This window comes from Ochotona curzoniae, unplaced genomic scaffold (assembly GCF_017591425.1).
Source record: "Ochotona curzoniae isolate NIBS_2020 unplaced genomic scaffold, NIBS_Ocur_1.0 contig_1, whole genome shotgun sequence".
In the NCBI taxonomy this organism is placed as follows: domain Eukaryota; kingdom Metazoa; phylum Chordata; class Mammalia; order Lagomorpha; family Ochotonidae; genus Ochotona; species Ochotona curzoniae.
This window is the reverse complement of record NW_024464918.1, coordinates 37,579,858-37,721,598: the sequence shown is the minus strand read 5'-3', so window position 1 is coordinate 37,721,598 and position 141,741 is coordinate 37,579,858. Positions and strand designations below refer to the sequence as shown.

The 141,741-nt window shown below is 51.0% G+C and overlaps 2 protein-coding genes and 1 long non-coding RNA gene across 8 annotated transcripts; all 3 read left to right on the top strand.

The window, feature by feature from the left end:
* Window positions 1-18,551: 18,551 nt before the first annotated feature.
* Window positions 18,552-21,244, top strand: TIFAB (TIFA inhibitor). Of its 3 annotated transcripts, none has more exons than XM_040972111.1 (2): window positions 18,552-18,658; window positions 20,521-21,244. In XM_040972111.1, the coding sequence occupies exon 2, from the start codon at window positions 20,531-20,533 to the stop codon at window positions 21,140-21,142; it is 612 nt and encodes a 203-aa protein (XP_040828045.1). In that variant the 5' UTR covers window positions 18,552-18,658; window positions 20,521-20,530; the 3' UTR covers window positions 21,143-21,244. The 3 variants fall into 3 exon arrangements, with proteins under 3 accessions (XP_040828045.1, XP_040828038.1, XP_040828055.1); XM_040972104.1 differs by lacking the exon at window positions 18,552-18,658 and adding an exon at window positions 18,672-18,826; XM_040972121.1 differs by lacking the exon at window positions 18,552-18,658 and adding an exon at window positions 18,743-18,831.
* A 32,912-nt stretch (window positions 21,245-54,156) lies between these two features.
* LOC121150877 (core histone macro-H2A.1) lies at window positions 54,157-114,533 on the top strand. 4 transcript variants are annotated; one of them, XM_040972089.1, is made up of 9 exons: window positions 54,157-54,280; window positions 63,023-63,227; window positions 84,042-84,148; window positions 84,527-84,724; window positions 92,571-92,678; window positions 100,907-100,997; window positions 105,155-105,244; window positions 107,425-107,599; window positions 113,766-114,533. In XM_040972089.1, exons 2-9 carry the CDS (start codon window positions 63,056-63,058, stop codon window positions 113,929-113,931), a joined length of 1,107 nt encoding a protein of 368 aa, XP_040828023.1. In that variant the 5' UTR covers window positions 54,157-54,280; window positions 63,023-63,055; the 3' UTR covers window positions 113,932-114,533. The 4 variants fall into 4 exon arrangements, with proteins under 4 accessions (XP_040828023.1, XP_040828007.1, XP_040828016.1 ...); XM_040972073.1 differs by lacking the exon at window positions 100,907-100,997 and adding an exon at window positions 99,157-99,256; XM_040972082.1 differs by having other exon boundaries at window positions 92,568-92,678.
* On the top strand, window positions 107,606-112,488 carry LOC121150896. The gene is made up of 2 exons (XR_005883040.1): window positions 107,606-108,403; window positions 110,845-112,488. It is a non-coding gene; the product is annotated as an uncharacterized LOC121150896 (long non-coding RNA).
* Window positions 114,534-141,741: the final 27,208 nt, after the last annotated feature.

The following is a 141,741-nucleotide window of genomic DNA, read 5'->3' as shown; positions in this document are numbered from 1 at the left end:
GCCACCTGCCACCTTCCTAGGCACGTGAGCAGGGAGGTAGCAGGAAAGATCAGCTGGGACTTGTACCAATGTTGCGCTAAGGAATGCAGGCCTTCCAAATGTTGACTTAGCTCTACACACAATACCATGCTGCCTGAGTAAGGGGACTGTTCAAGTCAACGCTCTGTCCCCAGAGCCTGGGGCATGACAGGCTCTCAGGAACACGAATGAGTGGACAGCTGATAATCTAGACAGGCAGCTCTGGGAACAAGACTATCTGAACAGGTGACTCTAAGAATGGTTCCCAGACCCAGTTCAGGTCCCAGTTCACATTTGCTCTCTTGCCTCAATTTTCTGACATGGTCCTTCTTGTAACAGCATCACCCATCTTGTTCTCTGCTTTGTAAGGACACCCACTAATGTCCTATCTGGGGATGATGTGCTGTGTGCTGATGACGTTTGCTGGTGCTGAGTTGGTCTGGCCAGGAGCATGGGCTGCCTTTGGAAACCACTTGGGCACAAGAGAAGCAGGAGAGCTCCGAGGCCCCGCCCCACTCAGGGGCTACCTCCCGCCCTGCCATGAAGCCAAATCAAGAGGCCCAGGCTGGACTGCATGAATTCTCACGTGGAGCTGGGAACCAGAAATATCAGTGCAGCTGTGACTGTCTTAAAACAGCAGCCTGATCATACACATAGCCAGGACACCCACTTTTCGCCCACCTTGTGTTAGGCACCGTGTCTGCCTGTGTCTCGGCTGTCTCCTGGAAAGCTGGAATGACAGGCGCCACCTCCCAAGGTTGCTGTGAGAGCGAGCACCCAGTGCCTGGCATGCAGGGGGTGTCTGCTGAATGACAGCCACTCCCATTGTTACTGTGAAGGAGCTCCAGAGAAGAGACCCCCACACACATCCCAAATCGCACACCTGTGAAACGATGTGGACCACCAACTCCCGAGCTCAACAGAGCCGTTTCATCGTAAGTGCCCATTGAAACCACCACCTGGCAAGCCAGCTGCCATTCCAAGTGCCCATCAATGAACCAAGAGAGATACAACATTGACACACACCATAGCGAAAACACATCAGCGGCCAGTGGGCACCCAAAGCTCTCCCTGCCCCCCAACAGGGTTGGCCTGGCAGGGAGTGGGCTGCACAATCCTCCCCAGGAATGACATTGGCGCAGATGCTCCAAGCGGTGTCTGCCATGCTGGGCCTTCTCCACAGGGCTTGGCGAGAAAGAACAGCGCTAGCTTTACCAAATCGCCCAGAGCAGGCTTGGCTGAGCTGCTCCATCTCCCTTCCCTTTGTGCTTCCACCCTGACCATCGGGGCACCCGCCAGCACTCCAACTTGATGATGACCCCCAGCGCCTGAAAGGCCAGACCTTCTGCTCCCAGAACAGTGTGAAGCCTGGCCTGAAGTCTATGGCTCAGGGCTATAGTTTGTGGCAGTAGCTGAATATTCACTGGTGGGGAGAAGGTCTGACTCAGTGGAAGGGATTGGGCTACTGGGAGGAAGGTTAGCATGGGAGCTAATTCTAGAGGAGGAAGAGTATTAAGTGTTCCATTCAGTGAGAACAGCATGTGTAAAGGCCCTGGGGTAGGGGAGAATCCTGCAGTCCAAGGGGCTGAAAAGCAGGCCGGTGCATCTCTAGGCAAGTGGGAAGGACCAGGCTGCAAAGGTCAGCAGGGACTAGATATTCTGGCTATAGGCTCGTTAGGCAGGTGGCCTGAACAGTCACTCCTCTCTTGACAGCATTTTCCGGTCTGCTGGGTAGGAAGGGTATGGCTCCTGTTCCTGTCTATGACTGGAGCCAAGGCAGGAAGCTTTTAGCTTAGTGAGGGATGTGTGATGGCTGAATCCACCGTTGGGGCTTGAAGCCTCCCAGAGGGTCATGTGGACAGCTGCCAGCAAGGCTGGGAGCAGGAGCCAGTTCTCAGGCCTCCCAACTCCTCATTTTCAGGGGGCTTTAAAAGGCAGTTGTAGGGGATTCTCAAAGAAGAGCCTGAGGCACTGGAAGTGAAGCCACTGGCCCAAGGCCACAGCCCGCAGCCCACAGCCTGCAATGAGGGCAAGGAGAAGGGAGGACACAGTTCTGGGGGCACTCGGCCTCTTAGAGGGGCTGGTCTTTCTGGGAACCCTGCATGCCCTCCTGTGTAGTGGTTCCCTCGGGCCTCGGTTCAGGAACAGGTAGGACACAGCCAATACCCATTTTGCAAATGCAGTAAGTGATATCAGAAAGAGAATTACTTCTGCAGAATTTTTCAGTTGGTAAAGAGCCAGGCCAGGCTACTGCTTTGCTTCAAGGGCCCAGGATGGTTGTGCCAGAGCCACACCAGCAATGAGGAGGAGGAGCAAGAAGGCTGAGGGGCAGGACAGGGACAGAGAGCGCAGGTCCTGTTACTGCCCCTCCCTGCCCTCAGGAGGCTCCAGAACCTGGGTAAGAGTATTCTTTCCGCCCCAGCCTGTCTCCTTCTGCAGGAGCAGTAAGCCCTGCTCCTGGTGGCCTGACCAAAGCAGAAGGCTCCCCAGAGGAGCTGCTCCATTCTGAAACTAGAGCCAGCAGTCTCAGGGAGCCCACACATGTCCATCAGCTCAGAAGAAAGGGATGGCAAGGGGAGCTGCACAGCAGGTCAAGGGACAGAGAACAGCTCAGCTCAGCTCAGAGGACTGGGACAAAGGAAGCAGAGTGCTCCTGGGGGTGGGGGAGCAGCTCCAGGGTGGCAGGGCCTGCAAGAGCATGTTACCAGGACCAATGGGTCCTGAGGTCTGTGGTGTATGAGCCACGAGTCACAGGATAAAGGGGGCCCTTCATCATCAGGATGGAGGGGAGGGGACTCAGGACTCATGTCAGCACCTTGGAGGCCTGCTGGGCAGATGTTTGCCTGGTGGCTGCTGGCAGGATGAGGCAGGTGCAGAGGCTCTGGCTTCAGCCTACTGCCCCTCCCAAGGGCAGTTCCCAGGCCTGTCTGTGGCCCAGCTAGCTCCCACTCCCTGCTGGGATGTTGCCTTCCCTTCCTCATCCAGTGCAAGGCTAATCAGCTTAAGTTGGCAGCAAAGGAAGGCTCTATATAAGGCAGGGTCCTTATTCTCTGTGATAGCAAATTAACGATGCCTCAATTAAAAGCCAGCCAAGCCAGACCTAATGTCCACACACTCTGGCTGGATGAGGAGTTCTTCAGGATGGGGGGACACAGCAGGAAGGGAGGAGAGGTGGAGAGGCGGAGCCCCGGAGCTAACCACCTATGGCTGAGCTGAGAACCACCGAGAGCCCCTGGGAGGCAGTAGCAGTTTTCAGGTCTAGCAGAGTCCCCCTCTCCAGCCAGAGCAGGGCTTGTGGGAAAGGCAGCTTCCTGGGCTTCCACCCAGCACCGCTGAGACCAGCAATCAGGGCTGTGGCCCAGCCTCCGTCTTTTCCCACTGGGTAACACCTGCTTTGCAGCATGGATGAGATGATGGGTGCTGCCAACAATGGAATGGAGAGAGATGGCAGGACAGGAAGGGTCAAAGGGCAACACCCTGGGTGAGGAGCCAGGGATGGTTTTATAATCCTTCACGGTAGGAAAATACGTGTGTGTGTGTGTGTGTGTGTGTGTGTGTGTGTGTGTGTGTGTGTGTGTGCGTGTGTGTGTGATTCTGTTTGGTTGCTAGGCACAGAAAAAAGTAGCAGTGCTTTATTTTGGGGTTTTTAAAAATCTGTTATTTTCACATGTGCATTTTAAAGGATTTTTATTTATTATTTATTTTTATTGCAAAGTCAGATCCACAGAGAAAAGACAGAAAGATCTTCCGTCTGTTGGATCACTCCCCAATTGACTGCAACAGCTGGAGCTGAGCCAATCCAAAACCAGGAGCCAGAAGCATCTTCCAGGCCTCCCACGTAAGTGCCTACAGGGTCCTGAGGCTTTGGGCTGTCCTTGACTGCTTTCCCAGGCCACAAGCAAGGAGGTGGATGGGAAGTGGAGCAGCCAAGATATGAACTGGTGCCCATTTGGGATTCCAGCACATGCAAGGCAAGGACTATTGCACTAGGCTACTGCACGAGACCCAGTAGCAGTGTTTTATGAAAACTCCAGTGAAAAACCTATGAAGCTCCACACCAGCAGCCCCTCAGCAGCAAGGAGGGGCCGTGCCCTGCCCAGAGCGGTCAGCAGCACTGACATTTTCCTAGGTGCCTTCAAAGCTCATGGATCTTCAAGCATCATGGTCACCAGAGTCCACCCTTTCCCATTCCTCTAGCCACAAGTATCTGCAGAAAAGCGTGACAATGCGGCCATCAGGCTATATGCAAAGGTGACTGCTCCATTGCTGTGTCGGGTTAGGATGGATGCTGCAAGGGAGAACCTAAAAAAGACCACAGCAGCCAGGCTAGCTCCCTGTGGACATCGTCCCTGCTGTGACAATGCAGCCAGGGGAGGGTCCTACAGTCACAGCCCTGCCTCTCTCTCAGAGCTTACTGGCAGGAGGCAGCATAGGTACAGCTAAGGAACTGAGCCTGGCTTTAGGGCTGAGGGCAGTCGGAAGGCTGGCAAGCCTGAGCAGCCAAGGAGAGCAGGCCACATTTCCAGTGCCCTATCCCTGGGGTCCTCAGGGCCCATGCCGGCCTTGCCCTCCGTGTCTCACAAATCCCTTTGAGCTGGAGAGGGCAGATGGGGGTCAGAGAGCTGAGAGCTCAGGCCCTAGCCCTATTTGAAATCCTGGGCCGGGGCGAGGCCTTCGAGGTGGGGTCGCCACCTCCAGGGCAGCGGCGTCCTCCCTCCCGGCTGGCCCGTTGCTAGGGCCCCTCTTCCGTGGCATCAGGTTATGGGGCCGCGTGTTGTGGCCCATCTGCCGGGCTAACTTCTCACTTTTCCCCCCTAAGGCTGCCTGTGACCCGGCTCCCTGGGCTCTGGCCCGGGTGTAAAAGTGGCGGGGGGCCTTTATTCCCACCGTGCCCCTTCTAGGCAGCTCAGTAGCCAAACTGCTCTTGGATTACATTTTGATGAGTTTTCAATTTAGGCTCTGCAGATGAGGGGAGGGGAAAGAGAGAGGGGGAGGGAGGGAGGGGGGCGGGCAAGGGGTGGGGGTGGGCAGGGGAGCCGGCGAATAGACGCAACAGATGGGTCCAATTGTGGCATGCAGGCAAAGGCAGGGAGACATCTGTAGTTCCCGAGCACTGGTGGTCTGAGACGCAATTAGCGCTCTGTGAAAGAGGCCCCTGGCAGCCCTGGCCAATCCCCTCCGAGGCAGTGCTCACGTTACAATGGCCTTGACCACAATCCACTGAGCAGAAAGGGAAAGAAAAAAAAAAAAAAGAAAAAGAAAAGAAAAAAAGAAAGAGAAGAAAGAAGAATGAAAGATTAATCCAGGAGTGGTTGGGCCACGGGGCTGCCAGTGGAGCCGCTGCACTGGAGGCATTGCTCCCAGCTCTGCTCTTCCGGGTGCTCTTCCCGGTTCACTCAGGGCTGCAGCCGCTGGCAGCTTGGGACAGGGCACAGGGACTCAGCCGGCCCACACTACACAGAGAGCGGCTCAGCAGCCTTCCCTTACTGCCCAGGAGCAAGGAACCCCCTGGGCTGGCCAGGAGGGGCAGTGACTCACCCTGCACTGCTAGAAGCAGAGATGGGCCCACAGACCCCTCCTGGCCCCTACTCACTGTGGACCCAGAGAGGGAATCTGGGCCCCCTCAGTTCATGCATATGTATGCTTGGTGGCTCCGGCGCAGAAGGGGGTTGGGGGAGCCCAGCACAATGGTAGGGGGCGGCCCCAGGGGGCCCGGGGCACCCTTAAATTACCCTCCTGGCTTTGTTCCCCTTCCAGGCAGGGAGTGGGTGTAGGGGTGGGTAGCTGGCAGCTCTGTGCAAGAGAAAAAAAAAAACCCTCCAGTCCTGCTGACCCCGGCTTGGGGTCCTGCTGCCCGAGCCTGTCAGGGCTGGGGAATTGTGTCACAGGGACAGCTACGAGATGTGCACTCAACAAGCAACACTGTCTAAACCTCAGTGACCGGCCGGGAGTGCTCCTATAACAACAGCCAGGACTGCCCGCCTGGAAATGGCCAGCGTCCAGCCCAGTGGCCTTCACCCTGCTCACACTGCCTTGCAACCTTCTCTACCTCCATCCTACCTCCGAATCTTACCCTTCCCAGACCGAATCCAAGAAGCTAGGAAACCCCGACTCCCCTGGCGCTCATCAACCCAACTCCATCTCTGTGCTTACCTCACTGGGGCGGAACCGGATGCCACTTGTCCTTTTTGCCTGGCTCACGGCACTCAGCACAGTCTCATCCGAGTTCAGCCACGTTGCAGACTGCTCGAGAATTTCTTAAAAAAAAAAAAAAAAGTCAATTTGAACAGCAGAGAATGAATGACAGCGATGTTCTATCCATTGGTACACTCCCTAAATGGAACAACAGCCAGAGCTGGACCAGCCAGAGGCCAAGAGCTAGGACTCCACCGGGGCCTCCCACCTGGGTGTAGGGGGCCAAGCACTTGCGCCATCTTTTGCTGCTTTCCCAGGTGAAGTAGAAGTTGAAGGCCACTGGACTGGAAGCAGAGCAGTCAAGACTCGGATGGGGGCTGCACCTGGGCTGCTGGAGTTGCTGGCACCGCAAGCAAAGGCTTACCATACCGTGCCACATGCCAGTCTTAATTTCTCTCCCTGCCCCTCTGCTAACGGACATAGAGTTTGTTCCCACTTTTCAGCTCCTGGGAGCAAAGCTTCCGTGAACACGGGTGTGTAAGCATCCACCCCAGGTCCCACTTTACTCAGAAGTGGCACTGCCGGACTGCATGGCAATCTCTGATTTGGTTTTGTGCTATTGCCACTGCTTTTCTTTTCACTGCTTACCTGAGAGCTTCAGCTAAAGGAAACAGCAACTCTGTTCCAGGAAGTTGTTACGAAAAGACTGCACAGCCTTGGCGCAGCACCAGCCCTGAGAAGGGCGCCCACTGGCTGGGGGCGGCAGAGGCCCAGAGCTCAGGCCCAGAGCCCGACCACCACACGTCACCGTTCTGAGCAAGTCTCTTGAGTGCCAGCCTCATTCCTGGGCACCCGGCAAGAGGAGGAGTCAGCCCTCCGAGACCAGGGGGCAAGAAAAGCAGAGACAGGCGTTGCCACCCAACACGCTCCTCAGGTGCCCGTCGGGGACACAGACTTCCGGGTCGGCCGCGCCTTCTGGGCCGCTGAGCATGCGCAGAGAGACGCGTGAGGCCTGGCCGCCAGCCTGGCAGAGCCCTCACAGCCAGAAAGGGCCAACGCGCAGCGAGGGGACGGCTCCCCGACTTCCCAGGCCGCAGCGCTCAATTACTCCTGTGAGACACCCCCTTCCCCTCCCCTGTTCTTCCTCTGTCACGGGGCCCCACGGGAGACCCCCTCCATTCAGCCTGTGGGGGCAAACTCCAACGCGGCTGTCCACCCTGCCCAGCGGACAAAACGCAAGAAAACCCTGCTGGTGCCTTCACGGCCTGCATGTGAGGGTAGATGGTCTCTCTATTTCTCTCTCTATATATTTCTTTCTTTCTAATGCTTTGCCTTTTAAATAAATGCACCTTTAAAAAAGACTTGATTTCTAAATCTTTTCTAGAAAGTGGGTATAGCAATATCCTATATCTTGGTGGATTGAAAAAGTGAATTAATATGTAAAGTCGCAGCTAAACATGGAGGAAGGCCAGGAAGAACTTCCTGGGGTTGGATTAGAACTGGAGACAGATACGTTTAATACACGTGTGCACAGGCGTGCCTGCACACGCAAATGCAAAGACACACACACGTGTGTGTGCAGACACGGTATTTGCCCTCTGCCCGGAGGTGCCCGCCAGCAGGAGCCCCGCGGGAGCACACAGCACAGTCACCAGATCTTGATTTCTGAGTCTCACCACCTACTCAAAGAGAACTCCCACTCCTTGGAGGACAGCAGCTTTTGAAGAAGTCTTATTTATTTGTTTGAAAGGCAGCATGGCACACCAAGGGATCTTCCATCTGCCGGTTCACTCCCCCAGATGCCTGTCAGAGCCAAGCCGAAGCCAGAATCCAGAACTCAACCCAGAGGCCCATGTATGTGAGCTGTCGCCTGCTTCCCTCCCAAGCACTTTTGCAGGAAGCTGAGTCAAGACCCACAGGATGAAAGTTTCTCAAGCAGAGGCTTAACCCACTGAGCCACAGTGTCAGCCTGAAGGGTGCAGGATGAACTCCAAGCATCTCTTCATTCCAGAAAACAAGCAAGTAAGCACGCAGGCTGAAGTGGCGGAGGACACTGAAGCCAGCTTGAAGAGGCTCCAAGTTATTACACAGCAGAGATAATTTGAATATCTAAATAAATGCTGATGATACAGAATTATAAGCAAAGAGAGACAGAGGTGGCCCAACCTGCTCTGCCACAGCACCGGACCCTAGACCTGATAGTTGTCAGGTCACTGGCCAGGAGCACAGATGAGCGTTTGACACGTCTCTGAGGGCTCCAGCAGGGACATTCCCCTCCTCGTGGGCTTAGTGAGCTCACGCCTGCCCCGTGATTGGCCCCGGTTTTGCTCAGGTGTGCGCCTAGGTGGATCAGGGTTTGGATCATGCTTCCAGGTTCTTCCCAAGCCTGTAACCCCACCTGTTTCTACCCCAAGTTACATTTGTGGGAAGTTTTGCCATCCATGCCCCCAAGCCTCACAGTTGCCCACCCTTCTCCCTCGCTGGCATCACTGGCTCCTGCACTCAGATCTCCACCATCTGCCCTCACAGACACCAGACCTTCCAGGGCTCAGCCCCAGCCCCACCTCCTCCTCCAGGTGCTCTCTCTGAGGAACCCCGAGAGAGAGAGAGCCAGACCCCAGGCCTGGTCGACTAGAGTCAGGTTGCACCCAAACAGCCCCCTGGGGATGGGTGGTGCAGTGTCCTGGGGCATCTCCAGGCCACGCAGTGCCACCTGGATGGCTCATGGGACTGCGGGCATTTGGCTTGGCTTCTGGTGGCAGCTTCTTGGGGAGTCTGCACAGGAAGCCAAGTCTGGCTGTGATGTTTTTAGACCCTACGGCGGGCGGGTTCCATGGCACAGCTCTCTTTCCTCTGAGGGGGACAGCAGAGCTGTGGGACCTGGGCACCTGAGGGCCACGGCCAACCAGCCCCTCGCCCCCTTGTAAGCCCAGCTTGCTGTACCATCAGCAGCCTCCATGCAGGCTACACTTCTCTGCCCCTCTTGCAGAGGGCTGCTGGCGGGGGAGGCCAGCCCCACACGGGGCCCTTCAAGCCGTCTTGTTTTTCAGTCTCCATCCTGATTCCCAGGATGCTGGCTGATGTTTTTCTCAGAAAATGGAGAGATAGAGAGATCTTGCATCTGCTGGTTCTCTTCCAGGCCTGGGCCAGGTTGAAGCCACCAACTAGAAACTCCAGCTGGGTCTCTTACCAGGATGGCGGGGGCTCAAATACATGCAGGCGTGTGCTGGCAGGGAGCTGCATAGGAAGGTGGCTGGGAACTGAATGGTCTGATACCTGAGTGGCAGCTTAACTCTGCTGTGCCAAACATGTTCCCCATGGTGGGTGGAGACCCTCCCAGTTTCTGGGTTATGAGGTCACAGCAGACCACCACCCTGGGGTGCATCAAGGGTCCCCCTAGTTTGGATGTTCATTGTCCTGCCACGGAGCAGTCCTGCCAGATCCACTCGCAGCCCGCCCGCCCCTCCAGTCCCCAGCAGACAGCATGGATCTGTGAGTCGTCTCCCAGGCCCCACTCTGCTGCTGGGCTGCACACACACATGCTGCGTGGCCGTGGTGGTGGCCAGTCAGGCGGTCCAGGCTTCCCACGTGCGAATGCCGCTCGAGTTAGCAGAGCACGCCTCGGCCGGCGGGCACGTCTGCCCACAGCTGTTGAGCTGCGGACCCGCAGCAGCTCTTCAAGGAGCCTGGTTTTCCAGGCTCTGCTTCCCTCAGGAAGAAATGACATAAGCGCCCTCTTTTGTCATTCAAATCTCCTGCAAATCAACCATAGATGGTGTGTAATTGGGCACAGAATATATGCTGAAATAACAGGGGCCCCTTTATCAGGTTATATATGGAAAAAAAGTCAAAAGAGAAGCAAAACCTCGGGTGCGGAAGAATGGCCTATTTGAAGGGAGGAAGACAAAGAGAGTAGGGCTAGGAGAGCAGTCCAGGCACTGGCTGTTTGAGAAGCGGGGGGGAGGGGGGCAATGGAGGGCTTCTCAGTTCCCCGCTGGCTGTCACTCACAACGGCTGTGCTATCTCAGGGCCCGCAGTCGCACATCAGGGCCTTCCAAGGTGAGCCAGGTGGCCCCATTTTGTGCAAGCACAGGAAGGACTGTGGGTCCTGGGAGGATGCCCGCCCTGCTCCCTCCTCCCCACCCATCCTCCATGCCCTGTGTTCTGTGGTCTGCAGAGCCATATGCTCTGGCCTCACAGGCCTGATCTGGGAAGGGGTGTAGCCTAGGCCAGGTAGCCTGCTGGGAACTGACTTGGTGCTGGGGGGGGGGGGCGGGTTGTGCCAGAGCCACAATGGCTTTTCTTGCAAGCACAGTCAAGGGGACCTGACCCTGAGCTCCCCCGAGGGCCACTTCAGATGGCATAGTTTTCTTGGGCCTTAATCTGAGGCTCCTCTCATGCTGGGGGTTGGTCTTTCCCTGAGCCCAGTGCCCCATGAGGGAGGCGGGGGTCTCCTGGGAGGAGACACCATGCCCATCTCGCAGGTGCTGACTGCAGGACACTGACACCAATTCCCTCTTGCTGTCACCCACATTGCTGCTTTCACCCCTCCCCGCGGAGGGCAAAGGAGTCCCCAGCTTGATTGTTGCACCCACACAGCCAGTGGGAATGAGCTGGACCTGGAAAGCCACAGCACTGCTGCTGCTGGCTGCTGGCCACTCAGGCCCCAGGAGGCCCTCTGCTGCCCTCACTCAACCTTCTGTCCCATCACGGATTGGTGCCACCAAGGACCAGACATCCTCTCGGGCACAGCCCTCTGCCCAGTAGTGCAAGGCCAGCCAGCCTGAGAGTCCAGAGCTGGACTCCAGAGCCCACCTGGCTCTGGTAGTGCTCACCTGAGCTGCCAGGGCCCCATCTTCCCCATTAGACAGTGACTGCTGAATTCCCTGGCCCCCCAGGAGCTGCACAAGCGACTGCTCAGTGAGGAACAGTGAAGAGACCACCTGGACCTCAGCAGTCAGCGAGGAGCAGGTGCAACCCGAGAGGCGAGCACCCCAGCACATGGCCCTGAGAACAGACCAAAAACCAAGCGCTCCCGTTTCCAGAAGCAGGCCCGGAGCGCCACCTGCCGGTTACATCGCGGCCCTGCAGGGAAGTGCTAGTAGATGCTGGATGCACACGACCAGGCGCATTCGCCCAAAACCTTGGCTGCCTCTTGGAGGGGAATAAAGGTGGGGCCGCTCAGAGAATGTACTGAGAAGGTCAGAGAAGGGATTTCTCTCTCAGCAGCTTCTTCCAGGCAGCCATCTGCTGGCAGTCCATCTTCCTTAGGAAGACTTGAGGTGGGAATCATGGATGCATTGGGGCACAAAAGCAAGGCTTCAGGTCAGAGCAGGGGCAACTGGCAGCTCCAGTACTCAGCAGCTGTGTGCAGAGAGCAAGCTGCTCACCTTCTTTGTGCCTTGGTGACACCACAAGGCACATGGGGCAGCACCAAGAGGGAGGAAAATTGCTTCTATGGTGCTACTGGCAAGAGACACAGCCTTGGTGCTGTGAGGTCACTGGATGGCCAGCATGTGCCTGGTCCCTCCCTGCCAAGTTCCTGCCCTCCCTCCTCACATTCTGGCTGCTGCTCTGATCTAACTTCTCCTCCTGAGCCAGATTAACCCACTTCCAACTCCTTTTCTCAGGGAGCCAGCTTGCTCCCCCCAGTGCTCCAAGGTGGACCAGGTGCACCGTGAGAGTGCCAGGGCCAAGTGCAAAGCCCTATAGCCATCCACCCCCAGCGGAGTCCCTGACTAATACCTCTTCCATCAGAGGGAGCCCCAGACATGTCCCCTCTCCCCTTCCTGTCAGGAACCCCACGTTCTGAGGACCCTGGTATTTATGGAAGCAAATTGGCCCTATGGGTGGATGCCTCTCCTGTGGTCCTGTAGGACAAAACGCTCCAGGGCTGCTGTCGCCTGGACCTTGTGCTTTCCAGAACAGCGCCCTGACTTCCATGCAGGGTGAAACACTTGCACGCCCGCTTTTCCCTTTGCTGACTTCCAGTCCCCAGAACTGAGGCCTCCAAGTTGGCCACAGCAGCTGGAAGAAACAAAGGCTTTCGCACCCAGGGGGTGACTTCAGGACCCTGCACACGAGAGGTCTTCAACAGTGTGCGCTGAAGGACTGACCGGGGAGAGCTACACCTAGAATAAAATAACAAGACAACCCGAACAGCAGCTGAAATAAATGGGGTGCAATGGATCCCAAGGCTGGACAGATGTGATGGCAAAAGGGGTGCCAGTGGGGACTTAACAGACGAAGTAGAACCTGGTAGCATCAAAAGGGAAGCAGATGAGAATGTGGTCACAGGAGGAGGCTGTTCCTCTCCTGACAACTCACGCTGGCCATGAATAAGGTGCAATGAGATAGAACTTTATTCATCCCGACCAGTGTGGATGGAGAGCTTGGCCGAGCCTCAGACAGCGGGGTGGAGACACTGCAAGGGTCAACTGGGAATCGGGGCCAGAAAGCAAGATCAGGAGTGCGTAATACTGAAAGAGGAGGGACCTTGCAGAGGGGGCCATCTCCAGGCCCCCTCCCCTGCAACCCCTAGCTTCCAGTCCTCTGCCAACAGAGCCAATCTGCGTTGGTGCACCTGGTGCCCAACAGCGCCCTCTGGTGCTCCAGGTTCCTACCTTCTTAAGTTACAAAGCTGGCTCACCGGGAAATCCAGAGTGGTTGGGTTCCGTGCAGAGGAATTGGAGACAGAAAAGAAGTGGGAGGGCAGGATAGGCAGGTGAGGACAGAATTCACCAAGTGCTCACCTCCTCTGCATTTCTCCCTGGAGCAGAATCATCCTGTAGTGCTGGGCTGCACGTGGTGGTGTCACAAAGGCCCTGGGCCCAAGTGGGAACCACAGCAGCTCCACAGCCGGGTGAAGAACCACCAACAGGATGACCATGCCCTGGGCTGGCCGGCAGCAGGCAGAGGCCGGTGCCAACCAATGCTTCCACATCCTCATCACTTCAACAGCAGGGGCACTGTGGGTCAACAGCCACCATATGGAGAAACAGCCATGTTCCTAGTCAGCTACAGAGTGACCGCCTCCCCAGGTCCTGCTGGTGATTTGCAGCTCGCCTGGGGGATGCTGTGCCCCACCCCCACCTGCTGCCTCTGGAAAACCACTTGCCAGAGCGCCACGGAGGCAGTGTTTCCCGTTTTCTCATCACTTCTCCATTTTCGTGATATAGTTCCCCCCTGGGGCCCAGGGAGGAGGCCAAGGCTTCCCACATGCCATTAGTGACCATGTGGAAAAGAAGTGCTTCCCACGGCCCGCCATACAGCAGGAAGACACACACTTGGGCAGCACATGCAAGGAGCGTCACATGTGAAGGCTGTGAAATATGTGTTATCCCGGCTCGGGCTCACTGGGTGATTTATCCTAGGACAGGGAGACGAATGGTCAGAGAGAGGACCCATCGGGGGGGAGTGGGGGCTGCTGCTCTGATGGAGAGAGGCCAAATATTGGGCTCCAGACGCTGGCCAGCTTTGCTCAGACCTGTACAAAGTGCCTGCGGGAGGCCACAGAGGACGCCTGGGGAAGGGAGACCTTTCTCTGCCCCTCACTTTGCTTATTCGCACTTGGTGAATAGGGGCTGCCTTTGTGGCTCAGTAGGTTGAGCCGCCACCTGTGACCCACCAGCATCCTCTATGGTGCCAGTTCAAGTCCCAGCTTCCTCCATTTCGGATCCAGCTCCCTGCTAATGTGCCTGGCTGGGAACAAAGCAGCAGACGGCCCAAGTGCTTGAGTTTCTGCAAACACATGGGAGAGCCAGGTTGGATTTCAGGCTCCTGGCTTTGGCCTGGCTCAACCCTGGCTGTTACGGCTATTTGGGGAATGAACCAGCAGGCGGACGATCTCTGTATATGTGCGTCACTTTGCCATTCACATAAATAAAAAGAAATTTAATTAGATTTCTTCCCTCTAGCCATCTCTTTCTCTGTATCCAAAGATTGGCCATCAGCCACCCTCCAGCTCCCAGTGACCTCCCTGTCCAGGTCCTCTCCCTCAGGGAAACCTTCCCCTCTGCTAACCTACAGTCCTGGTGCTGCTGCTGTCCCTGTCCTTGGTCTGCACCCAAAGCACGCAGAGCCGACCGAGAACTTCCCTATGCAGGCCTGCAATGATGGCGTAGTGTTCCACCCCTCCAGCAGGGCACCAGCTCCGGTAACAGCAGCGTTTGCGATATGAGCGCCCTCACGTGGCCGCTGATCACACAGCATCCAGCTAGCCTGGCAGTCAGGTGCAGCCATGATCCCCGGGGCTGGGCCAGCAGGGAGCTAGCAGAGCGATGCAGACTGCACCTTGCACGGGGAAGAGCATGCTTGCCCGCTCCCCGCTGTGCAGACAGTGGGCTTGGTAGGGGAGCCCCATCCTGCAGAATAGCAAGATTCAGAAGGAGCCTGGGCTACTGACACTGTGCAGCCATCATGAGGAGCTCTGGACCAATGGAATGGCTTTGTGGAAACCACCACCTGAGATCCCACAAGCCACAGGGAGGGAAAATATGTGTAGAAAAACCTAACAAGAAATGCAGGAGGGGACCAGCAGAAGACTGGACAGCAGTCATTCTCTGTCCTCTTTGTGGCCCGAAACAGGCGGCAAGCTGCCCAGTCCCCACAGGCTGACCCCGGCCCCAGACTCACTGCAGCAGGCTGTGTGTTCCCTGCTTGAGACGCCTGGTGGCTGTGAGTCCATCAGCATGTTGCAAAGAGACAACTGAGGCTCCGTGAGGTTACATGGCTAGCCCAGCTCACCTGTGAATGAACAAAACGCAAGCTCAAACTCCAAGACCGTTTCTGCCGCTGCGCCGGGTAAGCAGCCGGCTCTATAGCTGCAGGACCCATTCTTGGCAGGCTCCAGGTCACTTCCATTCTCATGCTGTCTGCCTAGAGACAGAGTCAGCACCTGGACTGCTGTCGCTCCCTTCCGGGACTCCTTGGGAAGCCTCAGATGGGCTCACCTCTGAGTCTGGCTGATCTGCTACAAATAGCGGTTCCCACAGCCCGCAAATTGGGGTTCTGAGCGACTCTCAGAACTTAGAAAGGACATTGCTGAGGACACAGAGGACACAGAGGACAGAGGACAGGACACAGGGGAGGTGTGGGAAGGGCCATGCGGTTTCTGCATCCTCTCCAGCTACAGCAACATCTGGGAAGCTCTACCTGTGTAGCTGCCTGGGAAGTTCTCCAAACAGTGTCCTTCTCCACTTTTCATTTGATTTGAAAGGCAGAGAGAGAGAGAGAGACATGTTCAAACCACCAATTCACTCCCCAAATGCCTGCAATAGCAGGGGTTGGCCAGACTGAAGACATGAGCCAGGGAGTTGCATCAGGGTCCCCCATGTGGATGGCTGGGACCCAAATACTTGAGCCATCACCTGCTCCCTCTTAGGGTCATACCAGCAGGAAGCTGGGTCATAAAAGGAGCCTGGGCAGGCACAGGTAAAGGAGGAGATATGGAGGAGAAGGCCTAGGGCAAGAATCCAAGGGTCCCCCACCTGTCCCAGGTCCTGGTCCCCAAGGACTAAGGAGGTCACCAGTGAGAGCCAGTGGAGGGGGAAGATCGTCGTTTTGCAGCAGATGAAGTAGCTATGTGCAATGCCAGCACATCACATGAGAGCGCAGTGGTTCGGTCTGGAGTCCTGGCTGACCAGCTTTGGATCCAACTTCCTGCTGATGCTCCTGGGAAGGCAGTGATTAATAGTCCAAATGGAGACATAGACAGAGTTCCAGGTTGCTGACCTTGGTCTGGCTTACTGCCAACTGTTGCAGCCATTTGTTCTGTGAATCAGAACAATGCCGCAATGAGAACCCAGCACCTGTGCTTGCAAACCAGCTCCACAGCCTCGGGCTCTGGCTTCAGCATCATCTCCAATGCCTGCCAAGGATCCACCGAGGGCCAAGCGTCCGTTCACAGCATCTTTGAGGCTGAGAAGTAAGGAATTCCACGTCCCCCTCTCTCTCCACCCCACCGCCTCCAACCCTAACACGCTTTACCTGATGGCTTCCCCAGGCCTCCAAGGCACCTTCCACACCTTGAGGGCCCTTTGCTAACAGATGCTGCTATGCGATGGCCAAAGGTTATCGGGACACAGAGGTACATGGCTCAGGAGGCCTGGACAGAGCCCCCCTCTCTGTCAAGTAGCACAGGCACCAGCTGGGGGCTGCCTGCATCCCAGAGAAGGCTGAGAACCCTGACTGCTTTGTGGGGAGGGGCAGGAGCCCCACAGACAGGGCTCAAGTGCTACCTGGCCTTCAGTAAGTTGTTCTAGGCCTCAGCTTGCCCACCTGTGAGAAGGGTGGCTTTCCTCAGCACCAGATGGGATGTGTTCCTGTAAAAAAAAACCCCTTCCTCTGGCCTGGCTGTCATTGCCAATGGGAGGAAGGGCAAACTTGTGCACATTTGGGACTCAGCTCCAACGTCATGGTTGTCTTCAGAGAAAAGGGGCCCTCCCGAGACAGGGTGCGTGCAAACTGCTTGGCTCCCACACTGCCCTGGCACGGCTCCAAGCAGAGTGACTCCTGATGATCAACTCTGCCTGCCCGTCTTCTCCAGCCCTGGCCATAATGGCAGATCAGCCCCATTTTACAAGGTGGAAGACTGAGGCACCAAGAGGCTATGTACCTTGCTTGAGAGGCCCTGCAGAAAGCCCCAGGGGTGGGGATATTCTGGGAGCAGCCTGGTACGGGGGTGGGGTTGTCACTGATGAAACCAGTAGGGTGGGACAGGGTCTGATGGCTGCACCTGCCTTCCCCCAGCCTCTCTCCCTTTTTGGGATTCTGGCTCCCTTCGCGTGGGGAGAGCCCCCAGCCAGCGTCTGCATTTGTTCCCCCCTCCCCAAGCCTGCAGGGTCCCTTCTGGCTTCAAGAAGATTTGGTGAGGCCTCCTGTTTCAGTTCCCTTTCCTGCTAGGGACAGCTGTGACCCAAGTTCCTGAGGACGTGGAGACAGACCGCACACACACACAGGTCCCCTGCCCACTCATTTCCCAAGATGGCATGGCTGCAATCGGGCATGAAGGGGAGGGGTGTCCTCCGCCCCCCTCCCTGCCCCAGGAAAGAACATCGAAGGCCCAGAGAGGTCATAGCACATGCCTGAGGTTGCACAGCCAGGAGGGAAAGCCCTCTACCCTGTTGCGCTGGTGGGCAGGAGAGGCTGCCCAACCCCATGCTCTTGTCCAGACTAGAAGGTCCTGTGCCATGACTGGGGACATTCAGTAGGCCAGGGTGCCCAGCGAGATGGGCTCTGGAGCATGGCCAGCCTCCTTCGGCTCAGCTGATTCAGTTTCCTGGACATGTGCGGCCTTCTATACACTCCAGTGCAGCCCCTGGCTCTTAGTTGGCCAGGCGTCCACCAAAGATGTGCATCTGTTCTCACTGAGCTGGGAATATGGTGCTGCCAGTGGGCGGGGCGATGGTAGTGTGAGGCTGATAGCAAGCAGGCCTGGGGCCAGCTGTAGCTGGGCAACCTGCACTGGCTTCTCTCCCTCATAGGCACCAGCAGGCCTGGCCATCCTTCCTTGTTCTCTGCACCAGGTGGAGGCATGCAGTGGGAATAGGTGCCAGCCACTAAGAAGTCAGTAAGAGAACAAAAAAAAAAAAATACACTGCAGTGCATTCCTACAATGAAATATTGTTCAGTGCTAAAAACAAACGAACTGCAAAGCCACAGAAAGACAGAGAAGCCTCAAGTAAATGTAACCAAGATGGAAACGCGGTCTGTAAAGGTTACATCCTATGTGATTCCAATTCCATGGCCTCCATGACGGAACTATGAAGCCAAGAAAAAGATCCCCGATTTCTGGGGCGTGGGGTGAGGCAGATGAGCAGGGTCAGGGGTCAGGGCGTAGAATTTCTGCATAATTTCCATAGCGTGCCACAACTCACTCGGAAGCTCACGCCATGCTAAGTTACTCTCTGCCCATGCGCATGCATCACCACTACGTTTTCATCCTTCAGACAACTTGCTTGGGTTGCTTCCCAGATGTCACGGCTGCATTGGGTTCGGAGAGCCGCAGGAAGATGGGGAACTGGAAGATGGGGTCTTCATAGGAATGAGGCTGTTGGAATGGGAGTCTTTGAAAAATGAAGGGATTTAAAGAGGCATGCCTGCAGAGAGCACTGTAATGGAGGATGGGAGCTAGGGTCTGACCCAGAGGCCAGCCAGCCTGGAAGCTGTGGGAGAGGGATTTTGCTGATACCATGGATTCAGGTTCAAGGTCCCTAGGGAAGGGATGGTCAGGACAGGCAAAGCTGAAACCCAGGTGGACGTCTCACCATGCAGAGGACCCTCTCAGCAGCGCATCCTGGGCTGGGGTTTTTCAACTTCTCAGCAGAGGGTTACACTTTTGCAACGAAAAGGCCACTTTCATTTCCTTTCCTAAAGAGAAATGGGAAGAGAGTGGCAAAATCCGAAGGGTGTTTCCAGACCTGAACCTCAAGAACCCTCCACAGCCCTGCCCCAGAGCAGCTGCTTCCGCGGGCACTCCCAGCTGCAGCACTAACGGCACTGTAAGGTAGGTGGAGATCAAAGGGCCTGGGAGCCAGAGGATGAGAGAAGCCAGAGCTCCCAGCCAGATACATGTGCCAGACCTTCCTGTCGCAGGCTCAGGAGGCAGAGCAGGCAGCTCCAGAGATGCGTGGAGGGTGACGGCTGTCACCTCTGAGCGGCTCAGCCACGCGGAGTAAGGTCACATTGGGCTGCAGGAACTCTGTCTTACCCGGAATTCTTTAGGATTGCTGGGTGGGTTGCGGGGGTGTCTCTGGCCATGAACTCCTGAGTTTCTGGCTGGACCCGAGGGTGCAGACCCCCAGGCCAGCTGCCCTGAGCCCAGCCTGTACCCTGCGCCTCCGGAAGGGACTTTCTGTAGGCAGGGACCCAAGTGTGTGTGTTGAGGAGGGAGGGGGCATCACGAGTGTCTGTGCACATGGAGCAGGGGGGTCTCTCTAAGGCTGGGAGGCCCCCCACCATTGACTTCCTTTTCCCAGAAGGGTGGCAGGAGGCTGAGACCCAAGAGCACAGAGTTTCTCTAATTGCACCAGGCTCCCCCACTTGTGCTGTCTTTGGCCCTGAATTCATCCTTTGTGGGCTTCTTCCCATTCAGTTGCCTGGCAGATATGCCTGTGGCCAAGTGCCATCTTTGCTGAGCAGGGCTAGCCTCACAGTCTCACAGCATAGACCACCCTGCTGCCCTCAGGGAAACTCAGGCAGGCAGGAGCTCAGTAAGAAAAAAAGCCAGGACCAGGGCCCATGGAACTCAGGCAGCTATAGCTACAGTGGACTGAATGGGCTGGGGTGGGGAAGGGGCTCTGAGCCAGGTGTCCCAGGGGGTTCTCCCTGCTGTTGAGGTCAGAGGGCAGGGAGAAGTAACCTCCCTCCAGGAAAAGAGCTTCATAAAAGAGGTAACATCTGAAGTTGACTTGGAAAGTTGAGCAACATTTGGGCACAGACTTTGGGATGAAAGATACCTTCTTAACAAAATTATTTATCTGAAAGGCAGAGTTACAAAAATAGAGGAAGACACAGAGAGAGAGAGAGAGAGAGAGAGAGAGAGCTTCCATCTGTTAGTTTGCTCCACCCCCAAATGGCCACACCAGTTGAAGCTGTGCCAGGCTAAAGCCAGGTGCCTGAAACTCAGCCCAGGTCTGCCATGTAGGTAGCAGGGGCCCACGTGCTAGGACTATCTTCTACTTTTTCCCAGGCACATTAGCAGGGAACTGGGACAGATGTGGAACAACCGAGACTTGAACCAGTACTCGTGTGGGATGCCAGGGTCATAGGCAGCAGCTTAGCACTGGCCCTAAAAGATGCCTTCTTAGCAGACAAGGGTGCGGGCCAGAGCTGGCTCAGGGTCTGGCCTACTGCAAACACCTAGCACGTGTTGGTTGTCCTTGGGTCCTCCAGGCAGCCTTTCTGCAGCCCAGGATCCTCTGTGGCCTCTCTCTTCTGTCTCCCCATAGCTTCCAAGGCTTGGGGCTCCCAGCTTCTCCTCCAGCTGCGGGCTCCCAACAGTGAGGGCCTGGTACAAAGGAGGCCTCAGCAAGAGTTTACTGTCTGACTGTGAGATACCCACAAAATGTGTCCCTCTGTCTTCCACAGTGAAGGGTCAAATCGTTCCCAGATGACCCATCAGCCCCTAGAGCTGCACCCCGCAAGCCTGTAGGCCTTTCCCTTGCAACGTCCTGGGAGCACCCAGAAAACTGCTGTGCTGCCTCGGCTCCATCCTTGCTTGAGCATGGGAGTCATACCCTACAGGCTCCATCTGGCCACACGTGGTCAGGGCCCCAGAGGCTGGCAAACATGTCTGGGCTCGGGGAGTGGCAGAGATGTGTCTGTCTCCAGCCACGCCCATGTGTCTGTTTTCCCTTCCTTCCCCAGGTTCTTATCCATGGAGAGGCCATACACGGTCCTGCACGTGAGCCTGTACCACCCCTCGCTGGGCCCCCACCACACCTCTGCTGGCATTCCATCGCAGCTGCAGCATGACACCAGTCCACTGCTGGTGGGGCGGGGGCAGGACGCCCACCTGCAGCTGCGACTCCCCCAGCTCTCCCGCCAACACCTGTCCCTGGAGCCCTACCTGGAGAGGGGCAGCTCCGTGCTGGCCTTCTGCCTCAAGGTGCTCAGCCGCAGGAGCCGCGTGTGGGTGAACGGGCTGCCACTGAGGTTCCTGGAGCAGGTGCCACTGAGTCCTGGCAGCAGGGTCTTCTTCTCCGGCGTCCAGATGCTGGTGCATGTGGAGGGTGGTCCCTGTCTGGAGGCCTTCGTCTGCCGCTTCCATCTTAGCCCCTCGCCCCTGATAGGCCGACCCCAGGCTGAGGAGACTGACGAGAAGGAAACCTTCCACCAGGAGCAGCCTCTCCCAGGTTCAGGGACCACTGGTTCCCCGGACTTTCCCCATGGCCCTTCTCAGACTGCAGATGATGGTCTCCAGCCGAGTCCTGCAGGAGGAGCCAAGATTCAGCCCCGGAGGGAGCCCTGGGACTCTGCCCTCTGCTAGCCACACCTTGGAGAGCATGGCTTGACTGGTACAGACCTGAATATCTCTGAGCCACATCATGGAAGGTGACATGTGAGGCCTGCTGGCCACCTTGCTCCTGATGAGCAGCTCTGTGAATGCTATCCAGCCGAGGTAGGGGGTGGAGAGGTGGGAGCGGGGTTGGCGGGGGAGGGGAGGCACCCTCTACCCTGTGAGTTGTGCAAGGTAACTGCGACCCCGTATGTTTTAGGGGTCCCAAGGACTCTGGGAGCCTCTGCTGTCTGATTAGGAGTTACTTTATGTTGCTCGTTTCACATGCCGCCCGAGAATAGAAGTTTGAGGTTGGCCCAGGAATGCGTGGACATGTGTAACAATTACGGCTGTGGCAGCTCGGGGTTACCACGGGCTTGCCAATACCCACAGGCACTCAGGGCTTAGGGAAGCCTGTGGCTAATAAACTGCATGCCTGTCATTAAGCTGGCATGCTCAATAGGCTCCCTCTGGTCCCCAGCTGGACTGGGAGCGAGTGTACGCGGTCTCCCAGAGGCAAGGGTGGGGAAGCTGGAGGAGGTGTGAGAGGAAATTGGGAAGATAATGCTCAGGTTTCTACAAAGAATGCAGCAGAGCTCAGGAATTCTGGGCATGAGAGGCGGGCGCTGGGTCTGTACGTCTCCGTCACCCTCCTCTTCCTCACCTTCCCCTGCTCACCTTGGCTTTGGGTTCAAAGCCTTGGCTGATGGAAGCCAGAGGTCCTCAGGGGAAGAGAACCCCGCCTCCCAGGACTAAGTGTAGGCAGAACAGGGGGGAAGGTCGGGCTTGAATTCAGCCCAGCAGTTCATCCACTAACAGGGAGAGAAAACCAGCCCGACAGTCACCGGGTCCCAGATCTCACTGCTAGGCATCCACATATGGAGGGTCCAGGGCTGCCAGCTGTCTGACTGGCTCATGTGCCCAAGGCCATTGCCCACCCACCAAGAAGCCTGCACTTGCACCCAAGGCAGGAGACAAGGGCAGTGGTCAATCCATACCCCAGCCCCAAGCATCTTAGCAAGGGACCATACCCAGGATGCTTGCTCCTCAAGGAAGGGATGAGGCAAAACTCAGAGCAGAGCCAGGAGGCAGAGAGCCGACAATGGCTCTCACTCATTCAACAAACTTGGTTCCAGTGCCTGGCTTGTGCCATGTGTGTGCAGTGCCCCAGGAGATGGCAGGCAAGGACTCTGTTCTCGGGGGCTGACAGAGCCTCAGGGAGGAGCCAGTAACTGCTGGATCCCTGTTGTGACCACTGTGACAGTCACGTTAGCTCTGTTATTGAATGGCCTCATCTTGGTGCTCACTGCAGACACATCATTCTGCTAGGTGCCCCATTTTGCCCTCACCGTATCCCAGACAGGTGGCAGTGCTAACTCCATTTTACAAGCAAGGCAACAAATCTGAACAAGGTGGAGAAGCCATGGTGGTGGGGTGGGGGAAGGTTAGGAGATGGCAGTTATAAAATGCCTAGGGGGGCCCGGCAGCATGGCCTAGCGGCTAAAGTCCTCGCCTTGAATGCGCTGGAATCCCATATGGACGCCAGTTCTAAGCCTGGCAGCTCCACTTCCCATCCAGCTCCCTGCTTGTGGCCTGGGAGAACAGTCGAAGACAGCCCAATTCTTTGGGACCCTGCACCCATGCGGGAAATCTGGAAGAGGTTCCTGATTCCGGCTTCGGATCGGCGCAACACCGGCTGTTGCGGTCACTTTGGGAGTGAATCATTGGACGGACAGTCTTCCTCTCTGTCTCTCCTCCTCTCTGTATATCTGACTTTGTAATGAAAATAAAATAAATCTCTAAAAAAATGCCTAAGGGCAGTGTTTGGCACCCAGGAGGCTCTCAGAGTGCATACATTATTCTCATGGGATCTGTGGAGGGAACCCAGCGGGCCCTCAATTCAGGGCTCCTCATGCATAAGAAGCTAAGGAAGACTCAAACCCCGTGTACCAATCCAGAGCCCAAAGCCTTTCCCAACACTCCAATTCCCTGAAAAGGTTGTTGTCTTACCATGGACTTGGTGGGAAGTCAGGAGGCCCAACAGGTGGTGTTGCTAGAAGGGGAGGCCAGTGGTCTGAGCTGGCATGGAGAAGTCACAGGAAATTAGGCTGATGTAGTACCCTGTTCTGGAGCTGCCTTCACATCTCACAAGCAGGTGCCAAAGGCAGCAATGGTCCCTTCCAGAACAGAATGTCCCCTGAACTATGCATGCGCAGCTGGCAGCTGCCTACCTGCTGAACCCAAAAAGTGGTGGCCAGGAGCCTCTGCTTAGAAGTTAAAAGCTGGAGACAGGAAGCTGGTAGTGGCACTCTGGTGCCACCAGAGCTTTCTGGATACCCTGTTGTTACCAGGCACCCCACTCTAGGTCCTGGGAGAGGGCTCACCCCTCCAGGAAGGAGCAGGCCCATTCCAGCTGAGGCTGTGGGAAAGAGAGCTGCTGCTTCTTCCCCAGGGAGCTCTGAGACTCTGGCCCTCGCGGGTGACGCGTCTGTGAGGTGAAGCATCCCAAGCCAGAGACTCGGGATGAACCACATGGAAGGCTGAAGGATGACAGGCCAGACGTGGGGTGGGAGGAGGAAGCAGGAAACATCTGGTTCGTGGTCCAGACTCCGCGGGTTCATGAATTCTCCCTGGGACGCTCACACCTTCCCGCGCAGTGTTGCATTCTCAGGACACTGACAGCTCTGCCCAGCCTCATTTCCCTGCTTCCCCACACCCACTCCCTCCCAACAGCTGGATTATCAGTTTGACTCAGGCCCTGGTCTGTGCACTCAGCAGTTTGCCTGCCAAGCCTGAGCTGGTGAGTGAGTCCATCTCCACATAGCTCTTGGTTCTCATGTGCAGGTGGTCCATGTGTAGAGGGACATGGATGTATACACACACACACACACACACACACACACACACCATAAGGAGCTATAGCAACTACATCTAGACCCCAGCCCAACACAACTACATCTAGGCAGACCCCCGCCCAACAATGTCGTCAGATGAGACGACTCTAGAAAGTTTGAGAGCAGCCCTTCATACCCTTCTAGGTGTCTCCACACTTGCCCTCTTGCTTTTCCAGAAAACCACCCTTTCCAGTCTATGTCCATGAGACACAACATCCTTCGGTCCCACAGGCCAAGACAGACAAATGCTGTGGCCATGCAACACCAGGAGAACATGGTGGTGGTCATGCCAGGGGAGTCTGCTATGGCCTGCAGTGGTTGAGGGCAGCAGCCCTGTGTGGGATGTCAGTACTCAGTGACCACACATCCTGTGTCTGTTTCCTCGGCAAGACCCTGCACTCCACACAGACAGGGCCACAGTTGGCTGAATGTTGGGTTCCTGGGGTCTGCTCTGGAGCTGGGAGGAAAAAGGGGGACAGCTAGATGGGAACTGCTGGTGGAGGCTGCAGTCCCCTTGGGTGAACCTGAGCCAGGCTCCTTCTGAGGCCAGGCTCGATGGGAAGTGTTAGGAAGATGGCTGGCCAGCTGGACCATGAGGGCCAAGAAGCCATGGGCAGACAGATAGCAGAAGTGGCCATTTCTGTCTCTTCCGGGCCTCTGGGGAGGGGAGTGTCCAGGGCCTTAAGCTGGAAAGAAGGAGGCTGGTGCTTCTTTCTAGTTCTTGGGTAATTCCAATCCAGGCAGAACCTTGCAACCTGAGGATTCTGGTTGCTATCTATTTGAGAAGTGTGATGGACTTGACAGGGCCCCATGGCACCAAGTCACCTGGCAGTTGCTATCTCTTGTTGGTCCAAATAAGGCACCCAAGGCATGGGCACCTCCAGGAGATGTGGGGGAAAGCTCTGAGCTGTCACAGGGACTGGCTGTGCCTGGGCTGTGACCCACCAATCTCAGCGATTTCTGGTTAACCCCTCTCCTTGATCACACACTCCAAACCCACTGGAGCCACAGAACACCCGGAAGTCACCCCAAGGCATCCGTATCCACAAAGAAGGGATGGGCGAGGGCAATGCTGCCCAGAAGGACTGTTTTGTGAAAGAAGGAGTGCTGGCGTTCAAGGCTTCACTGAGAATTTGCCAAGGAAACAGTGAGTGGTAGGGTTGGTCCTAGGTCTCCCATGGGCTAAAGAGTGAAGTTGGAATAGGCACCGAAAGCTAATACTTTCTTCAGCTGCCCACTGAGCCACCAGGCTGTCGTGAGCAGAGATGAGGAGCCAACTGCTTCACCCAGTGTGTACCATGCCCACTGCTACCTGTAGCACACCTGCCTCACCTCCCACCCCAAGTTGCTCTTGTCCTCAAGCTCTGCTCTGCTTCTTCTCGCTCAGCCTCCACCCCACACCCCTGGCCCTGGCTGATGTCCCCATTGTTCAGGAAAGAAGAGTGGCTTGTCTTTCCTCCAGCTTACACCTTGCCCTGCTTTTGAATCCCTCACGATTACACCAGCTCCTTCTGGAGCATCCAGAGTTCCGGAGTGGAGGAGTGCGTGAACATAGCTCTTCAAGCTTGCAGAGGAAATGCTGAATTTAACGAGTACCTTTCACATGGTAGGGTTGGGATTCCTTTTACCTTGAACGGGAACCCACAGCAGGATTAAAGCAAAATAAAACCTACCATCGGAGGCCCATTCTCAGCTGATTGGAAACACACATTCCTGCCCTATCCATGACCAGGAAGTTATTATCTGTGCATTTAGTTTGTAAATTCTTTATGACTGGGGTGGCTTTAGTCCTGCCGTGGAACAGGGATGCAGGGATCAGCGGCTCCCATGGCCTTTGCCTTCCAATCCCACACTCCTCTGTGAACATGGTACCGTGCAGGTGCAGGTGAATTTAATTACTTCCTTCTTGAAGCCACGTGAGCTGACAGGGCTCACAGGCTCTGTTTGGCCAGGAGCATTTTCCACTGAAAATTGCCTTCCCTTGAGAATGTGTAAGTGCAGAGGCTATATTTGGTCCCTCGTTCTTCTATTTCCAAGGCAAAATGACCTCTGTTCCCCTGTGAGGTCTGCTTCTGGAAGGGGCTCCTGCAGCCTGGTGCCCCACTTCAGACACAAGGGAACCACCAGGGAGGAGATTGAGCATGGGCAACTTTGAATCAAATTAAATCAACCCCAGAACAGGAGATGCTAGGAAGCTGGAGCACTGAAGGGGGCCCCATGCTTGCTTCACTCTGTTTTTCTCCTTTTTGTGTGTCACCTGACAATAGACAGCTTGCACAGGGCAGGAAGGTCAGCTGCTACCCAGCAGAGCCATCAGATGGTCCAGCTCATAGCTCAGCTTTTTAACTGCAGGAGATGTTCCAACTCAGAGCCCAGCTTCTTAACTGTAGGAAGGTGCTCTGGGTGAGATGCCTACATCATTTTCCTTTCCAGACATGGAGGTGTGGCTAGGGTGGGAGTGTCCAGAACAAAGCAGAGGTAGGGGCTCCAGGGCTCTGCTGGGCAGCCAGATTCAGGTTTGCATAATGGCTTCTCCTGAGGTCGGAGATCTCGTGACATCATTTCCTGAGCTCTCCTGTAGGTGGGCTTGGAACATGGAACCTGTTGGATTACCTTGATTAGCAGAGCATGCTATTCAGGGTCCCCTCAAGAAAACAAAAGTCACTCCAAATACTCCCCAAGTTTATTGCAGGAAATTGAGTTCCCAAATGATGGAGCTGCTGAGAAGCCAAGTTGGGGATACAGCTCAGGGATGAGTGTGAGCGGGAAATGATTATGCTGCTGACTGGGACCTACTGGGCTGGAAGGACAACCCAGAGAGGGGGCGACAGCAGAGCCAGCATAAGAGCTACTGCAGATAACCCAGTGGGAGCTAGGGGCTGTCCAGTGGGCCAGAGCCACCGGGGAGGCAGTTGCTGCCAGCAGTTAACAGGTGACCTCATTTGAGAGACTTGGAGACAGGGAAACAGCCGGGCTTCTGTCCTTTCCTGCCCACAATCTCCCACTAGGGGCACCCATTGGTTGAAGCCAGAGGGAAGCATCTGACAGGTGAACTGGGAAATACACCCTGCAGAACAGTGTGAAGAGTGGAGGGAGTCACAGATCTGAAAACAAACTCAGAACAGAGCACAGGGTTGGAGAGTGAGAGGTAGGCCTACTGCAGTGTCCCTCCCTCAGCCTGACCTGAGAGCTTTGGGTAACCACAAACAGAGAGAGTAGAGGAGTAGTCACACACACTTAGGTGTCTCCACTGCCCAGGGGCACCTGAAGGGGATGAGCAAACCCTGGTCCCTGTTTCACCACCATCAGCCCCACCTGAGCATCCCCTCCTCTCAGAGACAAGTGTCCTGGGGAGGCTGGCAAGTGCAAGTCCTACTGCTGTCTGGGCACTTCCTTCATCACCCAAGCTGCCATTTCCTCATCCGTCAAATGAGAATCAGTTATAGGATCTACTTCACCCTGGAGAAGATGGAAAACAGCATCTATAGGAACCCAGGGCGTGTTCCTGGTGAGTGCCATGTAATGTTAGCCATCATATTGATCCCCCCACTCATCCCCAAATTTGCCTTCCTCCAGGAAGCCTCACCCAGCCCTGCCGGATTTCTTCCACCCTAGCTGTGAGTCAAAGCTGGGATACTCTGTGGGATTATTAGTCAGTTATACATGAGATGAAAGACCCCTTCCACAGTGAGAGTCCCCGTACTAAGCACCCACTCCTGGCCTGGATCATCTCAGACATCGATTTGCTGGCACTACCCAGCAGCAGAGACTGAGTGTGGCAGAAAAGTGGAAGCCCTACCCCCATGCACTCATTAATTCCCTGATAAGTGGAAGTGGCTAGAGAGGAGAGTTTTGGTTGATACAAGAGACCTCCATGGAGCCAAGCTTGGAGAAGAATCTCAGGCAAAGTCCATTGAGGCTGCAAAGGAAATAGTCGAAGTGCACTTAGAGCCACAAGCACTCCTGGAAAAAGAGGAAATGATTATGTCCAATGATTGGGATCACCTCTTCCACAGGAGCCCAAGCCCAGGAGCCGAACACCCACGCCCCAATGCCTCTGATCCCTGCCATGAGGTTTCCCTTTCCAGGCAGGTCCTGTCTGTTTGGAAGAGCCCAGTCAGCTAGCTTTTCCACATATGGACTCAAACAACCTCGGAGATCGGTCCCCAACAGGTTGTCTGCTGGCTTTGGAAGCTTCCAGAACTGGTGCTGGGCCTCATTACAGAGGAACACATGGTCCTCTGTGGACACTGCTCAGAGGTCAATGCAGGGCCCTACTAATCAAGAGGCTTTGCCTTTCAGTTCTATGTTCCTCTTCTCTCAGCCCTGCAGGGCCTGTGGTTGCTGTGCAGATGTCAAGTTGAAACATCAGACAGCCTTATATGCTCCGAACTTCTTCCCCATTTCCCAGTACGCACACACACGCACACCTTCATACACCTGCACACATACACAAGGATGCACGCTCTCTCACACATGGACACACACACACATGCACACACAAATGTGCATATGTTTACTTCTGGGCCCCATTGAGCACACCAGGTGAAAGGTTGGTTAGAAAATCTCAAGGTCATTAGGGGCTGCTCCATAAAGAGCAGGCTTACACCTGAGCTTCGCAACAGCCTTGACAACTAGGATGGATATTTATGCTTGGCCCAAAGAAAAAGAGAAGCAGAGGAGAGACACTCATGAGGGGAATCACTGCAAGGAGAGGGAGAGAGGGGCCTTCCAAGGCCAGAGTAGTCTGAGTAAACCAGCACCTCTCTCCTTCAGGAATGAGGAAAGTGTGGAGTAAGAGGAAGGCAGGCCTCACGGCTGAGACCCTGAAAAGCTTACCTACAGATAGCCCTTGACCCCTCCCCCCCCAGCAGGGTTTACTCTGCCGGATAGAAGGTGCTGCTGATTGCTGAGCAAGAGTTCTAGGCCAGCAGTGGCTGCCAGTTTCCACAGTGTCACTTCTCTAACCACGGTTGATTTTAAGACAGCAGAGGCAAGGTAAACACCTGGGTTTGCAGCAGCTGCACCACAGGTGTACGATGGATGCCCATCACACTGGAAACCAAGAGACAGCAAAATAAGTTATGGTAAGTGTGACTCTTTCCTATCTTCACATTTAATTTAATTTATTTAAAAGTCAGAGTTACCGGGAGAGAAGGAGACACAGAGAGAAGTCTTCCATCTGCTCATCCACACCCCCCAAGCAGTCACAGTAGCCAGGATTATGAGGCCAAAACTAGGAGCCTGGAGCTTCACCCAGGTCTCCCACATGGGTGGCAAATGGCAAGCATTTGGGCCATTTCCTATCTTCTTCCCACGTGCCTTAGCAGGGAGCTAGATGGGAGGTGGAGCAGCCCACAGGGGGTGTATTATAGACAGCACCGCAAAAGTGGCTTCCCCCCACTTTCCCCAGGGACAAGAAGAAGAAATAGCAAATTGGAAGCAATGAATTCATGCAATTTTCCCTAAATCTTGATCCTTCCCACTCTGATCAACCATGTAATCTTTATGTAAAAAAATAAAATTTTAAAATAAAAAAATACAATTTAAGAAAGTCATTTAACTGTAAGTGCCTGCCACTTAATACTTGCACAAGTATGTGAAGATTTTAACAGCAGTACTTGCTAACTCATTCAGTGCATCCTGACCATCTAAGGATCTGGCAGGACAGTGTGAGACAGCCTAGGACTCTGTGTGTGGAAGCAGTGCTGGCCTTTGTGGCCTAGGTCAGCTAAGGAAACCAGAAACCCACCAGGACAACACCTTGGACGGGTGGAAGCCTGGAGCAACAGGATGACTGCTCTAAGAAGCTTGCACTACATATTTCTCTTCAAAAGTGTCTTTGTTGGTGTTTATTCATTGGAACACCAGAAAGAGCCCTAAGCAGATGCTATACCATGCCATGTGCAGAGGTGGGGGTGAAGATCAGAGAAGCGAAGAGAACCCACCCACTACAGTGGTCACAGGGAGGACAGCTTCTGATTCACTGAGTCCTTGTACTTTTGGCCAGTGGCAGCTCACAGCTGACTCAGCTGGGGCTCAAAGCCTCCCCACCACTCTGCCGCCAGCCAGGACCCAACACAAACAACTCATACTCACAGGGGCCAGGCCTCTGACTTACGATGTAGCCTTCAGCGACTATTAAGTAAGAGTCCCTGCTCATGTCTTTCTGGGGACCCTCCCACCTCCCAGCACTCTAGTTGTGGTGGGGGCAGTGATGGGTCTCCTGGTACTTCTGGCCTACCTGCCTTCGCTCAGCCTTCTGAGCCCTGCCCTTTCCTTCTCCCATCTGGGACACTGACTGTTGGCATCTCTGGGAAATGGACCAAGCAGAGGGACAAAGAAGCCACATCTCAATTCTCCAAGACCCCCTGGACACTAACAGCAGGGCAGTGACTGCTTGACCATCCAGGCTGTGTTTGTAGTATTACCCAGCTACCCCAGGTGAGCCACCATCTGCCCCTCACCTCCAACCTGCAGCTGCTGGTACTGGCAGGATCCCTTTTAGAGTCTCCCAGACCACACAGAAGCAGTCCTGCCCCCCACCTCCCACCTTCTCCCTGCTGGGCAGGGGACAACCAATGTCCAGGCCATCTCCTCACTGTCCTTTGCCATTGTAGATTTTTTGGCCACGTATGTTCACGACACTTAATTCTTGCAAACGTCACTCTTTTTATGGCTTTACGCAGTGTAATTTTGTTCCTGTTCTGCCATTGAATTTGAATTAAATATCAAACAGATGTGAGTCACTTTTTGCTCTTTTTAAAGAAAAAGTTTAATATTAGGGAGCATGCCCTCCTATAAGATCAGGAAAGCCATTCAGAAGAGTAAGCCCCTTCAAATTAAAAAGGAATCGCGTTGGTTAACGTTAAGATGCTTTCAAGTGATGCATTGCGAAGTGCTAAGGAAAGGTGTTTCCAGCAAGCTATAAAGCAGCCTGGAAGAAGGAGGGAAAGATATACGGCCCACGGCTGATGGGGAAATTGGAGCTCTGAAAAGGGGCAGCCCCACCTGGGAGGAAGCTCCTAGCTTGAAGATGAGGTTCACAGACCACATTGGGGGAGGTCATTTTCCCCAAAGGCCCTGGGGCCCCTACAGTCCGCATCCTGTGTGGCCAGGTGGGAAGGGAGCTGGCAGCCCAGCCCATGCACCCAGGCTCTGTGGTTCACACCCTTCCACCAGCTCGGCCCGCATGTGGTTGTCCCGAAACGCTGTGAACGCCTGCATCCCTTGCACAATGGACACCTCAGAAAATGCAAGGGGAAGCTCCAGCTCCTCTTAGCACATAAGAACAGATACACATCCTTAGGGGGGGCCCAGCCACCCGCTTTATGTACCCCCATCTGCACATCTCCCTTTTTGCTCTCCAAGAGCACACTGTCACCACGGCGCTCTGGACATGTAGCCAGGGCCCTATTTCACAGAACACAGGAACCTGTGTTTATCCAGACCATGCAGGGTCTGGTCTGTCTCCCGGCTCCTACCGTGTCTTGGCAGTGCGCATACCTGAAGCTCAGCATTATTGGACCTGCCGCCATTAGTGGCTCAGAGCCAGCACTCCTCCCAGCCGCAGGGCTAAAGTACTTCCATGTGGGCCTCTGATGCTCGGAGCTCCGACTCAGGCCAGCGCACTACAAATGACATTTCCATGTGGCAGGGCAGGGGGCCAGAGGGCCTCGGATTCCAGGAGGTTCTGGACATTCTGGACTCGAGACAAGTCTGCACACCCAGCATTTGCTCTGGGGACGACACACAAATGCCCAGAGGTCTGTCCCCCCGGGGAGCGGCAGGCCCTGCTGATGAGAAACAGAACCAACACTTCCTAGAATTCCACCGACGAAAAAGAAGGTTGAGTGGAGGGATTTAGAGCAGAAGAAAACCCAGACTTTAGAGTCAGCCAGACAGCCAAAGTCTGAATCTCAGGTCTATCCCCTTATTAGCACTGTGACCTTGGGCAAGAGATCAACATCTCCCAGCCTCCATTTCTTCTGTCCATTAAAAGGAGCAACACTAGTCTGGAAGGATAAAATGGGGTGCCCAAGAGGAGCTCTAGGTCAGAGCTGCATGGGCAGCAAGGCCCCAGAGTTTGGTAACACACCCTTCCCTCCACTCCACTATGACAAGCCCTGTTCCTGATGGCACTTCCTGGAAGCTGTGTGGTGGCAAGCTGGGGTAGAGACTGCCTCACCCCTGAAGGGATCATCCAGAAATTACAAAGGGAACAGGTAAAGGAAGGGTGTGAGTGACCATCCAGGTGGGAAGGGGTGGCAATGCCCAGAGGAGAAGAACAATAGAAGTTTCTGCAAGTGGCTTCAAAAGAGGAACCGAACATCCCAACCACTGCCACGCCTCCAACTGTCAGTTTGCATCCAAGGCAATTCAGGAAGGAGGAACTGCAGCCCCTAATGAGAGCCTGGGGGAAGGTGGAGGAGGGGGCAGGGAGGGTTGAGGAGCCAGGCAGGCAGATTCTAGAAGGGCTCTGAACTGCCTGGGGCTGATCTGGTCCCAAGAGGTGCCTGGGGAAGAAGTGTTGCAACTAAGTGGTCAAAGGACAAGGCGGCCAGCCCTTGAAGGATTCCATACAGCCCCACGCCCTCGCGCCTGCGCAGCTCCACAGGGCCCCAGCCAAGGACTCCCAACAGCGGAGAAAACTCTGCTGGCTTTCCCCTACAGCACTCAGCAGTGTGTCAACAAAGACATAGCCATCCTGGGCCCTCTCCTTGTCTGCTGGGACCTGGAGAGATGCCATGTCCTGTGTGGTTGAAGGCTTGGGCTGTGGAATGTCCACCCGACATTCACAAGGAGGCCAAGGCACTGAAGCTGACCCCAGATCCTTCCTCAGGTGACCACAGGTGTTCTGACCGCCCCGCTGTCATGCCCAACCTGGGGCAAGGGCATGCAGCAAGCTTCATTGCAGCTGGTGGGACCACATTCAAGGACGTGGAGCTTCATTCCAGCAGGATTCTGACAGCTAGTCGAATCCATATTGACAGATATTGGTGCTTTTTGAATTTTGATTTCTATCATTCATTTACGTACTAATAATGTGAGGATATTTAAGCAACAATTATTCACCTGTACCCCAATCTCTCTCAGGGCACACACTGACCGCAGTTGGCATTAAGACGGCCTTGCCTTCTCCAACCATTGCCTGCACATTCCACAGGGCTGTCCACTTGCTTATACTGCTTAGTGGTTATACACCACAGCATCCCAGGGCACCATGGTCTATAACCAATCAGTTATGGTGGATTTTTGCTGTGCTTGAAGTAATACACTGAAATACTCACAAAGTAGTTTTAAATGTCCTTTATTTTCACTTTATTTTAAAGAAAGAAATCCAGAGAGAGAGATATCAGCCTTGCATCTTCTTTTCTAAATGTCCTAAATAGCCAGCAGTGGGCCAGGCAGAGGCCAGGGACTGGGATCTTAATCTGATCTCCTCCGCAAGGGGCAGGCACCCAACTACCGGAACAAGAAGCTGGAATCTGAAGTAGGGCCTGAACTCAAGCCCTGGAATTCGATATGGGATGCAGGGCAATGTCACCACTGTGACAGCACCCTCCCCATACACTCATTTTACGTTGGACCCACTGCCTCAGCGGTGTTTCCAGGAGCTCTGTGGCTAAGGGTGGGGTGGGAGAGCGAGGTGAGAATCCTTTACGTACTGGACACAGGTCATGAGGCTGCTCGGTCAGGGAGCTCTCTTGTTAACTCATGTGCTGAAGCAGCAGATTGTTCCACGTACACAAGTATCTATTCAGAGGCCCCACAGGAACACTCCCCACAGGCTCAGTCTGAGCTTACTGGAGCCTTGTGTACCCTGGCCCAGAATAGGGAATGACCAGTGGCAGAAATGTTCTCGCAGCAGCACAGGAATCTTAGGAAATAACAAAAGTTGCTACTTGAGCTTCTGAAATCACCCTTCACGTGGCCATCTCAGCCCCAGCCTGGGGCCATCCTTCCAGTCCCTTCAGAGGCCCTTTAGGTCAAGGAAAGGGTGCATGTTGGGTCTATAAGCCCTCTGGAAGATGTGAAAATGGGGGCAGGTCAGCCTCATGAAGTGTTGTCTACAATGTGTAAACACACTTCAGGGCCATGCTAATCTCCCAGGTCAGGCCCTGGTGCCAGCAGCTGCCCACCGCAGCCATAGGCTGGGCTGGCTCTGGCCACACGCCACATGCTGTCTCATCTGTGGCCAGCAGACCCTAGGCTCTCAGCACCAGCTGGGGACACATTGGCCTTCTGTGTGCCCTGTAGTGGCCTGCATGCCCTGCCCAGCCTTTCTTGGATGCAGAACCTCCATGGCTGCCAGGCCAGAGAGAGGCCCCTGGGCTCACACAGGCTTCCCGGGGCTCCAGTTGTGCCCTGGGGCGCCGTACATGGGGCTAATCAGAAACACCTGTGTACATGGAATTTCCTGCCCCAGTTCAGCCTTCATTTCCTCTGCCAGTAAAAACCTAAGGCACGCAAAGGTGAAAGAAACCAGCCAGTCAATCACCCAGACGACGGCCACCAGGGCTGCAGACAGGACTTGCTAAATTAAATTTTAATTCCCACCCGATGGCCCAGCCAGGATGGTCATGATTCAAACCCAGCAACTGGTCACCACAGCCAGGCAACAGCCCCTCCCCACTCCTGGCAGACATTAACTCCATCCTCTGGCCAGCGGACAGTGGTGTCAGCCTTGGCCATCAGGTTGCAGCAGGAGACCCTGAGACCCCACGAGAGCCCCTTTCCCCTACACTTGGTCACACAGCTGCAAGTGCTGCCGGCTGCTGGGCTGCTCGCTGCCCCAGGCCAGATGAATTATTAGGTGCTGGAGAGATCAGAGTCAGTTGGCGACTCAGGGACATTGAGCAAGACAACATCAAAGCCAGGGGCAGCCAGGTCCAAAGTGTGGGACAGCGGTCAGAGCCTTGAGGTCTGGGCTCTGTCCTGGCCCAGCAGGTTAGGTGAGGAGAGAATCATAAAAATGCCTCTTTTTTTTTTTTTTTCTCTTTCCCCATATTAGTTTTCCAGCCCGTTGAGGAGATGGGACTTAGAGTGAGAATGAGGCAGGCATGGAGCTGCCCATTTTATGGTCAAACCAAAGAGACATAACTAGGTGGCAAGCAGGTGACCACGCTATTGAGTCCATCACTGGATACAGCCATCCCCCCATGTTCTTATCTCAGCAGACATGGGAGGCACAGGGAGGTCACCTTGAGCACCTGGGCTGGGAACCAAGAGCCTAGCTTGTGCCCTTGCACAAGTCTGACTTCTCCCAGACTGTCTTGCAGTCTACCAAATGGGACTCACGATAACCATTTCCTCATAGGATTGTTAAAGGGAATACCAAATACCTAATAGAGGAAGTATCAAAGAATGTGACAAGGCAGGGGCCAGAGGGGCAATCTTTGAAAGTGTCTGCTTGGCCTGTGGCATGTGAGCAGTGGCCATCACAGGAAGAGGAAGGAAACCTGTAGGACACTTAATTCCCCTCTACATCTGCCCCGCTTCCTCAGCCGTTGCCCAGCAGCCTTCACAGCTAGAGGCACAGGTCCCCTCTTCATGCTGGCTGCTTGGACTCCTTATCAAGAGACTCAAAAGCACACACCTGTCACCATGACGGAGGGTGAAGCAGGACATGTGGAGCTTGTGGGAGGCACAAGCCCTTCCTGGACCTGGGCAAGCCACTTGAACAAGAGACTCTTCAGGGCAGCAGGCAGGGGCTGGATGCCATGGCCTGATATTTAGCTGAAGGTCTATAGACCAGTCCTTAGGTCATGGAAAATGTCCCAGGTATTTTTCAGATAAAACAGATACATGGTTGTCCTGCTTGCCACCACTGCACACACAAAGAACATGGGTGACTGTCTTCCATGCCATTCAGTACAACAAGCCAGACACGGAAGTTCGCTTGGTATGATTTCACTTACAAACAGCACCTACTGTGTTTGAATCAGGAAATGGCAAACTGGGGTGGTGGGAGGCTAGCCAATGATGTTGATTTTTTAACTGAGACTTCCTGCATGGGGATTTGTTTGTTAGCAAAATTCCTCCAAGCCATATACTTGTGATTTGTGTGTATGTTATACAGGATAGTCAATGTCCTTAACAATCATTGTCAAATCTATAGCTACGTGGTATCTACAAATAAACACATACAAAGCATCCTCACTGAGAAAACCATGTTTTCTCATGTGGAAAACGGAGCATGTCACCTATCCTGTCATTCAGAGTTCATTTTTTCTTTCATTCTACTTCCTTCTCCCCCTTTCCTGGGCAGCATTCAGATGTATTTGATGTGTTGATTATTCTATGTAAAATTCTATGTATAACTTCGTAAGGTATAGGTTTTTGCACACATCTTTGGTGACTTTAGAATCATTTTGATAACTCTGTCATAAACCCCCAGCTGGATGCACTGTGGTCCTCCACCACAGTCCACCAGAGTCAACCATGACAATTGGTCTGAGAGGGAGGCTCCCGGCATCCTAGAAGTGGAGGCCAAGAATGGCTGTGTCTTGTTCACTTCCTTTTCCCAGAGGGCAGGTTCAGGGGTCATCTAGTTAAGGATCAGTGGAAATCAGTGACACCCCTACCCCACTCAGCCCTACTTCCCTTAGGACATAAGCAGTCTCATGTCTGAGTTTCCAAGCCAGGCTCTCTGCTGGGCTTTTCCCTAGTTGAAACACATAGGATTGTTTCTGAAAATGGATCTAAAAGACTCAGGACAAAAGTGCAGTCTGATCTTAAAAACCATCTGAGTTTCCATGCAACAAAAGGACCCAAGCACAACTTCTCACAGATCAGCCCAGAAGATGTTCCATAATTGCTCAGGGTTCTTTTCCTTACCAGGCAAGACTTTCTCCAAACACCACAGAAAGGTCTGGATTTCTTGGGACAGACCCCTGGAAATGAGCCCCTATGACACTGATGGGAAAAAGCACAGCCCTGGTCCTGGCCCAGTGATATTGCTGGGGAGAAAGAAGGCAGTATGCAGTCTCCAAAAAGCAGGAAGGACAAAATGGCACGCCCTGCCTCTGGCCCTTGTTGGACCTAAGCAAAGAACCTGGCTGGGAAAGGCAGCCTTGAGATGGAACAGGACAGGGCTTTGAGTGCTGAAGCCCCCGGGGCCAGTGCCACCCAAGACCCCACCTCTCAGGGCCACGGGGCTGGCTGTGGTGTCCCTGCTGTTCCTTTGACCTCTAGGACTGTGTGTTCAGATTCAGCATGCAGCTACTCCGGCTCATTTGGGGCCCAGGAAGCCCCTCGACCTGCTGACCTCTGCTCAGTGGGTGAGATGTGAGCCTGCCCCATGTTCAGGACAAGCCTTGGGTAGCAGCAAATGTTTCTTTTGCTTTCTTGCTCTGCACCAGAAAGCCACTTGTCACAGCCTGCATTTCCCAAGTGAGCCTGTGATCACCCACAGGGGAGGCACTTGGGGTGCTTTTCCTGGGAATCTGCATCTTAACACACTCCAGATAAGTCTCTCTTTTTGTATTGTGCTAACACACATACATAATAAAATACGCTATTTTAGCCATCTTCAAATGTCCAGTTTAGTATAATTGCATCCATACTGCTGTGCAAACAGCGCTACTGTCTGGTTTCAAAACTTTTCTTCTGCCAGAAAGAAATTATGGACAAGCAAGAGCTGCACACAATGCCCCCTCCACCCCATCCCACCCACTCAAGCCTGGCAACCTCTAATCTACTTTCTGATTCTGTGAATTTACATACCTGAACTTAGCATCATGCTGTCAAGCATCATGTGTATTTGAGCTTCACTCCTTTCTTTCAACTTTGATTAATTGATTGATTTCTGTTGTATCTGAAAAAAAGAGAGAGAACTGAGGGGGAGGGTATAGAGATTGTCCAATCACTGATTCACTCCCAAATGACAACAGCTGAGGCTGGTCCAAGCCAAATCAAGTTGTCAGGCACTCAACCCAGGTCTCCCCAACAGGTGGCAGGGACTCAACGTATTATACCTGTTGCCCTCCAAGTGCCCATTAGCAGGAAGCTAGAATGTCGAGCAGAAGCATAGCTGGGACCAGGCGCTCTATACTGGATGTGTGTGTCCCCAAGAGCACCTTAATTGCTATGCCAAACACTGTCCCTGAACTTGCTTCCTGTCTAGGGTTGAACAATGCCCCACTGTATTTATATGTTCCACTTCTGGTCTACCTACTTTTCCGTTATCTATGGAAACTTCGGGTGTTTCTGCCTTTTGGCAGCCATGAATAATATTGCTATGAAATAGGTGTGCAAGAAGTGTGTTTGACTCCCTGTTTTCTGCTTCCCAAGTATATTTCCAGAAATGAAATTGCTGGATGAGATGGAGGCTCTACATTTAACCCCAGAAGAACCACAGCAGCCACACCATGTTCTGTTCCCACCACCAACGTACGGAGCTTTGCTTTCTCCACATCCCCACTAACACTTATTATCTTCCTCCTTTTTAACATTCACAGCTCTCTCAGTGTCTGTGGAGTGGCATTTCACTGTGGTTTCATTCACGTAATTCTCTTGTACACTGAAGTCAAAAACCTGGAGCCATCACTGTAGCATCATGGGTAAAGCCACCATCTCTAGTGCTGGCATCCATATGGGCACTGATTTGAATCCTGATTGTTCCACTTCTGATCCAGCTCTCTGCTAATACATCTGGGGAAGCAGCGAGGAGGGCCATGTGGGAGACCCAAAAGAGGTTCCTGGCTTTAGCTTGTTCCACTCTTTCTCTTTCTCTCTCCCTCTCTGTAACCCTGACTTTCAAAACAAATAAATAAATCTATAAGGTCATGAACCTGTTTTCTGGAAGAAGAGTCAACACTCAACAGAGTGAGTGACCAGGACTTGGGGTGGGTGCAAAGGATTGTTGCTGCTTTGCCAAGAGTACATTTCCACCCTTCTTTAAATCAAACCTACTAGCTGGTGCTGAGCTCAGCAGCCCAGCCAGAGCACTTGCAGTGGCCAAGTTCAAAGACCAGGTTTGGACACAAAAAGCTTGTGCCTGCAAGCTGGTGGGAGCTGGGGTGTAGGTGAGACTGCTGGTGGTGCTGGAGTTACCACCAGGGAGCTCCGTCCATGAAGCTCTGCCAAGGACTTGAGTCCAAGCACCTCTCTAGGGTCTAATGATGTTGTGAGTTGATTTATTAGGATAACTATACTTTTCTAGAAGAGTTCCAATGAGCATGCCCAGTGGGAATATTGCCAGCTAGCTTTCAAACAGTATTTCATGATATAAACAGGGACTTCTCTGCCTTCCCACCAACAATGTTTGTGCAACAGGACTTGGGAATGTGATGGCAGGCTTGGGTCCACCTTGGAAGATTCCCAATCAGAAGGGTTTTCTTGTATTCTGGGAATGCAAATCTTTTTGGTAGCCTGAGCCTGTCTTCCATGGCCCTCCAGCACACTGCCCATTAAGTATGGGAAATCAAGTATCTGGGTATGGTTGGGGAGGAGGATCCAGAACTGACCCAGGAGTCCCCATCAAAGTTGCACTTGCCCACTTGCCAGTGTTGCAGAAGAAAGGTGCCCTGCTTTGTCAGGGGCCCTGGAAAAACTAGCACAGCAGAGCTCCATGGGCAGAACAGTCACTGAAGCTTGCAAGAGCTGCAGATGAGAGATCAAATAATGCCTGCGTTCTGTGTGCCATGGACCTGCACTCCATCACAAGGCCACACCTAGCCAGCCGAGACACGGCTTTGGTGCAGACAGCAGGGCAACAAGGCGAGCAATAAAAAGGGCCTAATCTCTTAAGGCAACATGAATTGTTGGCTAGAACTTAAGGAGTGAGCAACATTAACCAAGGATAGTTTTCTTCTTGTTATAGATGCTTGCTGATTGCTCAGAAAAACCCAAGTGTATCTGTGTAGGGGGGAGGGGGATTCCTACTACCCTTGTTGCAAATGTTAGTGGCTATGGGATGGCCTACGTATATCTTCTGCAACAGGTATTTTATGTTTGATAATTCTCATGACCCCCAAAATAGCAGCATTACACTCAGCGTTATTCAGGACCAAGGCAAGAGATGGAAGTCATCTCTGTATTTCAAACAAATGGACATTCTTATGAAGTGAATCATGTGATTGCAAGATTGTGGCATGAGTAGGAGTCTCACAGACAAGGAGAAAGCAATGACAGCTTGAATACAAGGATACATCACTCATCGTTATATTCAAGGATATTTGGCTTATGTCATGGAGATTCCAGGAAGCTGCTGTGGCTGCCATCAAACCAGTGTCAGTGCTACTGAGGGGAAGAGCGTTATGGTCTAGTGGCTTAAGCTGCCACTTACAACACCAGCATCCCTTATCAGAATTCCTGATTGGAATATTGGCTTCTCGGTTTCAAATCCAACTTTCTGCTAATGTGCCTGAGCCAACCTTGAGTCTCCACCATCCATATGGGACACCCAGATGGAGCAGGTTCACAGAACATCTCTTTCTTGTATAATCCTCTCTCTGCCTCTCCCTCTATCCTTCTGCCTTTAAGTAAATATTTTTTTTTTAATAAAGAGTGACCATGAACAAGCTCTTCAATTGCCTCCCAATTCAACCACAACCAAACCTGCCTTTCAAAGAGGAGAAAGGCCTTTTGTATCTGTGTTTCTTAACCCTCTGGCAGGAGCCCTAGATCCACTAGTGGAAATCATACCAACCAGAATCCTAGCTGCAAGAGATCCAGGATTTTTTGCAGATTTCCAAGGAAGGATGGTGAAATAAAAAAACAAATTTCTTGCATTCCCACATTTGAGTCAAAAGGTTAAAGCACATGTTCAAGTTCATACAGCCAGTCGGTCACAGTTCGAGTTCCTTGAACTTGGTGGAACTAACAAGCCTGTTCTTATCTTCTGCTCTCAGAGAACTTGGGGAAAAAACATTCTACACATTCCATGCATTTATTTTCATTATAATTAGTCTAGGTGTTGATGGGAAGATGTTAGATTAAATTGGAAAGAGATTCTACAGGGATTAGGAATCTGGTCATTGCAAAAACAAAACAAGACAAATTGTTCCAGTGGTAGGGAAGCAGGGCCCAAGAGGAGCATGGTAAAAAAAAAAAAAGAATCAATATGATCTTGTGGATGTAGCCAGAGTGGGGCTGGTTCATGCTCAGCTCCTGCCATGGGCAGCACAGGTACCCAGTTAGTGTTGACTGGCACAAATGGGTGCATTTCTTCCCCACAACAACAGATGAAGTGGACAACTGCCTCATTTGAATTTCATAGATTATGAGACAGACTCTCAGAATGGTAATACAACTTGCCCAAGGTCACACAGCTGCTCTTGGTTGGTATTCTAAGTTTTTAAATATTTTATTGACTTTATTCCTTTGAAAGATAGAAAGATAGGCAGGAGGATTTCATTTGCTAGTTCATTTTCCCAGTTGCTGGTGCCAGCTGGGACTGGCCCACGCTGAAGCTAGCAGCCAGAAAGTCAACCTAGGCTATCACCTGCTAGCTCCTACAGGAAGCTGAAACAGAGCAACCCAGGCCCTCTGATGTGAGATAAGGGAGCCCCTGCTGCATTTCAACCGCTGTGCTAAATGCTACCCCCTCAGTTCATGCTCCAAATCATGGGAGTTTTCTGTCACCAGGGAGAGAGGATAGCAAGGAGAGCCTCTTTGATTTTCATCCCCAATCTCCGTGTCTTTTGCCAATGCTCCCAAGGCCAACTCAGCCTGTGTGGGTAGGTAGAGTTCTCCCGCTGAGGGGGCCAGTTGCTTGAGGCAAAGGAAAATCACGCGGAAACTGTCTTCTGTCAAAACCTCCCAATGTGTACAGCTGGGAGCAAAAGAAAGACCCTGAGAAAAAAAGAAATAACAAGAGAAGCGAGCAAGGGGCGAAGGAAGGGGCAGGAGCCCATTGTGTTCCCTGCCAGGTCTGAAACCTGCAAGATAATAGCAGTTTCTCTGGTGTTGCCCTGTGGTTTCCTATCAAAACCAAGGGTTGTGAGTTCTGCTTCCTGGAATGGGGAGGTAGTTCCCCCCCCTCCCGCCCCCAGATCAAGTCCCTAGCTGAAAATAACTAGAAAAGAAGGACAAAAATATATCATAGAAGTGGCTTGAAGGCATCAAAGATCAACTGCAAATTTGCAGAAGTAAGGTAAGGAGAGAAAAGGAGCCCGAAAATCTGGCCTCCCCTTTGTCCTTGAGATACATGCCAACCTACATTTTTTGGTTGAAAGGCTAATCAGAAAGCCACAGCTAGTACGCCAAGCAGCATATGTGACAATCTTTCACCAGGCCGGAACTCAGTACTCACAGATCGAGAGAGACTGTGATAGGCAGCTCAGGTTCTCAGTTGAGGAATGAGATTGCATTAGCCTGACTCTCCCAGAAGATGGAGGACAAAAGCTTGCATGCCGACTCTTTACTAGGAAAGGGCTGCAGGGAAGCAGAGGGGAGGGAGCAAACAGAGAAGGTCAGAGTGGGGATGGGGAAACATATTGGAGAGAAGCACCAATGAGCTTTACAGGCACAACTGATTGCTCAGGTTCATGGGAAGTTACGGGCAGGTAGAAATCTTCCACCATTGACTCACTTCCAACCTCCCTCCAAATGACCGCAACTGCCAGAGCTGAGCCAGTCAAAGCCAGGAGCTTCCTCTGGGTCTCCCCAGGGGTACAGAGGCCTGAGCAGTTGGGCCATGGTCTGCTGCCTTGCCAGGGGCATAAGCAGGGAGCTGAATTAGAAGTGGAGCAACTGGAACCAATACCCACATGGGATGATGGCACTGCATGCAGCAGCTTTTCTCGCTACCCCAAAGCATCAGCCCCCAATAAACTGACTTCTTTCATGTAGATGATTAACTGTTCTGGAATCAATGCACATGATGATGAGATGAAATAAACAAGTAAATGGAATGGATGGGGGATGGCAGGCCCAGGTTTTTCACTATTGAAGTAAGAGTTACCAGTAAGTAAGGAATTCTGGAACCAAACATGCAGTGTTGAGTTGGTGCTGGAGACATGAGTATGAACTTACAACTGGCAAAACATAGACATTGGTGGAGATTATAGACATGTAGTATCTATGTAATTACAAACATGCATAATTACAGACATGTAATTATGACACATACATGTATGAATTGCTGCCTGTATGACATACATGTCTGTTTACTTCTCAGCTCTGTCTACTGAGAGAGCTCAGAGGCATGAAAATATCCAATGCCCAGTTTTTGTTTCTAGGAAAAGGAACCAGGGATTCTTAGGGACATCTAGGATCTGGGCTGTGCCTGGAGCTCATGCTGTTGTGCCAGAAAATAGGAAAGTGTTCAAAAACCCCATTATTGGGCCATGTCCACAGGACTCAAGAGCCAACCACTGCCAGTACAGGGCTCAGGAGCCAAATCTGGAACGATGTGAGTAAGAACAGCAAGTGGCAGCATTGGATTGTATAAAATAGATATCCATAAATCCACACCAATAATGATCAAATAAGTAAATGAGTCCAAGAACTACAGGTAACTGACTTAGACACCCTTTCCTCCCCACCTCAAGTAAAGGCTGTGGTTAAAGAGTGGCTTCTAAGAAGTAGAGACTGGGAAGGGGCAATGGTTTTGCTGTACCAGGAACTGGCAAACACGGCCTCAACCAGAGGATCAAAGCTCACAGCACACAGTTCTGGAGGAAAAGAGCAGACTTGAGTCCCTTAACCAAAGCATTACCATGATAATGTAAGCTGTATATAGTGTGGGAGATTGGTACCAGATCTATGGGGCTCTTCGTACTGTCTTTGCTACTTCTTTGTGAACACAGATCCATTCTAAGATACCATTTTTATTTTAAAAAGGTGAACAATGAGGTGGATCCACTCTGAAAGAATCAATAATAATGTCTGTGTAATTGTAAGTGTATTTAGTATTATTTATAATTAAGTCTACATGTTGAATATTAAGAAACTCATAATTATGCTTTATTGATGTGCCTATAATAAACATATGCAGGAATAATCACACAAAAGGGGGGACAGTTAGGAAAAAGGCAATAAATAAAACTCACAGAAGGCAGAAAGCCAAAATAAAGGTAAGAGCAAAGCAACAGTGAAGCAGAAAACAAAAAGGAGAGAAAGTTAACAAAGCCACAAGTTGTATCTTTGAAAAAGTTTATAGAGAAAAAGGCTCCTGGCTTCAGCTTGGCCCAGTGCTGGCCATGGTGGCCATCTGGGCCAATGAACTAGTGCATGGAATACCTGTTTCTATGTCTCTCCTTTTCATTCAATAACTCTCACTTTCAAAATAAATAAATAAATCCTGTAAAAGGAGAGAAAAAAGCATACTTCAGAAAATCCGTACACATCTATGCTTCGAGACTTTTATAAAAAGGAACAAACCATTAACATTGGTCAGATGAGCCTCCACATAATCGGAAGTGAGAAAGCCAATCCCAAGGCATTGCATGCTGTTCATCTGTTTACATTATGACATCTTAAAATGCCAGCATCTTACAGAGGACAGAGCAATGCTTGCCAGGGAATAAGGATGGAGTGGGGAAAGGCGGGGAGGCAGAAGATTAGGGTTCTCAAAGGTCAGCAGGAGCGGTCCCTGGATGCCGGAACTGCTAAGTGTCCTGACTGTAGTGGTGTTGAGAGGAATATCCAGAGGAGATTAAACTGTCTATTCTTTAACACACAAGGGAGTGAACAGAATGAAACGGAAGACATCTGAGTAACACTGTATTTTGCATCAACCTGGTATTATTTCAGTGATCACTTTGTATCAATATTGTATCAATATCAATATCCTAAATGTTTTATTCTGTTACAAAATGTCTTTGTGGGGAAATGGACACAGTTACATGGGGTGTTTTCCTTTACCTGTAACAACTACATGTCGACCTGACCTATAGTTACCTCAATAAAAGCTCAAAGAAAAAGAGACACAATGAAGCGACAGAAAAATGTATAAAGAACTTGCATCTAGAATATGTAACTTCTACAAATCAAAAAGTTAAAGACAAACAGTGCAACCAAAAACACAGCAACAGTCTTGAATAGACACTTCATAAGAGAGAATGATCACACAGCCAACAAACACAAGAAAAGGTGTTCTGCCTCTTATTCATCAAGAAAAGGCAAAGGGCCCAGCGCAGTGGCCTAGCAGCTAAAGTTTTCACCTTGAACGTACCAGGATCCCATAAGGGTGCCAGTTCTAATCCCAGTAGCTCCACTTCCCATCCAGCTCCCTGCTTGTGGCCTGGGAAGGCAGTCGAGGACGGCCCGAGTCTTTGGGACCCTGCACCTACATGGGGGACCTTGAGGAGCTCCTGGCTCCTGGCTTCGGATTGGCACAGCACCGGCCATTGCGGTAATGTGGGGAGTGAATCATCAGACGGAAGATCTTTCTCTCTATCTTCTCTCCTCCTTTCTGTATATCTGACTTTGCAATTAAAAAAAAAAAGGCAAAGAAAAGCCACAATATGATGGCCTCTATCTATCCCACCACCAGCCAGCTGAGAGGGAGCGTGGACAGTACTGGCTGAGGTGGATGAGGCGGAGCTGCAGTGGCTGACCTGCTGCCTGAGATCACTCCATCAAGGGTGCCTGTGTTCACGTCTCAGCTTTGCTGCTGTTTCCAGCTTCTTGCTAACTTACAAAAGCAGCAAGTGATAAATGGCTCAAATACATGGTTGCCTGAGTCTTGTGCAAGAGAATCAGACTGAATTCTGAGCTCCTGGATTAAATCTTGCCCATTCCTTGTACGCGTGTGTGCGCTATCTGTTGCTGACCCTGCTGCTCTGCCCTTCAAATAAACAAAAATAAATGAATACAAGTTTGTTTGTTTGTTTTTTAAGTTTAAAAGCATTAGGAGCAAATGTTTAGCCTAGCAGCTGCGATACTTCATTCCCCTATAGGAATACCTGGCCTTGACCCCTGGGCTCTGGCTTCTGACCCCAACTTGCACAATTGTGATGATACTGTTTCCTTTTTCTATTATAATAATTACCACAAAGCCTGATGTGAAACAAAATGAATTGATAACTTATGGTTCTGGAAGTTGCAAGTCCTCAAAGGTGCCAGTATGGCTCTGCTTCCCCCAGAACTCTAAAGGAGGCCCTAGTGCTTTGCTTGTTCAGAGTTGTTCCTGCCTGCTGTAAATCATTCAGACTAGTCCATTAATGAGAGAGAGGTAGGGGAGAGGGCATGGTCCCGTTTGACTGATTCATTCTCCAAATGCTTGCCACAGCCCAGCAAAGGACAGAAACTAGCAGCCAGGAAGTCTTCCTCAGACTTCCTGCTGGGAGCTGTCACTACTGGCGCCTAAGCACAGCAGCAGGAATCTTGATTCTCTGAATGAAGGTGTTAAGCATGGGGCCCTAACCTGATAAGATTAGTGTCCTTGTAAGAAGAGGGCTCCTGGGCCTAGTGTGGTAGCCTAGCAGCTGAAGTCCTCACCTAGCGTGCAATGGGATCCCAAAGGGGCACCAGTTCTTTATTATTATTATTATTATTATTTTATTTTTGACAATCTTTACATAGTTAATTAGGGTAAAAAGTTTCAAGGGCTATAGGGAAATGGGTAAGACTATAATTTCCATATTGTTTCCTTCATGTATCTGAGGTAAAAGGGGATATTGAGGGAGGAGCCCCACCCAGTTTCCCACCCATCCCAAGTCCCGGATGTGGGGCGTGTTCCGAGATACTTGCTCAAGTGGTTTTGATAGTTCACCAGTTATGAATCACTGCCAATCTCGCCATTCCAAGCATGATGAGGTCATTGAAGAATCCACTGATTGACACAGTCCCTCATAGCGTCTCCATTTGCCCAGTATTTCTCTGCCAACAAATAGCTGAGGTGGTTGATTGACTTGTTCTGTCTTCTGTCTTTTCTTGGTTAGGGTTCTGAGTCCGGCATTTCGATTGGGGAGATTCCCAAAAGAAATTTTGAGGTATTCCAAGACCAGATTCTTGTGTGTTCTAGCAAGCACAGGGCCCGGCACAGTCCATTGCCCCGATCAGCTGGTGGTTGCAATTGCTGGGTTGTTTCTGTTTTCAGACCCGACTTCCACTAGAACCAATGGGTGTTGTAGTTTAGCCTGGTTCTGCCCAGCACGTGCTCGGCACTCACATAAACCAGTGGGATCTGCAGCCTAGTCAGAGTGACCAGCAATAACCCCCATCAGGCCCGCTTCCTACCCTGGTTTGCCAGTACGTGTAGCAGACTAGTGCAGTCTGTCCCATATCCCATTTGGCTCTTGTACATGTCGATGGGTATTGAAGCTTAGTTCCATCCAACCAGACTCAACTATCCAGCCCTGGGGCACCAGTTCTAAACCCTGTGGCTCCACTTCCCATCCAGCTCCCTGCTTGTGGCCTGGGAAAGCAGTGGAGGATGGCCCAAAGCTTTGGGACCTTGCATCCAACCAGGAGACCCATAAGCTCTTGGCTCCTGGCTTTGGATCAGTGAAGCTCCAACCGTTGGTGCCTACAGATCTTCCTCTCTGTCTCTCCTCCTCTCTCTATATCTGATTTTCCAATGAAAAGAAACCTTGACGAAGAAGAAGAAGAAAAAGAAAAAGAAAAAGAAGAAGGCGACTCCTCAGTCTCCCAACTCCCAAAGAAAGACAAATCCAGGACCTCCCAAGTCAGACAGAGACCACTTGCCAGGAAGCAAACTCTGCTGGAAACCTCATCCTGGACTTTTTGGCCTCCAGAACTGTGAGAACATGAGTCTCAATGTCAAGGTCTTTGCTGTGACTCCTTTCTACTCCAGACCCCAGAAGTTCCTTGTCTCTTAGGTCTGCGACTGTGTTGCTGGGGGAGAGGCAACCACTGGCCCCTTTGGACCCCAACAACGAGGCCTCCCCAAAGGGTCAGAAGGTACCAGAGGCCACTGTTCGCGTTGTTTCAATCTGTCCCAGGAGGACTCAAGTCTTGTCACAACATGCGACCTGAGCTGCTACGTGTTTCTGAACTGAACGCATGTGTACTTGCACCATCCTGACATGTCACGAAAAACACTTCCATCTCTCCCTAAAAGAAAAGATACATCATTTTCCTCTGCTCGTGGAGCCAGACTTGGGAAATGATTTCCCATGTCTCCTTATTTGCTTCAAATAAATTACTTTGTGGTCACAACTTCTTCTGGTGGGTTTCTCAGAATTTGCCAGGAAGTGGGCCCATAGTGCCACTTGAAGTCTGACTTCCCCCTTTCTTACGGTTTTTCTTCCCATGGAAAAGTTTTGTTTCTGTTTTGATGTCACCAGGGGAAGAGTGTTAGGATCATTTTTCGAGTAATTGTGGTTCTTCTGTCCTGACTCAGTATCCAAACTGGAGTAGCGGTTCTCGGTTCTTAACGGTTAGTGGAGATTGTCCAGTCTGAAAACACATCATTAACTTTTCATACTGTGCGACCTTCAACTTGTGGGTTGAACGCAGTTTTTCAGCTCTGCATGATTTTGTGACTTCACTTATTATTAGTCTTTTGGAAAAAAACATCAATTCACTAAGCTATGCAGATCTTTTAAATGTTTATCATACTCCAAAAGATGTGATAATTAATACTATCATTTGTGTCATGAGAAAAAAATTTTAAGTTTTGAGATGTTGTTAAATTTATGTTAGCACACACAAAGTTTAAAGTTTTGTGTTACATTTGGAACGAGAATTGTGGTGCAGTGGGGTAAGTCACAGCCTGAAGTCACACTGGCATCTCACAGGAGAGTGTTGGTTAGAGTCCAGGCTGCTCTGCTTCTAACCCAGCTCCCTGCTAACGTGTCTGGGAAGGCAGCAGACGAAGTGCTCAGTCCCTGCCATCCATACAGAAGATTTGGGGGAGCGAACCCGTGGATAGAAAATCCCTCTCTCTTCTCTCTCTCTCTTCTTTCTCTCTCTCCATGACTCTATCTTTAAAATAAATGAAAATAAACCTTTAAATGTTTTACGTTTGTTTAATTAAGGAATTCTTTCATAAGTGCAACTCTGTATGTGTGTGCGAGTGCACTGAAATGAAGAGTCCTGCTAAGGAACCAACAATTTACCCACCAGCGCCTTTGTATTCTGACTGCTACTATCCACACAGTAAAGAAAACAAATCAGAGTTTTGTAGAATGAAAGTATGCCCCATAGATGCCAAGAAAGGGCTGTACCATGGCCCAAGCACTGCAGTGCTAGAGGTTCCTGGCTCCCTCTGTTTTCAGAGCAGCCCTAATCACGGAAGAGATTTAAATGTGGAGACTTAAAGCCCCGCCTTTGTCCTAAAGCTGACTCCCCTTTTGTGATTCTACACCCAGGGCAGCATTCACCTATGCTTAAAGCAGGGCTCTGGCTGTTTAAGAGAATCAAGCGGGGAGTTGGGAGCTGAAGGTCCTTGGAAAACCAGAGGGGGAGTTTCGGCTGTCGCTGCCAATTGCAGATCAAAGACAATAGTTATCTCAGAAGCAGGAGGGAGGAAGAAAGGCGCAGTTGGCAGAGGCTGTGTCTGTTAGGCAGGAGTGGGTCCTGGAGGGTGGGGAGAGAGAAGCCACAGAGGTGTGCCCAAGACTTTCTTTTCTGGGATTTCCCCACACTTTCCCACACATCCACTCCTCTGTGTTTGCTGTGTGTTGATTCCAAACGGAGGACCTAACTGGAGACCACTCCCCGCACTTCCACAAAGCAGGTGAAGATAAACAGAGGCGAAATGTGGCTCCTGCATTGATACGAGGTGACTTCACAGATGGCCAGAGTCGTGGTAGGGAAATGTGGCATGGCTACTGGGCTAAAGCGATTTTCTTTGTAACAGCCAAATGTGTACAAAGATCTACCAGGGTGTGTGTGTCAGGGGTCATGAAACACAATATGGAAAGCTCTACGTGGATTTAAAAATTGATCTGCACCAAAACATAAACTTCCCCTGCAATCACATGTTGTTTCCAAGACAGTGTCCCAACTGTAAGAACATGCATCACATACACTTTTTTTTTTTTTTTGAAAAGAGCTGGAAAAAAACTCAGAAGAACAAGAAACAAGGAATCCATTAAAGAAGTTGTGACTCAGCTCCAGGAGGTTATGGTTCTCAGAAACATGGCCTGCTGATCTTTGAGGGTCACTGGAATCCCTTTACGGGGGTCTGAAAAGTCCAGAATTTCATAATAAAATGGCCTTATAATAATATTTCTAGAACGTTGAGACATTTTCTGGATTATGACTGTGCTGCTCTTTCCACAGAGAGTGCAACACCAACAGTGAGTGAAACTGTTGGTGACTCAGGCGAAAGCTGCAATAGCAGCAAACCTTATCCATCATCTTGTATTTGTTGCCAAAAACCCATTGCATGTGGGGATGGGAGGGAGACAGTTTCCTTTAAGAACACCATTGAAGGGCCTGGCACAATAGCCTAGTGGCTAAAATCCTCACCTTGCATGTGGCTGGAATCCTATATGGGCCCCAAATTCATGTCCAGGCTGCTCCACTTCCCTTCCAGCTCCCTGTTGGTAGCCTGAGAAAGCAGGATGGTCCAAAGCATTGGGACCCTGTACCAAAGTGGGAGACCAGAAGAAGCTCCTGGCTTTGGATCAGCTTAGCTCCAACCTCATGGGGAGAGAAACAGTGGATGGAAGATCTTTCTGTCTCTCCTTCTCTCTGTAAATCTGACTTTCCAATAAAAATAATAAATATTTCAAAATGATTATAAAAAAAGAGCACCCTTGAAGCAACAGCATAAAAGTATTCGTTGTACTCTATCTCAACGCTTCTGGTACACTTTGAAACCCTTTCATGTGCTCTCTGGGGCAGTGTCCAGGAGGTCTTTGTGCTGTCCAGTAAACTAGGGCGATGCCCTTAGGAAAAGTGAGCTAGACTAGCTGCTTCCTCCACAAAAGGTCATTTGTACTGAAAAAATCACCTTTCACAGATCCCCAGAACTTTGCCATTGTGGGTCCCTTTCTCTCTCTTGCTTTATGACCATGTGGTTAGAAAAACAAACACACTCACTTTGTGTATTCAGATACTTCCTTCAGCCTGAAAAGACTAACCTTCACATTCTTCTGATTCACAAAGAAATGAAGACATTGTTGTGGGCCTATAAAGCCCTGTGTGCCTTGGCATGCTTCCTAACGGCTTAACCAACAGCTCAGTGCTGGCTGCTCTGGATTGGATGTGTGCAGAGCCCAGTTCCCCAGGAGGCGGGGCTCTGATACGTTGAGTGAGTTTATCTTTATACCTGGTGCAGTAGTTGTCTGTCCTTTGTCTTGTAAGAAAGGGGTCCACAGAGGCAAGAATGTTTGAGACCCACAGAATTTTCTGGGTCTGTGGCAGAACTTTCTTGAACATGAATGAAATGAACCTGTCACATCAAGGCGAATAACTCTGACAGTACTGTTGCCAGCAATAAACTCGAGCTTTCAAGCACAAATCACAATTTTGGGAAACTTGCCATCAGAAACTTGACAACTTTCCAATCCTTAAAACCCCCCTGATGAGATCAGGGCTGACATCAGCCCAGTGGCTTTCTGACATTGTGCATGAAAGGAGTTCGCATTTGGAAGATCTGTAAAACTCAGTGACCCAGAGTTTTCCAAACAGCTAAGGCACAACTCCACCAAAGCCTGCACGGCAAAGGGATCTGCTCAAGGTGTGAGGTTAGTCGGTGGGTTTTAGCATAGCTGAGTCCAAGTCTGTGGATTGTTCCAGAGTCACAATTAACCTCTAAAGTATTCATCTATCGTGTTGTTGCTGTAGTATCAGAACACAGGCAATCACCTGAAAAGGCTGTTTAAATCCCGTCCACTCCCCAATACCTGTCTGCATAAAACTGGACTTTGTTCACGTATTTTAAGCAAACCATCTAGTAACTGAATGAATATAGATGGCACGGGAACCTAGCTATATTAAGTCAGACATTATAGGGCTCGGCCCTGGGACTCAATGCGACGGCTCAATTGGCTAATCCTCTACCTGCCAGAGCTACCATCCCTTATGGGTGCTGGTTCATATCCTACCTGCTCCACTTCCCTTCCAGCTCTCAGCTTTTGCCCTGGGAAAGCAGTAGAGGATGGCTCAAAGTCTTGGGACCCTGCATCCTGGTGGAAGAGCTGGAAGAGGCTCAACTCACTTCTGGCCATTGCAGCCATGTGGGGAGTGAAGCAGCTGATGGAGAATCTTCTGTCTCTCCTTCTCTGTAAATCCACCTTCCCAATTAAAAACAAATATTCAAATTTAAAAAAGAAATGGGCAATATTGTAGCACAATACCACTGTTATAAACTTTTCTCATTTGGAAAACATAATTTAAAAGTCCATGTTAACATATAATTTGTTTACATGAAAGATTAATATTTGATTTCCCCACTCCAGTTTTAATGTCTCATACAGCAAATACTGGCACACATAATTATACAAATAAGAGCCCAGCACAATAGCGTAGCAGTTAAAGTCCTCACCTTGAACGCGCCGGGATCCCATATGGGCTCCAGTTCTAATCCCAGCAGCCCTGCTTCCCATCCAGCTTCCTGCCTGTGGCCTGGGTCCAAAGCTTTGGGACCCTACACCCTCTTGGGTGACCTGGAAGAAGCTCCTGGCTCCGGACTGGCTCACCTCCAGCCGTTGCAGCCGCTTGGGGAGTGAACCATCGAATGGAAGATCTTCTCTGTCTCTTCTCCTCTCTGTATATTAGCCTTTCCAATAAAAATAAATAAATCTTTAAAAAAATTATACAAACAAAAGACCTCCTGGGCACTCAGTAAGTTTTGACATTACAGTTTAAAAAGTAGGTGACAAGCACCTGCTGTGGAGTAGCCACTCACGCGTGTTTAACATTAACTAGAAGTGGGTACAAAAGCCGGAAGTGGGTGAAATTGTCTCTCCCAGCAGTGGGCTTATGGTGATGCCTATTTTTTGAGGATTTTCAAACTTCAGTTGTCTGTGATGAACATGCATTGATTTGAGATTGGAAACGACAAAAACTTTGAAAAAAACGAGAGCTGTTGCACCTCCTCCCGGGGACGGGAGTTCGTCTCCAACAGCCGAACTGCTGCACGGAATAATATATAGCTTAGGGCTTTGGAAGCAAATGAGTGCACACGGCAATGCCGGGGACACTGATCTTAAAATTAGAAGTATGGGCCCAGCGCGGTGGCGCAAGTGGTTAAAGGTCCTCGCCTTGCACGCCCGGGATCCCATATGGGCGCCGGTTCTAATCCCGGCAGCCCCGCTTCCCTTCCAGCTCCCTGCCTGTGGCCTGGGAAAGCAGTCGAGGATGGCCCAAAGCTTTGGGAACCTGCACCCGCGTGGGAGACCCGGAAGAGGCTCCTGGCTTCGGATCGGCATAGTATCGGCCCGTTGCGGCTCACTTGGGGAGTGAATCATCGGACGGAAGATCTTCCTCTCTGTCTCTCCTCTCTGTATATCCGCCTTTCCAATGAAAAATAATAAAAATAAATCTTAAAAAAAAATTAGAAGTATGACATGGGAGCAGGGGTTCCCCTCTGCTATTTCCCAGCAGCCTGGAGGATTAGAAGAGAAAGGGTCTACAAATCACTCCGTAATCCCCAGCTGGGGCACCTAAACTCCGCAGCCCCCCAGGGCTGTGTATTATTATCCAAATTAAGTATCCAGCTAGGGGGAGTGGTGGCTCGCTCTCCGAGGGAGGGGAGTACTAGGGAGGCCTCTAAGTCCCGGGCTTGGGGCACTAACCCCTCAAGCCAACACCGGCTGGGTAACACAATCGCCTTTCTGTGAGCAAACTCCAACTTGGGCCCAGCAGTGGACGTTTGCTGAGCTGAAGTAGCCACCGCGGCCGTGCGCCAAAGCAGGCCTCGGCGTGGGGGGCGGAGAGCAGAGCAGAGGGAAGCGCGATGGTTCCTCCCGGCGTGGACGCGGCGGGTCAGGCGCTCCCGCGAGACGCCGGCGCGGGGACTACTGCTTTCCGGAGGTGAGGGCCGCCCCCCGTGGGCTCGCGGAGTCCCCGCCACGCCGCAGCGCCCGCGCACGCGCGCGGGGCCGGGGTCACGGCCGGGGCGGCCGGCGGTGAGGCGCGGCGCGGGGCGGGGCCCGGGCGGCCGGACGCGCGAGGCCGGGATGGGATGTGACGAGCGGCGCGCGGTGCATTGTGGGAGCCGCGGGCCGCGGCCACTCGCTCCAGTTCTCTCAGCGTCGGGGCCGGCGGAGGGGGCGAGAGCGCGGGGCGCGCGGGCGGGAAGGAAGAGGCGGGCGGGCCAGCGAGGAGCGCGGAGAGAAAAGGCGCGAGCGGCCGCGAGGGCTCAGGCCGAGACACCGTGCTGTTGCTGTCGCCGCCGCCGCTGCTACCGCCGAGCCGCCCCGTAAGTGCCGCTCGGGTCCCGGGCCGCCGCTCGCTTGCTTTCCGGCTGCCTGGGCGCGCTCCGGGGCTGGTGCTCCACCGGGCTCGGGCCGCTGGGCTCGGCGCGGCCCACGCCGGGGCCTCCTCACTCGGGCCGCACGGGATTCCCTTTGATTTTGTACACCCTCTTTCCTTCCTCAGTCCCCCTGCCCCCCGAAAACAAACCCGGAAACCAACTTCTCTTCGGCACCCATCCTCTGTGCGCGCCGGGGCGCTTTTGTGGAGGCCTCTCCCTGGGCGCGCCTTCCCGGGGCTGGCGGGGACTGGGCCCCAGGCGGCCGGCCTGGGCGCCGCGGGGCTGTTGTGTGTGCGGAGTTGTACTTGGTGAGCGGCCGGCCCCCGGCACAATGAGTGGGCCCGAGCCTGAGGGGCCCGCGGTGTAGCCCCTCGGGCCCCGGATCTAGCGCGGGGGGCTCTGGCGTGGGGGCGATTACTCGTGGGATGGGGAGCCGGGCGGGGGTGTGTATAGGTATGGATGTGGGCCAGGGATGAGCTAGGGATGGGCTGCAGAGGGTCCCCGAGCCTCCTGCTGCTCCGGCTCGCCTCAGGATGGGCCTTTTGTTTGCGTTGTCCGGAGAGCTTTTTTTTTTTTCTTTCTTTTTTTTTTTAATTATCTGGACGGCGGTAGGTTTCCTAGGTGGAGAAGCCCAGCATAGAATAGGCTCCTGGTGGTGGTTGTGGGGTGGGGGACGGAGTGGAGTGGAGCTCGCAGGATGCTGCCGGCTGTGTCACCTGACAACAGGTGTGTGGGATGGCGCGCCCCACCCCCACAGCTGCGGGAACCAGGGACTCGGCCCAGGCGCGGGATTGGAGATTGCTCCGAAAGGTTATTTATTTAATTATTTATTTGGACGAAGTCTTGGAAAACCTGCTTTGAACTTGGAAAGGGAGAGGCTTCCCAGGTGAGAGAAACCCTGAATTCAGCAATTGTAATTAGCACGAGGTCCTCGTAACATTTTAATGATCCAATAAACAGCGTAGAACAAAAGGCAATTACAGGGGCCCTCTTGTTAGGGTCTTTCTTTGCTTTCACCTTTGTGGTTTGAGGTTTTACGGGTTAAAGACCAGAGGAAGTGCTTTGTTCACGGCCACCTGCTCCAAGGATTTTGGAATATCCTGAAGTTTGAGTGGGCGACTCAACGTGTGTATTTGTGGGAACCCCCAGTTGCAGCCCTCTGTGGGGTGCTAGTCAGCTGTCAAGGCGTCAGTAACTGGGTAATGAGCACCCGGTGCAGGCAGCTAGGGTAATGCCCTTGCATGTAACTGACCAATGTAGGGCAGCTGTGTATTGCCTAAGAGATTCCCTGCTAAAGAAGGACATAGATTTATACATCTTTTTTCCTTCAAAGTATCAAAGCTCTTAAGACTTCAGCCCCCACCCCTGGTGGAGCCAGGAAAGAGGAGAATCTATTCTGTGCTTTTGTTTCCATTTCTTACTGTTGTTAATGCAGTCCTCTAGAGTGACCATTGCTTGAGGCGGGGATGACACCCCTCAGGTGCACTTGGAGTTGTCTGCACAGCCATGGCCCGGCCCTGATTTTTACCAAATGCATGGGTGGGGGAGGGCGGGTAGTGACACGGATCCGTGTTCTGTTTCTTCAGGCAGTGAGGAGGGTTGAGCTAGAGAGCCCTCCATTGTTTCCCGTGGGCAGGCTCAGAGTCCATGTGTTTGGGGGCTTTCTCCAACACCCTCAGAACTGATACTGCCTGATGTCACCTAAAGGAGATTTATTTAACTAAAAATGTAAACTGGAAACCCCAACCTGAAAGACCCAAAACAAATCTGCCTGTAGTGATCATCAGAACTGCGGTGGCCTTGGTTCTTATGCTGCAGTGTCTCCAAGACTTTGTCACAGGCTGTTTGGAGTACTGTTGGTGGAGCATGAGCTGTGGAGGGGCAGGGGTGGGTGCGTCCACACCTGGGTCGCACACACTGGGTCCTTGCCCTGTTCTGCAGGTGCGGGTGTACAGGGCCCTCATTCAGCCTCTCTTCATTCCTGAGAGCTGTATCGCTTGCTTGCTTAGGTTGAGCCTACTTGGTCAGGGTCTTGCAGTCTTTCAACAAATACTTTCAGGGACTCAGCTCTGGTTTATACAGTCATGACCAAGCAAAGCCCTGGCTCTACCCTGGGAAGGCTGACCATTAGAGGTCAGTGAGGGAGGATATAGTAGCTCCAAGAGGGATGGTCACCTGGCTGTCAGTGAGCCAGTCTGGCATGGAAAGGCAGGGTAGGGGTGACTGAACAGAGGCAGGTGGTGGGGACAGACAGGTGTCCTAGACCTGAGGAGTCACCTGTGCTCATCTTAGAAGACTGGGGGGCATGTGGAGAACCAGCAGGGGGTCCTAGCAGGAGGTCAAGTGAGGCTGGAAGGGTGAAAGTGACGAATCAGGGAGGACCCTGAGCCACATTCTGTCCCAAGAGCAGTAAGGACCCACAGCAGGATTCTAGCAAGAATGTGATTGGGTGTCATTTTATTCTTTTTAAAAAGATTGACTTATTTTTATTTGAAAAAATATATAGAGGCGGAGAGAGGAAGATCTTCAATTGTTGATTAATTCTCCAAGTAGCTGCAACAGCTGGAGCTGCCCTGATCCGAAGCCAGGAATCCTGAGCCTCTTCCGGGTCTCCCCTGTGTGTGCAGGGTCCCAAGGCTTTGTGTTTCCCAGGCCACAAGCAGGGAGCTGGATGGGAAGTGGAGCTACCGGGATTAGAACCGGTGCCCACATGGGGTCCTGGAACATGCAAGGCGAGGACTTCAGCTACTAGGCTACTGCGCCGGGTCTTGGATATCCTTTTATTCTTGCTGGGAATGTTATGTGGATTCGCTGAACACCAAGTGGCTTCTCTGTACTAGGTCTGACCAGGATGGTGCTCTCTGAGGCTCACATTTTTAATGACAACACTTCTTTTGGTGCCTTTGCTTGGCAGTGTGGCACAACTTTTAAAAGAGAATAAAGATGGGCAGGAAAGTTTGCTTATGAAGCAGGCAGACTGCTAAGATGTGGTGCCAGTGTATGTCAGAGGGAGTCCTGCAGTGGGCTGCAGAGGTGGTACTTGGCCTCCAGGCAGCTCCTGGCAGAGGGTCAAGCTTGTTGGAAGTGACACTCAAGGTGAAACTTTGTTTTTCCCCTAACATGAAAGACATGCCCGGGGATTGGACAAAGTGTGGTTTAGCATGTGTTACTTTTTCAGTTGGCTTGTGTCTTGCTTGCCCTTCCTTGGTTCACAGAGGACGAGCTGTAGCTTCTTCAGTCATCACCCAGTTTTTGACTCTGTGTTTAGTGAATGGAGAGGGAAGCTTCCTGATTTGCTGGAGCACAAGAACAGGTCTCTGTTCGAGGCCACATGGAGTACGGCTTGTGAACCCCAAGGTCTGGGAGTGCTGGTTGCTGTATTCGCACATGCCTCTGGGTGCCTGGCAGCAGTGGCACTGTCCCTCATCTGGTGTGCTGGGAGTGAAGGGAAGAGAATGCTGTAGTCAGAATTACTGGCCTATCCTTGAGAGCCATGTGTCCTGTGTCTGCCTCCATGGTTGGAGTTAAGGGCAAGGTGACCAATGCATGGGAAGCCAAGGGCATTTTTCTGGGTGCAGGGAACACATGGGGCCGCCCTCAGCGACAGCCATCTCTGTGCAGACAGCTCAGGTTCCTCCCTCTTCAGGTTAGTGATGGGGCTGTCCCAATGGGTGGCTCCCCAGCATTTCTAGAATCAATATTTCATTCAGGATCAATGTGTATGTATTCATTGCTTAGATAATGAAAGACTTCACGATTGATCCTTCCAGGGGTTTCATGAATGCTCTGATTGTTTAATCGTTTTCTTCACTGCAGCTTTAATAGGCCAATCTCTTAGGAATATGAAGAAAGTGTTTTCCTCTGGCCTGTGTTACGGAGTCAGTGTTATGGCCTGAGCAGAGGTTTCTGGGAATACAGAATTGAGCTCCCTTCCTGGGAACTCCTGACATGGCCCATTAGCCGCCCGACTTTTGAAGGTCTTGGCTGCCATGGAGACTTGACCAAGTATGTGCAGGAGATGCCCCTGACTGGTATCTCACCAGCCACAGCACTGAGTCTTGGGATGTCTGACTGGAGTCTGGAGCCTTGAGCCTGGCCAGGGACTGCCTAAAACTGACTGTGGCTGGATTGCAGGAAAGGGAGCTGCGTTGAAGGGTCTGTGCCACCAGGGAAAAGTGACGGGGCCCTGAGGCAGGAAACTCCAGAGAGGGTTGCTGAGGGTGTCCCAGCCTGAGTGAGCTGCCTGGCTAAAGGGGAGTGATTGGCAATGCAATGAGGAGAAGGGAGAACCTTAGGGCTCCTTTTCTTCTGCACCCCTGCTGCCTCTTCTGGTAGTAGAGGGCTTCTCAAAACCCATCACAGCCACCCACTGACCAGCCTCATGAGATGGTGGCAGGTGGCATGCTGCCAGTCACACCTCAGCTGTAGGGGACTGTGATCAGAGACTCGTGCTCATCCCTGCAGCAGTTCCTCACTGTGAGCCATGAGGGTCTGCAGACAAGGTGTGTGCTGCCTGTCGCTGGGGGTTCCATGTGCGGGTGCTGCACAGCATTCACTCAGGTCTGCTCTGAAAACATTATTTCCTAGCCTGGCAACAGCAGAAGGGTAGCCCTGCTCACTTAAGGTAATGGATGAATGCAGGGCTTCCCAAAGATGTGTCAGCCTCTGCAAAGCATGGGGGCTGTCAGTGGCATTTGGGGACTCCTGGTTTCCTGTGAGGTGCACATGCCCTCTTAGTTTGGATAGTGTAAGTGTTCTCCCATTAGCAACTTCCATGCCCTGAAGGAAGCAGGATATATGGGAAGCCACATTGTCTGGGATGTAGGTCAGGTGGATGTGGGTCAGACAAGGCCCTGCGGGTTGTGACTGGTCACTGTGACCCCAACATCAGGGTCAACTTTCAAATTGATGTATAAATGACAGAGCCAGGCTGTTTATAGTCCATTCCCCAGGGCGTCTTGTAGCAAGATGTGCTTATATGCCCAGGTTCTAGTTGATGGGTCATGGTCAGAAGTGGCACACTCCACTTTCAGGCTATCCCTGAAAACCTCATGTCTTTCTCTCCATGGTGTGGAGTCATGCATTAAGTTTGTCTGTGGAGCAAGTCTGTCTCCATCCCTCATTTTGTGGAACAGAAGTATCAGCCAGCCAAGGATTTTGAGTTTTTCATCAGTGAGAAGTATATTGTAGAGGCTCACGTCTTAGAGCAGTTAGTATCACCCTCACCAATACCAGTGTCTGAGATCAGATCTGCAAGAAAAAAGCTTTATTGAGCATTGGCTCAGAGAATGTCAGAAAACACTTGCATGTACATGTCAAGTTCTCTCACCAACCCTTGAAGGCTTTTATATAATTACCTACACTTGACAGATGAAAAGCTGGGCTCAGAGTTAAACCTAACTTGCACACAAGTTCTTAAGTAGCAGGACCTTAATTAGAAGCAGGGACCTCTAGCTTTGGACTTGAGGCCATCAGTTGTGGTGTTTGGCAGCCACATCCCTCCACAGTTCTCTCCCTCCATTGGTGCTTGGAGTTGCGCATATCCACAGAGATTCCTAAGGCACAGGATGAGTCTAGCATCCTCCTCGGTGTGACTGTAGACTGCACAGCTGCCATGTAGTTTTCCAACAGGTATTTAAAAAACTGCCATGCATTGCTGGATGTCATGAGGCTGTATGGCATAATCAAAAATTCTTGCATCTCTATGGTTGCAGCTTGAGGAACTATAGTTAGAAGTTAGAAAGCATATGGGGGTGGGGTGAAAAATTGAATCTGCAAGCCAGTCCCTTGGCAGGGTAATGACTTGAAGCTGCTCTATTTCAGAGTAGTTTGAGTGAAAGTGGAAAGCAAAGTGGCACTTGTGCCATCAGAGTGGCATGGGGTGTCTGTGATGACCCATGAGACCGTTCCTGGAGATAGGCACCAGGAAGACCTTGACCACCTTGACTGGCATCAAGTCAGTTTGGATAGGTGGGCACATAGCCACGTGCCAGGATATGTGGGAACAAGTGGCAATTGCAGGCTGCGGTCAGGTGTAGGAAGGCTCCAGGCTCCCTCGCAGAGGGGGCACATGAGATCCATGTGAGGATAGAGGGCTTTCTAAGCAGGAGGACCAGCCTGTTCAAGACACGGTCTAGCGAGATGGGTGCATCTGAGCCCAGACAGGTAGGATAGGAAGTGTTCCCAGTAGCTGCTTCAGGAGCTCAGGGTGAAGGGTGACCCTTACAATTGGTAGGGGTTCCGGTGGTTTCTGAGAAAGGCAGGTGCTGACAGAAAAGGTGAGAAATAAGGAGACTGATTCAAGGTAGGAGGCAAGGGAATTGAAGGTATCTGCAGGCTTGCCCAGAATGCCTGGCTTATGCCTGGGTGCCATGGAGCTAGGGTAGGACAGAGAGGGACCAGACTGACTCCTGCTTGAGTAGTGTGGTGCATGATGCTGCTACCAGTGAGGCTGAGCTCTGCGTGGGACTGACAATCAGGTTCTTCTTATTTGGGAGTCACCAGCATGGTGCCCTAAGGAATTAGAGTCAGAAGCAGCAAACCCAAGGAGCGGAACTCTCAAAGGAACAAGGGTGTCTGGGACCTTCCTGGCCCTGAGTGCTAGTGGCCTCTCTCTGAAGAGGATGCTTTCTAATGCCCGCTGAGGCAGCTCCAGACACACCTAGAAGGTTGCCTGCTCCATTTAGGAGTGGTCTGTGCTGCTGTTTATCATCACAGACCCACTGGCTCCCTTGTTCAAAGAGCAGAGGATTCCAGTTTTACAGGGGCTCAGACCACAGGCCTTGGGTGGTGGGTCTGTGAAACATGTTCATAGAAAAGCAAGAGCCTGCTAGGAGATCAGGTGCAGGTTTCCCTGAAACACAGACATGCGTAATGTTTGCTGCTTGGAGTGGACCTGGGCACTTGCTTGCCAGGATTGTTTTAACTGCGAGTTCATTACAGAAAGAAACAGAGGCAAGTAATTGTTTCAGAAAAATGCAGACCCTTCTGTGACACTCGCTGGCATTCAGCAAGCAATTGTGACGTGTGCCCCTCGACACCGTGCAGTGCGGGCTTCTCATTCCAGGGGCCGGTGGCTTCCGGAACCAATGTTTGAGCCACAGCTGCCCCCGGGTACCCAGGTTTTCTCTGCCTGCTGTCTTTGTAACTGTGTACTAGGCAAATGACTTGAAATGTTCTTGGGGTTGTAGAGATGTTGGATGTACACCAGTATAGGGCTGAGCAGAAGAGCTGGAGGCCCACCCCGCACAGAGCCAGCTCTCAGTTCTCAGTGCAGGGCTTGGAGAACTACTCATTTGGTTTGAGGATCTGAGCATGGGTATTCCCCAGGGGAGACTTCCAGGTGGGACTCTGGGACAGTCTGAGACCCCTCACATCGTGAACTGGTTCTTTTCAGAGTCCTTATCATGAAGGCCGTTTAAAGAATTGAAGGGGCATCTACTGCCTGTTTGCTCAGCAGGCCTGAGAGAGCAAGACCCACATCTGGCCAGTTCCTGAAGTGAATGAATGTGTGACTGAGTGCTTTGACTAAATATCTGATCTTACAGTCCTGGGTTGCCCTTTACCTGTTTGCATTCTAATCACAGAGAAAGGACATGCTCATCATTGCTGTGGCCTGAAGCCCATGGAGCTGGGAGTGCTGAGCAGCTGAACTTGAGCACTCAGGGAAGGCTTGGCAAAGGGCAGAGAGCAAGTGGGAGGGAACCAGAAGGTCCTGACAGGGCATGGCTACTGCAGAGGCAGGGAGAGGAGCAGAAGGGCATTTGTGAGAGAAGCCCCATGATTCCTTGTATCCAGGTTTAGGCCTCAAGTCACCCCAGGGTAAAGTGGGGCAGGTGTTCTAAGTGTGGAGTTCCAGGGCAGTGCAAGGCAGGCCAGCGGTCCTGTTTCATCCAGGGATTCTTGGCAGCCCTGAGAAGCTGCTGAGCCAGAGCGCAGTCAGATGTGAACACAAAGACCGTCCTGCCTGCAAGACACCAGCTGCATCGAGGCGGGTGGCCTTTTAGGAGCCGATTGTGTCCCTGTGGGTGAGGTGATGGTGATGACCTGGATCCCATCACAGTGGGGTAGAGGAGAGGGCCTAGAGGATGAGGGAGTTGTGGGGAGTAGAGAAGGAAAGCAGCCTCCCCTTCTCCTAAGTCAAGCCTGTCCAGTGAACTGGCAGCACTTAGAGGGTCTCTTACCCACCCCTGGCTGCAGGCAGCTCTCACTGTGTCTGCCATTTGCAGTTGAAGGCTCGGAAGGCAGGGATGCTGCTTTTCTTGGAGAACTCAAGGAATCTGGCTTTCCATTTCATTCTCAGGGCAGGTGATAGAATTTCCTTTTATGAAGATTTTTACATATTTCTTAGCCCCAGTCTCAAGTGTATGGAAATACAATTATTAACCAGGAAATCCCATTTTCTTTTATATCAGGTGGCATAAAGGCAAAATACTTAAGAGCAGCCATTGTCAGTGTAACATTTAGTGGAAATGGCCAATAAAGTTGATGTCACAGTATAAAATGTACAAAGCTGAGCCTTCCTCCACTCAGGCCCAATTGCTCCAGGGCACTGTGTATACTAGGCTCAGCAGCAGCAGGCAGTGGCTTCCCTGGCCACATCTGGGCCTTTCAAGGGGCTGAGGTATCTAGAAAGGGCCAGGTGCTCTCCCCCAGCGATCCTGATGAATGTATTCCTTGTCTTCCCAGAGTGTTTGCTGATCCACCTCCAGGGCCACTGCCATGTCGAGTCGCGGTGGCAAGAAGAAATCCACCAAGACCTCACGGTCTGCCAAGGCAGGTGTCATCTTCCCCGTGGGGCGGATGCTGCGGTACATCAAGAAAGGCCACCCCAAATACAGGATTGGTGTGGGGGCACCTGTGTATATGGCGGCTGTCCTGGAGTACCTTACAGGTGAGTGTGCCCAACCCAAGTCGACTGTGTGCTTTGGGGCCTGGGTGCAGCAGGTCTCAGAGCATTCCACAGCCCATGGGACCTTTCGGTTTTCTGTCTTCTGAGACACTTCAGACTTCAGAAAAGTGGCAGAAATAGTACAATGTACATTTTTAACTCAGTTCATCGGTTATTAATATTTTGCCCCATTTGCTTTATCTCTGTCACGTGTATGAGTCTATATACTTGCACGCCTCTATTTTTGACTGCTCTGTGGTTCATTTTGAAATTCCTCATTCATCCCAGGAACATTTTTTTAAATTGTCTTTGTTTTTCTTTCCTGATTCGGGATCCATTTCAGGAACACACATTATGTTTAGCTGTTGGATTTCTTAACTCTTATGTAATCTTCAGCTATTCTCCAGTTGCTTTTTTTTTTTTTAATTTTCATGGTATTGACATTTTTTGAAGCATGTGGGCCAGTTGCTCTGCAGAATGTCCTCCTTCTGGGTTGGTCTCAGGATCATACTCTGCATAAACGTTTTGGTAGGAGAAGCTTTGGGGCTATTGGGTCCCATCAGGAAGCTCCCACACACGTGGGTTTGTCTCAGTGTTGGTGGTGATGAGCTGCTCGTTCAGCCAGCGTGGTGTGTGCTGGGCATCTGCACATCCTGCATCCCAGTTCTTTGACTTAGTAGCTGTAGTGGTCTGTGTGGTTGTACCTGATCCTCTTATACTGAGATGCTAGCGAAATAGTGATTTTTCTCCATTTCTGTTATTTTTGTATCTCTTAGTTGGTAGTCTTTCATATGTAGGAACACTTCCCTTACCCTTCCCTTTCTGTAGAATTTTTTTTTTTTTTTTTTTTTTAGTATTATCAGTGTTGGCTCATGGACTTTTTCCCCCCTGATTTGCTGAGTTGTACTCTTTTTTTTTTTTTTTTTTAAACAGTTGTTTTAAGGTTCAAATTATCTCACATTTTACCTCCAGGCTGAGTCTTCAGTCCTTTGTTTTCATCAGTTTCAAAACATTTCCTTGCTTAATGTGTGAAATCTCCCAGGTATGCCCTGGACTTCCCTTGCACCAGTCCTGGAAACAGCATTCTTCCCGTGGGGTCCTTGGTCCTTCACACAAGTAGAATCTTAGTTATGGCTCCACAAAAATTGTGGGAGATCACCAGAGCAAGGGAGGGTGCCACTCCAATCTTCAGGAAAGAGAAAACCAGGCCTCAAGAACCCAGAAGGACTTGCCAGGGGTTGTGCACAACCTATCAAGTGTTGAGAAAGGACCCTGTCCCTGTGGCCCTGTAAGACTTTAAACCACTGAGTGCTAGGTACATGTTCATTTGCATGGTAGGTGCTAGGAGGGAGCACCCTTGCTTATTTCAGCCAGAAGAGGAGAGACTCAGTGAGACAGGGTGCCCCTTCCAAAGTGACACAACCAGGCAGCCAAATAACTGGGTGGTTTCTTGCTTAGACCTCTCAAGATGGCAAAGCCAAGCATTCCGCCATAATAAGCGCATATTCTCTTTCTTGATCCAGGATCAATTCCAAGATCCTCACCAGCATGGGGAGATAGTTTTTGTGTGTGTGTGTGTTCTGTTGAAATTCTCTAGGCCTAAAAACTACATGTTATTTGTATACTCTGGGCAGTTTCACCTTTCTGCCTTGGCACTGCAATACATGCCACGCCTGGTGGTAGAAGCTAGTCTTGTTGCTTCTTACCATATAGGTGAGGAAACAATCCCAGAATTGAGGTGACAACATGGAAAGTTAGATACAGCATTGGTAGGCAGTCAGGGACCAGAGGAGGAGTCACATGAGAGGAAGCAGAGGGCATTCTGGCTCTTGCCTACCAGTTCCATGCTAGGTGTGACCTAGAAGGGACCTCTCTGGCCCCAGTTTTTCTTCCCAGGCAAATGGTAGCAATTGTCCTGGCTTTGTTGGCTTTCGGCTGCTTTAGGAGTCAAAGGGGATGTGTTTGAGTACAATGGAGTTGCTGCTGATGGACTGTGCAATTCCAACTAGCACGTGTTTCCTGGCTCCCGAGTGTCCCAAGACACCTGTCACTATGTCAGATACAACTTCAGGTTCATTCCTTTCATCTGGTTCCTTTTATTTTGTAGGGTGTGAGGGAGAAATGCTCTAGCATTTCTCTTATCCCAGGCAACTATTATCTGTGCCATGCAGACAGTCTACTTTTTCCTTGGCCATGTTTAGCTTGTTCTGAATCTGAACTTGGAACCCATAGGAAGCTCCTGGCTGGGGACCAGCCCAGCTGCAGCCATTGTGGTCATTTTAGGGGTAAGCCAGTGGATAGAAGCTCTCCTTCTCTCTGTAAAATCTGACTTTCAAATAAAACATACCTTTTTTTTTTTTTTAAAAAAGCATGATATCACACTGAGAAGCAACTCTTTTTAAAGATCTTTTATTTTTATTGGAAAGTCGGATTTACAGAGAGAAGAAGAAACATAAAGCTCTTCCATCCACTGGCTCACTCCCTAAGTGGCCACAACAGCTAGAGCTGAGCTGATCCGAAGTCAGGAGTCAGGAGTTTCCTCTAGGTCTCCCATGTGAACACAGGGTCCCAAGGCGTTGGACATCTGCCACTGCTCTCCCAGGCCACAAGCAGGGAGCTGAATGGGAACTGGAGCAGCAGAGACATGATCCAGTGGCCAGTATGGGATCCAACACATGCAAGGCGAGGATTTATCCAATGAGCCGTCGCATTGGGTTGCTTAGTGGAAGTTCTTTCTTTGCCTTTTGTATCATCAACTTCTGTATTTTGTAGGAAAGGAGTATTAACATATATTCTAAATTTTATGAAGTCCTTCCATTGGGGTTAGTGTTTGCTGAATCTAAAACATTTCTTCTGCTTGTATGCTGCTGAGTTGTGACTGTTGCTTGATACCTGTCCCCAACACAAGAGCCTGACCCAAGTGACCAAACAGAATGTCCTGAGCAGTTAAGGCTATGTTCAGCCGCTGTGGTGGTCACTTGTGTCCTGTTTCCTAGTGGGAGAGAAGCTGTGCTCTTGGGGCTATATCCAGTGAGAATACTGGCACTGCACAACATCATGCCTTGTGCCTCTCATGCTGGGATCAGGGAGCTCACAGATACTTGGGTGCTGTGGGACTCTGCCTGCTTAGAACTTTGTTTTTGGCTCTGAGTGAGTAGGAATGGTGGGCAAGCACTTCCTCCATTCTGTTCTGTGCTTTTGTTTCCTTGCAGATTTTCTTGTATATACCATGCACTTAGTGAGTACCTGCTGTGTGCCAGGCACTGTACTCGGCTCTGCAGAGAGCCTAGGAATGATCAAGGCAGACAGGGCTCTGTTCTTTGTAGTGACCTAGTCCAGGGTAACTCAACAACCTGCCAGCCCAGGCACTTACGTACTGACGAGTGCTTTGAGAGTTGTAAGCAGATGAAAAGAGGGTGCTGATGACTGTGGGACTGGAGATGAGCTCTCAAGGGAAGACTTCTCTATGGGTAGAATTCAGTTGAGACCTGGGGAGCCAGATGGTGCCAGCCAGCTCTGAAAGCTGGGGAGAGAGTTGTGACAGCCGGTCACCTGCACTTGATGTGCCTTCTGGATGCCAGCCCTGTCCCAGAGTAGAGTAGCCACACACAGAGAGAAAGATAGTGTGGTAGCTGGTCCAGCCAAGGATGTGACTCGAATGTCACACTCTTAATACAAGGCATATCACTGAGACAAGTCCCTTTAGTCAGGTCCCCACTGAGGCCTGTGATATACCCTGCCCAGGTACATGTCAGACCCATCTCCAAAGAGCTTTCTGTCCAGAGATAGGTGCAGCTGAGAAAAGGCCATGGTGATACAAGCAACGAAGTCCACTGCGAGTGGGAAGGAAGGAGCTCTTCCTGGGAATGTTTGTTAACCAGCCACTAATGACCTTGCTTGTCCATTTGTCACCCGGAGGACCAGACTCTGACAGGTGACACAAATGAATACGGATACTGTGACAGGCTTGTATCATGTGGATGCTCATTTGAAATAACTGGGTCAGGCTTAATTGCCTCAGAAGGGCCCAGAGGAGAAACCAAATGGATTCTGGGTCCTTGGGTTGCTGAGTGCTTCTGAGGTGGGGGATTGAGTCTTCTTGCCTGGATCCAAGGACTGTTTGGGTTTGATTGTATTGTACAGCTTAGTGATTTAGGGTGGGACCCTGGTGACTGAGCTGCTGCTGTATTCTTGTGACCTTGGGAGAGTCATTCACATGTCTGTGCTGGGTTTTATCATCAATAAAATGTGTATCACAGTAACTCTCACATGGTAATTACAAGGCTAAAGTGAAAGCGTGCCTGTGAAGTGCTTATTCCATGCTTGTACATTGTGCATGCTCAAGGGTTAATGATTAACGTGAGGGCTGAAGTCCACAGAGGGAGTCCCTCAGAATCCTGTTCTGGCTGCTGTGGCCTGGGCTGCCTTCCTGCTTAGGAATGATGATGGGAGTTGCGCTGCCTACTCCCACCTGCTGTCCTTTGAGCAGGTCCAAACCCACTTGACCTCCCCTGGTTTCTGAAAATCTCTTGGCAGCTTTGGGCCTGCTTCTTAAAAGAGCCATGGGCTTGTCTTCCTAAAGTCCATATCACCCTGTTCCCTCTACCTGCCCTGTTGCTAAACTTCTGTCTGGTGTCCATGTCCCCTCCTACCTTGGGCTCTTGGCACAATCATGAAAACCATGAAGGATTTTCCAGGTTAGCCAGGAGCTGAGTGTGGCAAGTCTGGGTCCAGTGTGAGGCCAAAGCCTAGTCCAAACTAGCCTAAGAGTGTGAGGGCCAGTAGCTGTCCTTTGCCGTCCATGCTCAGCCACGTGATCCCCTTAAAGAGGTGTTCTTAGGGCTCGGGCCACACAGGGTAGCCTCATTAAAACTTCTGGAGGCCGGGGGGCTGCAGGGAGAGGTGGCCTCTGTTTCCTCGCTTTGGTGCAGGGGACCTAATTATCTGTTGAAACTAAAAGGAAAAGGCAGGCTCTGGAACAAGTGTGGGTCTGGTGCCCAGGCAACTCCTTCATCAGATTTTTATGCTTGCTGCCTTGGAACCCGACTGGACCCTTCCTGAGCCTTTCCAAGGAACCTAGTGCTTTCTGCTTTCTCCTCAGGGCTCTGGGACTGGCTGGGCCATGCTTTGTTCTCCTGCCCCTCCCAGCTCCAGTTTTTGACCTTCCTGCCTAGGGGGAGAGAGTAGGCCCCTGCTGGGGTTCCTGGGAGCATTGGCATTATATACGGAGTATCTGGCCACCATCCATAGTAAGCACTGCTGGATAGAAATGAATGTTTTCGCATGGAAATGGAGGCAGTTGGGGCAGCCGGTGCCCAGCTATTATCTGCCCTCATAGTGTACCATTTTTTTTTTCTTCCAAGTTACTTTAAAGAACATTATTCTAGTTCAGTTCCGCACACTTCTTTGGAGCCTGTGTTCTGATCCTAGCATGGTGCTGGCAGGATTCAGGTGTAGCAATGACCTAAGAAACATGTGACATGGCTTTAGCCATCCTCCTCTCCCAATTTTTATGGATTTGGGAACACTAGTGAGACCCAGACCATGGGATGAATTGGGATGAATGAGAAGTGTGTGAAAGAGCAAGGAGCATGTTCTCTGGGCTTCAGAGATTTTTGTTATGGTCCTGGGTCCTCTGCATCAGTGTTACTCACCGCTCAACACATCTGGATGCATGATGGATTGTGATGACCTTCCAGCCTAGACAAGGTGTACTGGTGAAAGGGGATCAATGCCTGAATAACTTGGATGAATTCCTTATAAAGGAACGTGTTTGAACTGGGGAACCACTGAGTCATTCAGCTTTGTTTACTGCAGGGCTTATCAAAGCTTTTGGCATGCTGGTGTCCTTGTGAATCCCAGAGGAAAGGGTTACAGTGTCTGGTGGCTCTCAAGCTTTTATCACAGAAACCTTTCAAAGAACACCTGTGTAAATCCTTTGCTGTGTTGAGTGTGAAATCCATGAGAAAAGGCACTAGGAGGGTTAGGTAAAGAAACTTGAGAAACTCTGTAACTTAGCTTGATGACACACCTTATTCTGTCAGCTTACCTGCTAATGACATTGAGGAGGATCGAAAGCACTGGCTTCCAGCCTCCTGAATTGACCCTCCCACTAAATACACACGAGGTGACCACTGATTTCGATAGCTGAACTCAGGTCTGTTAAAAATCTAGTGTCGTGGCATCTGCTCTCCTACCTTTTGCGAGATGAGACTGGCTGGAATATTTTCTGTCTTGGTTAGCGCTAATCTACAAAGTGTTGAAGATACTTGTGTTTGCGTTTCCTAGTACCCGACTCCTTCCATTTTCCCAGGCCCTGCCTTTCTGTGTCTCCACTGTGGGACCTCACCCTTTGTTTTCCTATCTGGTCGGTATTGCAGAACCTCCACTGTCCTCGCTCAGGCACCCAGCGACCTTTGATGACAGATGCTCCAGTTTGAAGCTGTGGGTGAATACTTAGCTACTCGTGAAGTTGACATGGTCAGCTGCTGATCTGAGGAGGAAGCACAGTGTTGGGGTGATGTTATGTCCACATTATAGACCTGACTGTACTCTGCAGTAAGATCCTGTGAACAAAGGTGGTTGTTAAAAATACAGCTTGCCATCTGCTTTTGGTTCACAGAAGAATCATCCCCCATTTCAGCTTGTGTGACTGCTGTCCTCCCTCCCTGTGGTGTTGGCCGTGGGGTCATGCTCTGTCCCCCACCCTGAACGTGTGAGTGGAGAGAGGCCTCTTCACAGCAGCACATCCTGTTACCTGTACACTCTGTTGAACCAGGGTCAGTTCACCTAGCACATCGGATGTAGGAAAGAAGGAATCCCACAGGCTTGGAAGGGCAGTATGGGCAGAGCCTAACATGAGCTTTGTCACTTGCCTGGAACCTTAGACCAAAGCCTCTTGACTACTTTCTTCCCTTGGACATGGAGTGTATCCTGGACTCACGAAGCTAAAAGTAGAGCAGAGAGAGGACAGTTGGGCTCTGCTCTTTGATGCTCCAGGTGCTCTGTGTTCTTTATCACTACTTGTTTTTTTTCTTTGTTTTTGCTTTTTATTTATTGTCATTTTATTTGAAAAGCAGAGACAGGAGCTGGTACCTTGACATAGCAAGCTAATCCTCTTCCTGCAATGTCAGCATCCCATATGGGTACTGGTTTTGGTCCTGGCAGTGGAGGATGGCCCAAAGCCTTGAGACCCTGTATCCGCATGGGAGACCCAGAAAAAGCTCCTGCCTCCCAGCCCTGGCCATTGTGGCTATCTGGGGGACTGAACCAGCAGATGGAAGACCTCGTTGTCTCCCTCTCTCTGTAATTCTGAGTTTCAAATAAAATAAATAAATATTTAAAGGAAAGTGAAAACAGAGAAGCAGAGAGGAGCTGCTGGTACATTCCCCAAGTCCCACAATGGGCACAGCTGTGCCGGGCCTAGGCGAGGAACCTGAAACTTACAGCGGATCTGTGACAGACCTAAGTGTTTGTACCATCATCTACCACCTCCCAAGATGCATGTTAGCAGGAAGCTGGGTCAGAAGTTGAGTAACTGAGACTGGACCAAGCACTCCAGTATGAGAATTGGGTGTTCCAAGCAACAACTTAACCACAATGCCAACCTCACATCTCATGCCTTGCTTGTTTGCATCCCTGTGCCTGTCCTGGATGCCCCTTCAGGCTGGACCCCAGACTGCACTGGTGAGCGCTTTGTCAGGCAGTCATCCTGCCCTGGGACTCTTGCCATGATTCTTAGCGCGAAGCCTTATTTTCTTTGTTAAGAAACAAAAAGCAACAAGAGAGGGAAAACTACAGGAGGCGCAAAAAGAAGAGAAAGCAAGAGGGCTTAAAGTAGGAAAAAGTTGGAAACAACGGAAGTTGAGTATGATATGCTGGGTACTCAGCACCTACAGACTGTTTAAATGCACCTTTCCCTTTTTTGGGTATGTGACTAACATGTGTTTGAAATTTTAAAATTTCATTCATAATCCCACTACCCAGAAGTAACAGTTGGTGCTGAATGCCTTTTGTGTGTGCGTGAGTGACAAACATTTTAGACTTACTGTTATTAGCATATTCTATGGATAATCTTCCTTGATGGCCAATCACAGAAATGAATTGCATCGTAACAGCCTTACAAAAATATTGTGAGCTAATTACAGACATGCTGCCAACATATGCTGTGTTGTTGATGTTCAGTCTTCTTAAAGAGTAGATAATTCCACGGTGGATAACCATTTGAGAAGCACTTTAAATAGAATTTGGTGTTACTGCCTTTGGGATTTCCTTGATGATGTGGTGTGCTCTGGCTAGGTGGGTCAGGGCTCAGGACTTGAGGTTGGTGTCTAGAAGCCACCCGGGGCGAACACCCCCCAACACTTGACTCCCTCACCCAAGGTGTGGCGGTGCAGCACGCTGTGTGACATGCTCCTTCGAAGGCACAGGACTCTGCTCCTGAGCTCAGGAGCTGGGTTTGGATCTTGTCCTTCATCAGCTATGCCACTTCCTTAAGAGCCAATGGTGTGCCCTGGGCCCACCGAGTGACATGGCTGCTTCTGTGAGCAAGCATTTTCTCCCACTTGGTCAGTTGTCTTTTCGTTCTCTTAACATTGTCTTTCATGAAGTAGAGAGCCTTAAAGCAGTCTGGCTTAGACTAGATTGCTTTGTTCTTTTATCTAGAAAATCATCTAGGTTTTCTTTTGTTATCTCCTAGGATTTTTATAGTTTCGTGTACTACATTTGAGTCTAATCCACTTTGAATTAATTTTTTTATGTGAAGAAAGTAAGGTCTGTGTCTAGGCTTTATATATTCATTTTTGTGCATGGATGTCCAGTCACAGCACTGTGTGCTGAAAACCTCATTGCCTTGTTGAGGATAATAGCTGTTCCTGGAACACCTCTGTGGGCGAAGGGCTCTTATGACTGACAGCATCTCTTTACCGAGAATGTGCAGTCCTCGTTCCTGCTCTTGGGGAGTGGGTGTGTAGGCGGATAGACAGAGCTCCGTGTCCTGTAGGAGTCTTCTTGCTTGGGTCTGTGGATAAGCACACGGCCCTATGAAACTTGTTTCCAGAATCAGGCAAGGAAAAGCTATCTGGGGTTATTCATTTATTTGTTTATTTTCCTGATTGAAGTACATCCTTTTGGGTTTCATTTAACCAAGTTCTGTTTCTGATCAATAGCCTCAGGTTCTGTTCATAACGAATTTCTATCCCATCTATAAAATTTTGAGCTCTCATTTCTTTTGGGTGTCTCTGAGCTAGTGTCTCATAAGGAAGACAAATGGAATCTGTGGTCGGTCGTGTCGCGGTTCACTCTGTCTTCCAGGTGTGTGCATCTCATTTATATTTGGCATTCGTATCTTTCTGGATAATTATTTTTGGTATGACTCCCAGAACTGTTCTGGTTTACTAAACTGTTCTGGGTTACTGATTCTCTTTTCAGCTGTATCTTATCTACCTTAAAAAAAATCACTGAGTTTTTTTTTTAACTTGAATTATACTTTCATTTTTCAAAGCTGTCTTTGGTTGTTTGTGAATCATCTCAGTCATTCTTTATAATCTCTTATGTTCCCATATTCAGTTTTCTCTACTTTTTTTTTTTTTCACATAGTGACCTTATGTTCTTAGCCTGAATAATTTTAATATATGATGTCTGGGGAATATTTCTGCTGTATTTTGAGACAGGATTAGGAAAGTCTCCTTTCCAGATTTATAAGAAAGTTTATTCTTAGGATTTTTATGGTTTCATTTTTCACGTTTTTACTTTGAAGTACTTGAAGTTTATTGGGTTACATGGGATGAAATAAAGACCCACTTAATTTTGTTTTATATAATTGATGGATTATCCCAGCATAATTAACTATTCCATTTTTCCTGGTGACTTCAGGTACCACTTTTATCATATATGGAGTTTCTAGTTGCAATGAAGGCAGTTTTCTGTTTCATTGGTGTGTCTTGTTACATTCTGTATTTCACATGTTGCATTGTCTACTTTGTTGAATTTAGTTTTCTTTAACAAGTAATATCCCTTGTAAAATTCTCATTGTACCAAGGAGGAACACACAAGGAGTCATGTGTCTTCCTGTCATGTCTGCTGCAATTTTCCCAGGAGAGTGTTACTAATTTCTTACATTGTTATGTAACTTTCTGAAGATATTTTCACCTTTTTTTGTTATCAAATAAACCTAGAACATGAAATGCCAAAATTAAGGAATCAGGAGGGCGGTGGGTACAGGTAGTTTGCAGTGGGTGATTTGTTTATGTTTGAGCCGGGGTCTTTGTTAGGAGAACCTAAGGCTCTGTGTTCTGCCCTAACCTTACCTCAGGGAACCTCAAATCTTGGATTGAGTGTGTGGATGAGGTCTGTTGTGTTTTGGGCCCATCCTAAGCTGCTTTTCTTAGGAACTAAGGGCTTGCAGTTGCTTTGCCAGCCTGGATCCTCCGTGTTCTAACATGTAAAAGCAGGCAAGGGCCTTGGAGAACACCCCTGTACCTCCAGCCATAGTTACTACCTGCCCACTCTAATGCTGGGTGTTCTGGTTTGCTGATTCCTCGATTACCCCTACCCATCCCTGACCAGGTACAAGGTGGACAGCTGCATCCTGGGGTGGGAGGAATTATTGATTTTCACAGTTGTTTACTGAGTGCCTGTATGTGCCAGACTTCTTAGGGCTATGTCAGTGGTCTCAGGGCTGGTCTGTGTCTTCACCCTCCCTCACTGGTGTGTGCTTGGCTCCAAGCAGATGGCCCACATTCTGCTGCTGCACAGTAAATTGTTTTTTATTGAAGGAAAGGATACCAGTTAAGGGATGGTGAGCTTCAGGGGAGGAGGTGTTGGTAATGTCAGATGTTGCCTTGGGCATTGATGAGGCTGAGAGCTAAACCAGACCCCAGCATTTTTAAATTAAGTCTAATTAGAGTTAACATAAGGCCATAGAAGGCCACACCTGCCTGAAGAGAGGCACTGGCAAACAGGAGAGTGCTGGTGTATTTAAAGGGTTGTTCTCTATACTACAAGAGCTACTCAGCTATGCCTGGCAAAGCAAAGGAAGCCAGAAGCTCCCCCCACCCATGGAAGATGGCAGCATTCCAGGAGGGGTGCTGTAGGGTCGTCTTTGTGAATGATCACCACGAGCGACTTGTAAACTACTACCTGCTTACTACCTGCTTACCTACAGAGAAAAGGAGTGAGAATCCTGCCAGGATCTTGTCTCCCAGGATCTTTCCTTTAAAATATTTGCAACCAGAGGAGCACATTTGCAGTCCTTCTACTTTTCTCTCCTGCCTTCATGTTTGGTTAACCCAAAATCGAAGATCAGGAAAGCAGAAAGCCACTCTTCAGCATTCTAAACACATTCCAGTAGGAAGACAAATGCGAAGGCTTTTAATCACACTCAGGCTTGCTCTCTGTCTCTTGCACCATCCCTTTACAGTTCCATGTGCCAAGAATATGTCATAAGCTCTCCTTGAATTTGACAGGTTGCTTGGCACAGCCCATGGCTCTGACCCTGCTTTCCACCTTACTCTTCCCATAACCATCATTTTTAAGCAAATAAGTCTTAGTGGCCAGAAGTTGGGTTCCCTAGGCCCCAGAGCTACTTTTTCTAGAGACCTGCAGTGGTCCCCAGTGCATTCTCTCCCTGTGTTTGTAGGGCACACTCAGGGTTGCTGTGGGAGCCAGCAGGAAGCCAGGGCCTTGGGAAGTGGTGACCTGTGAGTTATCCACAGCCTGATCGCTGCTGCATGTGGTAATTGGCAGCTAAGCTGTCACCTTTGTGACATTCAGGTATAACCTGTAAATCTGGATGTTGATGGCTGCAAGTCGTCTGTCTGTCCTGTTCATTTGAAAGTCGATGGCACTTAACTGAAGTAGCGCTGTTGTTCTTGTGCTCCCACTCCTCCAGGCACTGGCAGACTTGCTTCTAGGCTCAGAGATGTCATGAGTACTGGGTGAAGGTGGAACAGTCCAAGTTCTCAAACACCTGCCACATACGGAGCATTTCCCAAGTGCTAGGCATTGGGTAAAGGTTTTGGAATTTTTTAGGCTTTCTGAACTAGAAAATTTAATTTTCCTTAACTAACGTTACCAAAAATAACCACAACTAGTTGAATCTGGAAGTCATCTTTTTTTTCTGAACGCACAGTTGATGCACTATTTTTCTCATCCAAAGGCACTCGGCATGGTAGCCCATCTCTGGAAGAACCTGTCTACAGGCACCCCGTTGGGCAAGGCATGAGGGCAGAGAGGAGAATGCGAGCCAGAAACAGTTGGTGTATTTCATATTCACTTTGTACCGAGCAGCCATTGGCTGCCTAAGGAGGCCTGATGTGTGCTGGTCTTTAGTGTGGCTCCTGTCCTAAATGAAGACAGAGCCTGAGGAGACAGGCTTAAGGCAGTCATAGGTGATGGTTGAACTGCAAGGTGTGGACATGCAAAGACTAGGGATATCTTTTTGGCCTGGCATGGACAAGATACTGCAAGATGAACTTATCCAAGACAAACCATCGCGGAAAGGAACTAGAAAGTGGAGAGCATGCTTGTGGGAGACAAGTGTGAGTTCAGGATTGGGTGGGTCCTGGGAGTGGCAGTACTGGGTTTTTGGGTTTTAGGGAAGGGACCTGTGCTGGGAATGCAGCAGAGCAGGTGAGGTTCTGGTGAGTCACAGAGGTGACTAGAAGGCTTCTTGAAGGGGCTACAGCAGCTTCAGGGGAATACAGTGGTGCTGAGTGGGGCTGGAGGGCAAGTGGCTTTTGGGCCAGTGTCTCTTCAGCAAACCCTCACATAAATGACCCTCAGTGTGGAGACCACATGGGCAGGCAGGACAGAGACAAGATTGGGAAAGATCATCCCATGTGCTACAGTATGCATTCTTTTCCTGTGGCCTCCCCTTCTCCAACAAGTTCCTGAAGCTCTAAAAACCATCAGCTGTAAAGAAGCACAAATTTCCCTATACACAGAAGGCCAATGCGGCTGACACAAAATGGCTGTGGCCAGAGGGTACTTGTGGGAGTAAAGCAGCAGAGGCTACTAGGACAGTTCATGGCAGAGTTGCTTTGGCTTCTTATCTATCCTGTGCTTCTGCTTTTAATTTTGAAAAGCAGATGTGCAAAAGACATATTCACACAATGTCTCTTATGTCTCCTAACCTCAGTCCGAGGCTGCCCCACCCTCGATGCAGGCTGGTGCACGCCTGCCTCACAGGCCCTGCCGCCTCCTCCCACAGCGGCAGCCTGCTGAACATGGTGTGCTGCTTCTCGTTTTCCCCCTTGCAGAATCCGTGGGACCATGACTGGGCTCTTTAAGTGAATTTCCTCTTTACATTATACTCTTCAAGTCATTTCATTTCAGCAGACATCTCTTGATTGTTCTCCCCTTCCTGAGATGAATTAAGAACAAATGGCTGTGGTTTTCCATTATTAAAACAAACACTGTTTCTTTATAAATTATATATTAGCTGTTGTAAATTAATTTAGAGTCCTTGAAAGCAAGTGATTGGTGGGGCAGGGGGCTCTGCCCAGTTAGAGCTGGTTTCTCTGGGACTTCCTTAGGTATGATGTTTAAGCTCTCTTCCTTCCTGGGACCTTGACTTCTGCTTCAGCAGCTGGCTCTGCTTTGTGCCCGCTGTGGCACACCCCAAGGAGGTGAGACACCAGTTTCGGATCCCATCCAAAGAAAGGGACTGACTGTGGGGCCGCCCTGGGTGCTGTGATCCATCAAGGCAGATCTGGCAGCAGTGAGGTTAATCGAGTTCAAGTGCATTTTTCAAACATATGTAAACTGTTAAGTGTAACAGCAAAGAGTAAACTACTGGGGGAGGAAGCTAGGGGTGTTTTTTTGGCTGTTGTTGCTTTTCTCTTCCTCTTGGCTCTTACACACATGCATCCATTCAGTTGTTCAGAAGAAGGAAACTGAGGGGGGAAAATGTATAGTTCTTACGGTCTCAAACCTGCAGTACTTTTCAAAAATTGTATAGTTGCGGTTTCAGTAATAGTAGCTTTCCTTCATCAGGGTAGTAAGTGTTTTACTGTGTTAGCCTTATTCCATTACCCCAAGAGATAACCTCAGTTATCCTCACTTATAGAACAGGAAACTGAGGCTTAGGCATATTCTGGGTTGTCTGGGAGCTCCGTGCAAGCTCTCAGCTACAGACTCAGGCAGCCAACTCCAAATCTAACTGTGGGCCTGTACATGGACGCAGAGAAAAGCCAGATAAGGAAAGGCTTTCCTGACCAGGAAGGTATGGAGGAAAATGTAATTTCAAAATAAGTTGGTTTAGTGCAGAATTCGAAATCCTTAGGTAGTTTTTCATTATAAGCATTTCTTTGAGCTTTTTTTTTTTTTTTCCTGTGAACTTGAAGTCCTTTGGGCTGATTTCGGCAGTTAGACTGTAAGGTGATGTTTTATCAAGAACCATGTTATTCCCTTTGTTAATGTGTATGTTGTAAAAATTACTTTTCACTTTGAAAAATGAAAAAGAATTAGCAGCAAATAGAGCTAACTTTAGAGATGACCGAGTAAGGCTGCATGTTGTGGGAGACTCTCTGGGGAGGTAGGAGACAGAAATAGCCGCTGTCCTCGAGGCCCTGGGCCCGTCGTGGACGTCTGTAACTGCTCACAGCAGTGGGCAACTTTGTCCTCAGGACCAGTGGCTGCCTTGTTCTTTCAAATGCTTTGTGTCCAGCATAGAATGCATGTCCTTCTGTTACCACTGTCAGCTTTACTGTCTCAGGAGAATACTGTCTCTGTAGGCCTGGGATAGGCAGACTAGGCAGCCCAACTGTGGCCCAAAGCTCTGAGCTGCTGGCTCTATAGCCCAAGACCCTATTACTCATCTCCTGAAAAGGTGGGCTGCAGGGCAGCAGATCCTGGGATGCGGCTGCAAACACTCAGGGCTGCTGAGGGAATTGAGGGAGGCTGTGGTGTGGTCAGAAGACAGGAAGCGCTTAGCAGTCACTCCCCAATTGGGGTTGATTGGGTTAAGGCCTTCCGGAATGGTGTAAAATAGTTCTGAACTCTGTGAACTGCTGATGGAAGGATGATGAATAGAAATATAATAAACAGATTCCTTGTCATGTTGTTGGCTTTATAGCAAATATCTGTTTTCTCCCTGGGATTATGTGAACAATTGCCTGCCTTTGATTTCTGGTTGTTATTTTCAATATTTCTTTTGTTGGATGAGATGCTTCAAACAGCTCTGTAAGAGCCCCTGACTCTGTCCTATTGCAAGGTTTGTGTTTAAAGTTTGGCTCAGCCTCAGCACATCACCTGTTAGCTGTTAGGAGTCTAGTTCTGCAAACCATGATTTCATCTCCCTGAAGGAAGGTAGAGTGCTGCAATGCAACAGAGATGGTTTGGTTCAAGACGACGGGGGAGGGGGAAAAGGCCCCAAGCCTTTGGTCTCTGCGTGAACTTGGAAAGTAGACCTGTCAAAGGTATTCATGTTCAGACAGCTGGTGTATAATGGAAAAGGCTGCCAGATTGTGCCGTTATTCAAAGCTCTGGGAATCTTGTCAAGTTGTCTTAAAATGATCATGTTCAGTGAGGCTGGGAACATTTGGCCCAGGTATGCCTCAGCAGTGCTTGCTGCTCTGAGGAGAGAATGGGTCGCTTTGCTGCTCTGGGTCACTTGGCTGGTTCTGGCCACTACAAATGACCAGCCAGACTCTGAGTAGTTGCCAAGAGCAGGGCCTGCACAGGAGTGGGAGCAAGAGATGTTGGGGTGTTAGAAGTTGGTAAATTAGATTTTAAACAAAACAAGCTCAAAACAAAAGAACAGGTAATGAGAGCTGGGCCATGTTGTTCACCTGGGAACTTTAATCATGCTGTATGGTATGCAGAGGTGACCTTAAGCCCTTTTGGTTCCTGGTAACAAAAATTTGGCTGTCCTTGGCTAGGAAGACTTCTGAGGGGCAGAGAACCTGGGAAGAGGTATTATTTCTTCTCCATTCCAATTACTCTTTTCTCCATTTGCTCCTGGGATTTCTTACAGATTACATTTGTTTTGATTACAGTCTGCAGGGCTATGGCTCCTGTGAAAATTTCCTCCAAGGACTGGGCTCTGGCAACCCGAGGGGAAAGGGCTTTGTGTCAGTAGATGTTGCTTTCCCAGTTCTGTTTCTCAGAATCCAGCCAGACACAAAGTTGAGATGCACACAACTTTACAGATTATGAAGTGGAATGCAGGAGACACCCCCTCCACACACTCCCTCAGGTCCCCCGGACGAAGGCATCGACTCCCTTCTGGTTGAGGCAGAGGCTGGAGGCAGCTCTCTGTGCTAGTGGGGGTGTGTCCCCTCCCACTGTGGGGGGCTGGGCCTGACTGCTGTGCAGCTCTGGGCCTGGGCTTCCATGACTTTGTATCCTTTGCGAAGGAGAGAATCACATTCGGGAAAGGCAGATTTAATCAGGTCATTCCCTTTGGTGGCGCATGTGCCTCCTGGTTCCTCAGCAGTCACCCACCCACTCTTCCTCTCGCCTTGAATTTGAGTGCACCTGGGGGGCAGGTGGGACTGCTCTGTCCTGTTGTACTGGCACTTTGCACACCTTCTCTCTCTTGTGGCATGCAGCTCTCCTGGAGCCAGGAAAGCCCTTTACCATGGCTCTTTCTAGAACAGGGCTGAGGATAAAGGGCTGGGAATTAAGAACACTTGGCAAGGAATGTGTTCCTGCTGCAGGTTCCTGCTTTTGTTAGTAATCAGGGTGTGCCCTCCATCTTCCTTGGCCCTTGAGAAAAATGCCTCAGCCCTCTGCCTGCTGCAGTGCAGGTGAGGGCAGGGGAGTGGAGTGCACTTCTCATAAAAGGTGTGTCTCTGAGGTGCTCTGTCTTGTGTGTCCCTTGGCAGTGGTGTTACTATGGTAACTATCCATCTGGAAAAAGGCAGGAGTAAACACAAGATAAAAGCTCTTGCTCAGCTGCTGCAGTGGGGATCTGTGCCCTCTTACTCCTCCAGGGTTGTAGTCAGGCCCTTTTGGGGGTGGGGTGGGGTGGGACCCAGTTACTCTTGGCCTCTGCAAATCAAAGTTGAGCTGGGATTTTTGCAAAAAGGGAGGTGTGTTGGACTTTGGGACTTCTTGGTAAAGAAGGAAGCAGAGTGACTCCTTGCCTCACCCTCTCCGTCTGATAGGCTGCTCTTGATCACTTCTGGGTGCATCCCGTTTGGCTTCCCTGAATCTAAGTTCAGTCTGCAAAGATGTGAGCATGGCCCTTAGCCCTTCCCACATGGAACAGTGAGGCCCCTGAACTTTGAAACAGAACCAGGGGAAGAGGCTGCTGGTGCCAGAGCGAGTATCCTCCAGATCCAGTGGCCTCAGTGCTGGAGTCTGGGTTGTTCCACAGCTTGCTTTTCTTGTTGCACATCCTGTCTGAGCCCTCCCAGCCACATAATGGGCTCTGCCGTCCTTGCCATGCCTGCAGGCCCTCTCGGCATAGGAAGTTTCCCTGCATGGGACAGCTTAGGACACCTCTGCACAAAGAAAGACCACCTCCCTTCCTGCATCCCTAACCACCAATGGCCACTGTGTCTCCTGGTGGTTAGAGGTTGGAAGTGGGGGGCTTCCAATAATGCTCCAGCAGAAGAGGAAGCAGGCCACCTCCACTTTGCTGAGGAGTTGTATTTGCAAATGATTTTCTTGCCAAAGGGAGTAGGTTTAGAACTTAACAAAACAAGCCACCACTGTAGCATATTCTTTGTTCCTCTCCCATTCCTCCCCCCCCCCCCCAGAGGGGCAGGTAAGGCAGTTGTAGCACCATGTGTGCGAGAGATTGTTAACACACCAGCTGCCTCTGGGCTTCCCTGTGGTCTCAGGGAGGGTGTGTGGGGAGGCCAGGAAGCTAGTAAAATGGGTGGCAGCTGCATGGTTCCAGATGCCCCTCTTGGGCCTCCCTGCAGCATGGGGTCCAGCCCAGAGACCGCTGTGGCAGTCACTCCTTGCTGCCCACCTTACTCCCTTCGTCTGTAGGGTTGCCATGCCTTCCTTGGCTCCTCACAGGTCATGAGATGGTCAGTAGCATTGCTTTTGTGCTGACCACTCTGCCAGTGCAGGAGAATGAGACTGCCAGGCAGGCATCTCTGGGTTCAAACACCTAGGACCCATGATCTCTATTCAGAGACATTACAGGCAAAGTGTTCCTCTTGGCAGAATGGACTATCTTTGCTGGCCATGGAACATTCTGCCATGATTGGTTATAGGGAAGCCCCAGTGGCAATGTCAGCAGGGCCTCCTCTTCCCAGTAGACATCTAAACTGTGCTGGAGCTATGGGAGGAGCACCTCTATCCTCTACCTCTGTAATTACTGGCTGCCTTTACTGCCTACCCAGCTTGTACCTGTAGCCCTCTTCCTCCTGGGTAGAGCCCTGGTAAAGGCCTCAGTGGCACATCAGCCTTGGCCTACGGAACCATGTGGTGCTCCCCCTGCAGGCCTCATGGTGCCTCTGGGTCCCACTCACCAGGCATGCGGTGGTGTGTCACCAGGGTGGTGATCAAGCAGATGAATTCCTAGGTTTAGGGAAACCTGCTGTTGAGAATGTGACTGATTTTTTTTCCCCTGCCACTCTCCTGTGTGAATGTGTCTGAGTAGCTGAGCAGCCGTGCATTTTCTACACTTGCAGCAGGTGGGGTTCAGCTGTTAGTACCTGTGAAAACATGTAGACTGTGTCATGCTGCAAGTTTCAAACATGTGATTTTTACGCAGCTGGGATTTTGTCCCAGGGTATTTTGAGTGACTCTTGAGTGTTGACTTCACTGGAGAAATCCAGTGTTTACAACGTAATTAGACTGTTAGGCATTCTTCAGCATTTGGAGGAGGTCAGACTGGAGCTGGATATACAGGGGGCCATAGTGTTTGAAGAGTGAGACATGTGTGATGAGACAGTCTGCATACCTCAGGAAGGAGAGAGACGGGTGAGGTTTCACAGGTCATCGCGGGAGCTGTCTTGCCAAAGGGTGCCTCCTAGTCCCGGTCACCTCTGTGCTGTTCAAAACCTCTCCCCGGGTCCTGTGATTCCCTGCCTGGTAGCGCAAGGAGCTCAGCGCCAGCTCAGTGCCAGCTGTGGGCAGAGGCAGATCTGTCTTGATCTTTTTTCCCACCATGCTTTTTTTAAAAAAGATTTATTTATTTTTATTACAAAGTCAGATATACAGAGAGGAGGAGAGACAGAGAGGAAGATCTTCCGTCTGATGATTCACTCCCCAAGTGAGCGCAATGGCTGGTGCTGCGCCAATCCGAAGCCAGAGACCAGGAACCTCTTCTGGGTCTCCCACGCAGGTGCAGGGTCCCAAAGCTTTGGGCCATCCTTGACTGCATTCCCAGGCCACAAGCAGGGAGCTGGATGGGAAGTGGAGCCGCTGGGATTAGAACTGGTGCTCATATGGGATCCCGGGGCGTTCCAGGCAAGGACTTTAGCCGCTAGGCCATGCTGCCGGGCCCCTACTTCAGCATTCTTGTAGATGGCACAGAGCAGCTGTACCCATCTTGCAAGTTCAAGGCAAGGACCTTAACCATTACACTATTGTGCTGCCCTCCCCTATGCTTTTTATTTTCAACAATTTGAAGCATACAGAATTTTGAAAGAAAAACACTGTTCACTTTTTAAACATAGTTTTACAATTGACAAATACCTGTATATAATTACAGGCTACAGTATAATGGTTTTTTTTGTCTGTGCAAGTTATAGAATGAGTAAGGCAAGCTAATTAACATGCTCCCTTTCGCTTACTGAATAGTGTTGAGAACATTTAAATCTGTCCTTTCAGTATTGTTGCAATGCAGGCATATATCAGTGTGAATTAACATGTTAGTAATCACCATTCTGGGCAACCAAAAGTGATCCCTGCTAACCAAAACCTTGGGTCTCTTGACTGGCATGTCCCACCCCTCTAGCCCCTGCTAGCCACGATTTGCTCTTTGCTTTATTAAATTTGGTCGTTCAGAAATTGACGTAATGTTTATTTTCATGTTGACATAGATGACAGTGTTCTCCAGCAAGAGTAACACCTTGGCATCACACTGTTGTTATTACGTTACACCAACCTCCCGTTCAGCAGACACACTGCTCCTCTGGATGCTCAACACGGCCTTTTAGGAGGACAGTGCCGTGAGCCGCCCCTCAACAAGGTGATCTTACCTGGGGCCTGAGCCCCTGTGACCCTGTGCACATGCACATCTCTTCAGGTGTCCCCAGAATGGCCTGTACACCCTTTTTAAAATTTATTTTTTTATCAAGAGCTATTGAGGATTAACACATTGTATTTGATTGTTATGTCTTTTGCCTTTTAAAATCTGCAACACCTCAGCCGGTTTGATTTTGTTTTTATAGCATTGACTTTGTAAATAGTAACAATATCATTATTTCCTTTCAGTTTCCAACTCAAATGTGTAGCTCCTCAGCATTTTTCCAGTCAGTGTAATTTCTGAAGTTCCAGCATCAAGCCACCCTCCCCTTGAAACTCTGTAAACTGTGATCTGTTATTCAGGACCTATGTGATCACCCTCTGGGGGGCGGGGTGGCCCTGCTGACACCTCAAGTGTTGACTGCAGGCTGCTCTTTCAGAGGGCTGGGCTGCTTACTTACTGAGTGACCTTCAGCTGGCCTTTTTTCAGCCTCAGTTTTTTTATCCCCAGGCAGAGTAGGACTAGGGGCCTCCCAAGTCCTGCTCAGATTTGCCGTATAACCTGTCTGTGGTTGCAAAATGTGCCAGGCAGACATGCCAGCAACTGCCCACCTCCAGTGACTGCATCTCTGAAGGGTGCTGTGCACGGGACTGGGATTCCTGTGCAGGCACCATCCTCTGGTGCTTTGACGTCATCACATGCTCCTCTCTGTCCCACAGCGGAAATTCTAGAGCTGGCTGGCAATGCGGCAAGAGACAACAAGAAGGGGCGGGTCACACCACGACATATCCTGCTAGCGGTGGCCAATGATGAAGAACTGAATCAGGTAGGGGGACCCCTATCCTGAGATGCTGGAGCAGATGGGTCAGATTGTCCACGAGACAGAATGGTCCAGTTAGAACAGCCAGGAGCTCTGTTTTGGACCGTTAGCAGTCCCTTGAGCTCTTCTTGGGCATGTGTGTATGTGTGGGTGGGGGGAGGTGTGGACATAAGGTCTTTGGCTCTCTGTTGTGCTATCCAAGTGATGGGCCCCAAGGACTTAACCCTGTGGATTGAGCCCGAGTCCCCACAGCATGCTTGTCAGTGGCACAGAGGAGCAGCTGTCCCTGCCCGACGTGAGCACCTGTGCAGGCAAGGCTGACCACTGGAAAGTGTGGAGCAGGGAGGTGTGGCTAACCCTCTGCTCCTGTGGTTTCCCTGCAAGCTGCTCAAAGGAGTCACCATTGCCAGTGGGGGGGTACTGCCAAACATCCACCCTGAGTTGCTTGCGAAGAAGCGGGGATCCAAAGGGAAGTTGGAAGCCATTATCACACCGCCCCCAGCCAAAAAGGCCAAGTCACCGTCACAGAAGAAGCCCGTGTCCAAGAAGACGGGAGGCAAGAAAGGTGCCCGGAAATCCAAGGTACGTGGTGGGGTAGGAATGGAGTGCAGATGCATGGATTGTGAGGGCTCAGCCCATTGCTGGGGCTCCTGCGGAAGGGGCTTGCAGGAGTTGGTTCCACAAGGATTCACTCAGCCCTAGTGTCCGCAAGTTAGGGATCCTGCAGAGTTTGGACACAATGGGAGGACCAAGCAGAGGGATGACAAGTCTCCCAGAAGCAGAGGGACTGGGGATGGTCACAGGTTAGAGGAGCCCTGTTGCGGGGGGCCTTTCGGGGAGATGCACTTGCCTGAGAGTGACGTGGCTGCCATCTGCAGGCCAGCATATTCCCCAGCCAGGGCTCCTAGCAGTTTACTTGTTAGGATGGCTACCTTGGCCAGCAGTGGTGCTGACACTTTCTACTAGACCTGGCTTGCAGTGAAGGCTGGATACCAAATGCTGATCTCTTTGTGCTGAGGAAACCCCCTTTGGTAGTGGGACCTGATACTGTGTGTATGGGTGCGTAGTGGGGAGGGACAGTGCTTCATGTGAATGAGGGGCTCTGAGGACTTGAGCTCTGTGAAATGGGGCTGAGTCACTTCAGCATTCTTTTTTATTTTTTTTTTAAAGATTTATTTATTTATTGGAAAGTCAGATATACAGAGGGGAAGAGAGACAGAGAGGAAGGTCTTCCGTCCGATGATTCACTCCCCAAGTGAGCACAACGGCAGATGCTATGCCGGTCCAAAGCCAGGATCCAGAAACTTCTTCCGGGTCTCCCATGCAGGTGCAGGGTCCCAAAGCTTTGGGCCATCCTTGACTGCATTCCCAGGCATCAAGCAGGGAGCTGGATGGGAAGTGGAGCCGCTGGGATTAGAACCGGCGCCCATATGGGATCCCGGGGCGTTCCAGGCAAGGACTTTAGCCGCTAGGCCATGCTGCCGGGCCCCTACTTCAGCATTCTTGTAGATGGCACAGAGCAGCTGTACCCATCTTGCAAGTTCTGGCGTGGGACTGTGCTCTGTCTTAAATGCAGGTGGGGGCTGCAAGGCAATCAGTATGCTCCTCGCTCTTGCTTGATTCTGCCTGATCTGGCCCTGGCCTTTCAGCTGCTGTCCTGGTCTCCAGGGCCAGCGAGAATGAATGGTGCTTGGTCTTTAATAAAATGGGATCTTGAGACTACCTGGATCCAGGGGTTGCTGTCCTCTAGCCAAAATGAGAGGAGATGGCTTCTCAGACATCGGCCTCAGTGAGAAGTCCTGAGAAGTGCCCATGGGATCTGGTGTAGTATCAGGAAGATCTTCCTGTGTGAGCCTGGATACCCTTGCCAGGGTGAAATGGCAAGGATGTGTCCCCAGGTTAGTCCATGACCAGGTGAGCTGCTCTCTGCCTCCCCACCAGCAAGCCATCTCCTGTGTTCCTGCCTGTGCTCCATGTAACTGACTTCTGTCTACTCGTGGGCACACCTTCTTTGACTCCTGACACTCTCCCATCTCCATCTGTTTTGGGACCTTCTTTAGTAGAGGTACAAGAAGGTGCTTTCATTTCCCCTGTCCTCTGTGGGTGCATGCCAGTGCTTCAGAACAGCCTCACTGCCTCTTTCCAGCACAACTCCCACCCCCAGCTCTGGGAGGGAGGAACCCGACCCTGAGTGGCGTCCTGGGCGTTAGTTCCAGACACTCACATTCTGCCTCACTCGAGTCCAACGGGAATTTACAGAATGCTGTTACTCATTCCTGCTTTCTATAAAATTAGCAGACTGAACTGTTTCTTTTTTCCCCTTTCAACATTTGCAATTGGGAGGAGGGGCAGAACAGGGATGGCAGGAGCAGATTGCCGGTGCAGCCCTTTTTAAATGTTAGAGAAAAGACAATAAAGATGCCACATCCATCCTGTCTTGAGAATAGGCCCCAGGAACCTGGCTGCCCAAGAAGCAGGGCCCCTGGTATCTAGCGGTGGGACCAGCAGGAATGGAGAACTGTCCTCACCTTGACCTGCCCTGGTTGTGTCCTGAGCCATCGCCCTCTTTCAGGCAAATGTGATGCTTGTTGCAATGTCAGCATGTCTGCTGGGAGACTTGGCCTGAACCTTGTCCCTGGTAGTCAGTGCTCCGTGACATTCTCAATGTTCCAATTTACCAAACACTGGGAACTCTTTTTTTTTTTTTTTTTTTGGACTCAAAATATGGGGCACAGTGTGTGTGTGTGTGTGTGTGTGTGTGTCTTACACTCCTAGTAGCTATATTTGGAACTCAAGAGTTTCTAATAACCATATGCCAATAATCACTGGGACATTCAACTTTTCCCTTGATTACAAAAGCAGGAAGTCTGTTATGGTGGTCTGTTTTTCTTCCACACAATAAAACACATTGTCTGCTTACTGTACCAGTATTTGGCTAACATTAAACCCTGGGGGAAGCTGAAATTGGAACCGTGAACAGCTAATTTTCAAAACATTTGTTTAATGTAAATTGTGGTGTCAGCTCCCAGAAACAGCGAAGAACCCTGTGTCTCCAGGTTTAAGTGGAACGTTTGAGAATAACCTTCTCAAGACACACAGGGAAAGCCTTGGTCACGTGCTAAAGCACTTGCAGTGAGAGGGAGTTGGTATTTTTCAAGTGTCAACACACGAATTCCGAGTCATAATTTTTCCCCCACTTCTAGGTAATTTAAAGGTTTTGAAAATTTCCAGTTGTGACAGCTGAGTCAGCTGTGGTGGAAACAGTTACAGAAGGCAAGGAACCCAGGAGGTGAGGGGAGTCCAGAGTCCTTGCTCTGCCCTAGGATTTCCCCTTCCTTCTTGGGTGGCCTTCGGCAGGTTTGCTCCACTCCCTGTGCATCACCCCTGACGTGACAGGGTACGTTCCAGCCATACAATTCAGTGATTGTATGCGTGCTGCCCAGTAAGGTTTTACACATCATAATATGTATGCATGGTCTTCAAACAGTTAATGATTGAGTGTTAGGCAAAAAACTGCATGGATTTCACAGCTTTTTTTCTTCATCATAAGAATATCTTTTATTTCCTGTTCTGTAAACTTCTTAAAGTCCCCCATATTAGGGTTTGGAGCACAAAGGATCATGGAGTAGAGACTGACTTCCCACCACAGTGCCCTCCCTTCTCCCAAGGCCTTTCCAAAAGCCTGTTGATAGGGAAATCCTTTCTCATCGTGAATCCCATGACCCACGGCCCCAATGTTGAGGGTGATGTCAGGCCTTGTTTAACTATGAGGTCAGCCCCCGGCCTCTGTTAATAGTCCTACTGTCCCCTACCTGTGGGAGTCTAATTCCCTTAGTGTTATGTGTCCCCATCTATAAAATGGATCACCTACAAGATTGCTTTTGCCACAACATTACATGAGAAGTTTCCTAGGAGTTTTCAAATGCAAAGCAACATGTTCACTGGTGCCCTCCTGTCCCTGTGTGAAAACCTCCCTTGTGGCTGGGGAAGATGCAGCTGAATCCTCATAAGCCGGCCAAAGCTCAGGGTGGCTGCGGTAAAGATGTCTACCTTTATTGAGGAATAAATGTTTAAACGGCAAGTTAAAATGAGGGACACCAAAGAAAGGAGTTGGTCCTGCTGAACAGCTGCCGTTCTTGCTGTTCCCCGGCCTTCTTAGGAAATCCCAAGTGGTTCAAATAGTTGATGATTTAACCTAAATCTTTTTAGACATTCAGTTCTTTAGATTTTTATTATTTTTAAATTTTTTTATTGGAGTGGCAGAATTTTTACAGAGAGAGAAAGATCTCTCTCTGCTGGTTCCTTCACAAATGGCTGCAGTGGCTGGAGCTGACCTGATTTGAAGCCAAGAGCCAGGAGCCTCTTCTGGGTTTCCCATGCAGGCACAGTGTCCCAAGGCCCTGGGCCATCCTTGACTGCTTTCCCAGGCTACAAGCAGGAGGGGAAGCGGAGCTGCAGGGACAGGAACTGGCACGCACATGGTATCCCAGGTGTGCAAGGTGAGGATTTAGCCACTGGACCTTTGCGCCAGGCACTGTAGATTGTTAAATGTGTTTCCTGGCTCACTGTGGCTTAACAGATTTTCTGTTCCTCAGAACAAAGGGAAGCCAAACATTCAGCACATGTGGACTTTAAGAAGGAGGGAATAACATAACATTGCAATGTTAAAAGAATCTAACAGCTAGTATTACCATTTCATAAGCAGGGCATTTTAATGCCACCCAGTTACTAGGAATAGAGATATGATTCAGACAAAGCACAGGCATAGTTGGGATCAGAATGTAGTAAGACAGCTGTGCTGAGTCTCAACACCCTGCTGCCCACCGTCCCCTGAGGTGGGACTCGTCACCGGAAGAGGCAAGTGCTCCCCTAGGTCGATGGGCTGCAGGGAGCCAGGCAGGCATGGTTTCTCCTCCGTCCTCCCTTACTGCTTACTGGTCAGGATTCTCTAGCCTTTATCTCCTTGATCAGTTGAGGACTGTAAGGATTATAAGTGAACAGTTTTCCCAAGGTCACACAGCAGGGTTGGGACACAAATGCAGAACTGTGGAGTATCACTTGTTACACCTTGTGACCATGGTCAAAGTCCCTCTGGCAATGGAGAGCTGCAGAGCTGTCTGCTAGACATTGTACACTGCAAGCATGCTAACAGGCCTTCACTGAGAATCGCTGCTATCATTACAAGATGGCCTCTGTAGCCTAGGATGCACAAGCAGTTGCAGAGTTGAGTGGGGCACAGGGAGGTTCAAACCTCTCCATCCTCACAAGGAAACCAGCTCCAGCCACCTGCCTCCTTTTGCCTGAGATCCTGTTAATCAGGGCTTCCTTACCTCTTCACATGATGCACGTTTGACATTTGACAGCTAAGGTTTTCCACAATGTATTTTTTTAAGATTTTCTTAACTGGGCCTGGTGCAATAGCCTAGTGGCTAAGTCCTCACCTTGCATGCCCAGAATCTCATATGGGTACCGGTTCAGGTCCTGGCTTGCTCCACTTCCCATCCAGCTCCCTGCTGGTAGCCTGGGAAATTAGTCAAGAATAGCCCAGAGCCTTGGGACTCTCACCCACATGGGAGCCTCGGAAGAAACTCCTGGTTTCAGATTAGCTTAGTTCTGGCATTGCAGCCACTTGGGGAGTGAACCAGCAGATGAAAAATCTTTTCCTCTGTCTTTCCTCCACTCTGTATATCAGCCTTTCCAATAAAGAAAAAATATATATATATTTTCAAAAAAGATTTACTAAACTGAAAGACTGCCAGAGGCAGATATGGAGAGCTTCCATCTGCTGGTTCAACTCCCAGATGGCTGTAGACAGGCAGGTCTTAGCCAGGCCAAAGCCAGAAGCCGCGAACGCCATCATGGCAAGGGCCCAAACATTCTGTCCATAACCCACGTTCCGCCCAGGTGTGCCAACAGGTAGCTGGATAGAAGCCCAGTTTGATTTAACCCGCTGAATCACAACACTGCCCTCCCCCACCCCAGTAAATGTAATTATTTGAAAAGGATGTCATTTTTAGAATATCACAAAAACATTTAAATGTATAGTTTCCCTCCTTTTTTATATGTGTCAAGTGATATCTAAGTACTGTGAGATTTGATACATTACTCTTTAAAAACTAAATGAAATATAACAGAAAATTGATATTTTTTTCATATTTCCTTTCACTTGTTTCACAGAATTTCATCCTAACCTAACACATTTTTATGCTTATAGCATTTTATTTGTTTCTGAAACAAAGGTAACTTAAGTTTATCTTGGAAACTTCTTGGGACCCACATAAAAGTACGGAATGGTAAGGATTACATATGATTGTGTAGTTACCACATTTATTAACAATACACAGTTGAGGGGCTGGCTCAGCGGCATAGTAGACTAAGCTTCCACCTGTAGTGCTGGCTTCCTGTAGGGGTGCTGGTTTGTGTCCTGGCTGCTGCACTTCAGATCCACCTCCCTGCTTATGGCCTGGGAACACGGGGGGAAGGCTCAAGTCCTTGGGACCCTGCGCCCACATGGGAGACTCAGGAAGCTCCTGGTTCCTGGCCTCAGATGAACTCAGCTCCTGCCTTTTCAGCCATTTGAGACGTAAGCCAGCAGATGGAATACATTCTCTATATCTCCTTCTCCCTGTAACTCTGCCTTTATAATTAAAAATAAATAAATAAAATATAAATTTTAAATAATGCACAGATGATTAACAAATGGATCATGAATTTTAATAATCATTAAGAAAAATGTAGAATTTGAAATGGGATGCATGGCGATTGATTTTTCCCTTTCCAGTTATTTCATGTATCCTAAAATGTCCGTTAAGGGTCACATAGTCATATGCCATCAGCCTGTTTTCATCAGTGGTTTTGTTCTAGAACAACTTTAGAATAACAAAAGACTTAGAGATTGTGTGGCATTTATGAATGTCCTGCTCCCAGTTTCTCTGGGGTTAACAGCCTGTTCACAGCTGAGACATTAACACCAGCACATGCCGTGAACCAAGCCCAGCTGTCTGCTCTTAAATGATCCAACAGCTCTTAATTAGGTATTTTTTTCAATTCTCTTGAAAAGATGGAATTAAAAAGAACTTGGTTGTGAAAGGCTTTGTTACCTAGCCCTTCCCTTTTGCTTTGTTGGAAAGTACGCCAGCAAGGCTTTGCTGTGACACTTGTCCATAGTGGTGTGCCTGTGACTCCTCCGCTTGTCAGATCTGATCCATTCAAGAGATTGGTAAACTCAAAACAGTGAAAACTTGAGGATATCTCTTTACCAGTATTTCTGGACACAATGTTTTTATCTTGTGACTATTAAAATATTGGAGCTTCACATGGAAAATATCAGCTTTGTGGCCTAATGGCTGAGAATTTCTGATTCAACAGTCAGCAGAATTATTTCTCAGCATTAGTAACAGTGTGGACACTTCTCCCACTGACAGGCAGATACCAGCACAATGCCTTACTCCAAGGTTGTTGTCCAGTTTTATGCCTCAGAAAGAGCCACTTACCTGCAGCAGTCCTCAGCCCTTCTTTCCGAGTGCACCTGGGAGTGCTCTAAATGGGGGAGGGAAAGGGAAAATGTCTAAATATAAAAGGCCGTTATACCTGCTCTCCTTACTCCACAGTGTGAGTGGCTACAGAAGACCCCATCCCTGTTGTTGTAGACTTCCTCCTTCATGGAGGCATGTGAGTGTGCCCTTTGGGGAGTGGACGCATCTGTGAGCAAGGAGTCCCAGTGTGGCCCCTCTGCCACCAGGGCAGAGACCTCAGGTATCTGATGTAGGCAAACAAACATTCAAAAGTTGAGCTGTTAGAATCCATGACAAAGTTCTCCGAAGTCTCTTGGAAACTGCAGGGTACACATCCTTCTGTCTGTGGAGCTGCAGAAGAGGCCTGTGGGTGTCGGGAGGGCATTGGGAAGGCCGGTAGTCTCACCCATAGCTGGCAGATGCACCTGACTCCAAGGCTGGGTTCAGGAAGGAAGGGGCACAGGGGGAGAGAGAGTTACCCTCTTTGGGGATACTGGATGGCTCTCTCTAGTCTGCTTTTTGCTTTTCTGAGAATTGGGGCCTAGAACTGTGTCGTTGTCTTCTTGAACTTGAGTAGCGTTCCAACATCTGGAAAGGATGAAGATTCTTAAGAGACAGTTATTAGGTCTGAATTTATGAAAATAATTCTGAATCATCACTGTAAAGTGGCTTTTAAAAAAGAATTTCCAAGTGATAAAAGTAACAGCTTAACACCCTCGCTTGACTCTGAACCTCACAGGAACTCTGCAGACTCCATTTTGAGGAATGCTGAGAGCCAGGGGTGGTTCAGTTTCCGGTGTTTCCTGAAGTATTTGGGATGAGGCCTGGGAACAGCTTCTTTGTTAGCAAAGCCCAGACTTGTGTGGCCTTCTCCCGTGCAGCCCGTGTTCTGACTCTTCTATTTGTGTGAGAAGAAGCAGGGAGAAGTGAGCAAGGCAGCCAGCGCCGACAGCACGACCGAGGGCACACCTGCTGATGGCTTCACGGTCCTCTCCACCAAGAGCCTCTTCCTGGGCCAGAAGGTAGGCAGACGAGCAGCTGCAGCCTGCTCCAGGGGCCCCCTGTGCCGGGAGGAGGGGAAAGCTCTCGGCCCAGTGGGTAGATTGGGCAGGGGGGAGGCACTCAGGAAAGGGCTTTAGGGAGGGTCTGAAGCTGAGGGCGAACTCTAGTGGGTGGGGGAGGGACAGTTGTGGGGTATGGGGTCCTGGGGGTTAACCTGGTCTTGGTTTGTACCAGCCAAAAAACTGGTGCAGCAGCCCAAACACGGGTTGTGCAGAGTGGAGGGTAAGCCTTCATGCTGCTGGGTGCTGATGTCAAACCCTTGACCTGGCCTGGGGGTGGGCTTGTCCTCAGCCGTGGAACTAGGGCCACGGAGTCCTCAGTTGTCTGTTTTAAATGTGGGCCATGTATTTTCAGCCACCCCAGTGATGCACCTTTGCCAGGACATCATGATTTTGCAAAAGATGATTCGTTTCTCTTGAAAATAAAAATGATGCAAAGGCTTTTAAGACATGAGAATGAGAGTCAATTAATATTTCTCTACCAGTACCAAAACAGGGATGGGGAAATAGGAATTGAGTTTTGTTTAATTTTTTAAATCCTATATTTAAAATTGCAAAGGAATGGATTTGACCTTCATGCACAAATTTCTGTTAAGTTTGAATGTGGTATGACTCGGTTCTGAAGCTGCATCATTTTTAAATCCCCACTGTCGATTTCTTTCTACATCACAGCAGCACTGTTCTGCTCACATCACCGCGAGTTCTCCTGCTCCCTCCCCTCCTCATCCTTCCCTGTCACTAACTGAACCTTGTGTCTCATGATTCCATGCCTGTGGCGGACTCTGTTCCAGAAAGTAACCATGACTGTTTACATTTTATAACCATTACCTGTGTTTCATATGTGTTTTACAAAAGAGCAGTAGGAGCACTAGTTGTCATCTTAAGGTCTGGGGCTTTCGACATGTTTGTGTGAAATATTTTTCACTCATTTAGAAAGATTTTGGCAGTGAAGGCAGCTGCCTTGCTCCACTTTCACTCCCTGACATGCCCGTGGGTGTTAACATGGAAAATGAACATGACCTGCCATCCACATCGCTTCAGTTTCGGTCAAAGCGTAAAACTCTTCTGCTTAGCACCAGCTCCAGTCCACATCCCTCATGCCAATGGCTAGTTAGGAGCTTGGGACCTCTTCAGCAGGTAGAACAGTGCAGGCCCCAAGTCAGTCTCATACCCTCTATGACCTCATCCTTGGGTGCTCCAGTTCTGGCCTCTCTTCTCTGAGCTTGTATTCCTTCCTCTCAGCCCTCACACAGCCAGCATCAGATCAAAACTCGTCATACCCTCCATGCTGGGTGAACTCGGATATTTCCAAAAGAACTTCTCAGAAAACGCTGATTTCATAAAACTTGATGGACATGTAGTCTAATGCCACTTAGGAAACAGTAGAGAATAAAAGCAAAGGGTTTAACAGTGACACGGATGTGCCTGTTTGATGCCTTCTTGGGGAAGGATCTCAAAAGATTGGGTGAACAGGGCCCAGAAATAGCATGGTCAGCCTTGAGAGGATAGCTGGAAACCAGACTGCCCAGCCTCCTGTGCCTTCTAACATACCACAGTCTCTCAGCTACTATGAAACGGCCATTCCTGTTCAGTGTGTGTGCAGCTTAGTGGCCCAGGAGTCACATACCCAGGAGAAGGTTCCCTTAGATCCAGCGCAGCTCATTACAAACTAAAACTGTATCACAAGGCAGTTTGGCACCCACATAAAGATCCGGGTGCCAATGCCCTTTCTGTAACCCTGCAGCAGGAGACAGAGTGACCTCTGTTGTTTGTGGGTTTCACTCTGATGCAGTACTTTCTGAACTTTCATGGGTTGTTACTGCTAGGTGAGAATCACAGCAGCCAGTTCCAGAGGATCAGCAGTCATCAAAGAGGCACATAATGTTTCACACAAAACACGGCTCTTGGCCTGGGCTTTAGGGGGTGTTTCCCAAAGGGTCCTTTGGAATGATGACACATGGCAGCCTCTGTTCCTTGAGTGCTGGGTTTTTTTTTGTTTTTTTTTTTTTTTTTTTTTTTGGTGGTCTGTGACAGTGAAGTCAGTGCTGGAGTTCTGCAGGCTGGGGTGAGGAAGGGTGACACCGTGTTTGTCCTTCAGGGCTAGGTTGCTTGGCTGTCGCAGGAGGAGCCAGCTCAGGGCTGAGGAGCCTGGGCTCTAAGTGGTATTCGAGTACCCTCACCACACCATGATTTTACCCACTGTTCACACACACATGGTTGCGTTGCTATAAAATGGAGAACAAGGCCATGAGTCTGAATCAAACGCCTGTTTTTTGCCTTGTGTTTGACCGTAGCTTGTAGCCTCTGAAAAGAGGCTTTAAAACCCAACACGTTTATTTCAAAACAGACAGTTCCAGTGTATAGAAGTGTAAAATTTCTGGTGGTGGTAGTCATGTGATTTAAAGCTCATTGATCACTTGGGAAAATTACCTTAGGAGAAGCAAGTGATGAAGATTGTGGTCCGGGGCCTGAGGTCACTGACCACTGTGGGGTACCAGGGCTTGCTCCCTGGGATTCCTCTTGGTGCCTGGGACTAGAGGCTGTGCTGAAGAAGCAGACAGGGTGCAGAGGCCCAACTCAGAGGCAGCTCAGCTGTGGGCCTCCAGGGACTGCTGTCCCCAGAATCCTTGTCTTTGTGAATTCTTTCTGGCCAGAGCTCTCTGAATCCATGGACAGACCCAAGCCCTCTAAGGACACATGCAGGGTACATAGCATGGAGATGAGGCAGGAGGGGGTCCAGAATGGGTCCGGCAAAAACAAGTCCTCAGGAAGAATCTAGAAAGGCTTCTGTGGAAACTCTTACTGTTGCATCCCCCTTGATGAAAGTGGATTTTGGGAGACAGGAAAAGAATTCCCTGTTATGTAGCAAGGGAAGGGCTGGTGAGGTTGGCTGGACCTCCTTCTTTGTCTGTTAGGGTCATTACAGGCAGTGCTCAATATAGCACTCAATCATCAGCAGTCACTTTATTTCCTAAAGCTGAACTTCACATCACACACACACACACACACACACACACACACACACACACACACACACACACAAATTTAAAAATACTGTACTGCTTCATATGGCCAAGATGTCAGGACAATTTAAGTAGCCATCCAGTGGTTCTAACCAACTGGCTGCTTCCCTGTCATCAGTGACAAAGCTGCCTCCTGACCTTCCCCCAGTGTGAGGCCTAGCTGTCGGACACCTTGGCTAGACCAAGGGCCCAGTTCCTGAACTGTGGCATTTCCATAAGTCCTGTTTTAAGGCAAGAGTGAAACTCATTCCGTCCCAGAGTATGTGAGAGGATGTCTCATATTCTGTTCAAGCCTGGTGCTTGTGCCTGCAGGATGGCACTATCATAGGCATGGTGGGCCACAAAGGGTTTTAGAAGTTCCGCTTTCTGCATCAGGCAGATACTTTTGTATTGAGGATGTACCGGAAGTTGAGAACCTGGGTTAAAGTAGACAGAACCACCATTGGATGGTTGGACACGGTAGGTCTTTGAGACCAGCAGCGGATCCCAGGTTAGATCCCAGCAGTGGAAGGGACTGGGAGGAGGAGTCTTTGACTCAGTCTGTAGTCAGAGGGAGTCATGATGTAACTAGTAGTTCCCTGAGGTCCCTCTCTCCAGTGGCCAACAATCTTCACTGCACTTATTATGGTTCAAAACTTAATTGTTGATTTTTCCCAGTGATGGGACACAGAAGTAATCACCATATTCATATTCTGAAACTACTCACCATCATTTCACTTCCTGGTAAATTGAGCTAATTTTGGGAGTTTTCAATTTTCCAGGAATCTCATTTCCCTTCCCACAAGTGCTCTCACCTCCTGGGAATGGCCATTTTCTATTCCTACTCAGGTGTGCCCAGCTGGACTGTTGGGTTCTTCCCATAACCATGGAGCATCTGCACCCTGACTTCATGGGGATCTCCTGTCTTTGTTCATGATCATCTCACTGATGGCTTCTACCCACTCCTTCAGCAGCTTGCTTATGCCAGCTTATTACCCATTTGTCCTTCCAAAGTGCCTGAACCAATCTGTCTTCTCTGCATCCCTTTCCACTCACATATCCTGATCGCATACTTTAGAGGGATGATTTTTTTTTAAGTATTCATGGTTCTGCCCTAAACCCTGAGAATTTCAGAGCCTGCTGTGCTTTGTTGGAATTTAGAGGAGAATCCTAACTCTAGCTTTGTCCTCAGCTGTTGATGAGAGTGAGCGGCATGCAGTTGCCTGGTAACCCTCGGTATGAGCAGTGGAACTGCGGTCTTAGCATCCAAGAGCAGGGTGGCCTCCGGCCAGAGGGAATGCAGTGGATCTAGAAGGTACCAGGAATTCTCCAGGGAAATGAATTCTGTTTGCAGCTGCTCCTCCCTTCAGCAATGCCAACGAGCGCTGCAGTGCCCAGTACCCCTAGATGGATGGTGTCTGTGGGTACTTCCTGACCATTTGACTCAGAGCTCAGGAAAATAGCTGCTTTTCCAGTAAGGCCCAAAAATTTAGACCCAAAAGCAGCTAGACAATTGGGAGAAAATGGTTTAAATTGAAAGCTTGAGCATGAAAAGGTTTAAATGAGAGAGGAATCTTAAAGATGTCTAGGAAGTCTGATTTACAGGCCTTGAGAAAGGCTCTGCCCTCTTCCTTTACCTGTCCTCTGCCTTCTCAGCTAGTACAGCAGAGGGGGTGGTGTTTGGTAGGCAGGGAATATTGGCTCAGTCTGAGCTTCTTTAAGCAGCAGCATCTTGGAGTACAAAGTGCAGTACCAAGTGAAGTCATCCTAAACCCACTTTACCTGTCCCACTCCCTGAGTTCTCACATGGTTCAGGCCTGTGCTGGCCCTTTCTCTGTGCCTCTGCCTGGCACCTGAGCTGCTAAGAGCCTCGCTGTGTTCAGTCAGCCCCAGGGAATTTTTTTTTTAAGATTTATTTTTATTATTTTTTTATTGGAGAGGCGGATATACAGAGAGGAGAGACAGAGAGGAAGATCTTCCGTCCGATGATTCACTCCCCAAGTGAGCGCCCACATGGGATCCCGGGCATGCAAGGCGAGGACCTTAGCCACCACGCCACCGCGCTGGGCCCGCCCCAGGGAATTTTTTAAAGACCTCTAAATCATCAGAAAGTCCTGGTAGAGAAAACTGGCTCCTCCTCCTTGAGTGTTCATTAACAGTAAGGCCCACAGTCTTGACGCAGGACCTGGCTGGAGTCTTTCCTTGGCTACGTGACCAGCCTTGTTTCTTGTAAATTGCTTTCTCCCAAACAATGGCTTTTAGCCTAAGTAGGCCTCTGATCTGAAGGCTCTTGATTGTTTTTGGCAATCAAAAATGGGAATTTAAGTTTCTGTTGCTTATAGAGTATAGTTTTGTTGTTGTTTTGGTGGTCTGGTTGGTTTTGTTTTCAATAAAGCTTTTGGCCTTAGCAACTCAGCAGCTTGAAGCTCAGTGCCCAGGGGCCTCTCTGCCCAGTGTCAGCACTCCACCCTCTATCCAAGTGAGCTTCTGGACATAGGTCACTGCGAGGCCCTGCAGGCTGCTGTCACTCACCCAGTCCAGGTTGTAGTTGGCCCACACTGCTGGTGTGGTGAGGAGTCTGTGCTGCTGAAAAATCTGTGCTGCTGAAGGATGAGGGACTCCTAAAGAGAGAAGGATGTGCGTGCAAGAGCAAGCTCTACTACAGGCACTTCCTCCTAAAAGGGGGCCTGGGGAGAGAAGCTGGGCTCGTCCTAGGTCCCATTCTAAGCTCAGCTGCTGAGAGTTGCCATGGCAGCAGCAACCATGAGGAATGAGAATTTTAGAAAGAGTTAGGTAGATAACACTTACTCAAGGGAATTGTTTTCTAAGCCTCAAAGTCACCTGACCAACAAGGTGAACCAAAAAGACCTTGTCTTGCTAGAGAACTGTCATTTTTCTTGCTGATTTTCATGAGAGCTTCAGCACTGCAGGACTCCCAGGCACATAATACTAGGTGTCATTGAGCAACAGACCAGCCTCAATCCTTGCCACCCATGAGCAAACACAGTGACAGGAACCATGACAGAGCTACCAGGGACTCACCCACGCCAGGTCGGACTCAGGCACCACCTATCCTCTTAAGAACAAGAATTGGCACATATGCCCCCTTACACTGGCAATGATTCTAAGGGTGAAAGTTGCATTCCTTGTGGCTTGCACATCCTCATTGCAGGTCTCTTTCAGGGAGAGCCAGTGCTCTGCCCTTGCATGGCTGGGGCTCATGTCTGTCCCCAGGGTCACCCAGCTGGCTTCCTTTCGGCATCCTGAGCGGTACTGGAGCCTTGTTTCTAAATGGATCCTTCTTAGCCAGTGACTCTGTTTCCCTCTGTGCCAAGAGCACAGGGAGTGTTCACTGCCTTTCAGCTGTGTACCAGGGTCCGGTTCTCTGCGACTTGCCGGCTCTCCTGTTATTTCCCACCTCATGCTTTTCTTTTCAGCTGAACCTTATTCACAGTGAAATCAGTAATTTAGCCGGCTTTGAGGTGGAGGCCATAATCAATCCTACCAATGCTGACATTGACCTTAAAGATGACCTAGGTAATTGGGGACGGGGTTTACACCACCAGCTGTCAGGTGAAAGTTATGGAACCCAGAATTTAGGCTGGTTTATCTTCCTAGACTTCGGACAGTCAAGAAAGATCTCCAAACCCAAGACTAATACTTGAGTATAGACAATAATGTCTGCTTACTCCAGGCCATTTCAAATGGGAATGGTCTGACATGTTTCATTATATGTGATTGGCTGCTTTCCACTCAATTGCAGATACACTGCTGTCTAAATTCTCTTCCATAATGATCAAACTGACTGCTGGTTATTTGGGGGGGAGGGTTTAAGACATGTGTTTTTCATTTTGTTTTATTATAACTGAAAAAAAAATCACAGGTAACTACAAAATGATAGTTTCTCCATTTAAGCACTGATGAGTAGTGACCAAATTTGACAAGAAAGACAGGCTGCCTTTGTGTCCCATTAAGGTCTTTATTTCACAAATTCATTTATGCAAGTTTACCACTCAGTGTCACTTCTGCATTTTCTATGACAAACTGGTAGAGATTGAGTGTCCCTTAGTAAGGGGCCTGGTTGGGGGCTAACCTTTGTCTCTGAGTGAACTGCTGGGGTCTCAGAGCCTTGGGGGCCCCCACTGGGTAGAGCAGAAGGCCAAGACTGAGGGGCCCCCTCCTCTTTGCTTGTGAAGAAAGGTCAATTCCTGGGCATAGTACGGCACTGGTCTCCTGGGCATAGAACTTGCCAGGGGCACAGCTCTCAATAGGTGCCCACACAGAAAGCTTACTGCAGTGTTTCTTATTGGCCTTCAGCTGCTTTTGTAAGATTTTCTTACTGGGAGAGACATTGATCCCTGCACCCAGGTCTGGCTCATGTACATTGGGCACAGGAGCGGGCTGTGGACATGAGGACTGGCACTCAAGAATGCCCTGCTGAAGCTGGCTCCCTGCTCACTTCCACAGAAACCTGCTTTAAAACAGGGAAGCTCTATCAGCTAGAAGAAGCAGGAGTCCTGTCCACAGCACATTTTATGTAAAAATGCATAAAAATGAGTACTGCTAGAATAAGAGGCCTGTAAAGAAAATATTTTGACCTCTCAAAGGGAAAAATTAAGGCAGTCCTGTACATGTAACTACTTTTTGCCTGCTTTTGAAGAGAGATCTCTTGAAGATAGAAAAATAGTGAATGCTACAAGAATAAAACTCAGCCTGCAAATTTTTTTTCTTTTTTTTTCTTTTTGCTGCAGACTAAATGGAGAAACCTGTTGTTTTGGTTGGCCTGAAGTTGAAGTTCCCCCTTGTTTTTTTTCTTTTTTGAAACAAATGCCATGTTTTAGTAGCCTTCTCAGTGGGATACCCATGCTTGTAGGCTTTTGTGAAGTGAAATGGGGCATTCGTTGTTTCATTTTTTTTTTAACCTTCTGAAATGATCTCATATGTGTGTTTCTCTTTATTTGGACTTGTCATTCAAATGTTTAATTTAAACATGTCACATTTGATATTCCTCCTCCTCCTGTCCTCACCCCCATCCACATGTGCGCACACTGCGTGGACTGATTGCCCCTTGGGCTCCTATGTTGGGATCGACCAGGTAGGCCAGCCCTGCCATTGGGGCGTAGTAAATGTGCCTGTGCGTGGGTTTCGGTCCAACACAGTTGATCTACATTTGTTTACCTGTTATAGTTGCAAGTTGTACAGGCTGACATTGCCTCGATCGACAGTGATGCTGTCGTTCACCCGACAAACACTGACTTCTACATCGGTGGTGAAGTAGGTAATGCCTAGCCGGGTGCTGCCGAGTGTGTGTGTGCATGGTCAGTCGGCCGCCGCAGACAGCTTGATCCTTGGACAGCTATGCAGGGCTGCATTCATTTCACACTTCCAGCTGTCCTGACCTCCTGAGGTCTCCACTCCCTGGGTCGTGAACCCAAGAAACACAGCCAGCTGTCAGCCAGGATGCATAGTACAGCTTACCGGAGGGCATTTCTGGTTTGGAAACTGGTTTGGCAGCATCATTCCTTCCCTTGCTCCATGAGGCACAGGGTTTTGGAGACTGGGTTCACAGGTGTTTTCACCTGCAGGGAAGATAACAGTGTGAGGTACTGAGTGGCATCTAAGACAACTTCCTGCATTTCCAAGGACAGACAGGGCTGGTGTGCTTGTGCATATACCTTGGTCCATTTCTGCACATCACAAGGATGCTTATTCCTGTACCCACAGGGATGCTTTCTGCGTACCCTCCCATGGGTAGGGTGCTCAGGCCTCAGGTCCGCGATGGGGCAGCTTCATTTTCTCTTGGGAATGTTCTAGACTCAGAAAGCACCTTCTGCTCCCCTGGCAACTCATGGAAGGCTGTGGGGCTAGGTGAGGGAGAAAGCATTGGCAAGGCTTGGTCCTGTGCCTACAGGTTTGTGGCCTGGGTATCAGCACCCTACTTTAATATGTAGGGAATATGTGGAGGAGCTCATGTAACGAGTGGGTAGTCAGTGTGTGGGGAAGTGAGCATCTTGAGGAAGAGAGGCCTGAATCCCAGCCTCTAATGTCTCACTGTTTACTGGTTGTGGGACCTAAGTTATCATGTCAGTTTCATTATGTTTAAAATAATTAGTATAGTGAGAATTACATGAAGTGAAACCCGTTGTTTTGTGCCTGGTTCATGATGGGTACTGGCTGTGTGTTCTTGCACTTAGGTTGTGCTGTGATTGTTACACACGCTGCCAGTCCTGAGAGGAGTGTTCTGAGTGATCATGCAGCCGCTCCCAGAGAGAACAGCCGCCTTTCTCATAAACATAAACTGAGGTTGTGTTGAACGGCAGGGAGATGAGAATCTGTCGCTGTGCAGACTTCCGCAGCCATTCTGACTTGGGCCACCTACTGTCCTTGGCGTTCAGTGGTTTGCACGTGGATGGAAAGACTGCAGAGTTACTATTTACCAAGTCCTCCTGACCAAAATGGACATGGGTTATAGATGATGGAAACTCTTCATTTGACAAGAATTTGGAAAAGTTTTAAAAGCAGGCAGCTACTTCAGAGAAAGAAGCTTCCTTCCATAGCTAGGCAAAAACTTGGAGGGAGGCCCTTGTTTGGAGAAAAATAAGTAAATAGCTAAGAGCTTGTCCTCCTTTTAGCTAGAAGTGCATCTGGGGCAGCTGCGCAGGGAGGAGAGAGAGATGTTGATATGCTGGGGCCCAAGGAAAGCTCAAGTGCAGCAAGAGTAATGTCTGTCCTCTGGCATAGCCCATCCTGTGTGCTCTGCAGCATGCGAGCAGCTGGGCCCAGGACCTTGCCAGGGACATCACCACATGCCACTGCCATGGCTGGAAAAGATTTTGCCAGGGCCTGAACCCAGTCTGCCAAAGCCCACCTCAGCGGTTGTTTGCCGAATGAACCAGTCCAGGCTGGTCCTGACCCCTGTCTTCCCTCAGAATCCCAAAACAATAAGCCAGATTCATACTTGGCCTCAATTGGTTCCAGCTCCCATGCTGGTGTGTGAAAAGGGAAAAAAGGAAGTGAGGACGCAGTCCCTCCCTTTCTAATCATTCTGTATGAATTCCTGAGTCCCAAGACTGCTGGAAGAAGGAATCCGAGTGCAGGAATGCTTAGCCCCAGTGATTAACTTTTACCCATCGAAAGTTCTTTCTAACAGTGAAATAGACCACAGGCTTAGCCTGACGTTTGTCCAAGCCTAGATTTCCGCTTAGGCTGTTTCAAACACTGATACTTATGCCTGCTTTCTAAGCATGAAATAATGATCTTGTTCTCATGGGAGTAACACATGTTTATGCTTGGGGGCAAACAAGCCAATTGCTTTATGATTAACCCTGAAGTTAAGCCTCAGAGGCAAGAGTCTGACATTAAGAGTGTTGACAATGTGGTTGAAAATGGGCCTGTTTCTTGTTAAAAAGTACACGTATGTCTACATGGACATGTGCATACATGTGTGTGTGTAGGAGTCAGTCCTGATTGGGTTGGTTGCCTGCAAAGTAGGATGTGATTTTTAAGTTTGGGAAATGCATTGAGTGTATTTTAACTTGCAAATTTCACTTCTAATTAAAGCAATGCTTAATTATAAGTAAAAAATTTTAAAGTAAACAATCTTCCTAGAGAAAAACCACCTTTACTTACCAATCAGCCAGTTTTCGTGCATGTATTCTGGAAGGAGTTGGTGGTCTTAATATACTCCTGATTTTACCTTTCAGATTTTCCCAGTAGCTTAACCAAGGAGTAGATAAAACCGGGGATGAGAACCTTAGTAGCTTTACCTCAGTGTATGTGGTTCCTTCCCAAACTGAGAATGGGTACAGAGGGATGGCTAGGCTTGGTGGTAGCGGAAGCCATATGGGATCCAACTGACTGGATCAGACTTTTTCTCAGCTGCATAGATCCTTCAGGAGAACCTGCATCAGGGTCTCACACAGGCGGATCCACTTCCTGGTTGGTGGATTGGGGTCCCAAGCCTGCTCCCTCAGGCACACGGCCCATTCAGCCACCATCTCTGATGTGTAACTGCTTTAGAAACACACTGTAGCTCTGTAAGTGACATCCTGACACTTGCCAGTCAAAGCTGCTGCAGCTTTTCAGGATGAATGAAGGCATGAAGGAAGTCTGAGCAGATCAGAAGTGACCCAGGACCCAGAGTTGATGTGTGTCTGACTAGGAGCCCAGCCTCTTCTCAGGCAGCGGAGTGCTCCTTGTGGGCCACGGGCTATGGGTCCCATTGACTCATGCAGCAGTGCAGCTACAGCTTGGGTCCCTGCCTTTGGCCTGGCTTTGGTGTTATTAGTACTTATACCAGGCTGGTTGCTTCCCCCTCTACTTTCTGAGGTTTTTCACTCCTGTGTGGGCAGTATGCACACAGGGCAAGTTTCTCTGAGATCATTAGATCTAGTCATTATAGGGTTAATCTCAAGAATTTGGGCTAGTCTATCCTGACACATTTTGACTTGATCCAGAATTGTACAGGTGCACTTTGGATTTTTGAAGAAAATGGTGAATCTTAAGGGGAAGTATTCTGTCCTTTTGTGAGGAAAAGTACTTAAAAATGTGCAAAACGGAGGAATCAGAGCTTAAGGAAGAATCAGACCCCATTCTGGCCAAAGTAAAAGATGAGATTGTCATTGGTGTGGCTACTGGCCTGTTCCTTGTGAGGCAGCTGAACCATGGCTCTTGCAGGCTCTGTCCTCTCATAGGTAACTTGGCTTCCGCAGCAGGACTAACCGCCCCTGGTTTGTGTGGAAGCACAGCCCGTAGCAGTTCCCTCTTTCTCAGCTGTCAGAACTGCAGTTCATCCTTAAGCTCTGCTTCTGATGTTGCCCTCCTTTATCTAAAATGATTCTGAATCAGAGTGTAATGAAGAAAACACTGTGACTCCTCCCCGGTTCCTTTATATTCTTATGACAACAGGGCTGCAAAATGGGAGTTATGCATGCTAACAGTGCTGGCATAGAGGTGGCCAGCAGGAATGCTTTCCTGTGGGCCTGCTGCCAAGAGCAGAGCTGGCTGCTGGACAGAGCACAATCTGCTGTTTCTAAAACCTCCTTATTTGGGGCTGCTCCCCAGAGATGGAGAAGGAAACTCGGGGCAGGCCTTATCCTTGCAAGGCGGCATCAGCTGCTTTCTCAAGCCAATGAGAAACCTGCAGGAGGATGGGCACGTTCACCCAGAGCAGGCCTCTCCTGTCTGGTACTTGGCCGATACACCCAACAATACCAAGTTGGATCCTCTTAAGGAGTGGAGCTGCGGTGCCAGAATGGGATGAATTGCCCCAGAAACTCATGTTTCTGCCCTAGCCAAAGAGTAGTTCCCATTCTGCAGCCTTGTGGAGGTATAGCTGATCAGATCATCTGCAGTATGTAATCACCTGATATGCTGAATGTCTCTGTGTGCCGGAGAGGCAAGATGGCTACCTGACCCTGCTCTGTCCTTGTCTAGGAAACACGCTGGAGAAGAAAGGTGGCAAGGAGTTTGTGGAAGCTGTTCTGGAGCTCCGGAAAAAGAATGGGCCCTTGGAAGTAGCTGGAGGTGAGCTGGGGAAGCCACCATGCATGTACAGGTGTGGCATGTGCAGTGTTAGCAACTGTTTCATGAGATGAGAATTCAGAGGTACATTGGAGTGCATATGCATCGCCGAGATAGAAAACCTCCTGTCTTTGCAATTAGAATTTTAGCCTACGTACACATTGTCAGAGGAGCTTAAGGTTCTTGAGACTACCCTTGAAATTTCTTGAACTTACTTAAAATAGCCTCTGTTTGTCTCACAGCAGTATCTCCAAATTTTAACCAGTCTACTGCACTGGTTAAATTTTAGAGCTGAGAATTTAAGATAGTGATGGGGAGAGGCTGGCAAAGCTGCAGGTACAAGTTGATACCCTTTCATCAGCCACCTGTGTTTCTCAAAAAGTTTATATCCACTTGCTCCTGTGCCCCTTTTATTGTAGCATAGGGGAGATGATACTGAGAACCTGATCTGGGGATGCAGGCTGCTGCCTTGTGGTAGAGGTTTGACTTTTGGGATCTCAGCAGGATATGCAGTGAGCATGTCCTTCTGCCTTCCACTTCTTTGATCAGTGCCCATTATTTTAAGGTCAGTGTTCATTAGGTGTGGACCTAAGCCCATACTTGGGGGTGACACAGCCATGCCTCTTTCTCCAGTGACCACTAGCCTCATCTTTGGCTAGTCTCAAGGTATAGAAAGAAGAGTGGCAAGCTGTGAGCCCTTGCCTATTGGCCCGCAGGTTCTTTCCCATCAGTGTTGCAGTGTGATCCTTGCCAGGAGGTGGCCCAGAGCTGTCAATCAGCTGACACAAACCCATCAGACTTTTGTTTCAGTTTCATTTATTGACATAATGTTAATTTTATTTTTTAAAGATTTATTTTTATTGGAAAGTCAGATATACAGAGAGGAAGATCTTCTATCCAATGGTTCACTCCCCAAGCAACCGCAATGGCCAGAACTGCGCCGGTCCAAGGCCAGGAACCTCTTGTGGGTCTCGCACATGGGTGCAGGGTCCCAAGGCTTTGGGCTGTCATCCACTGTTTTCCCAAGCCACAAGCAGGGAGCTGGATGGGAAATGGAACCTCCAGGATTAGGACTAGCACCCATCTGGGATCCCAGTGTGTTTAAAGAGAGAACTTTAGCTGCTAGGCTACCATGCCAGAACCTTAATTGTGTTTTAACAATGAGATCTCCCATGAATTGATTCACTCCTCAAATGCCCACAACAGCCAAAACAAGCTAATGCCAGGAGTTGTAGCTCCATGTAGGTCTTCCACGTGGGTAACAGGGACCTACGAACTTGAGATTGCACCCCAGGATATGCATTAGTAAGAGGCCTGGATCACAACCTGAACCAGGTAACCTAACTTATAACTTAACTGTGGCACCTTTGTTCTTAAGAGCTGTTTTAGAATGCAGCGTATCCCTGTGCCACTGCCTAGACAACCACCATTCACCTGTTTCTTTCCTCAATATGCCAGCATCTCAGCTCAGAGCTGTTAGATCCCATCAGTAATTTGAGATGGGACTCAGCCTCAGACTGTGTGCTTCTGAACACACAACTGTTGGCAGCACCCAAAAACCACCCCTTTCCCCGTGCACAGTGATGGGAGCTTAACAAGCCTATGTCTTGGACAGATGTTCCTTTGCACATGGTTGGAAACAGCACCCAGCTGGATGGCAGCCTGGGTGTGCCGAGCCTACTGGTCAGTCCCAGGCCCTGTCTGTCCTCCCATCCTGGACAACCTGTCTCACTCTGCCACAGGTCAGTGGCAGTAGTCACAGAGTGAGGCTGTGCAGCAGCAGAGGTGCAATCCAGGCACTTAGCTGCTTGTGCCTGGGATTGCCGCCTCTGAAGTGTGTTGGGAGGATTGGTGCTGCCTGCACTTGAGGAAAGGGGTGAGCAGATAACAAAAGGCAAGTGTTGGAGGCTGCAAATATTCTCACATGTTCTGTCAAGTTACAAATACTCTTCCTGCTACTGGGGGGTAGACAGAGGGCTTCCTGCATCTTCCTTGAGTGAATGGATGATGGTGCCTCATGCTGGCTGTTCCGAGGTAGAACACAAACACGGTGAGTGTGCCCTGGACTTGAGCCTCTGCTGGCTTCCCAGTGCAGCAGGCAGCTGTGCTCCTCCTCGGATGAGGGCCTGGGAGGATGCATGGTGATGCAGAGGACTAGAACTCTGCACACTTGTCTTCTCTAGCTGCTGTCAGTGCTGGCCATGGCCTGCCGGCCAAATTTGTGATCCACTGTAATAGCCCAGTCTGGGGTGCGGACAAATGTGAGGAACTCCTGGAAAAGACCGTGAAGAACTGCTTGGCCCTGGCCGATGACAAGAAGTTGAAGTCCATTGCGTTTCCATCCATCGGCAGCGGCAGGTAAGAGCACACTTTTGTGGCCACGTGGCTCATGGTAGGTTTCTCTGTGTACAGCCTGGAATGCTTTTTCTGCCAAGGACTATTTGCATATTTGTAATGTTATTTGCAGGTTGTACAAACTTTAACTTAAACAAGCCTGCTACAGATGTATTGAGTTTCCACTTGTGCCTGCCACGGCAACAGTAGATGGTTTTTGTGGCCTTTTGTAGCCCAGTGGTGTACATGACCCATGGTGGGAGAGCTGTCTGCCTTCATGAGGGAGGGAAGAGTGCATGTGCAGCACCTGTGGGGACAACTGAAGAGAATGACAGCAAATGTAACCACAGGGAGAGCACAGAGAACAGGAGGGGTGAGCTGGGTTAGGATTCCCTTCTGTCTGGGCAATGGAGCTCTAAGACAGTGCAGTAGGGCCAGGGACTCCCTCCCTCCATCCACTGGACAAAGAGCAGAGGAAGCAGGTGGGAGCTCAGCTATAACCCCAGCTGCCAGGCAGTGTGGCTTCCTACCTTGGGGTTGGGCCTGGAGTAGAATCCGGGCTAGTCCTCTCACCTGCTAGGTCAGGGGAGTGAACCTTCATTCTGCCCACAGCCATCAGGATGTCTAGCAGCCTTTGCTGACCATACAGAATTGTCAGCCTGAACACTGGCCTGTTGAGGATGTATTACATTTTTAATCCTATTGTGGTTTGCCTTGGCAGGACCAGACATTCCCATCACTGGCCAGAAAACGTATCCCCCTTGCAAAGAGTCATCAGAGCCTTCTATCTGACCTCAGGGGCTTTGGAAATGAAAACTCTCTCAGGAGGTAGAGGTGGGCCTGAGAGGGCAGTGCCACGTGGAGGTTGTACCTCACTTCCCACCATCACCAGGCTCCTCCTCACAGGGAGCTGAGGCCAAGGACACAGGGCCTTGGAACAGGGTCCAGCTGGAAGCCTGTTGGGCCTGTGCCCAGCTATCCCTGCAAGCTGTGGGCCACTGAGAGACCTCAGAACCCCATAGCCTGCTTAGAGAAGCTGCTTCTCTCTCCAGACTCCCTCTTCCAAACTCACCAGGAAGCTGAGGAGTAGATCCTGTCATCTCCAGTGGAGGTGGGCAGTAGGCCCAAACAGAAGCCAAGTGAAAGCTGGTGCCTGGACAGCCAGATGCATACTCCTCATCACTTGGGGGTTTTCACTGCATCTACATTTTCAGTTACTATATTCTGTACATCCTCATTCCAGCCCCTTTAGCCAAAAGCGTATGTAGAACATCATTTTAAAAATCAACACCATTTAAGTGCATGCTGAAACAAAAGCTAGCAGAGAGTAAGCTTCTAAAAGTCCTTCCAGTTGGGTCTGAGCATAGCTGGCAAAGACAAGCATCCTTTTCCCCAAGGTAGTGAGCCCTGTGGGGCTGGAGGCAGGCCCACAGCAGGTCCCAGAGCCGGTCTTGACAAGGTGCTCTTGCATCTGTGAAGTAGCCACACTTACCTCTTGTAGCAGATCTAGTCTTGGGCACTGCGCTGTGGTGTGACCTGCGGTAAATGCAGCAGCCTCCTGACCCTGGACGGACTTATCAGCGAGCGAGGCAGTAGGGCCTGCCCTGCCTTGGACGGTCCCGAGGCTCTGCTAATTAGTGTTTCAGATGCACTTTGATCTGCACTGATGAAAGGTGCTTCCGAGGAGAGGCAGTAGGGCCTTTATTGGAAGCAGTAATTTCACGCTCTTTCATATGGTTATTGGGACACTTTTAATTGAAGCATAAAAGTAATTCCCATAAAAGAGCATCTGTTATTACAAACTTATTTACATTTTTCATGGAGTAAAAAGTTTTTAAAAATAATCGAAAGCTTTTAAGAGGGCGGAATGCCAAAGGCAGCACATGTGCACAGCTCCCTGGGCCCACATCTGTCGGGCAGACCTTGCCCCGCACAGCCCTGGAAACAGCTGCCCTCTCTTTCATGAGTAAGAATGGGATTACCCCAGAGCCAGCCAGTAAATCACAGTGGGTTTTAGGAGGGGAAATAAAACAGCTTGTTTGTGGCATCCAGTGTCTCTGGTATAGAAGCCATGCTGGAGTAAAAGCACTGTGAATTCACATGCATTGGTAACGCGGCCGTGGGCTCGCTTTCTCCCCGCGTATGGCCATGCGGCCAGCTCTGGCCTCTAGACGGCCTGTCCTTGTGCACTCCTCGGACATAGGGGCAGTGCAGAGGAACAGCTAGTTTAAGGCTTTGATTAAACTTTGCTGAGATTTACGAGCTTCACAGCAAAGTTTCTCTGTTCCTCAAGTCCCCATTATGGGCCTTCACTGCGCCCCGGGCACTGGGTTAAATGCTTCATGTGCATTATCTCACAGCAGCCCTCAGAAGTGAGTACATTGCTTCTGGACAGATGTAGCAAAGAAACCCAGACCTAGAGCCTGAGCTAATTCCCTGAGGCTTACATCCTAGAAGAACTGAGGCTTCGCAGCATCAGGCACAGAGAACCCCTGCTCTACCTTTCACCCCACCACCCAATCTGCCCCGACTTGTCCATGTGCTGCTGTCAACCATCCCAGTCCCTTGGCTCTGGCCTCAGAGGACAGTCAGAGGACTTTGAATACGATAGAACTGCTTCTTGGCCCTAAACTTAATGAACCCTGCAGGAAGAAAAGCAAGAGGCTACAGTGTCATGCCTCTGTGTGCTGCTCCCAGCTCAGTACCTAGTGCCTTTCTTGGGGCTCTGTTCTCCCATGGCTTCTGACAGGTCAGGCACTTAGGCCCAAGAATGGCCAGCAGCAGAGTGTGCGGCAGACTGGATCCTGACAGAAGCGTTATCCACACCCCATGCTGGTACTCATTTGCCCCAGCCCTGCTCAGCACTCTAGCAGCCTAGACAATCAGACGGTGGACTGGCCCAGCCAGAAAGCCAGAGCCCACCTCGAGCCCACCTCTGCTCCCCCTCTTTACCTTCAGGAGCAAACTCCTTGCAGCACCTGCTCTAGGATGCCTTCTTGGACTCCATCCAGCCACTTCTCACCGCTCGTACCTGTGCTTGCCATGTGCGTTCCAGGCGGACCCTGGACAGTGAGGTCCCTGGTGAGGCTGCACACAGGGTAGGGGCTTAGCAGAACTGGAACTGCTTGAACCTTTTCCCGGCTGTGGCTTCAGTGAACCCAGAACCTGCACGTGTGGGCAGAGGGTGTGACAGGCCACACCTATGTGGGCCTCTGGCCACTGGTAGGCGCTGAGCCCGGACAGCACCAAATGTCAGTATCCTCACACAGATCTAGATAACGGAAGCCAGCACTCGCGGGAGAGGATGCTGCAGACACAACAGGAGCGAATGCAGGGCAGCTCAGACATTGTTTAGTCTGCTCAAGGCAAGAACTGGGAGGGAGTGTTCAAGGTCACAGCCCTTTGGGATGGGAACTGAAGGCACAGTCACTGGGACGGATCAGGAGCTGATGGGGGACAGAAGTACCAGCTAGACTGCGGGTAGGCACAGAGGCCGTCCACTGCTCCATCTTGTCCCAGGAAGGGAGGTGCCCATCCAGTATACCCAGTGCCTCTGCTCTCCTCCCTGGCTCTGATGCCAGTGCAGAAATGCATGACCCCTCAAGCTCAGTGAGGCCTTCTGTGCAAAGTGGACAGCACAGCTGCCACAGAGGCAGCAGGCCTAGATGGGGCTGTGATTATGCCAATGTGGGCAACTATATCCTGGGGGCAGCCAGCACTGCGCCAGAGAGCCCTACAGTCATTGCCCTTTGACCGCAAGCCTACAGCCATGGCTGATGGCCCTGCAGAGATTGGCCAGACTGGGCATCTTCTGCGGGCCCAGAGGCCAACACTGTCAGCATAATGTAGCCACAGTGACAGTAGCAGTCACCCACTGGCACGGGGTGAGGGAACGCATCCTGAGCTGCTGCCCACTGAGCTGCTCTGCCCCGAGTACACAGGCCCTGCAGACCGGTACGCATCTGAGGCCAAGCTGGAGCCAGCCTGCCATGTCATTGTGTTGCCACAGCTGCCCATCTACAGTGCGCAGGCTGAGTAGGCAAAGCACTCTTCCCATGATGCTGCACACATTCCTAACTGGCCATCCCCACCACGCTGGGGCCTTCCCAGGCTGGGCGAGCACCCCTTACCAGTCTGTCCACTCTTACAGCGTCCATGGTGGCCAGGCACAAGACGGCATCGCTTGAGGTCTGGTTTTGCCACAGGGGATGGGTTTGTACATAAGAGGCTTTCTCAGAAACAGTTCCAACTTCAGGGTCACACACCAGGACAAGCTGCTTCTGTATATGCAGAAATATTCTGAAATAAAATATTAAAGAAAAAGACTTGCATCTCAGGCACTATGGGTGCAGCCCAGCATCCGTCTTGTTGATTCCTGTGTGATGCAGACTGCGTCTGAGAAAATCTCACCACAAATCACGGACCCCTCATCCTTGTTCCAGGGAGACCCTGTGGAGGCAGCCAGGGTCACCTTTTGTCTATGTCACACCCCACCACACACCATACCCAACCTGGGCCAGACACAGCCAGGTTCTGCAGGTGCTGTGTTCTGGAGAGCTAGGGCTGGTTAACAGCCAGAGGTGGAATGTGGCCATCAGATCACGTTGTAAATTGTTCCTGGGCAGTCCCCACAGGACTTGGTGTCAGCTAGGACACCCTGTATAGGTGTGAGATCCAGGCAGACTAGGGTTGGGGGTAACCTTACTAGTACGAGCTTGCTGCTGGGGAACATACTTGGGCCCCACACAGAGATTGCGACTCCACACCTCCGCCCAGCCCATTTATCCAGGTTAGGTCCACAGCCTTCGGCATTCTGCTGTCCCCAGCACAGGCCTGGAAAGGGTAAAGAAACTGGGCTATGACTAGGACCTACACAGTGAAAAAGATGTGTTCCCTAAAGTCAGGCTTAGCTGCTCCAGCCTGGCCAGTGGGAGTGCTCCTCTGCTCACTGTCCATGCCCTGGATTTGGAGGCCTGTGAGCCAGGGGCAGCCGGAGCAGCTCCTTTCCCAGCTGAGTGGTCACCTCCAAGCACAAGCATAACCTGTCCACACCCTGCACAGCCTTTATGTCTGCTCCAGCACCCTTGGGCCTGGCTCACATGGGAATTTGGAAATTGCATGGTCACTACCAGAGGAAGACATGCATATATGTAATAGCCTTGTCTTGGGCAGAGCATTCCTGAAGCTGTGGACTCTTCTCCCAGCAGAACTCCAGGACTGCTGTGTGGGACAGCTCTGCTACAGAAGCATCAGAAAAACAAATCTCCAGGGTAGAATATATGAATCCAAATTTGTTCCAGAATTTGGCCCAAGAATGGTTTGGCTCTGTGGCTATGAGGGGTTAGGCCTGACTGCGATGCAGGAGATGGGATGTGGTGGCTCTCCCAGCTCCATCTGGTAGCTCACACCCACAGGTGCCTGAGCAAGGCCAGGAGTGCTGCAAGCCTCTTGTGCCATCTGCATCAAGAACGTCTCAGCATGGTAGCAGGCTCCTCATGCTCGGGACATCAGCATGATGACAGCAACTGGGCAGCCTGAGGACTGTGTGGAACAGACACACTGGATCACCTCAGGATCTTGCACCAATAGGGGGATCAGTAGGGAACTCAAACTCGGGGCCATGGGTTCCAAACCCAGGTCTTTCCCAGCAAGCCAGGCAAGCTGCTGCATTGTTTCTACTTTCCTCCAGGTGCCCTGGAGCAGCCTCAGCCACATACAAGGCCATGAGTGCCCACCTTCCCTGTCCCCATCTCAGCCCTGGGCCCCTGCTCTCTCAGCTGCCACCTGGCGGTCACTTTAGATGGCAGCATAGGGATCCCAATGTGCTGGGCCTGTGACCCTAGATGATGTCCCTGAATCCAGTCCTAATGACCCCAAATTCTTGCTTTGCACCCACAGCTCTCTGATGCCCTGGCTTTTGGGGTGGACCACCTTGGTAGGAGCTGGGCGCTGTAGAGATAGAGGTTAGCCCAGCTATCCCCAAGGTATACATCCACCCACCCACACCCACTGGGAGCCTGTACTGCTTCCCCCCCACCACCCCCATAAGACCAGCCCACCCACCTGCCACTCAGAAAATTTCCAAAGGCCACACAGCTCCTTGTCCAGTTGCCTGTCCGTGTCCTGTGGGCCTGGTGCTCCGCAGACACTGGACCCGAGGGTGGCTGAGCACTCAATTCCCCTCCTGCAGGAACGGCTTTCCGAAGCAGACGGCAGCGCAGCTGATCCTGAAGGCCATCTCCAGCTACTTCGTGTCCACAATGTCCTCCTCCATCAAGACGGTGTACTTTGTGCTTTTCGACAGCGAGAGCATAGGCATCTACGTGCAGGAAATGGCCAAGCTGGATGCCAACTAGGCCAGGGGTGCCATGGCCCCTGCCTCCGATTGGAGAGAAATAAAGGAAAAAAAAATCCCTTGGCTCCTAGTGGGAGGCGGGAACCCTTTCATTTTCAGTTTTGTTCATCTAGAGAAAGTAAGGTTTTGGTTTCCAGTTTCATTGTTTTTGACCTTCTGAGATGTTTTTGCGTTAGCACTGATAGTCAGCATTACTGTTGTTAAGCGCTGTGTTCCAGACTCTGTCTGACTTAGCTTCACCTAGGCGACCTTCTAGTCCCATTCGGATGAGCTCGGGTTGATAGAGTGCAGGGGAGCGCCACCTCGTAGCCGCGGCGGAAGCCAGGAATCCCCGTCCGTTCCGTGTCTTGTGGTGCTTTATTGTACACCCAGTGGCATTCTTTTTACTCTGATGTCCTTGTTTTTTGTTTTTTGTTTTTGTTTTTTCCCTGCAAAGGAAAAACACATCATGAATCTGCAGCAGGCCTAATTTTCGTTTACTTTTTAATGTCTCGACAGATTTGAAAATGAAAGATTTAAAAGGCAGAACAGAATCTGTTGCCCTTAATTATATTTGCAATTTGAAATTTTGTGTGAATTGATTTAGTAAAATGTTAAACAGTTTGTCATGACTGTCACCTCTCAGTCATTTCTGTCCATGAGTGACCCGTGCGCCCAAAACCATCCCCTCCAGTTCTAAAATGTGGGAAGCAGGCCAGCCCACCCCCAGGATGCCTCTGGGGCCACTGCAGTCTGGAATGGTGGGGGCTCTGTCTTCCAAACCCCTCTACCCTCAGTAACTGGTGGAGAAATGTATGCAAAAGCCCCTGGATCCTGCTTCAAGCCCTTTGGCCAATGGGTGGCCTCTGAGTCACACATACGGAGGCACACACCCAAAGCCCTGTGGTGGCTGGGCACAGGCTGGTCCAGAGCCCCAGGCGCCAGACTTAGAGCCTGGGGCTCCTCCCCTCCCAGCAGCTACTGGCCTCACAGCCAGACCAGCTGCTAGTTGGGCTACAGAGGTGTGCCCTTGGTGGGCCTGGCATCCCTGTGGGGCAGGCGGCCACCCCCTCAGTCCTGGTAAGAAAATGGAATAGGCTAGCAACATACAGCTTCACCTTCAAACAGGTCTCACTCCTTAACCAAAATCCACCTTACAGGTGCGTACCTCTTCTCATCCCTGTTGGAAGGCAACGGCTTCTTTTAAAGCAGACCCAGCAAAATGGCCTTTCACAGATGTGTGTTAGCGGCACCGTTGCCCAGATCACGGCTGCGGGCTGTTTGCCGCGACAGACTGTACAGTGAGGTCATCTGTGCAGCTCTCATCTCTCCCAGTGCAGATGGGCAGAGCAGACAGAGGGCACTGCACCAACTGCCGCGCGCATCCTGTCACAGGACCCCGTGCAAGCACAGCTATGCGGTGTTCCCTGGATCACACCAGCAACCACCATGTCACTGACCGCGGGGTTCCAGGTCATTGGGCCTTGGCATGTTTCTCACTGCGGGACTTAACCATAGATGGGCCTTGGGGCCGAACCCGAATTTAGATGGCTTCTGCGTGGGGAGCGTCACTTTGTTTACTGTGGAGAAAGCCGTCAGTGCAGTCACTGTGTTTTTCCACAGAGCGCCCACTAGATGTCACTATAAGGATGGGGAAGCGCCGGGGCCACGAGCTGCCTGTTGGTGCTCTCCCTTGTGATTGCACAAAAGGATAAATTACATTTGTCAGGGTCTGCATGAACTTTATCACAATCATTTTAGTGTTTCTAAACTGAATAATCCAAACTGCACTGAGCCCCGAGATGTGGGCATGTCAGGGGAATTCTCAACGACAGGGAGGCGGAGTGAGCAAACTGCCTACTATCCCCGTCATTGCCAAACCACCCAGTGAATTCATAAAAACTGGGATCCATTGCGGTTCCTTCACGTCAGCCTCGGGTTTCAAGGGGTTGGGGGGGGTCACCACTTTAAAAATTCTAGAGTGGCTACAGTATCCCCTTGAAACACATATTTCTCTCACCCAAAGACAGACATGCAGTTAGCTACATGGGCCAGTTACGGGGCCTGGGGAGGTGGGAGCCTTCTCTTGTTGGGGAGCACCCCCCAATCTCCACTCCAACCTTAGGACCCTGCACAGGGGCCTGAGGCACATGGCATCCGCTCCCATTAGTTTCTGGAGAATGCTCCTACTCTAACTGAAATAATTGTAACAATTTTCCCAGTGCTGCTTTGTGAACCCCTTTAAAGGACAGTCTGAGATCTGCCCCTGCACGTGGGTACAGGCTTCGGTCAGACAGGTGCCATCTGCTGTGTGTCTCCCTTGACATGCACCCTCTTGTTTCTGAGTCTTCCATACCTCCCAGGTTTGCCTCATGTCCCTGCCTTACAGGTGGGGCGCCCTTGCCAGGTCACACAGCTGCAAGCGCTGGCAAGAACTCCGCTGCCAGCTGTGTGGCCAGAGCTGCCTGCTGCCCACCATCCATCTTAATATCATGCTCCCTGATTGGACCAGACTTGCCTGTGTGGCAGGTGCCGTGCGGCTACCTCCAGGGGCACCCACCAAAGCTGCCACACCAGGTAAAGGGGAACCCAAGGATCAGAATTTACTGAGCACTCACTGTATTTGAGGCCCCCTCGTGAGGTCAGCTGAGTCCGCATGGCTGCTGGGGCCTCTGCTCACAGCTGGCTGCTGCTGGCTCTGGGGTGGGTGTGGTGGGAGGCCTGCAGTGCAAAACCCAGCATTGGGTGTGATAGCAAGGATGGAATTGCCCAGGCCAAGAGAACAAGTACACGGGGCATAGGTAAACGCAAGGTGCATCCCCAAAACTGCAAGCCTGAGGTCCTCACAGCCTCCCTCGTTCTGGTCTGCTCACAGCACTTGGAGCTGTGCATCCGTGAGAATTTTTCTGGCTGAAGTCCTGCTTCCCACTCAGGTGGCTGTAATTGTACTAAACAGCAGAGAAATGCGAGATCCTTGTGTGGTGTCCGCCCTGTGGGCTGGGGGCCCACAGATGAGCGTGCCCAGCCCTTCCCGGGAGTGGACCCTGCAGGGGCTGTCACCAGTGGCCCCGGCCTCCCTGAGAAGTGGCATGCCCATTTACTCCGGAGCAGCCCTGTGTTTGGTTTTGGTGGCCGGCGCCACAGGCCAGCGTTATCTCAGAGGCTGGCTGGGGTGCCACCTCTGAGCTGCTGCTGGCAGGCGTGGTGGTGGGGAGGCGCGTCCTGGGGCCCACTCCCAGCAGAGAAGAAAGGGCAGTGCTCAATGGCGAGGGCGAGGCCACGGCTTCTCAGGCTTTTCTTCCATTTATAACCCAGCCTATGGTGTTTGCTCCAGGGGGCCCCTGATATCAAAATAATATCACGTGATGCCCCTACCTGGTGGGGCGGTACAAATACTCTCATTAACCCACAGCCCTCACCACCGTCGCCTGCCCCTCAGCAAAGGTGTGCAAACACAATGAGTGGCCTTTTCCTGACCCCGGCCAGCCAGCCCCACCCGCGCTGCTTGGCTTGACTTGGGGCCACAGTGTCCCAGGCCCCGTGAGGCACCTTCCTCCTCATTCCCCTTCTCCAAGCCCAGGCACCTGTGCCCTTTCCTCCCAGAGCAGCATCATGTGGCACAGTGACACACCTGGTCAGGGTCCCAATGGACATATCTGGGCACATACCCAGCTCTGTGCCTGCCCCATGCCACAGGCTTAAGTCACAATCCTTACAGAGGCCAAAGCCCCGACACCTGAGTGGGGACTCCAGCCCAGAGACACTTGTCAGCGTCAGGTCAAATCTTGCTGCTGGCAAGAATCCCGTTCAACCAGGGCCCTTGGGCAGATGCCGTTGATCCCAAGGCCACGGGTGTTAGGGGTCATGCCGACCCTACTCCCACATGCAACCTTCCTGCCCCCAAGCCTGGCCTGCTGCCCAGAGCCCCAGCACCCTTGGTTACAACCTGGTGGCCCCTACCCTGCTGACAGCCACAGTGTGACCCTCCAGGTGGGCACACGTGCTGGGCACCGGCTGGTCAGGCAACCTGATCTTGCTGCACCTCGAAACAAGGACGCGCCCTAAGCTTTGTTGAGTAAATTAGAGTGGAGTTCAAGGAGGCTCAGCTGCGGCGGATGGGCAAATTGATTTGCTTCCCATCTGGGAGATTAAATTCCACTGCCCCAAAATGGCAGCGGGGTAATGAGCTGTCAGTCAAACGGAGCAGAGCCAGGGCCCGGCGTGTAATTGCAGCCCGGCAGCTCCTCGTTAGGTGCCGTAGAGGACGGCCCGCCTGCGGAGTCCCACGTGGAGGCAGCCTCGGAGCAGGCCCAACTTGGCAAGGGCTGCCACCTTGAAGCAGGTGTCATGGAGCCCTGAGGTCCGTAGCACTGTGCTCAGCGGCTCTGGCCAACCCAAGCCTCCAGGGTGCTGAAAACTTCCCTGGGAACACACTGGGGGTACGTGGGACCTCGCCCTAACCTCCGCACCTTTGTGTGTGTGTGTGTCTGCCAGTTGCTCCCCACCCTGCCATGAATGCCATCCCCCAACACAGACTCTACAGGCAATTCTGCGGTTTAACCCTCACAGCACCCTGCTACAGCAATGGTCACGTTTCTATTTTACATATAAACCAACAGACCCCTGGGAGCTCAGGGGCTGCCTTCTGACACCAGGGAGCTCTGGGAACAGGAAAAAGCTGTTCCCCTCTCCAGCCTGTGCACTGCCACCTCAACTCCCTCTACCTGGGCACTCTCCAGCTTGTGCTCAAGCCTTTAAACGTCTACTTCCATTTACTGCTCACTCAAGCCTGCAGGTCTCCTATTCTTGGACTCCTGCTACTTCTTCCCATAAGCCCTCCAAGACTGCATCGTCTGGGCCCATGACCACTGGGTTCCATCAGCAGCGACCACTGTCCGTGCACACATTCCCTGAGCTCAGTCCTCAGCTTCTCTAGATTGTGGGGCCACCGTGGAGAGCAGAGAGCCAGCCCCCCGCGAAGCCTGGGCAGCTGTGTCTCCCCTGCATTTCCTCCCAAGGGTCTAGGGCAGGGGTGGGATTGCCCTCTTGGTGGCTGTGTCAATCACATCTGCAAATCCAAGGTTTTGTACCAGGCGAGGGGGCTGAGCTCAGAGGTGTGGTGGGAGGGAACATGGGCTCCCCTACAGCTACCTGCAAGGACCTTCTGACCCTGGGGACAGCAGCCTAGGGTGACAGCATGGGTCCCCCATCAGGACCGTGTGGGCCCACAGTGGCTTCCGGCAGAGTTGCCGCCAGCTCCTACTCTCCCCCACCCCCTGCCATCCCCCCATTGTGGGCCCCTGGAGTTGCACTCCAAGTAGACCGGGGACTCTTGGGGGGAGGCCATGGCCATGGCTTCAATAACACAGGACAAAGACATGTCTGCTGCCACCGCCTGGGCTTTGTTCTGCGGTGGGCTGTTGTCTGCATGCCACCGAGTGTGGGGATGTGCCCATTTCGCAGACCTAGGGACTGGCCAGGGCCTATTCCTCGGTAGCCCAGCAGCAGCAGCTTGTCCCGGTGACCACACACCCAGGCCAGAAACGGCTGTCACAGGCCAGCCTCAGGGCACAGGCCCACAGAGTCCCATGGCAGCAGGCCCTTGTGGTCCCATGAGGAGCCTCAAAAGTGTCTGCCACCTCTAAGCTTGGGAAGCAACACAAGTGGACGAGACATGCCCTGAGAAATAGCACTGTGCACAGCTGGTCTGGTGCACAGCCCCCCAGGGCCTGGGGAAAGATGTGAGCCCATTTCACAGATGGGAACAAGCGAGGAGAGAGCTTTAAGGGGCACCTTGTCCCCTGCCGCAGAGCAGCCACAAGCATGGCTGCTTCCTCCAGTCTTCCTGGCAGAAAGCGAGAGGCCCACTTCAGCGCAACTGCCAAGGCCACGGCCCCAAGCGGCCATCCTAGTCCCGGCCCTGTCGTTAGCAGGTCCTTGTTAAGACCCAGGCGCGCCATCCTTGGGCCGGTCTTGTTTTCCTTCGTGGGGAGAGGCCCTTGCAGGAAGACTGGGCGCACGTGCACTGCCCCATAAATCCAGCCGGTGTGGCTCATTACAGGGTTCCGCTTCATGACCCCCGCAGCCCAAGCCCGCGCAGGCTCCGCTGGCCGCCGCAGCCTCAGACGTGAGCTCATCCAGCATGCGGGGGTGAGGAAGGGGCTGAGCAGCCCTCTGGGCAGCAAAGGGACAATGCATCTATTAAGGGTTGTCAACTCCTCCACTGCCCCCTGTCCCGGGCCCAGACCACCCCACAAGGGTCTGCAGGATAGTGCATCTCCGGGGGGTGCACCCAGTCTGAGCCTGTTCAGTCAGCACCCTGGGGAGCAAGGTGGGATGAACTGGGCTCAGTCACCGAGACCTGCTACCTGAGGCCGCCCTGGACCTAGCGGCTTGCAGGTACACTGGACCCTGTCTTGTTTGCATCCCTGCCAGGAACGATGATGGAGGGGCAGGAGTTTTATTCCTAGGGAAGGCCCCAGAAGTGGGGGGCCAGGCACATGGGCTGCTGCTTGCTCTGCAGCCTGAGCCCCCGATTTCTGCTCCTGGGCTTGCCCTCAGCATGAAGTCAGGGTAAGGAACAGGTGAGGGTGGGAGAGCTGGGCACCCAGGACACCCCCTTTTCCCATTCAGAATCGACTTGGCAGCACAAAGTCCTCATGCTCTTACTACCCATAGCATGGGGAGCTGTGGACCCACAATGGGCCAAAATGGGCTCTGGCCATCATCAGCCTGAGGGAGCAGTTTGTCTCCAAGGGGTGATGGGCACCATGAGTCATCAGAGCCCATTTCTGCCCCCTTGTGCCTGGCATTGCTGCAGGCACCAGGAGCCCCTTCTCCACGTGGGGCTCAGGGGGAGATGGGCTCTGTGCACTTTGTAAAGAACATTCTAGAACCACAGCCAATGCAAGTCACAAGATGGCTCAGCTGGCAGGAAATGAAGTTGTTCAGGGGTGGGCATGTGGCAGTTAAAGGATCCATATTCCATATCCGAGTGGGCTCAAGTCCTTGCTCACACAGCAGTTGCTGGCTCAAGGAAGCAGGTTCCTGCCAGAAACATGGAGTCCCCAGGTGCCAGAGCCCAGTCCACTCACAGCCACAGCTGGCGTGCAGGGAGTGAACCAGCAGGTGGGAGCTCTTGGGTTCTTTAATAAGCAAACTGAATTCAACTATGGAGTTCCCTGTTCATTCAACATTGCCCCTGTGTCCATGGCTGTCAGCTGTCACGTACAGCACTGTGTGAAGTTGTAGTGTGTATGTTGGGTTTGTGTGTGTGGGAGGTGCCCAGAGTCCAGGAAGCCCTGTAGAGCGACATCCTGCCTCCCAGGCTGCTGGGCCCTGTGCCTGCAGCAAGCAGCCCAGCCGGGGCATCTCCAGGAGCACACGGTGCCCGGTAGTCAGTTGTCCACAGGCGGTAGGGATCACAGCACCGGGCACACGCCCACCCACGTCCTGAGCATGCCACCCGCTGTCCTGCATCATCTCATGGGAAGATCGGGGGCCACACAGCTCTGGGGAATGTGAAACAAAACCAGGAGTCTATTTTGGAGCCCAGATCCCGAAACCTACACAGTTTATTTTTCTCACCTTACAAACTTCCCATGGGTTTTGGGGGGCCTCCTCACGGGTATGAATTTCAACATACCTGCACCAAAATCAACCCCTGTGCTCCATGAGTTTTGTGATGTCCCCTCTGAGAGTATCCACTTGACACACTCAGTGAGGCTGGGGGCTCCTGGCTCACCCCCTCCTGCACCCCCAACGCATCTGTGCAGACAGCTCTCCTTTCCCAAGACGGCTTTGTTTTCCCTTCCTGCCTGTCAGTCAGTGGCAAACACAATTCTTCCCAGAAAGCTTTGACTTGTCTCAACCTGGCTGACGGCCTCTGAAGTCCTAGGGAGGATTTCCTGCCCCACACAGGACTCTGGGGGCCACCCTGGAGCACTGAGGCTGCCTGGCCCCCACCAACCACACCCACTTCCTGAAGGGACCTGAGGTGCCCTGAGGCCAGCCCCCAGCTGTGCTACCAAACCCCTGCAATGCCACCCTCTAATCCCCCCCCCCCCCCGCCACAAGGGCCAAGGCCAGCAGGTGTCAGGCGGACGCCCCGGGCACATGCCTGTGAGCAGAACCAGCCCCCATGTTTCAGTTCAGAACCACAGCCTGGGCACACACTCAGCCAGACCAAGAAGGATAGAGGGCCTTGTGGCTCCGACAGCTCCGTTCACTCAGTCACTGTCTGCATCGAACAGCTCACATTATGTGTGGTGTCTCCTACAGAGTGAGTTTCACGAGCACCCAATGCCCAGGCCGGGGCCTTTCTCTCCTGATCCTGACGACCCCGAGGAGCTGGCAGGCAGAGCCAGGCCAGACACAGACCCAGAGGTTGAAGGTACAACTGCAGGTGCCCACAGCCTACCCACTGAGCCCCACAGGGCTGCCCAGGATGCCCACTGCCCACCCTGGGAGGGGCTGCCAGCCTGAGGAAGGATCCTCTCCTGTGGCCCATGCACCACACACGTGGCAGGCTCCGTGGGCCCCTGAGCCTAGCTTGGGCCAGCAGAGGGACAAGTCCAGTTGCCTCTTTCTCCAGCGCCCACACCCAGGCCACCAGGAAGGATTATTGCTGGGCTCACAAGGCCAGGGTTCTGGACGCCTCAGCCATTCCCTCCCTGGCACACACACCTGGCAACTCCAAATCTCAGGCACCTGGACAGGGCTCCTCACACCTCAGAGGACCACCAGGGACACCGGAAACAGCCTGCTGGGCAGAGGGCTCCCCCCAACCCAATAATGTCTGGCACCCTCTGCCTACTGGCACATGGCTGCTGCCGCCGCTGCCATGGCTGGCCAAGAACAGACTCCAAGGTCACAAGCTACAGCCACACATCCAACGGGGGACTCCCACCTCGGTGCTGGAGATGCAGGGAGCCCAGCGCTGCCCCGGAGCCCAACCCCACGCTTGTCTCACTGAAGCCCCGGGACTCCAGTTTAAGAGCTTTTTTATGGACTCCTATAAAGGAGAAAGTGAACTTTTAACATGTTTGCACTCTGCTAAGTCAATACGCATAAACGAGACAACAGCTGAGCTTCCTCTGCCCATGGTGGCCCAGCAGAACTGGGCGATGGCACCCTTGCCCCAGCTCTACCGTGCAGCCAACCCACATGGCTTCTCCTTGCCCACGGGCCCAGGAACACGGCCCCCAGGCCACAGGCCATCCGTCCAGTGGGCTATATGTGGGCACCAAGCAAGCGGGAGGTCCCTCCCCCAGCCCGACTGAGCTAACGGGTGGCTCCTGTCCTTGCTCAGGCGAGACGGGCCCCCCAGACGCACGGTTTTCCTGGGAAGATTTAGAGAAGGGTAGCACGGAAGCTGTAAAGTTTTACTAGGAATTCTCAGCCATCCTCCTCTGGCCCTGACACTGGTGCTGCCCTTCACTTTTAAGAGAGCTTCCTCTCTGCTTTGAACTTGCTACTTACATCTAAGCAATCCTATGCCTGCCTCCAGGACTCAGGATCCCAGACCCAAGTGCCAGCCATGTTTGCCGCCTGGGAGGAAGTCCTGCAGAGGGCGGCCTGCTACCTCAGTCCGGCCCAGGATGCCAGCCACTAGCCTGCCACCCGAACAAGGCCCAGGGATTCAGGGCTGGGTGTGCCGCTGCAGCATTATCTGGCTCTTGCTTTGTGTGCACTTCCTATGTGCCAGGTATGGCCAGAGGCACATGGTGGGCGTATGTGGCCTCTGTGATAGACAAGGCTGAAGCTGCAGCCCTCCCTGTTTGGAGCTCCAGGCCTGCCCTGACTGCCACCTTGACTGAGTCTACAGGTCACCCATAAAATAGGAATACACATTACCTCTACTCACCCACTACCCTTCACAGCTCATCCCAGGCCACGCAAGGACGAGCATTTGGAACCAGCTTTGGAGCCCAGTTCTCTTGGGGACCATGCACCCACCATCACTGCAGCAAAACAGTAGGGTAGACCCCTATAAGAAAAGCTTGGGACCAGTATACTTGCCTAGAATTTTGCAGTCGACAAACCCATGGGGGAATTACTTTGGTTTCTATATCAAAGTTCAGGGCGGTTTCTTATTTTGAGCAGGTGATGCCAAGGAAGGGGAGGGGTGCATCACAACAGTTTTACAGTGGAAAGAATCCATCTAGGGCATGGGACCAACTTTCAACTGGCTAGGGGAAAGCAAACCTTTACCCATGAGGCTGGGGGTCAACCACTCTCACTTGTGGTAGTCAGGGAGGGCCAGGCAGGGGCATTGCAGGGGCAGTCAAGACTGACCAGGGTCCTGCTTGCCCAGCAGACCTGATCTGTGATACTCTGGAGGACTGGTGGCATCTCTGCAAACCCTGTGCCGAGGCCACTGACCACCTCTGTGGGACTCTCAATTCGCCGGAAGAACGCTCCGAGTGCATGCATGCGTTTGTCCTTGTTTCTGAGTAGATGATGAACAACTTGGTGCTACAGCCATGTCAAGTCAGGGCTGGGAGGCAACTCTGGCCTGAGGTTGATCAGCTGCACATGTCAAAAGTGCATGCATCTATATGTAATACCTGAGCAGCTGGTAGGGAGGAAACTGAGGTATGAGGTGTAGTGACGTGGTTTGTGACAAGGAGGCAGATGTCAGATTGTAGAGCTGTCTGCTTATCCCTCCTCAACCTCTTTTACAATAGCCCCATAACATCCAGTTCCTGGAACTACCTTGGTGCTGAATCTCCCTTGGGATAAAGAGCCAACTAATTCTGTTAGTAAAAGTTCCTGGATGCTGAGGATCCTGCAGGTCCTTGCATGAGGCCCATTGTACCAGAGGCTGGGTTGGGCATGGAAGATCCCAGAATCCCCCTCCCCCCACCAAAAGGAACAAGTCGCCCAGCCTTACTGTCCCTGGGAACCTCACCCTGTGTCTATCACCACAGTTGGATTTGTCCTCCTTGCTAAATCAGCCATCCAACATGCCCTCTCTGTCCTGTGCCACAAAGGTGATGGCTTAGTGCTTGCTCTCTAAGCCAAAAGGTCACCTCCAAGGCAGTTCGCAGGCTGCAGCTCCATCGTGGCCTTCTATACAGATGCACAGGACAGGGGGGTTCTCCTGCAGTTCCCAAAGGCTCACACCCCTGCACCCCACTTAGGAGACATGGTTGGAGCTCCTGGCCCCTGACTTTGGCCTGGCCCAGTCCTAGCTGCTGCAGACATTTAGGAAGTGAGCCAGTGGACAGAAAATCTCTCCCTCTGTATGGTATTTATCAGATTGACTATGAAATAAATAAACCTTTAGAAATAAAATGTAGCCAGTTGGAGAGAAGTCATCACCACAAGCCCACAGTAATGGCTGTATGGTGTCAGGGGTCAAGGTGGTCCCCAGCAGCCCAGAGGACCCTCTGATGGCTCAGCATCTCCTGGGGAATGGAGATGCTACTGCCAGGTACTAGGAAAGACAGGAAGGCCCAAATGCCTGCTGGCAGCCAGTGGTGAGCCTGCGGCAGATGTGGGACACTTTACGGTGACACTGGGCTAGGGTCTCAGTGTTCATCCCATCTCCCCGCAGCTGCTGTGATGAAGAACCCCAAATTCGGGTACTCACAGGAACATCAAATATTGACAGCTCTGCAGGTCAGAAGCCCCAGCTAGGTGTCATGGCCCTGGGAGCCATGCATTACACCCCAAGGGAATGTACTTCACCGCCACCTTTCCCAGCTTTAGGGGTGACTCACACCCTTAGTTCCTGCCCCTTTCTCCACCGTCAGAGCCAGCCAGGCAGCATCCTTACCACACTCTCCTCTCCTTCTCCCTGATCCCTGCCTCCTCTGACTTGGTCATTGCTGCAGCCCACTGCTATGCGACTGTGGTGGGCCCAGCTGAATATTCTAGAATCCTCTCCCCTTCTCCATGCTGTCCTATAATCATTACAGCTGCAAAACCTTCCACCAAGGGGTGTGCAGGTACAGATCCCCAGGCCTAAGGGCACCCCAGGCTACTGTAAAGAAAGGTGCCCCACTGCCACACACTGGGCACCATGTCAAAGGCCTGACACCACCTGACACCACCCCCACTGGGGGAAAAACTCGTGCTGCTCACTCTGACATGGGCGGGAGCACTGGGCCCTGGAGAATACAAGGCACTTGCTGTAGGCCACACAGGCAAGCGACGGAGCCATGCTGCGGGCCTGGCTGCTCGAGGCAGCTTTTTTCCCCTCCTCTCCCACCAGCATTTGCTGCAGCTCTGGCCCTTGATGTTGGGTGCAACCTGTATCAGCACAGGTGGCACCCGACAGGACAGTGGGTACCAGGGAAGGAAGCCAGGGCAGCGAGAGTCGTTCTGTTTATCTGTGAGACAGGCAGACACATGGTATTTCCATCTGCCGACTCACTCTTCAACACGCACATGGCCAGCCCCAAAGCTGGGAACTTTAAAAGTCAACCCAGGTCCACCCCCCATGGGTGGCAGGAGGCCGGCAACTTGAACCCTTGCTGCTGCTTCCCCCAGCAAGTGCATTAACTAGAGTGGGGAGCTGGAGTCAAGAACTGAACCCAGGCACTCCAATGCAAAACATGGGTTTCACAACTGGCCAAGCACCCAATTGTGCTGTAGCTTAATAACCACGTCAATGTACCAAGGACACAAGGCCATTTTCCAAAACTCCATGATTTTCAGAATTCTTGCCTTGCTGTTGGTACAATGCCCATGCCTACACCAAGCAACTGTATGGTGAAGAAACAAGGTTGGATGTCTTCCAGGGCAATAGAGGACATGGCTCACCATGGGTGATGCCACCCCCTGCTGCTTTCACTTCTTCCCTGACAACAGGTGTTACGGCTTCCACGCCCTCCCTTGCAGCCACAGATGCTGCCACACCCTTCAAGCATCCCAGTGGCACCGTGTCCTGAACACACAGTGGCAGTCCTTGAGCCCATGAGGCAGGGCTACCGGCAGGTGCAATAGGAGAACAAAGACAGGGAGAAGAGCTAGCAGGCATGACCCTTGCCCTGCACATCCCAATACTGGGTGTGACACCTGCCTTCAGCTTCCTGCTACGGCAGCCTCTGAGAGGCGTTGGTGCCAGCTGGGCTGGCTCCTGCCATCCACCCAGGATGGAGGCCCAGCTCTCACCTACCATCCTGGCCACTGCATGCATTCATTTAGAGGATGAACCCCCAGAGAGGGGCTTTCTCTGCTTATCTCAAATACAAATAATTTTAAAATCTAATTAATGAGGCAGACAAGAGAGTTTGTACAGCCTGCAACCATTCATGGCAGGGACCGATGGTGCTGTGTGTTTGAGCAGGCTCAGAATCGCAGCACATCCTAGTGTGCAAATGGGTTTAACTTTATACTGTGAAGGATTTTCTAATTAAATATTTATTTATGTGAAAAACAGTGACCAAGACCCATCTGTTTTTCCAGATGCAGTAGTATGGAGCTGGGTCAAGACTCGAACCTGAACTGGCAGTCTGATGTGGCTGCTGGCATCATAAGCAGTCACTTAACTTACTGCACCACAGCTCCGGGGCCCAGGATGAAGTGATTTTGATTCATTTCCCCAGAGATTTTCCTGATCCCACCACTGTGCTACATTGCCCGTGTCCTACTAGGAAGAGGAACCTTTTCTCCCCCCACACCTGTCTCTTTAAGAGCAAAGGGCTCGTGGGTTGCTGATCAATAATGCATCACTTCCAGGGCCTGGTCTGCAGCTCCAACACCCCAGCTTGGGCTAGTGGGATCCCCCAGAGCTGCCCTGTCTTCCCAGTCTCCACGTGCCTGGGATTCCCTTTCTTGGCACAGTGACAAGCACTATAGCCTTATCCCGCTGCCCTTCTGGTATCAGCCACTGCCCCAAGCACCTGAGTCCCTTTAGTGGAAAAACTGATTCAGAAACCCTGATTTGAACAAGTAGTTATGTCAGCTGCCTCTAGGTGCCCCAGTTCTCGCCCTCCTTGTACCAAGAGCTCACAGGGGTGTGTGTGTGTGTGTGTGTGTGTGTGTGTGTCTTAGTGTAGATACCAGGGAATCTGTCATCTGTCATTAATTCATCACTTAATTCTGTCTCCACAGACTTCCAGAAGCATCCTCTAACATATGTGTGTATGTGTTTTAACATCACATATTCACACTCAAGCTTATTTCCAGCCTCACAAATAGAAAACTACAAGTGTGCACCCATCCCGCCAACACCGCCAAGTTCACTTCCACTCTGCCCTGTCCATTTTTGTGGCTCTCTTTTACAGCTGGAAGCAAATCAGCCTCTAGCACCCTCAGCTTACACAGCACTTCACAACTTTGGGGTAAGGGAGGGAGAGAACAGGGAGGATGGAATTAAAAGACATGCTCGCTTCGTGCAAACTATCTTGATGTCCTTCCTATGTACCTGCCACGAATATCTTGAGAACCCCTCACATTTACTCATCTGCTCTACCTCCTTGTGTGGAACCAAGTTCTGGAACTCACCTGGCCACTCAGTCCCCAACTCCCACCCTGCTACCCTCCCCACATGGCTTTCAAACCTCAGCTGGCCATGTTCCCTGCTGGGCTGGTGTAAATTCCTTCCTTGTAAAATGCTTTACTGAATAATAAATCACTGTAGAATCAACTTACTGTAAGTATACAAGTCAATGGTTATGACAGAAACTTCCAGAGTTGCACAAACACCACTCCCCTGGTCAAGCCAGTTTCAAGAGCCTTCCCTTGTCCCAACACTTCCAGGACCTATGTGCCACCAGTCCCATCCGTGGGCCACCCCAATCTTGATTTCATACTACATAGGCCCCTCTGCAAGTTTCACACAAAGGGAATTGCATGTCTCTTTGGTATCTGGCGTTTTTTTTTTTTTTTTACTGTAACATTCTTGGACCTTGGCCATGTCATTGTATGTATTAACACTTTATGGCATCATACAGAGATACCACACTGAGTTCACCTGTTAGCCAGCAGATGGATTACAGTGTGGATCACTACCGGGCTGGGGCTACTGTTCTCAACACTCACGTACCAGTCTCTGTACAGATACATACTTCCATTTATCTTGGGTAGTGTGATAGGCAGAATAGTAAGGCTTCTAGGCATATCCAGATCGCTAAGCAGCTCACCTTAAGAAAACAAGATTACCCTGGATTATTTAATATTATGTCTGTGTCTTAATCCACAGGATCTGTGGCTATGTTCTACTTCATGGCAAAAGGGAATTAAGGTGGCTGACGGAATGAAAGCTGCCCATTAAGAAACAGGATGATCCTGGATTAGCTGGGTAGGTGCAGGGCACTCACAAGCATCCTTAAACGTAGAGGAAACAGAAGAGGAGGTGGAAGCGATGTGATGTGAGAAGAAAAAGTGATGTGACCCTGGCTGCTGGCGCTGAGGTTGGAAAAGGTGGCCATGAGCCCAGAGCTGTGGGCAGCATCGAGAAGCTGGGCGAGGCCAGGAGGAGGAGAGCCCTGCTGGCACCTTGGTCCTGGCCCAGAGACAGCCTGGTGGTCCCTCACCTCCCGAACTCTGGGAGAATGCTGACACATGTGTGCGTTCTACACTGCCCCACGGTTGGAAGTTGTTCTAGCAATGCCAGGAACCTCAAGCAAGCAGGGACCCACATGTGGATGCTGGTGTGGGGGGCCAGTTCATGTTTTGAACTGAGAACAAAGTGAACCGTTGGCAAAGGGGCAGCGCCGTCCCCCAGGCTCACCAACTAGGATCATCCCGATCCGGGTCTAGAGCCCCACAGTCATCATCCCCAACAATCTGGTCAACTTTAACACTGCCTTCTGGGGAGAGACATGAGCAAGCTGCTTGCTCCATGGAACCAGAGCCCAGTGGCACTGAACTGCTGTGAGAGAAAAACAAAGAGAAATGAAGGGAAGAAAGGACCAATATTGTGTATGTTCCCCCAAACTCATGGATTTCATACATATGCTTATTTCAGTGCAGGCTGTTTAAGGCCCCTGGATGCTTTTTATTATTGTAGCAAGCATTTTCCATGAACTGTCCGAAGACCCTCCCCCCAAATCTGATTTCCTAGCAACAGTAGAGTTTTCAAAGCCCTGGCCCATCTCTTACTAACTGGGGTTTGATGAGGCTGCCTCACTTTTCCGAGCCACAATCTCCTCATTGCACAACAGTGCAGCTCCACACAGGGCCTGTCTCCCAGGGCTGTGACGGGGATCATCCAGGACCCAGCGCCTGCAGCTGGTTTAGAGGGCTTGGTTCTTGAGGGGGTGCCCATGTTCCCCACAGCCAGCACTGCTGCACGAACCTGCACCGGCTCTGCTCCAGTCAAGATGACGCAAGGATTCTAAGACCCAGGTTCTCTTTCTAAGACCCAAATTCTGGGAGTTTTAGAAAGAGAAAACTCAGCTGACACATCTTCCAAGTTACACTTCGATTTCAGACACTAAAAATAGAATTACCAAATTGGACCAATCATCCCTTGCCTGTATCATTCTTCCAACAATAGCTCGATATTCCTGCATGAGACTTTCCAGTACTTTCTAGTACAGCATTGTCTCAGCATACACTTTCATGTGGTCTTCCCCTCAGTTCCTGGGGTACACAGGAACAGAATCATGCCATTTGACAGATTAGAAAAACCGAGGCACGGGGCCATGAAGGGTTTCATTCAAGGCTCTGCAGAAGCAAGGTGGCAGATATGCTACCACTACTTCCTGCTCTGCAGTGACTGCCACTAGCTTAACTTGTAGCCATGGGCCTGGCTCCCATGTCACTGTCAATGCCACGGCATTTGTGAAATGCCGGGGAGAGAGGAGGACTCACGAAACTCAGAGACACCAATAATGCACAGTGGAAGTCCACAGACACGTGCTGATTTCATCACCAGGCAATGCTCTCCATGACACAGAGGAAGGCTGGCTCACAAGAGGCTGTATTTGTTGAGAACCCAGTGGTGTTTTCAGTGCCACTGTCAAAATGGAAATGAGCTGAAGCACCCAAGGTCAATCATGCAGGTGAAGTCAGACCACCAGATCCCATAGCCCTGCTAAGAGCCGTCCCGCCAGGACAACCCTCTGCTCCCACTGTGACCCTGCCACACCCTCCTAGCTTGCATGGCTCCCATGCCTCGGGTGAGGAGGTGATGGCTTGGGGATGTTAACCAACCTCCCTGTCACACGTGGGGGGCAGACAAGGGATCCAGGCCACCAGGGTACAAGCTTGAGGAGTGTCCTGGGGTGGAGGCCCCTCCTCCTGCCAGGGCTCCCCTTGCCCCTCTGACCTGAAGCACACCTTGTGCAGGCTGAGTCACCAAGGGAAGCCACCTCCTAGACACACACTCTGATCAAGTTAAATGTACAGATTCAGAAACATGCAAATACAACCCTGTGACAGAAAGCATGGGAAGGTAGGGTCTCTCTCAGTACCCCTGTATGCTTTTCCCCTATGCCTGGAGATGCACTCATGGTTTCTCCTGGGCATGGCTGATTGGCCAGCGTGGCTGCTCCTGTACTTTGGGGTGACTGGATGCTGAGCCAGACACCCCACCCCTGGCAGCTGAGACACCGCTGAGCGACTTGCAGTGCACGGTGCAGATGGTGCCAACACTACAGAGGGAGGGCTGGCACCTAGGACAGGATGGAGCCAGGCAGCACCTGGCTTGAGTACCGCTACTCAGCACCTAACCTATGAAATGTGTGTGCCTGCTACTCTCCGTGCAGTAGTTTCAGAATGCAGTTGATCATGGGCCATGGGACTCCGGAGGTGAAGGTGCGGGTAAAAGAGCTCCACCACGTCAGGGTCTTATAACATTCACGGAAATCAAGGATTATGAAAAAAAAAAGATGCCTGGATATCCAAGGTTTTCTGGCTCTAAAATACTTTTAATTCCATTTTCCCCATGACTTTCTTGGAGTACTTTGGCTTATCAGAATCTGTTCAAACCCAAGATCGTCAGATGAATCCAAAAACGAAGAGAACGAAGAGCTTTGTCTGTCTCTACCCTCTCTCTCCTCCTGCCCCACCCGACTTATACACACACACACGTACACAATGCGATAATTGAAGTTGCACCCCCGACCCCAAAGGCTGTTTCTTTCTGGTTGTTTGGTCTCACAGACAGAGGAGAAAGGCAGACCCGCCTTCAAGACCCTCCCACAGCCACAGCCCCCCTGGACACTGCTGTGTGTGCAAGGGAAGGTCACACCCAGGTAATCCCAGGACATTGCCAAAGAGCCAGACAGGAAAACTGGCGACAGAGACAGGCTGCACCTGCAGTGAGCCCCTGATGACACAAGGTCCCAGGACACTCCTCCTGTTTTCCAGGGAAGACGCTGGGGGGATAGGACCTGAGAAAGGGAGCCATGAGATGTGCCTGCCCTGTCTTACAAAGACCGCCCAGACTCCCTGCTCACTGTACATGCTAATATGCAGAAGGAACTTGTCCACTCCCAGAGCCAAGGAAGCAGCCACACAAGACGTGTGGCTAGCAGCCTCCAGGGTCCACGTGTGGCAATAGAGGCTTGAGATGGGAGTGGCCACACTGTTCCCTGACCACCCTTTCATCCACAGATCCCTGTCCCTGACAGCGGCCGCCACCTCCAGGCCCAGTGGCATCACTTTCCCAGCCAGGTGGAGGGGGGCAGCACCTGCTAACTCCTAACCATGCCCATGCAATGAGAGCAGTGCAGGGCTAAGCAGGACACAGCATGTGCCTGCTGCCCACCACAACCCAGGCACTGCCAGCACTGGCTGTTCCTATTGTGGCAGCTCACAGGGGTCTGCCAACTGCATCATTGGAGCCCAAGACCTTGGCCTGGATGGTTCTGGGTCAGTATGACCTGGGAGGGAGATGAAGCAATGGGGAGGGGAGAGGAGGCATCCATGGGGGTCTGGGACTGCCCTGTGACCAAGCATCTCCCTTCCTCGCCTTTGTCTGCACCCCTGTAACCGAGAGGCCTGTCTAGACTGAGTGGCTACTAGAAGTAATCCCAGGAAAATCTCCCTGAAACCTGATCCCTCCCCTTATCGAGGGGCAGGCAGATTAGCCTGATTGATTGAACAATGGACTCTGAGGCCTTAACATGATCTCCATGTGTCTCCAGCACAGAAGAGGCTCTGGACCGGCCCTGGGGGCCCTTTGCAGTGGCCCAGGAATCTATCCTGCAGGGTCAGCCCGAGGGGCCAGCCTAGCTGCTACAGCCAGAGAGCTGGGAGCACCCACTAACCCCACAACCAAGTCCCACACCACCCCCTCCACAGGGACTGCTTTGCACAGCCAGGTCCTTGCTGGGGGCTTGGATGTGTACTCTGTGATGGCCTGGCATCAGCGTGCCTGATTCCCAGGTACAGAAAACACACCCAAGGTCACCCAGGGACAAAGTAGCATTGGCAGCCAGTGCAGGTCTGTTTGATGCTGAGCCCAGAGCCCTTGCCCCTGGTTCTGCCTTTCCCCCTGGTGCTCTCCATGGCTGGAGGCAGCCTGCCCTAGGCCCTGGCCCTTGTCCCAGATGACCTCCCCAAGGTCCTGAAGCAAAGCCACCAGTGTCACAACCATGGTGTGTTCAGTGATCCTTGTGCATTGAGGGCTGAGCATCGGGTGGGTGGCACTGCCCAGCATGGGCCAGTCCAGGAGAGCCTGGGCTCCCATGTATAACCAGTACAGCTACTGCCTCTGATGCTGCTGTTGCATATGGGTGCCTGTTCACGCCCTGGCTGCTCCACTCCCCAGACAGCTCCCTGCTAACAGCCACGGCAACAGCAGCACAAGCTGGGCCAAGGGCTCAGGTTTCTACACTCACATGGGAAATGGAAGAAGCTCCTGGTTTCAGCCTGACTTGGGAGATCGCTCTGTCTTTCCAATAAATAAGTGTTAAAACGAAAAACACTCCTCAAACTCAAGATGGATGGAACCTAGTCCCAAAGGTAACTGTGTGCAGGGTGACCGCTGCTGGCCTTGGTGACACCTGGGCAGCTTCTTCCTGGCTGCCCCAGTGGTCTGTCCTGACACTCCCCTGGCCCTGGGAACTATCAGCTGCATGGTGTTCACATGTTGGATGCCATCTGCGGAATGGGCTGCTGTGCCCAGAGCCTTGGGCTGCAGATGAGCCAAACGAGGCACCAGGTTCCCATGGGAGCGCCATCAGTTCATTAGCGAGAGTGGGCGACACTGATCCCTACCTAATACCTCTCTGAGATTTCCTTGCAACCTGAACAGCCAGCTGCGGTTTTGATTCATTTTAGCAAATGGCACCCTATGCATTCGTGTCCCTGGGATCCTTGAAATGGCTAATCCCTACCCGTCTGCCCTCCTGCCGGCCAGGTAACACCTGTGCTCCCTGCCCACCCCCATCCTTGCCTGCAGCTGGATCCAGCATGTGTGTCCCGTGCCAACCATCCTGGTTCTTGTTCCAGCATCTCCACGGCTACTCAGAGCCAACTTGATCCTTAACCCAGGACGTCTTCTCATCCCAGCTTCTGGAGCGCAGCCTCTGGGTCCTTATGTCCTACCCACCAGCCATAGCAGACACCTGCTCACCTAATGAGGCGACAATGCTGCCAGTCTCTTCCAATGACTTCCTGTCAGCCAGGGAATTGCTACTAAACTCAACTCTCACTTACAATTGGGGCCGGTGCCAGCTGAGGGAAGGGGGTGACTCTAGGTCAGGGTGTGGTGGCTATGAGGGACCTTGAGAATTGAGGGCAAAGGGGCAAAAAGGTTGTTATGCCCTGTAAGCCAGCCAACACTGAGCTCTCACAGGGGGCAGCCCAGCCTCCTTGGCCCTGAGTAGTTGCACAGCAGCAGGGCTGAATGGGCCAGGGCCAGGAGGAGCTGGGGTGGCTTCTGGCAGGAGGAGGGTCTTTCAGCTCCACTTTGAGAGTCGGTGGGAGGATTCTGGGGAGCAGACACCTTGGAAAGCGGCAAGGTGGGAGGGCAGAAAGGCCAGGGAGCAAGGGCACAGCTCTGGGTGCCAAGCAAGGGCAGGGAATACCAGGCTCAAGTCCTGGCATGCAGGAGGTGGGAAAGGAGGGGTCGCTGATGACACAGGGCAGAGCTCAGTTCTCAGGGTCTCCTTCAAGCAGAACAGGTGGACAAAGAGAAGGGTGCAGACAGAAAGGGGAGAGTGCTCAGTGGCTGTCACTGGGGTGCAAGTTACACAGGGTTCCAGGGCCCAAGCTTTCTACGGGGTGTAAGCTGTGAAGCCCAGAGCAAGTGCCCTAACCTTTCTGAGCCTTGGTCTCCCAACCATCCCTGCCCCAGCAGAAATCAGACTTCAATAATAGCAGGACGGCTGTGATGAGGATTAAACCCATATAATGCATGAAAAGCATCCAGCATGGTGCCCAGCACAGAGTAAATGCTCAATAAATGTTTGCTTAGAGAAACAAAAAGGCACAGGCTAACACTCAGAGAGCCCTCCCTCCCCCAATCTCCCCAATCAATAAACGCAGCCCTTTTATCTAAATCCCCGGGACCAAAGGGAAACCAAACACAGCAGCTGCAGCTCTGCCCCCTGGGCCCCCCAGCCCCGCCTGCTCCCGTAGGGGGCCCACCGCTGAGGCTGTGGCCAAGGAAAGAATGCTGGCGCTGTGACCTGGCCGTGAACCCCACCCCCCACCCCCCATTCCTCAAACACGCACAAAAGTATTTCTTCTTCCCCCCAGGGAATGCGGACACCACCTAGTCCAGAGCAGCCTGTCCCATCCGGGCAGAATTTCGCACCTGCCTTGATTTTGTTGCCTGTGACCAATGCTGGGGCATGGGAGGAAAAATGCAAAGAAAAAACATGTCCTTCATATTCATAACTCTGGCGGTATTTCTGTGCACACTGCTGAGTTCCTGCATAAAGGAGGAGAAATTCAATCCAGTGTAAAATGTGCTTGCCCACGGATGGGGTAACACAACCCCTCAAAATCCTGAGAATTCTTTGTTGGCCTTTTCACAAGAAAATTGTGGGGTCTTCCAGGTGGGCTGAGAGGTCTGAAGGGCACATGCTGTGAGATTAGGGCGGGGGAAGGGGAAGGCAGATCAGCCTCGACCCCCAGAGACTTGCACAGATGAGTTCTGCTGGCAGCTAGGTGCATAGGGACTCGGGGGCAACGTGCAGGCAAGACACCACGTTCTAATCTGGCCCGAGCTGAGACTGCAGCCCTTGGCCTGTAGATCACCACTTACAACTTGTAATGAGAGGAGGGAAAACCTGCGGTCTGAGCCCAGTGCCACAACTTAGAAGCCACATGGCTCGCCCATCTGACTTAGCCAAAGAGGGTAAAAACGGAGACACTACAAGCTGTCCCCAAGCCTGCTGTAAGGGCCAAGTGAAATACGACAATGCTCAAATGGTAGAGTCGGGCACCTGGCACATCATTGTGCCCGCTCTACCCCCATGAGTGTACCTTCTAGAATACAGCCCATCTAACCTCACCCCCAGTAAAGGACGGAGACCAATTACTTACATAAAGCAAATTCATTTTGTAAATGACTATCATTAGATAATTGGAATGGCAGATTTACCCCTCTCGGAAATCATGTAAATAAGCCTCAAATTTCTCTTGCAGGCAATAGGTGTAGCTTGATAAACAAAGGACTAAGTGGCCTTGGATGAAAAACTAACCCCCTGGTCATGTTTCCAGAAGCTGGAAAGACAGCTGGGACTGCGAGGAAAGTGGGATGAAAATGCAGTTGTCAGTCACAGGATCATGGCTCAGCAGAGTCCCCAGGTTAGAGAATCACCAGGCAGGTGCATGGTCCAGGCTAACATGGCAGAAATGACCAGTCCTAACAAATGTGATGGTGCTGTTTGACATCACTGCTTTTTATTTTTGCTTGTTTTTAACTTTTTAAAAAATAATCCATCTCTATTTCTATTACTAAACTCAGACTAGGAAGAATTAAAACACAAATTCCAAATTAGCATGTTGTGGCAAGGCCTGGTGGTACAGTGGCTAAGCCTCTGAGAACCTGTATCTCAGATATGTTGGAGTACAAGGGATTGAGTCTCACCTCAGGTTAGTGCTAAAGCTCCCCGCCCCGCACCAGGGCCACCGATAATGACCCTCAAATATGAGAACTTCTGCTGCCTACTTGGGAAACCAGATGGGGTTCTGGTTCCTGGCTTCATTTGAGCCCAACCCTAATTGTTGTGGTTAATTTGGAGAGTGAACCAGTGGATGCAGAACTCCATGTACACATGGAAGCCACTGCAGTCATGATCTGGAACTTTTATTTATCTCACCAGAAAGTTTTCATATTCCCCCTCTGCAGTCAAATTTCCCCACCCTCACCCAACAGTGTTGTCTACTCTAAAACACTACATCAATGTGATTATGCATGTTGGAACTCTTTACCTGCCCTGCTTTTGAGGTGCCCTTGCACTGTGTACAACAGGAGCTTAGGGTCTGTACTGCCCAGTAGCACTTCGCTGAATGAATGAATGAGAGTGCACCTCTCTGCTTCCTGATACACGCTGGGGATGTCTGAGGTCCTCAGCAATGAGTGGCTATGAATTGCCCTATCAAAGTCTTTTGTGGGTATAGCTTCCTAGGAGTATGGCAAGTGTGGGTTTAACTTGAAGGCACACTGCCAGCACATTTCCCAGGGCAGCTGCACCACTCTACACTTTTATCAAGCTGGGACTCCAAGCATCAACACCAGCACTTGGAATTGCCAGAGTTGAGTGTTTTGTTCTGGTTTGGTTTTTCTTTGGCATCTAGAACACGTTCTGATGTCAATGGAATCACACAGGATGCAGCCTTTTTCACTTGGCTTACTGACTCACCCATTCTGTTGTGTGTGTGGCTATTTCTTTTTATGACCAGCTATAATTCCATGGAACAGATATACTTCAACTTGTATATCCATTCACAAGGTGATGATCATTGCATTGCTTCATATTTAGGGCTATTACAAATAAGAAAATTCATGTCTAAATCCTTTTCTATGATACTTTGAATTATTTTTGAGTAAATAATGAGGAGCTCAAATTGCTGGGCTATGTGATAAGCATCTTTAATGATATGAAATTTAGCCACGCAAAGAAAAAAAGCCAGCTCATTTCCAAAACTGCCAGGTAACTTTGCATTCCAACACAACACAACACAACACAACACAACACAACACAACACAACACAACACACAAGCATTCCAGTTGCTCCACACCTTTGTCAATACTTGTCATTGTCAACCGTTAGTATTCTAGCCATTCAGGACCATGTAGCACCTCACAGTACTACCCTGCCAAAAACACCTGTTAAATACAGTTACATGCTCATCACTTATATATTCTTATGTGAAATGTCTGTCCAAACATCTTCCCTTTTCCGTAGTAGTTTTTTATTTTATGGATTTTTTTCTACACTTAATTTACTAAAAAGAATCCTTTGTCAGATGTCTAAGAGTGCTCCCTCAGGTTCATGGACAAATAGAATTACAAGTTCATTTTGAGATAAATCACTTCTGAAATCATGCATATGTTTTCAAACTACACATCCTCTGAGCCTTTTAGGATTCCCTCCTTTCCGCCCTGTCTACCCTTGCACCGGCATCATTGTAGATACTTCTATACAGTCATGGTAAATTTGGAATTCAGACAGTTTATGTTCTCCAACTGCGCTTTGCTTCTTCAAGGTGGCTTTGGATATTCTACAACCTGTGTGTTTCCATATAAATTTTAGAATTAATTTGCCAATATCTACCACAAAAAATCTGTGTGACAGCAGCAGACTGCACTGACTCTATAGATCCATCAACGTGGCACATCTTTCTGGACTACTTTGTTTAGCCTTTTTCTTGGTTTTGCTTTGTAGGGCTCAAAGTAGAGATCTCACTTATTTTCTCAAATATTTATCTTCTGTAGTCATAGTTTCATGCTTTTCAATGTCTACTCAATTTTATTCTTGAATTGTTTGCCATCAGTACACAGGAAAAAAAACCTATGTCTTGTAAATTGATCTTACATGTTCTGAATTTATGAAACCCATTTATGAGTTCCTCTTGATTTCTCATGAATTCCTTGGGATTTTCTACCTGCATGATCATATTGGCCATGAATGGAGATAATTTCAATTTTTCCATTCCTCTGTGTGCATGCTGCCCGTCTATTACTATTCAATGCACCGCCTTAGATCTCAGGATCAATATTGAATAGGAGTGATGAGGGCAGAAAGCTTTATCTTGTTTCTAATCTTAGGGATAAAGGATTTAATATGCCACTGCTAGGTCTGAGGTAAGCTGCAGGTTTTCCACAGGTGCCCTCTCCAAGATCCCTCCTGTTTCTAATTTATGAGGAGTTTCTACAAGGAGAATAGGTGTTGAATTTTCTCAAACATCCTTCCTGCATTTGAGATAGTCATCTGGAGGGTTTAGCCTTGGATTCTGATCACGTGACTTACAATGATTGATTTGCACACATTAAACCTCCACTGTATTCCTAGAATGAACACTGCTTGATGGCGACCAAGAGAGTGCCCTTGTAATACACAGCTTGCTGTGATGTGCTACATCACATTAGATTATACCCAGGATTCCGTGTCTTTGTTCATCAGAGACGCCGATCCACAGTTCCCACCTAACTCTATCAGTTTCTGGTGTCAGGGGGTACTGTCTTCAGAAGTGAGTCGAGAGGGAGAGGGACATGGTGCCTCTTCATCAAAGGAACACATCCCAAAACCAGGGCCCCAGGCCCAATAAGACCCCCCAAATACAACCACACTTAGAGTTAGGGCTGCAGCAGGGAGAGGTAGCAGTCCAGGCTTCAGACCCAAGCACTGGAGCAAGCTGACTTCATCAGTTCAGGGGTGGGCACCCTTTTCTGGGGCAACGCACAATTAGCAACTTAAAAATGAGCTGGCTACAGATGCACTAAATTTTGAGTGCCACCTACAATCGCCCTCCTAGGGCCAGACCTGGTGATTCTGTGGTCCTTACACAGCAGCTGAGAGGTAGACGTCGCCTTCTATGTGACATGACAATATGTGTTCTTGCAAGGTGATATTCCCCAGCTACAAAACTAGATTTCGAACTCCTGTGTTCCCAGACTCAGCACATTCACCAATGACAGCTGAAGGTGAGTACCCAAGTCTTCAGACACCCAGGAGGCAGCTCTTAGTGAGAGGGCAGTGCCCGAGACCCCGCACCCTTTTTCTGGGCAAGAAGTGCTCTTGTGAGAAAGCTCCGCAGGGAAAAGGTGGGGAGGGAGGAATGGGAAACTGGGGCAGCAGGGGTCACTGCAGGAGGCAAAGCAAATGCCTTTACTGCTTGCAGCCCTCCTCCCTGTTGAGTTGGCGACCACCCTGTCCAGGCTCACTCACCCAGGCAGGACCAAAACCCATAGTCTGCTCTTTACACCGCCATGAGGAGGCCCCCAAAGAGGGGACTGTCACAAATGGGTCCCTTTCTGGCGTCACAAGCGAAGAGACAATAGCTGAGTCTTCCTGCCTGTCAGTCACTCCTCACTGCTACCTGACCCACAGCCTCCTCAGCTCCAGGGCCTTACACGGTAGAGGGCAGGGAGTGTGGGGATGAGGGCATCTCTGCAGTGGAAATCCACTGAAATTGTAACACATTTTACAATGCTTTCCAGGATGTCAAAAACACTCCAGGGCTTGGGCTGGCACTGCAGCATAGCACATAAGACTGCTGCCTATAATGCCAATATGCTATTTGGGCTCCACTTCATTTCTCCAGCTGCTCCACTTACCACCCCGCCCACCTGGGAAAGCCACAGAACATGGGCCAAGAGCTTGTGTCCTTTGCACACACAGCAGAGACCCAGAGGAAGCTCCTGGCCCCTGGATTCAGCTGAGCCAGCTCCAAGTGTTGTAGCCATATGTGGAGTGAACCAGCAGACCAAAGGCCTTTCTTTCTCTGTCTCTCCCTCTAACTTTGCCTTTTAAATAAATAAATCTGAAAAAGAAACTCTCCCAGTGCTGAAACAGTCATGTCAGCAGTTTCTCAGGTGTCTGAGTGGCACATGAGTTGGCCATGCCCTCACACCCCACACCACACCTCCCTGGGTGTCAACCAGGAGTGTGATGTAAACATTAACCCACAGCCTGTCCTTGCAGCCTGGGCCGAGGTCATCATCCAGCAAGCATTTGCGTCAGAGAGACCTTGGTGACAAATCCACCTGTGCCTGAGGTGAGGGTGAGGCGTAGATGGGAGAGAAAAAAGGGTTTGCCAGGGTCCTGATGGGGAGCACTGGGAAGGTGACCAGAGTTAGGTCTCTACCTGGCCTGGGGAACATGTAGAGACATTGAACTCTACCTGTGATATAACTCATCCCAGCCTGCACCTCAGTCTTCTCTGAAATCGGTGACCTTGGCCTTGCCTGCTGGAGCAGGTAAGATGCTCAGCATGCAGCAAATGGTTCAGAGCCTATCCTGTCATCACCTTCACCATCATCTTTCTCCTCCTCCTCTTCTCTCGCTCCCTTGCCACTTCCTGTTCCCCCTTCTCAGTGCTTTCCTTCTATGGCTATTGTTAGGAAGAAAGGAGATTATGGTTAAGAAAATGCTTTGAAAATTGCTGCCACACACAGCTTTAACCTATGGCCATGTCTGCCACTCCTGGAAATTGGTGGACACACAATAACCATTCTTAAGCTACTAGGGCCACAAGAGTTAAGCTCACAACGAACTTTTGACCTTAAGATTCAATAACTCTGTAAGCCCAAGGCTCTCTTAACTTCATTCCAGGTTCATAATCCTAAACCAAGCCTCACCTGTTGCAAGTGACTGCTGTGTCTGGAATAGACATAGCTTGCCAACTAGACACAGCAATGCCAAGAGGACACCAGTCCTGGAGTCCACTCAGGCTGGGGCAGAAAGAGGGGAGTCTAAGCTTTAGCATGAATAGTCACAAAAGCGAAGCACAGATTTAGTTTTAGGT

Coding starts and splice junctions, on each gene's coding strand:
- TIFAB (XM_040972104.1), top strand. CDS start 18,693: ATGAGAGAAGCCAGAGCTCCCAGCCAGATACATGTGCCAGACCTTCCT. Junction 18,827..20,520: donor GAGCGGCTCAGCCACGCGGA/GTAAGGTCACAT, acceptor TTCCTTCCCCAG/GTTCTTATCCATGGAGAGGC.
- LOC121150877 (XM_040972062.1), top strand. CDS start 63,056: ATGTCGAGTCGCGGTGGCAAGAAGAAATCCACCAAGACCTCACGGTCT. Junction 84,149..84,526: donor ATGATGAAGAACTGAATCAG/GTAGGGGGACCC, acceptor TTTCCCTGCAAG/CTGCTCAAAGGAGTCACCAT. Junction 107,600..113,765: donor CCATCCATCGGCAGCGGCAG/GTAAGAGCACAC, acceptor CCCCTCCTGCAG/GAACGGCTTTCCGAAGCAGA.